Genomic DNA, 123440 nt, shown 5'->3' on the forward strand with positions numbered 1-123440 from the left:
CAAGATACTTTGACTCAGGATTTGCAATGTTCCAAACTATCTTAGTTAGGGTTTCTATTGCTGTGACGTGTTGTGCTACACAGAGAAACCCTGCCTTGAAAAACCAAAAATACTAAATAAATAATAAAGGTACTACCACATGGCAGAGCATAAATAACAAATATGGGTTAACTTAAAATGTAAGAGCTAGTTAGTAATAAGCCTAAGCTATTGATGGAGCATTTACAATTAATATATTCCTCTGTGTGGTAATTTGGGAGTGGCTGCTGGGTATTTGGGAACCGAGCAGCTCTGAGACAGGAAACTTCCATTGTAGTAATAGGGAGCGGCGGCGGGGCTGCGTCCCCAATACCCCAGCCGCCTGCCCGGCTAGCTTTACCCGAAATAATTACACAGACACTGTATTCTTTTAAAGACTGCTTTGCTCATTTCTACCTAGCATCTTCTAGGCTAACTCTCCCACCTGGACCAGCCCATTTCTTATCATCTGTATAGCACCGGTCTTACCGGGAAGATTCTAGCCTAAGTCCATCCTGGGTCGGAGCTTCATTGCTTGCGTCTGCCTGGGAGCTTGGAGCATGGCGTCTCTCTGAAGCGTCTGCTCCGGAGAGGAGAGCTGTGGAGTCTGACCTCACTTCCTCTTCCTCCCAGCGTTCTGTTCTGTTTACTCCTCCCACCTATCTCCTAACCAATGAGAGCCAAGCAGCTTCTTTTTATTTAACCAATGACCTTCCTCCATCATTCCATGTACAGTTAAGAGACACTATGACCATGGAAACTCCTTTTTGTTGTTGTTGTTTGGGTCTTGGTGTTGTGAGACAGGATTTCTCTGTGTAATAGCCCTAGCTATCCCAAATCTCACTTTGTAGGCCAGGCTGGCCTCGAGCTCACAGAGATCCATCTACCTCTCCCTCCCAAGTGCTGGGATTAAAGGTGTGTGCCACCATGCCTAGCCCTTATAAGGAAAACATTTAGTTGGGGTGGTGGCTTATAGTTTCAGATGTAAAGCACATCGCTCTATGATATGTGCCTGTACTGCATGCTATATGGTACTATGCCTGTAGTGCCTGTGCCACTACAAGACAGTACACAAACCAGGAACTAACTGGAGACTTAGAAAACAAATAGGCAGAGACACAGAGAGAGACACGAACACGAGTCATCCTTGATACAAGAATGCCAATGCCCCATTTATCGTACTCAGGGACAGCTTATAAAAGGATCCTTAGCCATACCCAGCTCTCAGGATCTTTCCGCTGTAGGTCTCATCAGCCTGCCACCAAGGTCTTGTGCTCAGAGCAGCTGCAGGCAAAGAAAGTCGGGGGGGGCAGGGATCTATAGCTTCCAACATTCAGAGGTTTAGTCCATCATGGTAGGGAGCATGGTGGTGTGCAGACAGTCATGGTGCTGGAGAAGGAGCTGCTACATGTTAATCCACAGGCAACAGAAGTAGACTGATATACTGGGTGTGGCTTGAGCAGATATGAAACTTCAAAACCTGCCTCCCCTGTGACATACTTGCTCCAACAAGGCTATGCCTGCTCCAACAAAGCCGCTGCTCCCAGTAGTGCCATTTCCTATGTGCTTTGGGGGCCAATTACATTCAATCTATTATACAAACTCACCAAAACCTTGCAGAGGGCTCAGCTTGAAGGCACAACTTTAGGGGAACTGTGGCTCACAGTGTGGAGTGCACACTGACGCTATGCTTTTTCATATGAACAGCTATCCAGAAGTAGTCTTTGAATGAATGCATTCCTTCTCCATTGATTCAGGATCCTCCTTGCAAGGACAGTATTCTTCTGTAAGCATAAGGTTAACCTTGAGCCCTAAGCCCCACCCCAGTTTATTTGTCATTAATACACATTCTTGAATTAAAGTTGAGTTACAAGAAGTGTTAGTATCCACCTAACAAGAGCCTTCTGATTCTCACAACTCTTATAGGCTACAGAGCAGAGATAACACCCCACCCCCACCCATGCCTGTTCACATCACAAGGTGATGCTTCAGCTCCTTATTGCTACCAGTTATCGTCCGTTTTCCTGGGATTCCTTCACTACCTTGGCCATCTTAATTCCCTCAGTAACTTAAAGCACCAGTTCAGATGCATCTAAAGTGGAAGATGCCCCCCAGATTCCTGCCGCCAGTCCCTTTGTGTCATTGGCCATGCGGTTGTCGCCATCATCAGTTGCAGTTGTTAACTTTCCTCTCCCTTACAGCTGGCCTGGCCTTGTCACTTAATCTAACCAACAGAGTGTGGTAGAAGTGACACCGGGCCACACTAAGCCGATCCCTTATCAGTTTAAGGCGGATGCTCTGATTCTGTCTCTCAGGACCAGTGTGCAAGCTAAAATGAAGTCAGGCTGTCTTCTGCAGGTGGACAGGCCCTGAAGTTGTCCACATGGAGAAACAAACTGCCTGAGAGAATGGATACTCAAAGACACCTTCAGCACCAGGGCCCAATTGAAGAGAGAAGCCACACAACAGCTGAACGCAGTTGTATGGGAGTTTAGACACCAACAGTACATAAGGCTCCTTCGGGGGAATGGGTGTAGTACAATGCTTGCTCTAAGTGCTATATGCTATGGTACGGTTCGTGAGTCGGGCAAGGGCCTGGAGATTGAAACACACACACACACACACACACACACAGAGAGAGAGAGAGAGAGAGAGAGAGAGAGAGAGAGAGAGAGAGAGAGAGGGAGAGGGAGAGGGAGAGGGAGAGGGAGAGGGAGAGGGAGAGGGAGAGGGAGAGGGAGAGGGAGAGGGAGAGGGAGAGGGAGAGGAAGAGGGAGGGAGGGAGGGAGAGGGAGAGGGAGGGAGGGAGGGAGAGAGAGAGAGAGAGAGAGAGAGAGAGAGAGAGAGAGAGAGAGAGGAGTCACACCTAGGATGCCCCTTTATCGTGTTCCAGAGCAGCTTATATAGGATCTCTTTGACTAGTGCCCATACCCTAACTCTCAGCTGCAAGCCCACCAGAAACCACTCCCCTGCCATCGGGAACTCCTGCAGCTGCAAAACAAGTTGTTTGCTCAGAGCAGCTTCAAGCATAGGAAAACAAGTTGTTTGCTTCGGCAGGCTGGGGGTCACAGGAAATTCAGGGTCTGGGGTCACAGTTCCCAACAAAGGCTAACCTACATTGAGGAGAACAGTATAAAACTTGATTCTTGTTTTCAGAGGCAACATTTTGGGGTGCTTTGTCATCCAGCAGTGGATTAAAGACAGTTGTTGACATAATTGCCTAACTATGGTGGCTGTGTTCTCCCTGCACAGGAAAGCTTGCTGCAGCCTTGACATAGTAAATGTGTAATGAGGAATAAGAAGATATTCTGCTTGCTGGTCTAGAATACCTTGAAAAAGATAAGAGGAGAACTTGGATAATGCTATGCAACTGAAGAGTTCATAAAGTGTTCACTTCCTACTTCAATTGCTACTCTTTCCCCTCTGGCAGTCTGGGTCTCAAAAGAGACAGGAAGGCTAAGACCAAGGAATCACAACTTAAAAGAAAGGGAGAGAGACATCAGCTCCAATCTTCAAACTTGACAGAACGGCTTCCACAGCTTTGCTCAAGTTTGTCAGAAAGTAATTTTTTACCTAATTTACTTTTGCTGGACACAGACCTTCTCAGTAGCTGGAGGAAAAAAATTCCTTCCCACGTGGGTGAGAATGGAACTAATATTTCTCCTACAGTCTCCCTCCCCTGCCTACCTTGGCATATGGTATATGGCAGGCGTAGAGGACTTGGGTAGCCTGAGCATGGAGCGCACAGAAGCATCTTCCCACATTGGCGGGAACTGGCTTGCTATGCGTGACCTCTGTGGCGTGGTCAGTCTGAGCCATGGTGACTGCTATGTATTGGATGCCCCGTTGCTGGATTCCTCTGCAATCGATACAATAAGTCAATCAGACCAAATTAATAAATCCAGATTTAATAGACAGGGCAATGCAAAGCAGAGCACACCCAGGTGGCCCTCAGGAAGGCAGGGGACAGAACAGGAGGGCGCATGTGGCAGATCTACGGGATGGGTCTTAAAAGAAGGCATGGTCCCAGGCCTCTCTGTGGGAGGAGTCCTAGAAGGCCAGCTTTTTGGAATGGGGCAGGGTTTGGAGAGAGGGGGGAAGGAAGGGAGTTTAAGGCGGAGCTTCCACCAGAACATCTGATTTGGGGATCCAGCACTTACCATCAGACAGTCTGGGTTCCTGGAGGTTCTGACACAGCTGAGTATAACAGAACTCGGGGTGGCTTCTCGTCTACACACAGATCAATGGGGTCAAATAAATGAATACCCAGTTTTGATTCCAGTCTTACTAAGTCATTTCTGACAAAGTAGCTGGAGATAAAAATCTCCCAGAAAAGGAAAGTGGGCAAGTAAAGGTCCCGAGCAACGGCTCTGCCTTGTGTTTCTCTGTCTCCTGTGATGGCTCTGCCTTGTGTTTCTCTCTCTCCTGTTGAATTGCTCCTTTGCCTCCGTGTTTCTATATAGGAGAAGGCTGTGTCTTTGGGAAGAGTCCTCAAGGATGACAGCATGTCACAGCAGCATGTCTGTTCTTGGTGCCCTCGCCTCCTCAAGCACACTCCACACGTCTCTTTTGTGCCTGTAATTGTAGGTTGTCATGAAATATTAGTGATTTTAATTGCAGCCTAATTACAGCGGTAGAAGTGACACACAGGGAACAACCCTGCTCACCACTGCGCTCGCCCCTCACTGTGGCTTGTGGTCTGTATCAGCATTTCTGGGCTCAAATGTCCATGTGGGTGCTGTGTGGGAGAGGAAAAGACGTTGCTGGATCCTCTTGCCGCATGTGCAGTGAGGATCCGCAGTACACAGACATGGACAGGTTACATCTGGTGGAGACAGGACGGCCTGCACAAACCCTAGAATTTACACTCACCGTGAAGACGACTGTACCCAGAGCTCAGTCTTGTCAAAGAGAAGAAACCGGGCAAGGGAATGATGGGGGTGGAGGGGCAGGGACAACTCCCTGAGCTGCATTTGTTCAGATCCTACCCTCTGTGTTCTCTGTTCCATTCCCACAGCAGTCCTACGTGCTATACACTCCCATCCCCACGTTACAATGAATTTCTCCACTGTTACCCGCGCTCTGGCCTGACTGGCTCAAGGGAACCTGTGACTTGTAAAGACATGTGACAGAGAGGGCACAAGGCAAGCCTGCACGCGGAAATAAGCAAAAAGGCCTCCATTGTTGGAGGAAGGCCGCTTGTTTGTTCCTGGCCGCTTAGCTCCAAACTAACCACACAGAACTGTATTATTTAAATCACTGCTTGGCCCATTAGCTCTAGCTTCTTATTGGCTAACTCTTACATATTAATTTAACCCATCTCCATTAATCTGTGCATCACCACAAGGTCGTGGCCTACCAGCAAAGTTTCAGCACATCTGTCTCCAGCGGGCTGCTCCATGGCTTCTCTCTGACACCGCCTCCTTTCTCCAAGCATTCAGTTTTGTTTTCCCGCATAGCTCTGCTCCCCAATAGCTCTGCTATAGGCCCAAAACAGCTCCTTTTTTTATCAATGGTAATCACAGCATACAGAGAGAAATCCCACATCAGCCCACACTATGCAAATGACCCATAAAAACTCCACCCCTATGCTATGTGACCAAGAAGCTCCTATCCTTTATATGGTGGCACCTCTAAATTCCTAAACTTTGTCTCTGCTCTGAGGTATTTTCTCCCCTCCCATTTTCTTGCTATCCATGTGCTCTGTCTGGTTCTTTGTTCCGGAACACAAGAAGCTGGACATCCCAGGGTGTACCTGGTAAACTCCAGAACCCACTGATATAAGTAGGTGAGCTAGCCAGGAAGTCCTAATCAGTTCCTGTTGGGAGCTGTGAACCCCCGATCCTGGATTTCTTGTAAACAACTTGTTTTCCTCTGGTCTGAGAGTGCTTGCAGCTGCTGTGAGCACGAGACCCTCAGGAGTTCCTGTGGCAGGGGAGTGATTTCTGGTGGGTGGGTTTGGCTGGGGCGTGGCTATCCCTATATAAACTGCCCCTGGATACAATAAAGGGGGCATATTCTTGGAGCATTCCTGTTTCAAGGATGACTTGTGTCTCTGTCTCTGTGTCTTTTGTGTGTTTCAATCTCCAGCCCCTTCCCCGGTTCACGAACTGTATGGCAGCACATAGAGGGCAAACAGACACGATGCACCGCAAGTTCCTAATCTCTTTAACATGCTACTTCTTCCAAGGGCCCCTGAGAGGAGCCTTTTCAAACTGCAGCCTAAGAGCTAAGGTCAGGCAGTGTAAGAGCCATTATGACTCCCAAAGACTCCAGTGACAGGATAAGGTAGTCATGAGCTAAGGTTAGAAACTAGCTGTACGCATGTGTGTGCACACACACACGCACACACACGCACACACACACGCACACACACACACGCGCACATGCACATACACGCACACACACCTCATGCATTAAATAAGGCACACTGTATAACCCTGAACTGCCAGTCTCCTGTGGCAGCTGCTCAGGAAGGACCGATAGCCTCAAAAGAACTGGCATGTTTTCGTTCTCTCTCCCCTAAAAGCCTGCGTTCCTCACAACCACTTCCTTCCCTCTCTTTGCCTCCTCCCCTCATTTACTCTAGACAGCGGGCTGGGAGGTAGGGCAAAAAGATCATGTGGGTGCTAACTCTTCAGATGCCAAGGATCTACATCGCAGCCCCAAGACAGTGCAGTGCCAAAGGATCCCTAAATTCACTGATATCAGTACCCCAATACCCACATTTGCTGGTTATTAAATTTTCTGTTGCCTCCACCAGACTCCTGGTGGGAGGAATTTCATTGTTGTGGCTGTCAAATAGAGCACAGTATCTAGCGTGGGCGCCTTGCTTAGTCTGTGTAAGTCAGATGAATGGAGTAAAGCGCTCAGCCAGTGGAGGGCGGAGCTACTGGGTTAGTCAGTCAGTGGAGGGCGGAGCTACTGGGTTAGTCAGTGGAGGGCGGAGCTACTGGGTTAGTCAGTCAGTGGAGGGCGGAGCTTCTGGGTTGGTCAGTCCAGCGTGCGATAGCCGCCCTTTGAGGCTTTTTATTAAGAAGACCTGGTACATAGAGCATTGCTTCATCAGAAAGGGAAGAGAAAAACTCTCTGAGTTTAACTTGATGTTAGAGGTCATGAGAATCTTCTGGCATTCGCGGTGAGTGGGCGTTCTGTGCCGTGTTGCTGGTGAAGGCAGGGCTGGTGCAGTGGCTTTGCAAAAAATGGACCAGCGGTCTACAGATACCAGAGAGCAACGCTGCCCATTCTCAACCTATGTGACCTGAGGGCAGTAGAATTGGGAGGAAAAGGAGTGGTCCTCACAAAACCGTTCAAAAGTGGGTAGAAACTTCCTCATAAAATGATAATTAGCCTGAACCCTCCCTACAGCTGTTAGTTTCCTTCTGAGGGAAAGAGCTAGTTCTAAAGCAGACTGCTTCTCCTCCATGCCTGACAGCCTCCTGCACTTAAGTGTGGTGGTTGGGGGAGTGTCTTAGGGTTTCTGTGGCCATGATGGAAAACCATGATGAAAGCCACTTGGGGAGGAAGAGGTTTTTCTGGCTCACCCTTCCACAGCGCTCTCCGCCTTGAAGGAGGTCAGGACAGGAACTCAAGCAGGGCAGAAACTTGAACTGGAGGCAGAAGCTAACGCAGAGGCCATGGAGGGGTGCTGCTTACCGATTTGCTCTCCATGGTTCACACAGCCTGCTTGTTTTATAGAACCCAGGATGACCAGCCGAGGAATGGCACCACCACAAATCACTCGTTGAGCAAATGCCCTAAACGATCTGTGGAGGCATGTTCCCAGTTGGGTTCTCTCCTCTCTAATGACGTCAGCTTGTGTCAAATCCACGTAAAACTAGCCAGCAGGGAGAATATTGCGGTAAAAACCTAATAGATCCACAGAACAACAGAGAAACCATCAGCTGGCCATGCCTCTCCACACTTCCCAGATGGAAAAAGCCTGCAGATCTTCCTAAGCCCCTCCCTATTCCTTCCTGTGTCTCTCTATCCTAATCTGGGTGCCCCAAAAACTAATGGTTAATTCTGATCATCTGAATGCTAACTCTGACCTCTGATTTAAGGTTTAACTTTATTCTCAGTCTCAAGAGTGTCAGAGTATGATCAAAATACCAAACAACAAAGAACAGGTGTCTTAGTCAGGGTTTTATTCCTGTGAGGAAACACCAAGACCATGGCAGCTCCTGTAAAGGAAAACATTTAATTCGGACTGGCTCCCAATTCAGAGGTTTAGTTCATTGTCATGGAAGCAGAGGTGACATGCAGACAGAGATGGGCTGGAGAGGTAGCTGATTGGCAGGTATCAGGAAGAAAGAGAGAGAGTCACTGGGTCTGGCATGGGAATCTGAAACCCCAAAGGCCACCCCAATGTCACACTTCCTCCAACTAGGCTACACCTTCTAATGCCATTCCCTACACATTCAAATATACAAGTTATATAGGGGTCATTCTTATTCAAAGCACCACAATGAAACACCACTATCACCACCTCGACCACCTTAACCAAGACCTGCATGTCACCTCTATGTACTTCCACCTTCACCAATTCTACCATCTCCACCACCTCCTTCTCTATCTCCTCCACCTCCTCTCTCTCCTTCACCTCCTCTCTTTCCTCCACCTCCTCTCTCTCCTCCATTTCCTCCTCTTCTCTCTCCTTCACCTCCTTCTATATCTCCTCCACCTCCTCCTCTCTCTCCTTCACCTCCTCTCTTTCCTTCACCTCCTCTCTCTCCTCCATTTCCTCCTCTTCTCTCTCCTCCACCTCCTCCTCTATCCCCTCCACTTCTTCCTCTAGCTCTTCCACCTCCTTCTCCAGTTCCTCCACCTCCTCCCTCTCTTCAGCCTCTACCTTTACCATCTTCACCAGTCATACATAATGAGACCAAGCCTGTGAGATCTTCGTGGGAGTACAGAGGCCCACAGAGGGATATTGTCTTCAAAATGGATGTTGGGAGGTCACAGTTGGTCCAAGAGGTCCACTTTAGAACTCCCAATAGACCAATCTAGACACAGTAAAGCCACATCCTGCAGCCTGCTGCACTGGACCAATCTAGACACAGTAAAGCCATGCCCCACAGCCTGAGGCACCGATGCAGAGGAGACCAGGAAGATTTGCCACAGTTTGCACACTGCCTAGTCCCTCTACTCATCTCCCTACTACAGTCACACCTGGATTATCTCTTCAGAGGCTCAGCATCCCTCTCTTTGCCTCCATTTTTAGGATAAAGAGGAATTGGGGGCTTGTTTGTTTGTTTGTTTCTAGGGCACAAAGCAAGACAGAAACACCGTAGTTTATAAAGTTTTACCTAAAAAGTGGTTTTTGTGTGTTAGCTCATTTTTCTCCTCTGAAATCTCCCAGACTAGGGCGGTCGAGAGGCTACCTTTGGGTTCTAGTTAAGGAAAGCAGAGTCCGGAGAAGCTGACTGACTTGTACAAGCCTCAGGTGGGTCATGATGAACTAGGACTCAGTCCAGCTCTTGCAAACCCATCTCTCCATCCATATTGCCACATTAGTATTTACTGGATTCTCAGTGTGTGCCAGGCTTCACCATGAGGGATATAGTTTTGTTGTAAACATTCACCTCCAAATGCCAAAGTGGGCAACCTTTCAAGATGAGTGTGTCTAGACAGCTCTCTGTTCAAATGCTTTTCCTTTCATTCCTTCAGGAGTGACTCTCAGTGGTTCTTCCATTTTGATAACTTAATCAGGGAACAGGATATTAAAGTTTACCTTGAGCTGATGCTCATCTTTAAGAGTTTAGACAAAACCCAGGTATGGTCAAGCATTGTGGGCAAGCCCATATTTGCAAACAGAGAGTGAAGAATTATAGTTTGAGGCCAGCCATGGCTACATAGCAAGACTAATGCTGATACTAATCTGTGATGGTGGACACATGCTATATTTTCACGGTCTGTGATGATGGACATAGTCTAAGCTATCATTGTCTAGTTCAGTAGCCAGTGACCACATTTGTCAGAAAGTGAGTACTTAAAATGTGCACAGAATGGTTATTAAAATTTTAACGTAATTTATTTTTATTACTGTACACTTAAATTTAAATAACCACAAGTACTAGACCACCACATTGGATAGCCCAACATTCTAGACTACCAAGTCATGCAAACTAGAATCCATATTCTAAATGTGTACAACCTTTATTGAGCCCCAATAAATATGGACATAATATTTATTTCACATAAGGAATGGAAAGAGTTCAAGAGCAGCCGTGGCATTTAGTAGATGCTTTTTATCTGTCACAGTAGTAATCAGTTGGCTAATTTCCGGTAACCTTGCAGGAATATAAACTCCATGCAGGCGGCGACTTTCTTATCCAATTATGCATCCTAGCATTAGCCGTGTGTTACTTAGCTCTTCATTGCCATGACAGAAAACAGCTTCCAGGAAGAAAGGTTTGCTTGGGCCCCTGGTCGCAGAGGATCCAATCCATACTTCTGGGTTGGAGGGAAGCAGATTATCAGGACAGGGAGCGTGTGTGAAGCAAAGATGCTCACCTCGTGACAACTGGAAAGTTGAGAGTGAGGGGCAGATGCTGATGTGACGTAAGAAGCAAGGGAATGCACTCCATGACCTTTCTCCCTCATTAGGCCCCTCTGCTCAGTTGGACCACTTTCCCATGTTGCCAACGCTAGTGATGAAATGTTTAACACGTGGCTTTAAGGGGCAACTCAGACCCAAACAATTACAGCATGCTATGCATCCTAGGCACTCCCTAGCGTTTCCTGAGAGGAATTAGGATAACAAGATGGACTAAAGCAAAGCCAGTAAGATGATTGGCACCCTCCTTGTTCCTACTCACCCAGTGCCTTCTACCTGACCTGCACGTAGGGGCAACATTGTCTGGCTGCACTTGAGATACCACAGGAAACAGAGCTACAGAACTTATGTGAGTATTGCTTGTCCTATTAAAGAGATTAGGCAAGCATGAGAACCTGAGTTCAAATCCCCAGCACTCATATTAAAATCAGGCAACCGTGTGCCTGTAGCCTCAGCACTGAGAGGCAAAGACGGGAGGAACTCGATCACTCCCTGGCCAGACACCTTAGCCAATACTAAGCTTCCAGTTCAGTTAGAAGCCCTTACGGAGGCAGTGAAGGGACAGAGAAGGACGCCCACAGTTCTGCTCTGACTTTCCCATGCTCATACATGGCACACACATCTACACATGACCTCCAAATGCACGCATAGAAGCGGGCACACCCACACACTCGCTTGTGTTCATCACACAAACATACATCAAACAACAAACGAACACAGACACAACACACAGAAACTGGTTTTTATGAGAATTCAGACTAATTTTCAATTTTAATTTAAAGTAGAAGATAATTGTTTGAGTAGTTCTATCCTGCATTACCTCATTTATGACTATAGAAATAAAGTTTCCATGACCACACTGGTGTGTTCACAAGGCATCTGAAGAATATGGAGACAGAAAAAAAAAACCATTTTAATGCAGTTTGTTAGTTGTTTCTGGCAAGGACCCCCGTACAAAAGAAGTAAATTATGGACTACAGTTGCTGGTTTAAGGGCAAGAGCACTGCTGGCCCTGTATCTTTAGAGTCTGGCCAGTGTGTTATTTAGTTATTATACACTTGTACCCACCGCTTAAAAATCACAGGCATTTTACATGAAAACCATCTGGAGACTGAGTGTGTTGTTTGAGAATGCGGCTGACCTGCTATGTAGCAATGCTGAGCTCACACAGCTTTCCAGACTTGCTAACCTACGGACAGCAGGGTCCGATGGCGTCCTGGTGCAGTCAGGTTGATTTCTGAAAGCGACACTCATTGGCTGCTGCTCCAGCAGACTCCTGGAGCTTTCTCTTTCTCTCCCCTTCTTCCTTCCCTGTCCCTTGTTTTTCTCAGTCCTGGGATGGATGGTGCTGAACCTAGAGGCTTCTCTTGTTTCTGTGACAGAAGACCTAATGAAGGCCACTTAAGGAAGGAAGAGTTTTTCTCAGCTGATGGTTCTAGTCCGTCAGAGCAGGACGCTGCCTTGGTGGTAGGGACACGACACAGCTGTCACATTATGTCATAGTCAGGAGACAGGGAGAAATGAATGCTAGCGCTCAACCCACTTTCTCTTTTGTTTTTGTTTTGTTGTTGTTGGTTTTTTTTTTCGAGACAGGGTTTCTCTGTGGTTTTTTTTGGAGCCTGTCCTGGAACTAGCTCTTGTAGACCAGGCTGGTCTCCAACCTGCCTCTGCCTCCCAAGTGCTGGGATTAAAGGCGTGCACCACCACCGCCCAGCCCACTTTCTCTTTTGTATGCAGTCCAGGACCCCACCCCACAGAACGGTGCCACCCACAGTTAGGATGGGCATTCCTACCTTGTTTAATTTAATCTAGATAGCCTCTCACAGACATGGCTGGAGACCTGTCTCTGTGGTGATTCCAGATCCTGACAAGTTAACAGTATCAACCATCATGCGTGCAGTAAGCCAGTACTGCTCCACTGAGCAGCATCCCCAGCCTTCAAGAAACATTCCTGTCTCACTGAAGCTTTACCTACACAATGGCCCCGGCTCCTAATGCAGCCTGCAGTGAAAGCAAAATCCAGTGCACCATGATTCAAACAGCCACACAGCAGGGGTGAAAGCAAGAAGTGGCTGAGACTATTGGAAGAGGACAGGTGTTATGATTGATGGTATGGGGGAGGTGACCCTGGCAGATCCCATGGCGGGTGGGAGACAGACAGATACATCGCTCAGAGTTTGGATATAGAGTTTATTTAGTGGGCATTGGGAGGGTATAAGCTTAAGGGAGTATGGGGAAGAGAGAGAAAGAGAGGGGGGGTAGAGAGAGAGAAAGGAGAAGAAAGGGGGAGGAGGAGGCAAAGGCTACCTCTTCAGAAGAACTGACAGAAAAAGGAAGAGAGAAAGCAGAAGATCAACTTGCCACAACAGGAAGGGGGAGATTGGGAATGAGCAGAGCTTGTCTCTTAAAACAATAGGGTACCAGGTGACAGTGCTGGCCAACATAATTATAATTATAACATCAAGGACATGGGAAGCAGCAAAAGTCACTAAGCTGCCTTTGGCAAGAATGTAAAACTGGGTCATTTTTTTAGTTTGCAATCACCCGTGTGGGAGAGCCTCTGGCCCTGCACTTAACTCCTCAGTTAAGGCAGCAGGGTGGCAAAAAGAACCTGGACAAGCCTTAGAGATGTAGTTTCTACAGGATGAGGCCTCTGTATGGAAACGTCAGGGCAAGTCAGGCAGAAACTTCATGTTGAAGCTATGCTGAGCAAGCTGGCGGCTGCTGTCCTAAAGTGTTGAAGTCATCTGGGGCAGTAACATCAAGAGAAAAACAAAAACAAACAAACAACAACAAAAAAAAAAAAAACCCAGCATACTGAGATAAATTCAACATAAGGTTAAGAACCTCTGTGGAAGACCATATTCCTTGGTGAATAGAAACGGCTTTCTCCCAACCAGCAGCCTACAAAGTCTGTGACCTCACAGCTGGATGCCACTCTGACCCTCATTTCCCATCGCAGTACTGGCTCTCCAAGGCTGTCATAGTCCTGCCAAGACAACTGTGTGATGGAATCACGAATTCTGGGAAATCCTGGCCTGCTCCTGACCTGACAATCAGTGTCCTTCAATCCTTGGCAGACCCTGTGTTCCTAGTTTCGCCAGTGTCTGGCTAGAGTTGGGGTTCTCTTCCTGGCCCCTGCCTGAACATTTAAGGTCTGATGCTATCCACCAATACCACACTCTACACTTCCTTGACTAATCCCACCTAGTGGCTTAGCTAGCCAATGTCCAGACTCAAACACTTTCTACTTTGCTGTCCTTTGGCTTCAGGGAATTCTAATCTGTGCCTTGTTGGGTGGGTACATTCTTGCCTCATTCCAGTGAGTTACATTCTAATAATGAAAGAATTGTAGAATTGTACCCTTTATGTATTATCCCAATTAAACATGAATTCTAATTGGCCTTAATAATAAAAACCCAGAGTCAGATATCAGGGTAAATGCTAAAAGATCAGATAGACAAAGGAGAAAACCCTAGCCACCTCTTACCTTGCCAACTTCTTAACCGAAAGGGGGCCAAACTCTTGTCTCACCCTGCCTTATCACTCATAGGACCCAGCCAGGACAAGCTCAATAGAGGCCCAAGTATCAGTAATTTACCCCAAGGCAATACCTGATTCCAAGAAAGACCACAAATTGAGACCACCCATGTACCACCAAGGAACAGACCATCCAAAGGAAATTCCTAATGTTCTAACCACTGTAGATAGGATCACCCACCAACACACACCCATTGCTTTTTGCCAGGCCACCCCTAGACAAATGTCAGCCAATCAGAGGTTGTAAACCTTAGAAATCCCTCATCCCAACCTCTGCTGTTATAAAAAACCCCACCCCAACTGAGCTCAGGACTCTCTGATTGTGCTAATGTATTGAACAGGCAGAGAGTCTGAGTTTGAACTTGAATAAGAGTAAAGGCTCTTTGCTTTTACACACAGACTCATTCTCCTATTTGGTTTTGGGGGGACTTTGTGATCTGGGCATAACACTCCTCTCCCAGCTACATCATTTCCTGTTTCCTCCCCCCAGGTGCTAGGATTCAAGGTGTGTTGCCACCACTGCCTGGCCTCTATGGTTAACTAGTGGCTTAGCTCTGCACTCTGATCTCCACACAAGCTTTATTTGTTTGAGCACAAACAAGATATCACCACATCTAGAAAAGACCATCCTAGAGGTCAGCATATCAGCATGGGTCCAGTCCTCTTCCTACTTATCAAGTCACTAGCCACACAGGAAGTCAGTATCTTCACTACCAAGGGCTCCAGAAAAGTAGTGCAGCCAAGCCTTCTAGGCAGCACAGTAGCACCAGTCCATGTCCTCATTAAGATCTGATTCCTTGTGCGGCTTGAGTTTGCTGAGGAAGGGCAGTGGAGAGCTAACACGGGGGCCGTCCAAGCCGGGCACACTCTCCATCTTACTTCTGCCCTGAGCACCAGGTGTGGAAAGAAGTCTCCTACTTTGAGGTGCTCCTGGGGTCTCTCTTGCTCTTGAGGACACCAACAACATCTCATTAATCTTCATGGAAAAAGGCAGAATGTGGCGTGCAGCAACAGCTTCGTTTATGTTTGGTAAGAATCAACAGCTGTGTGCAACTCCATGCTGGCTCTCCCAATTAAGTATGCCCTCAATTAATACCATTTGAACTCAGTTATCATTAACAAAGGTTAGGGGGACCTTTCCAAAATGTTGGCTTGGGAAACTAAAAATTTTTTAAAGTAATTTTTAAAATTTAAAAAATTTTGAAAGTAATGATTCACCTTCCATTTAGATACACACATAATCTTTACCCTAAACCCCTTAATTTAGGTCCCATCAAACCGAATGGCAAAGCTCCCTTTTTCAAAGCTGATGTCACCTGTCCATGCCGCTTCAACATTATTAGTTTGTTGTTTAGGAGACAGAATCTCAGATCCAGCTGAGGCTGAGAGCAACCAATTGGATGTAATTGACTACAAATTTTCATTTGGACAAATTTCAAATATTTTTCTAAAAATGAGGTTATTTTCTTCTAACATGGACAAAAAATTGCATCTTCCATCCAGCAGTAATTCTGATGCCTACATTGGAATCTTGAGTAATAACTGCATTTGGTTCTTTTTCCTTTGATGGGAAGCACTTAGGTAGGAAGGGGCTTATTTTGGCCATAGTTTGAGGAGAAGCAACTCATAATGTGGTAGGGGGAAGGCATGGTGGGGGAAGAAGCTGAGACTCCTTGTGTCCTCATACTACTTGACAGGAAGTAGAGACCAGATGGGAAATGGGACTGGGATAAAAATCCTCAAGGACATCATCCCCATGACTTACTTCCTCTGCTAACCTCCATCTTCCAAAGTGGAGCAACAGCTGGTGACACGGCATCCAGACACTTGAACCTCTGAGTGGCATTCTGCATGCAAACCAAAGTGACAACCCAGATACGTGACTGGGTATGCAAATACCTGCTTGAGATAGAGGGCATGTACTCCTCACCTTCTTAGCCCTTCAGACTGTGCTCACAGGACCTGCTGCAGATTAGCGGAGCCAGCACCCAGCCTAAAAGGAGATCTGTTCCACTTTTCCCTGATGCCAACCCAGTGTCCTGAATATTGTCCTAGACACAAAAAACTGATGAGACACTTTGCAGACCTATTGATGGCAAGGCCTTCATTTGGTCAGAGTCTTGATGACTTCCCAGGGCAGACTGACTCCAGACAATGCTGTAACTGTGTCCAAGATTGTCCTGTGCCTCCACTATCACTGCGCTTTCCCCACATCCTCTGAAGCATCTCTGTCCTGTAAACACATTCTGGATCTCCAGACCTGCAGGTGGACCTCCTCCTTTCTCTGCTCACTAGACAAGCTTGACGCACGGATGTGAGGGATTGGATTTAATATTCTAAAGAGTGTTCTTGAGCTGGGCATGTGGCTCAGTGGTAAGAGCATTTGCCTAGCAAGCATGGGCCCCTGAGTTCAGCTCCTAGTATCACAAGAAAGAAAAGGTGTGTTCTCAAAGAACGAAAATGAGGTGCAGAGGTGGGGAGTGGGGTATGGAATCATGCGTATGTGTTTATATTTGAGCATATGGAAGGACTCGGTGCCTTCATATACAACAAATGAGTCCTAAGTCTCTTCTTGCAGGAGCATTGCATGGCTGTGATGTCAGCCTTGATTACATGTTGGAGTCACTTGGAAAGGGTCTGAACCCTGCTGGTGTCTGGGACTTACTCCAGCCTAGGCAATCAGACTCCCCAGCCGCTGCTGGCATTGCAGAACACTCAGGAGTCTGGCATTGGCAGAGGTGGCACAATTTTGAAGGAAGAACTTGTTTTTGTCATATTCTAGTATCTTTTTCATAAAAAGAGATGGCAATTCCAATCTTAACACCACATGTTTGGCCAGCAGGCATCTGTCCAAAGAAGGGGCTCGGTAACATTGGTTCCTTACTGAAGGTGGCCCCCATGCTGGACTGGGCTTACTCCCAGACCCTGGATTAGGCATAAACCCTACCCAAACACCTGTTTCCAGAGAGATCCTTTATTAAGGATAGAAAGGGAAGAAGAGAAAAGGGAGGTCTGTGTTAGAGGGGCTAGGATGCGGTGGTAAAGGAGATAGGGGATGAGGGAGAAGGGGAAGAGGACAAGGGAAAGGAGGAAGGGCTATTTTTTCCAGATGGACAAGGAACTGCCTCCGGATAGAGGGGAGACAGATGTGCACACAGGCAATCGGTGGTTCATAAAGGTAAAGATGTCATACTGTGTTAGGATGAGGTGTTTAATTTTAATCGGGCATGTTAATTAGGTGAACCAGACAGGGATTTTGATTGCTGAACTTTGGCAGTCAGCCTAAGGAGGAGGAAGTGGCCAAATAAAGGAATAGACCTTAGTGACTACCTTTAGGAATGTAATCTACTGGTTTTTAGCAAGGCAGAGGATAGGCAGAAGGGCAAGGCCTGCTAGAGGCACGTGCTCAAGTGGGCTTGTGTCCCTTCACTTCTTCCTAGTCTGTCAGGAATCTAAGGCAGAAATTACACATTAGAAGAACCGGGTACCATGTTCGGCTCTTTCTAAACAACAGCTACTTCTCTTTTTAAAGGAAGAAAACTTCCTTTGACAGTCCTTGAACCACCCAGAACAACTCCTCTCGACTCCAAGTCACCCTCATACCTTAACAACTTTTAACCTCACTCCAGAGATGGTCGGGGTAAGGGGATTATGTGTGTGCGTGTGCATATGTGCACATACATGAGCACACCGGTATGCACGCACATGGATGTGGAGACCAGGGAACAATTCAGAGATATCCACCTTGTTTAGGAACAGAGTCTCCCGCTGAATTTGGAGTTCACCAAGTAATAGTTTCCTCTGAGACTAAAACAGTGCATACTGCTAGGGCAGTGTAGAAGCGTAGATGCACGCCTTTAATTCCAGCACTCAGTAGGCAAAGGAAGTTGAATTTCTGTGAGTTTGAGGCCAGTCTGGTCTACAGAGCAAATTGCAGGACAACCAGGACTACCCAGAGTGACCCCGTCTCCAAAAAATATCAAATCAACCCCTCCCCCAAATATTCCATCTTGTAGGAAGTTCCGTAACAACTCAAAGTAGTTTCACAAACAGACCAGATTCACTAGGCCTCTCCCTGCCAGAGTAAGCAATAAAAAGTTAACAGAAGGAAGTTGAACTGCAAAGAAGACACTCACACAAGCAAAACTAAAAAAGAAAAAATAATACCTGGCAGAGGTTTAGATCACCTGGGCACCTGGAAAGGATGCTCTCCAACCTGAGCAGCTGCCGGCAGACTGCAGTGTGCTCCAGGTTCCCAGCTCTGTGAGCTGTCACTCACGCTGGGGTGGACTTTGGTGATGCAGCTGCATTGGAGTTATTCTGTTCCTGTAAGCAACCCCTCACCCATGTTCCTGTAAGTAATCCCAATAAGCATCCAGCTGGACCCTGTACTCTGGTCTGTTGCGGGCTCCCTATCTGGGGTGAAGAGGTGTGTGTTGCATCTCCACAGGAAAATGTTTGTTACACACCAACTAGGCTGGCTGGCGATGAAGTCCTAGGGAATCTATCTGCCTGCCTCTCTGGTGCCATGATTTAAAACACACGCTATCATGACTGTCTTCTCTAGGCTCTATGGAGTGAACTCAGGTCAATGTGTTTGCAAGGCTAAGCTTCCCGCCCAACCCATGGGTATTAGTATTTTTGAAGAGGTTTCTAAAGTAAGTTAAAGAATGAATCCAATGGTCCAAAAATAGATTTATCTTCCAGCTCTGCCTCTTACAACATGACCTTAGACACGGTCCACAAATTGCCCCACATTGAAAGTGGAGATGTCATTTGACTTACAGCCATATGGATAAAATGTAATGTAAGTTAGAGACTTTTAAAGCCACAAAGCTCTGGGTGAGTTCAGCCTTTATCATTTTGAAGATGGGAGACTTCCAGGCTAGTTGTATAAAGGTGCACAGCTTTTCCAAGATTCTCTAATACTTGGAGAAGGATGGAGGAAAACACCAATGTGCCCGATGGCGAATGGTTAGTGCTTATTTCTGCCACACAGTGTCTCCTTCCCCAGTGGCTTCCTCCTGTCCTACAAAACTCCCCCACTGGCTGGACTTGGCGCGAGAGTGGAGCAGTTTGCTATTCTGCTCATGCAGGTTCTGGGCATCAGGTTTGATTTAGCTGCCAGAGCAGTAGGTTGCTGGGATATTTTCAAGCCTTCAGCCCTTGGCACTGCAAAGCAGCCTGAATGTCAGCCAAGAAAGGGATTGAGATGTGAGCTAGCCTTATGTCCACAAACGCCATTCCTTACTCCGGTAATAAGGGGGAACAATGAATGTCCCCCTTGAGACTCACCTTTGTGGTACGTTTTAAATATCAAGAAAGATGAAATGGGAAGCTTCGGAAATGCTTCTCCTCCCTGCTCCCCTGGGCATTCAGATGCTCACTGTCTCCTGCGGCCCCACAATGTTCCAATGTGTCTTTACTCGGTGGTTCTCAGTCTTGACCTATCATTTGGGGGTCTGGGAGAAACCAGCACCTCAAGCCTGATTCCAGACATGCTAGTATTTGGAAGATGGCTCAGTTGGTAAAGCTCTTGCCTCAGAAATACTAGGACCAGAGTTAGATTCCCAGAACCCATGCAAAAATGCTGGCCTGAGAGCACCCCCACCCATTCACCGAACCCTGCAAGCTACAAGTCTTACTCCCCCCCCAAACACTCTAACTCCCCCACCCCACAACCTCAGTGGAACTCTGAAACACAGCCTGCTACTACACAGAGAGGACCAAGAGGTGAGAGACCACCCAGCTGGCAGGACACCCCACTCCCTAGGCCCTCCATACCGGGACAAAACCTCAGCACCCACACCTGCCTCAGCTTCTCTAGCCAGCTAGCAGGCACGTTTCTTGCAGGTAGGTTGTTCCAACACCCTAATCCCATCCATCGGACCCTGCAAATTACAAGTCCCACTTTGCCCCCAAATAGTCCTAGTCCCCCACTCAGTAACCTCAGTGGAACTCTGAAACACAGCCTGCTACTACACAGAGAGGACCAAGAGAGGAACTCTGAAGCACAGGCTGTGACTGCACAGAGTGAACCAATAGAGTGAAACAGACCAAGAAAGCAAGGCAAGAGAGAGGGCCAAGAGAGGAACTCTGAAGCACAGGCTGTGACTGCACAGAGTGAACCAATAGAGTGAAACAGACCAAGAAAGCAAGGCAAGAGAGACCTCAGTGGCTCCCTGAGACACAGACAGTGACAGTACAGAGCAGACTAAGAACAGTTTCCAAAGACACAGTCACTGCAAAGATTGAACCAAGATGCAAAGACACTGCCAGCAGCAATTGGAGGAAGATATGGGTAGGCACCAATGCAAGAATTCATCCAACAATCTAAAAAATGACGTGGTAACACCAGAACCCAGTGGTCATACAACAGGAAGACTTGATCATCCTACCCCAGAAGAAGCAGAAGAATATTATTTTAAACGTAACTTTATAACGATGATGGAGGCCTTTAAAGAGGAAATGAAAAATTCCCTTAAAGAAATGGAGGAAAAGACAATAAAAAAATTGGAAGGACTCAAGAAATCTCTCAAAGAAACACAAGAAAACCAAGAAAAAGATGATAAAATAGGTGAAGCAAACAGTTCAAGCCTTGAAGACTAAAATAGAGGCAATAAAGAAAACACAAACAGAATTCTGGATATGGAAAATCTGAGTAAATGAATGGGAACTACAGAGGCAAGCATAACCAACAGAATACAAGAGATGAAAGAGAAAGGGAGTGATACCAGGATAGAGAGAACGACAGAGAGAGGAGAGAGAAGTAGATGGGGGACAGACAGAGTATTGCCTCTTCAGAAGGGGGCTGCTGAAGGAAGCCCCTAGCAGGAAGAGGGAGATTGGGAGTGGGCGGAGCTTGTCTCTTAAAGGGACAGGGCACTCACAGGGAAGGCCAGCATAGTCATAACACTGTTCTTAACAGATTCCCTACAAATAGACCTGAGAGGGAAGTGTTGCAAGAGACACAGGAGATGAAGATGACGGCAGTCAGAATCTTCACTGACAAGGATCATTACCCAGAAGCCAAAGAAAGATTTCAACTACAGATTTCTGGTAACCCTGGAAACCCGCTTCCTAGCAAGGGCTACAAGTCCTCCAAGGACAAGTGTGAAGATTAGAAATGTAATTAGAGAAAGGCGAATGGAGGAGCCACCGTGGAAGACATCTGCCCTCGCATCTGTGAGCCCTCCTCTGCCAGGTGATGCCCAGGGCAAAATACTGCATCCGGGTCAGCCAAACATCCAGGTCAAGGTTGGCTAGCATTGCCTCCAGGATCCTGCACAGTTGTCCTGCCTGATCAAACTTCAGGTACCACCAGTGTTATGCCCAGATCGCGGAGTCCCCCAAACACCAACAAGGAGACCAAATCCTGTATGTAAAAACAAAGAGCCTTTATTCAAGACTCTCTGTGTGTCCAATGCACTGGAGTGATTGAAGAGCCATGAGTTCAGTTGGGGTGAGGTTCTTATAATAGCAGAGGATGGGGTAAGAGATTTCTAAGGTTCAGGACCCTGATTGGCTGACATTTGTCTAGCGGTACCTGGTGAAAGGTGATGGCTGTGTGCTGTGCTGAGGGACAGCACACATAACTTCAGACTGGACACACACAAATAGTTTGTGTGAAGGAGACACAGAATAGCCTTGGGACACACATAGCTTCAGACTGGACACACACAAATAGTTTGTGTGAAGGAGACACAGAATAGCCTTGGGACACACATAGCTTCAGACTGGACACACACAAAGAGTTTGTGTGAAGGAGACACAGAATAGCCTTGGGACACACATAGCTTCAGACTGGACACACACAAATAGTTTGTGTGAAGGAGACACAGAATAGCCTTGGGACACACATAGCTTCAGACTGGACACACACAAATAGTTTGTGTGAAGGAGACACAGAATAGCCTTGGGACACACATAGCTTCAGACTGGACACACACAAATAGTTTGTGTGAAGGAGACACAGAATAGCCTTGGGAGGCTCCCTGGCAGGCTGGCCCGACCACCAGGAAGTCACCTCAATAGCAAGACAGTGTGTGCTTAGGAAGCGCAGTCTGTGCAAACCTGTGAAAGGAAATCTTTCTCAGAACGACAATGTGCTGACGAGTTGCCACTTAGCTTTCTTCTGAGTTAGTCCATCCAAAGGTTACTCGAGTGCTATCATGAAACAAATGTCCTATGGGAAATTTTTCAAAATCTGCCCTGCTGAGCTCTTGAGAAGTTGTGGGCTCCTCTACCCAATGAAAACTGAGCAGAAGGGATGTCAAGAGCTAGAAAGGGGTTTCTCATTTCTCTTTCCCTCTTCTCAATGGCAGAAAAGGGTCCAGCAAGAGGTGGGTGCATCAGCATGCACCTAGCTGTGGGCCCGTCTTAGAAATAGAGCTCAGAAATGAGCCTATGTATTAACATAAACAGAGAGAGAGAGAGAGAGTTGGGAGTCTCATTTGTTGCCATGGCATGCTTGTCTTACGTGCCCTGGAACCTGTCTTTGTGCGTGTCCAATCTGAAACACGGTACAGGAAACCAGCAACCAATGACTCCTGTCAGTCTCTGCACTGTCAGTGTGATAGTGAAAATCTGGGCCACGAATGCTTGCACTCTCCTCCTGAACCTAACAACTAGAACATTAGCTAGAATTTATCACGAGAACAGTACATGAGGGAGGCTGGAGGTTAAGAGTGTTTGCTGGGCAAATTCAGAAAGACAGGTCACAGACACGCAGTCACACAGACACAGTGCCGGGTTTGATCCCGGCCCCAAAGCACTGTGGTCCCCCACCAGTCATGAAAGGCTACATGTTCTTCGATGATTTCAGGGCATGTGTGTTGTTGTGTTCTCGGTCCTTCTGATCCATCTCTCTTAACACATTAAGGACCTTAACACAATCAAAGACCCTAGCACCCTACATCACAACAGGGTCCTCCTCCCCCTGACTTGAACAAACTGAACCACTATAGGAGAAAGTTATGGGGGAATCTCAATATCTGCCTCTCTTTTGGACTTTATGTAATGAAATCATCCACTCAGCCCTGATCAAGCCACCTACTTGTCTAGAGAATTACCAGACACTTACACTTGCCAGAAGATTGAATTCTTGTAATGCAGCCGTGATGGTTAGAGGTGTTACTGGCTGTCAGGTGTTCGGTTAGAGGTGTTACCAGCTGTGTCAGGTGTTCTTCAGGTATGAATTTTCGTTTCTTCTCCCTTTCACTCTTTCAACCATGGAAATGAGATGGCAAGGTTAAAAGGACGCTGGTGTGGACTCTGGGAAAGACAACTCTCATAAGACAGCATCCCCGTGTGACCGTGGGAAGGTCTTTCGTCTCTCAGGACTTTGCCTCATCTCTAAGTCTGGAATAACCATCCAGAGCCTTCTGGTGAGCGTGAGGAGTCTGACTCCCAGGAAACATTCCACAGATGAGAGCTATACCTCATTACCACATTCATCAAGCCCTAGATCCCCTCCTTGTAGACAACAACATGTTAGTGGAGGCTCCTTCATTAACTAATGTATTAAAAGTGTGTGCATGTGTGCTCCCCGATTGCCCAGCTCCAGGAGGCTAGGATACCTCGAACTGATAAACTCCTATTTGCCATTTAACTGGTTACCAAATGGCCTGGAACACAATAAACGTTCAATACAAATAATAAACAAATAATGAAGAAATGGGTTTTGAGTAAGGTTGCTCAAACAATTCACCACAAATTATTCTTTCTATTTTCTCCACATAGCTCCCTTTCTGTTCTGTGTCAATCCTGGGCTCGCTTGTGGAAACTCTCAGATGATAGAAGGAGTGTGTGTGTGTGTGTGTGTGTGTGTGTGTGTGTGTGTGTGTTATCACCCAGGCACACACAGCACCCTGAGCTGTTCAGAAGACGATTGTCACACCAAACAAAATATGCTTCAAACTCATCCTACTGAGCTGTGCATCTGTCCCTGTGTGGTCATTAATGTTCATTTCTTTTTTTAAAACTACTATTTGTATTTTATGTGCATTTGTGTGAGGGTGCTGGATCCTCTGGAACAGGAGTTGCCGATAGCTGTGAGCTGCCATGTGGGTGCTGGGACTTGAATCCCTAAAAGAGCAGTCAGTGAGCGATCTTAAATGCTGAGCCACATCTCCACCCCCATGTGTTCATCTTCTTTACTGGTCAGGGCCCCAGGGGTTCAGAAGTGAGCAGGACTTTTCTGCTCTGATGGCTGCTATGATTGTTTGCCAGGGGTACACAGGTAACTAGCAAAAGTTACAGCCATCCAGTGTTTTAAATTAGACACAAAAATCAGAATAAAAAATTTAAAATGTAACCAACACTGCCACTTGTATTTAATTTTGTAGCATGAGGGGTTTGTTCTTGAGTAGCTACGAGATCTTTCCTTACTTGAACCCCATATCTGTCTAGTGTCCGGTAAAACCCCTGCTTGGATGTTCTGTTATATTACAGTGGGATCCATGTTTCTCCAAAGCTTGAGACTGGATTCAGAGATTTATAAGAGCATCAGGGTCCAACACTTGATGAAAATCTTTATCAGCCAAGACTTCATGCTGAAGTTCTACAGAGATACAGAATAGTTCTTCTCCCATGGGTGTGTTTTGTGAGTGTAACGTGGGGTTTTGCAGTGGCAAAGCTGTGCTATAGAAACCTGCCTCAGAGTCCCCAGATAAGTAGGTTAAAAAAAAAAAAGGCTGATTTTAGCCACTTCCGCAGAGGGGATGGGTCAGAATTTCAGAGTGAAGCCCCCCAGGTTAATCTTCCACATACTAAACTGTGAGAATCTCTGGGGTGTTGATTAGAGACATGGGTCTAGACTTACATGAAGTCTAGTTTGTATTCTTCCTGACCTCGGGCCAGTGTCTAACCTCCCCAGACCTTAGCATCCCACCCACACATCTGAAAAACTACTTTCATACATTGAAGATAAAATGAAGCCAGGGATTGGGCATAGACAGCATGATTCTCTCTCTGGCATACCAATCCCAGGGATCTTGTTAAAATGCAAATTTGGAGTCAGTGGATGTGAATCTGGGCCTCAGATGAACTTTTCCTAGTAAGTCTCTGGTAAAGCCAATGCTGCGGTCCTCATCTGCACTTTAGGTAATTACTGGGTCCGTCACAAGACCCTGGCGATGGTTATCTCTTTCATTACTCATCTGGGGGAGATGGATAGAACATGGGCACTGTTTATTTTTAGCTTGTCTTTTTAAAAATTCAGATTCTTAGGCTCTTACTTAGAAAACACTGAGCGGTACCCCAGAAAGAGCCCAGGAATCTATGTTCGTAAACTGTGTGCCAGGATGGGCACCCAGAGGCCCTGCAGTAATTAGCATGTCACATGACTATTGTCTGGCAACCAGTGAGAGGCTCCCCAGGGTCTCCCTACTAAAACCTCTTATTCACCATGGTGCCTGTCTACAAGGTTTCTGCCAGAGTCACCATATCAAAAAAGAAGGAAAATTTTGTCCCTAGACCTCAGACTGCTCTGAACCTTCTAGCAATTGCATGGCATCTCCTACACCCCTCTGATCCTTACCACACAACAGAAAAGGAGGTTACAAGGTGCCAACATCAAGCATCTCCAACTCCATTGTTTGCCTGCTGTGGGGTCTCGGACATGATATTTGCACTCTGTGCCTCCGATGCCCCATTTATAACATGGGAAAGCGTCCAGTCTGTTTCCTCACAAACATGTTAGCTTGTAAATTGTCCTGGTGCTTTAGGATCCTAGGTCTCAGCAGAAAAAGAACCTGCCGACGCACGCGATGCGGTGCAAGATGGCGGATGCAGAAGTAATTACTTTGCCAAAGAAGCATAAAAAGAAAAAAGACTGGAAGCCATTACAAGAAGATGATGTAGCTGAAATACAACATGCTGAAAAATTTCTTATCAAACCAGAATCCAGAGTAGCTCAACTGGACACTTCTCAGTGGCCCTTGTTACTAAAGGATTTTGATAAGCTAAATGTAAGGACAACACACTATACACCGATTCCTTGTGGTTCAAATCCTTTGAAGAGGGAGATTGGGGACTATATCAGGACAAGTTTTATTAATCTTGACAAGCCTTCTAGCCCTTCTTCCCATGAGGTGGTAGCCTGGATCCGACGAATACTTCGGGTAGAGAAGACAGGTCACAGTGGCACACTAGATCCCAAAGTGACTGGTTGTTTAATTGTGTGTATTGAACGAGCCACTCGTTTGGTGAAATCACAACAGAGTGCAGGCAAAGAGTATGTGGGAATTGTCCGGCTGCACAATGCTATTGAAGGCAGCACTCAGCTTTCTAGGGCCCTAGAAACTCTGACAGGTGCCCTGTTTCAGCGACCCCCACTTATTGCTGCAGTAAAGAGGCAGCTTCGAGTGAGGACTATCTACGAGAGCAAAATGATAGAATATGATCCTGAAAAAAGATTAGGAATCTTTTAGGTGAGCTGTGAAGCTAGTACTTACATTCGGACACTATGTGTACACCTTGGCTTGTTACTGGGGGTTGGTGGTCAGATGCAGGAACTTCGGAGGGTGCGTTCTTGAGTCATGAGTGAAAAGGACCATATGGTGACAATGCATGATATACTTGATACTCAGTGGCTGTATGATAACCATAAGGATGAGACTTACTTGCGGCGTGTTGTTTACCCTTTGGAAAAGCTGCTGACATCTCATAAACGTCTGGTTATGAAAGATAGTGCAGTGAATGCAATATGCTATGGGGCCAAGATCATGCTTCCTGGTGTTCTCCGATATGAGGGTGGCATTGAGGTCAACCAGGAGATTGTGGTCATTACCACCAAGGGGGAAGCGATCTGCATAGCTATTGCATTGATGACTACAGCAGTGATTTCTACCTGTGATCATGGTATAGTAGGCAAGATAAAGAGGGTGATCATGGAGAGAGACACTTATCCTCGGAAGTGGGGTTTGGGTCCAAAGGCAAGTCAGAAGAAGATGATGATCAAGCAGGGCCTTCTGGACAAGCATGGCAAACCCACAGACAAAACCCCTGCCGCTTGGAAACAGGACTACATTGACTACAGTGATTCTGGCAGGAAAACACTGGTTGCTGAAGCCATACAAACCCCTCAATTAACTGCTGATGCAGTAAAAGTCATAAAAAGGAAGCGGGAGAGTGAAAGTGATGAGAACTCTCCAGTAGTTTCCCAGTTAATGAAGAAGGAAAAGAAGAATAAAAAGGATAAGAAGCCTAAAACTGTGTTAGAAAGTGGGGGCGAAGCTGGACATGGGGACAGTGATACCAGCAAAAAGAAAAAGAAGAAAGTAAAAGTGGTGGAAGATATGTCTGAATAGTAAAAGCAACTTGAATCATTATGTCAAGCTGGGAAAAGAAATGAAAGCCTTATTGAGAAAACATTTTGTTGAGGGAGTAGAACAGAGGTCCCAAACAGAATACAGAGTTCTGGTACACTTTTCCTGCCACTTGTGATCTCAGTGGTTAGGGTGTGGCCATCTTGTCCCGTCCTGTTTTAAGGATATGCAAGATGAAAAGCAGGTTTTTGCCACTGACCCCTCTGCTTGAGTGGGGGAACACACCTTCAGACATGAAACTGCCTAGTAACTATCTGCAGCTATTTATTAGTGGCCACTTTAAACAATGCCATAGATAGTCCTCGCCTAGTTTGCTTTTTTTAATGTTTGTAAAAATTAAATCTGCTGAATAAAATAACATAGGACCTTCTGTGAGTAAAAGAAGAAATGTAATTAAACCATGTTCACTGGGGAATTCTTATCTGCAGTATCCTGTGAGGGCTGTTCTATTCTGGTATGTGTCTTGCTGGTCTTGTGGTGTCCATGGTGCTTGGGCTAGCATTCTGTGTGGCGTTGTGTTTGTAGGGGGGGAGCCAAAGCATTCCCATACCCTCCTGTTTTAATGTTCATTCTCTTTTGAAGAATGGATTTGTTCATTGCTGGGAGAAGAATGTGATTTGTAGCTTTTTAAAAGTATTTCTGTTGGGTTTACTAACTGATAATAATCTTAGGCTGGCAGAACAGAAATGAAAATATTTTTAATAAAAATGGGAATCTCTCTGTCCTATTTGAAAAAAAAAGAAAAGAAAAGGAACATGCCTTCCATTACACGTGAAAGAGAGAGATGGGTACAAAGGCAACAAAACAAAGAGCTAAGCAGTGTCCATACTTTTTTGTAAACCTGGCTCATTAAAAGCAGTGTCATGGGCTGAAGAGATGGCTCAGTGGTTAAGAGCACTAGCTGCTCTTCCAGAGGTCCTGAGTTCAAGTCCCAGCAACCGTATAATAGCAGTTCACAACCATCTATAATGGAGTCTGATGCCAATAGAACAATGATACATAAAATACATAATATTTTTTTTTAAAAAAAATCAATGTCATGCCAGTTGAGGTGGTGCACTATTTAATCCCAGAACTCAGGAGGCAGGTAGATTGCTGTGAGTTCAAGGCCATCCTGGTCTTGAAACATAGCCAGTTTCAGGCCAGTCAGAGCTATGGTTAAAACCTGCTTCAAAACAAAAACAGTGGGCTGGAAAGATGGCTCAGCAGTCAAAAACACTGACTGTTCTTCCATAGACCCAGGTTGGATTCCCAGAAGTACATGGTAGGTCACAGTCATCCATAACTCCGGTTCCAGGGAATCAGATACTCTTTTTCAGTCTCTGTGGGCACCAGATATGCATGTGTGGTACACAGACGTAAATGCAAGCAAAACACTCACATACATAAAATAAAATAATAAGAAAAATCTAAAAACAAACCAAAGCAATGCAGGCAAACACACTGTTGGACCCTGCCAGGCCTCCTTAGCCTTACTCCCCAGGGAAAGGTGAGTGCACTCTCTACCCTCAATGCAGGACAATCAGACGCAATAGGGAGTCAAGTCAAAGCAGGAACTCAGTTTATTTCTGTGAGTGTCAGCTTATATAGGTTAAGTGACATCGTGTGATGTGGGGGTACCTCCAGCCAATGAGAGCCTAGATTTTGCTGTCTCATTCCCACTTGGTAGCTTTGAGACTATCCTTCAAACTTGAGCCAGGCTTTTTTCTGTCCTACAGGCCTCGAGGTACAGGCCCTGAGATAATTTTGGCCCAACAGGACCCTAGCTCTAAATCACAGCCATCAAAGCTTTCCAAGTGTATTCAAGGTCTGGAGTAGCAACACTCACTCATCAAAGCACCATGAAGGACAGACACAGTTAAGACCAGAGTTGATTGCCTTGGGCACAGCTTCTGGCAAGTGGCCAGTTACCTGTGTATTTTGTACAAATAGATAGATAGATAGATAGATAGATAGATAGATAGATAGATAGATAGATAGATAGATAGATAGAATGCAGATTCTGGCATTCAGCATCCCTACGTGTTCTGAGAAGACAGCAATCTTCTAGAGCATACATTAGACTTCAAGCTGTTGAACCTTGAGGTTGAGGCCGCTCAGGCCCTACACCAGCACTGTTGGGGACCAGGGAGAAAAAAGATATCTCAGCATACTTTAACCACCTCTGCCATAGCAGGTGACCCTAACTCTTACCATCCAGAAGCATTGTTTGTGCCGCGCAGACACCGCCAGTGCTTATGAGCACACAGGTGGAGGACAAGGGAACAAACCCCAGCTGCACATGTGCGGAGCCGTTCTGCGAGGCACCTCCGTCAGTCAGTACTGTGACGGGAGGGGAGATACAACTGAGGCAGATACACTGTTCTGTGAGCGAACTCTGATGGGGAGCGAGGTGCATGTAGGGTCCACGGGAGGGGGTGGGGGGGTGGGGGAGGGGTGTGGCGCAAAGATGGGGACAGACCACTGAATTCTAGTAAACCAGAAGCAAACTTTATTCCAGGAAAAAAATTTTAAAATAAATAAAAATAAATAAATCTCCATGGGGCACAAAAAGCTTATCATCTGGCTGAGACCACAACCAGAGATAGGCTTGTAAGGCTGTGGCAAAGGACAGCTTTTGATCCCCCCCTTTTTATAGGCAATAACAAAGGAATTTTTACAATCTTGAGGTGAAAGACACAAATTGCCCTTCTTTGCAATTTCCATTAACAGGGTTTTTGCAGTAGTAAACTAGTGCTTGTATTTAGCCCATTGTTTCTCTCCAGTACTTGATGGTGGTGTTTATGGACAATATAAAACCAAAAAGTCAAAAGTCACCTCAGCTCACATCAATTGCTGAGTGGCCAGGGGGGTTATTGTAGGGTTAACTCTCAGTTTGCAGAGCTGACCCTCAGTTTGCAGAGGGATGCTTCAGTCTTGTAAACAGAGCTATGGGTTGTAAAGCAGAGTAACCCACTGTTAATAGTTAATCCTTAAGCTGCTGAGAAAGTTGCTGACAGCCTGCTCTCATTCTCCTTGGTTTACAACTTTATATTCTTTATTTCTACATTCTTATTTCTGCAATCTACATTTTTGTATTCTTATTCCTGGACCCTTCAAAACAGAGGTGGTAGAGACCGTGGTCTGTGAGCTGAGGACCCATCTATATAAATAACTCCTCCTACTTTCCAGTTGCATTCACCTACAGGCCCCATCTTGGAGCGGAACAATATGAATGCCAACTTCCAGGAGCTACACAAGATACTCTTTCTTTTATTTGCAGATGTTTAACAATGGTGTCAGCTCACCCTTCCATGAACTCCCCCAGGTAATTGGCTCTATAGCAGTCTGCTATGGTATGATATTCCTGCTCTACAGATTCATGGGACTGTTTATTTGATAGACCAGGAGCGTTCATTATACCACCCGAGTCTACCTGGACTCACAATGTAAATTTTGGCAAGACATATATCTACAAGGAAAGATTGTGCTTAATAAACATTAGCAAGAGAGCCCGAGCAGGCTCAACATCCAAATACTTATTCGTGTGACTGTATTCTAACTGGAATTTTTTTTAAAGGGTAAAATGAATAAATAAGACCGCATAAAAATGTTTACTTCTTGGCAAACAATAAAAACAAAATTGAAAGACAAATGGGTGAGGTAGGAAAGACCTGGTGCTTTAAACACAAATTTAACACACAAAGAGCTTTCACAAAGGAGATAATCACAGTGGGAAAGTGGCTAAGGGAGACCACCTGTCAACTCACACACAGTGCAGATAAAGAGGGTAGATCAATACACACAAGATGATGCAAGTACTTCCAAGTACAAATAAAAAGAAAGCAGTTCTGAACCAGGTTACAAGAGATAAACAGTATTAACAAAAACTATTTGAGTGAGGTTATGAGAAAATAGGCCTATTATGTGTACTGCTGGTGGGACTTTAAATTGGCCACATGTATCAAATATACCTTTATAATTCATAGCCTTGGAGTCAGTAATCCCAGCCATAGAAACCTACTAAGTGAAGATGTTTGAAGCAGAGGATAAAGATGAACATTTTATCCATTCTAGTGACACTTCCTGAGTTTGTGTGTGTGTGAAGAATTCAGTTATGAGTTAGGGGTACAGCTAAGCATAGGCAAAGATTTCTGATTTCAAGAAGCATATATTGTGCTTCAGTTCGATGCATGGCAAATACTGTGTGAAAGTTCATGCATGCCTCCATATGGGGTAACAGTTATAAGAAAAAGAAAAGCAGGTAAGGGTGATGGAAGATGGGGTGCACTGCTCTTGAAGAGAGATTAGGTAAACCAAACCCGCTCCAGTAAGAACACAGCTGAGCCCTTGATTGGTGTAGACAGGCAGACAGGCGTGGAGATGTCACTGGAAAGATAATGTCAAACTGAGGGAAGAATGGGAGCAATGTGTGAGCATGCTGTCTGCAAGGAGAACTGTGGGGCTGGAACAGAAGTGATGGTTGTTGCAGCTAGGGGAAAGATGAGCAATGGTACTTTGGCATCATGAAGAGCTTTGTTGGCGTTGATATGGCCAGCAGAGTTGTAGTGCTAATGGGTGTGTCTTGGTTACTGTTTTAATTGCTGTGATCAAACACCATGACCAAGGCAACTAACTCATAGAAGAAAGTGTTTGATTGGGCTTATGGTTGCAGAGGGTTAGAGTCCATGATGGCAGAGTGAAGGAATGGTAGCAGGATCAGCTGAGAGCTCACATCTTAATCCACAAGCAGGAAGCAGAGAGAGGGCACACTGGGAATGGCTCGCCCCCAGTGACACATCTGCTCCTACAAGGCCACACCTCCTAATCCTTCCCAGATAGTTCCACCATCAGGGGACCAGAGTTTAATATGAGCCCATGGAGGTCATTCTCATTCAAGTAACCACTTTGCTTTTCAAAAATTAACAATGTAGGGGTCTGGATAAATGGTTCAACAGTTAAGAGCATTGGCTGATCTTCCAGAGGACTCAGGTTTAATCCCCAGTGTCCACATTAGGTAGATCACAACCACCTGTAACTCCAGCTCCAGGGGATCTAACACCCTCTCCTGGACTCCATGGGAACCTGAGTTCATATGTACATAAAACACACACTCCACACACAAATTAAAAACCTCATAAAAACAATACTATTATTGGTCACATTTTATAGCAATAAGAAGATGCTTGGGAATATTTTCTCCACTTCAAACTACTGCTGTCAGATAGTGGTTCCCCAAAGCCCCCTGAGAGACTATACATGATGCATCAATTAATTTCAACCCTTTCAACATTCAAACTCTACTGCTTATTAGCTGCTTGCTTTGTAAGAAGATATTAATACATTTAACTTTCATAAGTCTGTTTCTTCATCTGTCAAATAATTTCTCTTTTGTCAAAAATTTACATGAAATTGTGAATTTAAAAAAAATCTGCCTCAGACAGGTGTGAGGATCCAAGAACACAGAGTGCCTGAAATAAGTGTGGTGCCTGACACGTAGCTAGACTCAGTTCTTGAGGATGTGTGCCTGTGTATTCCTCTGAGACACGTAGCAGGTACTCGATGCTAGACTCAGTTCTTGAGGATATGTGCCTATGTGTTTCTCTGGAGCAGAACTAGCATTCTAGACACACTTAGGTAACAGCAAAGTCAATGTCATGGAAGCTTTCATATCTCCCCAATACCAGTGACTTTAGGTCTTTCTTTGTAAGCAGGGGAATTTGTGAAAGTGGGGGAAGAATCTGGGGACAGGATGTAGCTCAGGAGTAGAGCACTTCTCTCCCGGGGATAAGGCCCTGAGCTGGATTCCCTAGAACCACAAATAAACTGAAATAAAAAAATACTGAGCAAGCATTCCAACGTTTGTCTAGCCTGCCCTCTAGTGGTGGATATTCTGATCTTCAGTGTTAATGTGGCTGAGTTAAGACCTAATACCCCTTCTTATTGTTGGTCCTCCTCCACAATAGGCAAGTCAGCAGAAGACAGGACTCTGTAATTTTTCCGTTTCAGGGCTTAAAAGACCCTTATTAAAGTGCAAACATGACCTAGGAAAAGTTGCCTGTGAATTCTTAAAGTTGAATTACACCAAACTGAAGAGCAAGACAGTGCAGATTACATCACCTCGGGAAGGAAAGAAAAGCACACAGCAAGTCAGCAACCCTGGAGCCCAGGGCTGTTTGCAGGCTGAAGAGAAAACACACAGAATGTTAACGGTGTCTTTTCTCCCTCAAAAGTCTCAGTGTCTATTTAGGATCAACACCTCGAAGCAGGTTGTTGTGAACAAACTGGAACACTGGACTCAGAGACAATTTCTTCTCTTCAACAGTACTCCCCAGGTTCCAGCATTGATGCTCTTCTACCTCGCCATTTCCTTCAAGCTTTGGTTCCTAGGGCTTCACTTTGGCGATTTCTCCCAAGTCCTGCAACAGGGATGTACTCCATCTGCACAGATCTCTTTAGCTCTACTAAAGGGTAAGAGCATCATAGCTTATCTTGATGTCATTGGACCACCAGAGCCAGGTCAGAAGACACGTGTTTCTTTCCAGTGTGTTCCCCCTTTTGACCATGGACATCTGTTACTGTACATGATCCTAGTGTATGAACAAGATGAACAAAACCATCACATGCTACTATTTCCCCAGTCCTTTCCCTAAGAGCTGAATTGTCACCATCAAGCCCATTCTATAGATGAGAAAACTCATGCTCAGAAAGTCCAAAAGGTTTTCTGGGTATATGTCATGTCAGTAGCAAAAGTGCAATTCAGTCTTGTAAACCGAGACTGCACGTTCGTTACCCTGGCCTGAATAATCACACAGAAACGATATTAATTACAACACTGCTTGACTGATGGCTCAGGCATATTTCTAGCTAGCTCTTACATCTTAAATTAATTCATTTCTATTAGTCTATGTATTTCCACATGACCATGGCATTACCTCATTTTCTACATGTCTTGTTTCCTTGGCAGCTGGCTAGTGTCTGCTTGACTCTGCCGACTCTATATATCTCTGTTCAGATTTCCTGCCTGGTTTACTCTGCTAAGCCATTGGCCAAAATGGCTTCTGTATTAACCAATGGTAATAAAACATATTCACAGCATACAGAGGGGAATCCCACGTAATCTCCCTTTCCTGTATAAATAAAAAGGAAAGTTTTGTTCTATCATCTATTTTATCTTTGTGAGCCTAAAGTTCCATGTCTAATTTATTTTTATCATAACTAAGGAAAACTAGAACTAGAACTATCTAGTCTTCAACTCCACCAAAGAAGGATATAATATTATCTAAGTAAACAGGAAGACAATTGTAAGCAACTTCCAAAACTCTAGAACTGCCTGAACAGTCATCCAAAGTTCTTATGTACCATTGGGGCATCCATCTTCAGCCTACAGGCCCATAGTATCTGGCAGACTTTTCCATGAAGCAGGAAATTTCAAAGACAGTTCTGCCTATATTGGCAGTTTGTCAGTCACTTTCTTCTGTGCCCTGAAGAATGTCTGGCAGACTCTTTCATGAAACAGGAATTTTTTTGTTTTGTTTTTCGAGACAGGGTTTCTCTGTGGCTTTGGAGCCTGTCCTGGAACTAGCTCTTGTAGGCCAGGCTGTCCTCGAACTCACAGAGATCCGCCTGTCTCTGCCTCCCGAGTGCTGGGATTAAAGGCATGCGCCACCACCGCCCGGCATGAAACAGGAATTTTGAAGGACTGTCTCACCTTATTTTGGTTAAGTTCAGCAATCATTTTTCTGTGAGTCCTGCATGTCCAGTTCATACAACACACCACCAAGCAGTCCAGGCAGGGCTAGCAAACTCCATGAGGAGCCTCTTCGATGCCCATCATCCTCTTGAAGTAGACTGGTCCTGCCAGAAGTACTGTCTTGTTTTTGTCCACCCTCTGTCTGACTTATGAGACTGATGTAATGGACAGACTCAAAGCTTGACTCTTTTGACTTTAATATTGGATCACTGACAGGACTTTAGAGATAGGGCCAGAAGCATAGGAGACAAAAAAAAGTGATATATTTTCCTGAAAGGGATGAGAAAAACAACCTCTACCCACCTTCAACATTTCATTAAAGAGACAGTCTCTGTCGGTAGAGCAGGGGTAATGCAACTGCCGTACAAGCACTGAGCTGTGGGGCAGCATGCTTGTATGGGTGGGGTGGGTGGCCTATGCAGCCTTGTTGTGACAGTGTCACAGCTTGCAAGGGACGGGTGTGCCCAATAGGATTTCAAACCTTAAACTGAGAATCTGGGGTTAATTGCTGCTACAGCTGGAAATGTTAACCATCTTTTACCCCCATACTGCACACAGCCCTCTTTCCATGCTGGTGGGTGGGGTTCCTGTGTCTTGCCCTGGAGGTTGCCCCCCTCAACTTCTGTCCAAACCTGGCTGCAGTTTGGCACCAGTGTTGCTAAGTAACGGCAGCCCTGTTGAGACGCTATAGCCAGGGCTGCAGCAGAACAGCTCCACCAGGGATGCTTTGGTCATTCAGATAGCATTGGTTATAAATAGCATTTAAAGGAGTCGAGCGCTTCATGCTGGTACAGGTTTTTATGTGCTGGTGCGATTTATAGTTATTTGACCTTATTAGGTAAATTCTGGCTAGAAAGTTTTGTTTGTCTTATTTAAAAATTTGTCTATTTTTCGAGAAAGTTGTGCATGTATTTGTTTTGTTAGAACGTTCTGTCTATGTTTTCTGCTGTGTTCATGAACTTTGTTGCAAGCATGGAACTGAAACAGAAACGGTTTGGATATTTTTGCTATCTCTGCCACCCACCGCTGCTGTGGCCACAGTTATGGGCACAACTCAGAATTTATCTCTGAGCTCTGGTCACTGGATTCGGGACTCAGAATTTATCTGCGAGTTCTGGTCACTGGATTCAGGACTCATTTTATCTATGAGCTCTGGTCACTGGATTCGGGCTAGCAGGAATTCAGATGTTTTGATATAGATAACGTTAAAACTGTTCTATGCTGTTCTTTATTGGAAAGCTGTTTCTAGAGTAGGATTATGGGACTCTTTCACTACAGCCAGGCATATTTAATTTCCTCTAAGTCACTCTGTCCGTCTGAGCCTCTGACACAGTGACAAGGGGAAGAAAACAAAGCGGAACAGCCAAAAAATTTTTGAACTTGATTTATGTAAACGTTCTGTACTTTAAAATTCATGTTTATTTTGTTGGATATGGTTTAAAATCTGTTAAAATTAAAATAAAGCTAGTTTAAAATGTTGGTATTCAAATTGGAATCATGTCAGATAGTTCCTTTAAAATTACCCATGCATAGATATTAAATTATCAATTTTCAAGTGTTACTAGTTTTTTGATAATTCTGGGTGCAAGAACAGATCACAATCTGTTGTCCATTGCATCCAGAGCTCCTCCAGCTCAGCATTCAGCCAAAATTCTCAGCCACTCCATGCGTTAGCACTTCCAGGTCATCAGTGTTCAGGCAAACTGCCTGACCACCCCAGGGCTCGCACAGCGCACAGCTTGGTCACATAATCTATGCTCGCTGTAGCACCCTGTGCGCATGCGCTAGCCGGCCTTTAAAAGCAGGTATTCCTGCCCCGTCTACCCTCTCATGGCGCTGTTTTCAGACAGGCCTGTGCACTACCCTCTCCCCTTCTCTGTTAATAAAACTCATTGAGTTCCATTGTGTATCTTGTGATCTGTTCTTGCACCCAGAATTATCAAAAACTAGTAACACTTGAAAATTGATAATTTAATATCTATGCATGGGGAATTTTAAAGGATCTATCTGACATGATTCCAGTTTGAATTGCCACCATTTTGTAGTCAGTCACATGACTGGTAGTCATTTTGCTGGAGTTAAAATAAAAACGGATGTCACAGATTTCACCACCATCTTGATTAGAGATGACCATGTAAAACGGGCCTGACTAGGAGACAACAACAAATCTCCAAGTTAATTTAGATTGGGATAGATCTTTATATGAGTATTCATGTCCTGTCCTAAAAACAAAGGTTTATAAAAATAATATTTAAAATATTAAAGCTGCACGTCCATGCTTTTATGCTCAAAAGTATACTTTGTTCTGCCAGCTCAACTTTGTAATTTAACAGTCACCCAGGTGATAGTGGTTTTAAAGACATAAAGGACCATAGGGAACAGCTGAGACTTGCAATTGAATGGCAGGACTAGAGTCCCAAAGAGAGTCTGGTTACAGGATGGACCTTAACAGTTTAGAAATGCCAGTGCCAGGTGATAGTCACCAGAAGTGCAGGTACAGTGAAATGGAGCAGGCTGAGAGCTAAAAGACAGGCTATGTATATGCCGTCGAAGGTGGGGCGAAGAGGTACTTTATTTTTATATTGCAGGAAGACATATAAGAAATGTGAAATTTCTTTTAAAAATAGTTTTTATGGCTATTGTGAAAGGTAATGTTTCTCTGATTTCTTTCTCAGCTTCTTTATCATTTGTATATAGGAGGGCTACTGATTTTTTTTTGAGTTGATTTTGTATCCTGCCACATTACTAAAGGTGTTTATCAGCTGTAGGAGTTCCCTGGTAGAGTTTTTGAGGTGCATATACTATCATATTATCTGCAAATAATGAAAGTTTAACTTCTTCCTTTCTAATTTGAACCCCCTTGATCTCCTTTTGTTGTCTTATTGCTCTAGCCAGAACTTCAAGAACTATGTTGAAGAGATATGGAGAGATTGGACAGCCTTGTCTTGTTCCTGATTTTAGTGGAATTGCTTTGAGTTTCTCTTCATTTAATTTGATGTTGGCTGTCAGCTTGTTGTATATTGCTTTTGTTATGTTTAGATATGTTCCTCGTATCCCTGATCTCTCCAAGATCTTTATTATAAAGGGGTGTTCGATTTTGTCAAATGCTTTTTCAGCATCTAATGAAATGATCATATAGTTTTTTCTTTCAGTTTATTTATATGATAGATTACATTGATAAATTTTCATATGTTGAACCATCCCTGCATCTCTGGGGATAAAGCCAACTTGATCATGGTGGATGGAAACAGAGGCAGAAACCCACCCACATCAGAGCACTTCCAGTTGAAGAGTGGGAGGAATGAAAACATGAGCAAAGAGTTCAAGACCATGATGGGTACACCAACTGAAACAGCTTACCTGAGCTAATGGGAGCTCACCAACACCAGCCGGACTGAGAAGGAAGAAGCTTTCTTAGTCCCTCTGAATGTGGATAACAGTTGCATGGCTGGGGAAGACTGAGGGGCCACTGGCAGTGGCACCAGGATTTATCCCTACTGCTTGTACTGGCTTTTTGGGAACCTATTCTCTTTGGTTGGATACTTTGTTCATCATGAATATAGTAGGGAGGGCCTTGGACCTTCCCCAAAGCAAAGTGCCTTATCCTCTCTGAGAAGTGGATGGGGGTAGGGTGGGAGGGAGTGGGAACTTGGATTGGTGTGTATCATAAAAAAAGATAGTTTATTTTCTTTTTTAAAAGTTTTTAAATATTTAAATTTATAAGGTTATTAGACATTTGTGATTATAAAATGTTTTATATTGTTAATATGTGGACTTCAAATAAAAGGCTAAAAATTAAGGTCACAGCCATAGCACCAAATGCTAACCAGAAAGTGGATGTTCATTTCTTGTAATGCAGCAAAACAATGACCTAAGCAGTCTGGCAAAGAGCTTGGAACAGTTTCTTAGTCAATTGAATCTTGATTCTTTGGGGACTAAGAAAACATCTTACCAGGGTAGCCTAGGACCACCTGCACGTCAGATATTTGCATTAAGATTCGTGGCAATGACAGGCTGGGCGGTCACACGCCTTTAATCCCAGCACTAGGGAGGCGGAGGCAGGCAGATCTCTGTGAGTTCAAGGCCAGCCTGTTCTACAAGAGCTAGTTCCAGGACAGGCTCCAAAGCTACAGAGAAACCCAGTCTTAACATTTTACAATAAGTTAGCACCTTTTATAAGATTATGACTTATAAAAGGTGCTAACTTATTGTAAAATGTTAAGAAATACAAGTTAATGGCTATCTTTCTAAATGATGAAGTTCATTAATTTTAGCCGTGCTAAGTACTACTGTTATAATTAATTACAGGGATAAACCTTACTTAGTCCTCTGTATATATTTTCAAAAGTTAAACTTAAAACAAGTAACTAGGAACAATGTTGTCTATGCAGATATACCTGCGCAGCCCTCAAACACTTCAGAGATCTGAAGAACATGGCATTGAAAATGTTGTTTAAAAGCGTATATCAGACAGAGACTCCCAGATCCTAGCAGCGACCCAAGGTCTCCAAAGATGATGATGGGCACTACGATGTCTCCACCAGGATTATAATGATGCTGACCACTGGGCGAGATGCCCCAATGCACCACCTGCTGCCAAGATCCAGCAAGACACTGGAGAATTGATTGCACCACTTTTGCCTAGACAAAAATAAGGTTGATTTTTCCCATGCCCTTTTCGGGAGGAGGGGGTGGAACTCTCACCTTTATGGACCTAGCAAATACTGCTGTTCTGATATTTCCGCTTTCAATGCTATGGAGAGCTGGGTGTGACTAGCTGAGTATGGACTGCTCCCTGTCATTTTTAATAGATTTGGAAGCTACTTGGTCTACATTCAGGTATAATTTATCCTTCTAGGATTTCTGATAGTATTGATGGTTAGGCTAGCTATAACTTTGTTAGCTTAGCACCAGGCAACCAGATTCTTTCCCAAGGCTAGAGCCAGCTTGTTAGCTCATTTTATATATATAAAAAAAATCAAGTCTTGATATGGGTCTAAAAAAGAGTCTGAGCCGGGGCTGGAGAGATGGCTCAGAGGTTAAGAGCACTGACTGCTCTTCCAGAGGTCCTGAGTTCAATTCCCAGCAACCACATGATGGCTCACAGCCATCTGTAATGATATCTAGTTCCCTCTTCTGGCCAGCAAGCATACAGACAGAGAGAACACTATATGCATAATAAATAAATAAATCTTAAAAAAAAGAGTCTGAGGATATAAAAGTTTATGAGCTTTAAGTATCTCAAACATTATTTAAGATATAAATGCAAGTTATAAAGATACAAAAAAATGTTTCATATTGTTTTTCCATTTTATGATATAAAAGTTTAGAGTTTAGAATTAATTAATAGAACTCTAATAAGATGGTAAGACAATGACTACTCACTCCTCAGTCACAAACTCGAGATTTTGGATTTATTTTGGTTGCCATCTAAATATAAACTTAAAGGTACTTCTCAATAGGCCAAAGATATCTCTGTCTAATCTATACCTGGCTCTCAGGACAGAAGAAAAATATACATGCTTCTAACTCAAGTCTGCAGTTTCTGCTGCTCTCAAATGAGTGCACTCCTGCTGTTTTACAGACACCCATTACCTGCTTTGGCTTTTATGTGGATTTCAGTATAGATTGGTGAAACTTTATGTCCTTTTGTACAATAAAAAAATCATACAGGCTTCAGAAAAAAAATCCCTGGATCCTCTTTTCACGGGACAAAAGGATTCCAGATATGTACAGCCTAAGTTTCCCCTCCTGTCTATTCCTGAAGAGGATATTTTTCTCTCCCCTGGTCTTGGGACTCCTCCCCTTCCTGAAAACTTCAAATATAATATTTTCCTCTAAGTTTATAAATTTTAATTACTGTCCCTAGTTTAAACTTGTCTCAATAGGTTTCCACTTGGGTGACAGACACATTCAAGCATCAGCTGCTGACTACAACCTGCTCCAGATGACTGCAATCCCTGGGCTTGCTGAAAGCTGATGTGGACCAGTTCAGCTGATGTGAATGCTCCCTGACTCTTCAGCGCAGTCAGTGAACCATGTGCTTCTGGTAAATGCCCCATTGCCTGAACTCCCTCCTTACCTTTAACCAGCCTTTCAACTTTCTTGGGCCCTGATAACAATGCCCCAATGTCAGCTTGAAGTGGTTACAGAAAAGAACACATCATTCTATGCTCCCTGCCCAAAATAGGTTGTAATGTTGAGCAAGGGGAAATGCCCATTGACATACTGGTATGACCTGCTGCTGGCTTGTCCTGTCCCTTTAAGCCAATCTTCCTCCAGCCTGGATTTTCCTCCAGCCTGTACAGGCAGTCTCTCTCTCTCTCTCTCTCTGTCTCTCTCTCTCTGTCTCTCTCTCTGTTCTGTCCCTCTTCTGAAGAGATGGCTGCTGCTTCTCCTATACCTGCCTCCTTCTGTCTCCCTCTCCCTTTCCCCCTTCCCTCCATAACCCACTGAATAAACTCTATACTCAAACTCTCTTGACATGGACAGGTCTATTTGAAATATATATTTTCTACGGGCTTGGGGTATATTGATAGAGTACTTGTCTATCAATGAGGCTTTGAATTCAATTCCTGTATAATTTAAAAAAAAAACAAATAAACATGTAAATAAGTAAACTGGAGATTGTGGTCCATTAAGTCAAAGCAGGACCTGAATCTCCAGCCATCTCCCTATGTCCCTGCTGCTGCTGACTTTGGGCTACCAAGTGTTTAAATGTGCATAAATAATTTCTGTGGTCATAGGTAAGGAGAAATGATCTTGCTACTCGGCTGTATTTTTGTCTTGTTTTTTTTCATCTTTGAGGTATATTCTCACTGTGTCGAACAGGTTGGCACAGCCCAAACTGGTTTCAAAATGCTACTTTCCTGCCTCCTCATCCCAAGTACCATGATTTCACAATATTTCTCCTAGCTTCACTTTGGAAATAATTTTAGATAAAGGAAAGGTACGCAAATAGGAGAGATCCTCGTGAGATGAATTAAAGTAGGTCAGTTGGCAGTAACAGAAATGCTAAGATGGATGTCACCTACAGTGGCTCAGTAATGGTGGACAAATCATTCAGTGATCTTTTATGATTGTTTATGCTTCTAAGTAAGATAATGACAGCCTACTTGGTTTTTACAGCTTGAGGAATTTTATTTATTCATTTATTTTGTGCATGTCTTGTTTGGAGGTGTGTGTGCTCCACAGAGGTCAGAAGAAGACTAGAGTTAGAGATGGTTGTGAGTTAGCATTTGAGTGCTGGAAAAGGAACCCTGACCCTCTGCATGGACACGTGACCTAAGCCACTAAGCTATCTCTCCAGCCTACAGCTTGAGTTCTTATTTTTATTTATTTATTTGGTTGGTTGGTTTTGGGGTTTTGAAGACAACATTCCTCTGTGTATCAGCTCTGGCTGTCCTGGAACTAGCTCTGTAGACCAGGCTGGCCTACAGCTTGAGTTTTCAAACGTTGTCTTTACAACTGCTGTTTGATGGAATGGGAATTTCTGACAAGAAGAATGTTCCGTGAAAACTGATACTTTTATCCCCAAGAGCTTCAGAGAGGCTAACTTCTGGTAAAGCAGGTGCTCAGACCCACATCTGAATCCAACATCAAAACCAATGTTGCCAAGCCAGGCGGTGGTGGCATAGGCCTTTAATCCCAGCACTCAGGAGGCAGAGGTAGGCTGACCTCTGTGAGTTCAAGGTCATTCTGGTCTACAAGAGCTAGTTCCAGGACAGGCTCCAAAGCTACAGAGAAATCCTGACTTGAAAAACCAACCAATATTGTCTCTACATAGCCCCACTTGCCTGTATACTTTTCTGTGTTGTAAATTACCTTGTTTTCCTTTTTGTCTAACCTTCCTGTCTTTGTAAGCACATAACTAACAGCCTACACACTTGCAACTTAATACCAATGGTTTGTTGCATCTCATAGGAACAATGTGGTGATATCTCGTTTGTGCTCTAACAAATAAAGCTTGTTTGAAGATCAGAGAGTAGGGCTAGCCACCAGTTAACCATAGAGGTCTGGAGGCCTATATAGACAAACAGGAAGTTATATGGCTGGACAGAGAGAGGAATATAAGGTGAGAGGAGACAGGAGCTCAGTTCCGTTTTGACTGAGGAGATAGTAAGGTAGGAGTTGGCTGAGGCTTGCTCCTTTCTCTCTTAGATCTTTCAGCAGTCACTTTCGTTTGTGGAGTTGTGACAAAGTCAGTTTCTTGCCCACATGGCTAATTTTACAATAATGAAAGCAAACTCCATATGGAGGTTCCTTGATGCCCATCATCCTTTTATGAAGTAGATTGATTGACGCTGTCAGGAGCAGACATGTTTCACTCTCATGAGAAACCTTAGGTTATTAAACATCTTAAATATCAAATTCTGCAGGTCTCTGAAGCATTTGAAGATCACCTATCTACCTACCTAAAATATATCTGTTTAACTTTAAAAACATACATAATATGACTACAAGTTTGATTACTGTAGATGACTGCTAACCCACATTTCTAAATTATACATTGTATTTTTAAATCATTTGCATAAGCACAATACAATAAACAGGAGTAAAAACATACATATGGCATAACAAAAATAACTTTAAATTTGTATTAATATACCAAAATCCAACCCAATATAAAATATTTGATGTTAATAGTTGCCTTTTTATCCTATATTCCTATATCCCCCCAAAAAATGACAAACATCCATAACCCACTGAATGAACAAAAACCGCCACACCCTCTCTTTGGAATGTAGGCATTGTGTTCTCTAGACCAATTGCTGTTGACTGAGGGCAATAGCATCTTTAGGGGACCCTGAGAAAATTGAGACAGTGGTCAAGTCTGGGGAAAACTGGTGTAGGAGGTCCTTCTGTATTTGTGTTGCTTTCATTGGTTAATAAAGAAACTGTGTTGGGCCTGGTGATAGGACAGAACTTAGGTAGGTGGGGAGACAAAACTGAATTCTGGGAAGAAGAAAGCAGAGTCAAAGAGCCACCATGGAGTCACCAGGTCAGACATGCTAAATCTTTCCCAGTAAGCCACAACCTCGTGGTGAACACAGATTAATAGAAATGGGTTAAATCAAGACATGAGAGTTAGCCAATAAGAGGCTAGAGAGAATGGGCCAGGCAATGATTTAATAAATACAGTTTCTGTGTGATTATTTCGGGTGTAAATTAGTGGGGCAGCCGGAACAAAGGGTCACCTGCTCCATACAACAGAAAACTAGTTGTAACATTTGTTGTCCAGTCTCAGAACAATTCCCATGCAGGAGATAAGTATATCACCAGTCTTGTGGTTTTTCTTTGTTTATTTCTTTATGTCTGTATCCAAGATTTTCATGAGGTCTCCTGCAGCCAACCTGATCTCTATTAACCTTGAAGGAATCTACAACCTTTCATTTCCTGTGGAAACAAAAAGCATAACCTCTTCCCCAATGCAATCCATTTTCTGAATTCCATTTTCAAGTTAAGACATCCCTAAAGTATCCAGGCTAGTTTAAGTAAGCATCCATTTTACAATCCAGTATCTCTCAGCAGCTGTCATTTGCTCATTCAATTCAAAAAATTCAACACAGCACATTATAAGATCCAGACTTTCTGTTTATTTCCCATCTTTGACATTTTCCTTTATATTACCTCTCTCTCTCTCTCTCTCTCTCTCTCTCTCTCTCTCTCTCGACTTTATAATTTTAAACTGTTTTTGTTATGACCATCTATACTCACATTTTTAAGCACCTATGCACATTTTAAAACACAATGCAACCTCTTTAGATGTTGGTCTGGACCTGCCTTGCTGTGTACCCGCAGCATTCTCTGACCATGTCAGCCAAACCTTAAACTCACTGCTGGACTTTGTACTGGTGGCTGGCTCCACCCTGCTTGAGTCCATGAGAGCCAAGCTTTATGCCCCATGGTCCTGGTTGAGAGTTGTGTTTAACTGGGAGCTGTGTTTAACCAGGAGCTGCATTTAATTGATCCAGCTCTCGGAAGTTGGTGACCACACTATGGGGTGTTTTTACTTAGTTTGTTGTTTCTAAAGTGCCAGCTGCTCAAGTGTTTGCTGTATAACAGAGACAGCCTCTTTATGCTATGAACACCTGGCTACTAAGAAGCTGTGTCTGCTTTCTTTCCCTTCCTTCCTTCCTTCCTTCCTTCCTTCCTTCCCTTTCTTTCTTTTTTTCAGCTTTCTTAGGCCCTACATAGAAATATGTGCCCCCACATTGTGCTCCAAATGCAGTTGGGATGTTCTTTGGTCCACCAACCAAATAATGACACAAAGACATATTATTAATTATAAGTGCTTGGCCTTAGCTTAGGCTTGTCTCTAGCTAACTCTTTTGAACTTAAATTAACTGATTTCTATTAACCTATGTGGTGCCCTGAAGGTCACTTACGTCCTCTTCATACCGTTCATCTTGCTGTCCTGCTCTCTCCATTTCTAGCTGGGTAGCCCTGGCTAGCTGGCCCCCTGCTAGCTAGCTGGCCCCTTTGTTCTCTGCCTGCCTTCCCACCCATCCCTCCTCTGCCTAGATATTGGCCGTTCAACTTTTTATTAGACTAATCAGATGCCTTAGGCAGACAAGGTAAACCAGCAACACATCTTTACATAGTCAAACAGATCTTCTGCCACACAAATAAGTGCAACATATCTTTACGTAGTAAACAGTCTATTTCACAACAGAAGATTCCCTTTATTTTTGGCTTGTTTGTTGAATAGGGGTCTCATTATCCATCCTTGATTGGTCAGGAACTTGCTATGTACCCTAGACTGGTTTCACACTTGTAATGATGCCCCTGCTTCTGCCTCCCGAGTGCTGATATTACAGGAGTGCACTTCACCCGACCATACTTTGTACTTTATCATCAGACTCTGAGAGAAACAATTAATAAATGAGACCTCTTGAAACTGAAAAGCTTCTGTAAAGCAAAGGATATGGTCAACAAGACAAAATGACAGCCTACAGAATGGGACAAGATCTTCACTAACCCCACATCACGCAGAGGGCTGATCTCCAAAATACAGAAAGAACTCAAGAAATTGGAAACCAAAAGAACACATAATCCAATAATAAAATGGAGTAAAGACCTAAACAGAGAACTCTCAACAAAGAAATCTAAAATGACTGAAAGACACTTAAGGAAATGTTCAACATCCTTAGTCATCAGAGAAATGCAAATCAAAACAACTCTGAGATTCCATCTTACACCTGTAAGAATGGCCAAGATCAAAAACACTGATGACAACTTATACTGGAGAGGCTGTGGGAAGAAGGGAACACTTCTGCATTGCTGGTAGGAATGCAAGCTGGTACAGCCCCTCAGAAAATTAGGAAACAACCTTCCTCAAGACCCAGCAATACCACTTTTGGGTATATGTCCAAAGGATGCTCAATCGTGCCACAAGGACATGTTTTCTCAACCATGTTCATAGCAGTATTGTTTGTCATAGTCAGAACCTGGAAACAACCTAAATATCCCTCGACCAAAAAATGGATAAGGAAAATGTGATACATTTACACAATGGAGTACTACACAGCAGAAAAAAATAACGACAGCTTGAATTTTGCAGGAAAATGGATGGAGCTAGAAAACATTATTTTGAGTGAGGTAACCCAGACCCAGAAAGATAATTATCACATGTACTCACTCATAGGTGGTTTTTAAACATAAAGCAAAGAAAGCCATCCTACAAACCACAATCCCAGAGAACTTAGACAACAATGAGGACTCTAAGAAAGACTTACATAGATCTAATCTACATGGGAAGTAGAAAGTATAAAAAGACAAGATTTCCTGAGTAAATTGGGAGCATGGGGACCTTGGGGGAGGGTTGAAGGGGTGAGAGAAGGGGCAGGGAGGGGAGCAGAGAAAAATGTAGAGCTCAATAAATAACAATAAAAATTTATTATTATAAAAAAGACTTAATTTCCTCCTAACTTGAATTTGGGCTGGCCCTGATACTTAGCCCAAAAATGCATCAAAACTTACAATGTCTCAGCAAAAGCACTAAGAGTCGCACTCTGCCAGAGAATGCTCTTAGGATACACTGAAAAACCAGCGAACAAGCAGTGAGAAACAGATGTCTGTCTGGTCCCCACAACCAAAGCACAGGGAGGTAGACACCCACTGAGCACTGGCAACCGAGCCCTCAGCTGGCAGGAAACATGCCAGGTGAAAAGAATACGCCACTTTGGACGTTCCAGGGCAGCTTGGTCTACAAAAACACAGGTCTAAAGGGAAACAATGACTAGCGGTTTAGGGTCTCAGCTAGAATGCAATAGAGTCGCGATGCAGTCTGACCTTCTCAGCCTACTGCGCTTACTTTGATTCCTCCTGTTTTCCTATTACAAACAGAACATGTCTTAATCTCAAATTTCCCACTTGGGGATTATGTTTCCAGAGGCCAGCTGGGCAGAGCACATAATTTGTCCACTCAGCAGCTCAACAAAGAGAAGCTCTAAGTGCCAGGCAACTGAAGCGAAAGCGTCTCAAGAACAAGAAAGACTAACGCCAGAGAGCTGCCCTTTTCTACATTTCTGCTTCTGGGTCTGCGAAGCCAACGCGGCTCCGGAGAGGAAGTGAGACCGGGAACCCGGAAGCTGTGAGAAATAATGGCCCGCTGCGCAACACTGCGAGTGCGCGAACCGAGGAAGGGCTGCGCGTGCGCGGGGCTGGTGGTGGGCGGGGCCTTGGCACAGAGCGGCCTACTCGGCGGTCCCGGCGGAGGCGGAACCAGGCTGCTTCCCGCCGTCCGCTCCCGCCATTGGCGGGCCGTTTGAATGACGGAAGTGACGAGCGCCTGGCGATGGCCGTCCCGCAGGTCCCCGAACGGCTGCTGGGTAGCCGGGCGGCTGCGGACGCCAGTGTGCCGTGAGACCCGACCGTGCACGCTATCAGGTGAGTGACGGAGGCCCGGCGGGGTTTTCCCGGCAGGCCGCGAGCAGGCGGGCGAGTCTCCGGCCCTTTAAACCGCCCCGAGGCCCTCCTGTGGAATCGGCCACCCGGAGCTCCTCTGGTTCCCTCCTGTCACACCCAGCTTTGAAAAAATAGCAGTCCAACCGCTCGGGTTAGTGCTCCCGGCCATCCCAGTACTCGGGACGCAGAGCTGAGGCCGGAGGAGCGCCTCGAGTTCAAGGCTAGCCTGGGCGACATCGTGACATCTTGCCTCAAGAAACACAGCAGCGTTGTCATCAGCCCTTTTGTTAGAATGTGTGCAGCGGTTTTGCACTAATTAAGCCGCACACGTAGTACACAACCCCGTGTGGTGGGTATTACTCCCCTTACACGGAGTAAAGAAACAAGACCCAAGGGGTCTGAGACTTGGCCACTGCCTTCTGCTAATGCGTGGCAGGCAACGTTGGCTCTTGCATCCGCGTGGTTTCCTCCTGGTATTTAAGGTTGTTATTACTGCCTAATCCTCAGAATGAAATATATCAAGTTAAGCCCTATAGCCATTATTGGACAGTTGCAAACCAGCACTTAAAAATCCACACGGATAGCAATGACTAGTGAGTAAACCAGGAACAGGATATTCAAGTAGTTGAGAGGTGCAGAAGAATGCTTTCTACTATGGGAAACAGTATTCCTTTCTTGGAGCCCCAAACACCCTTGGGAGTTAGTTTTTGTTTTGTTTCTTCTTAAGAACTTTAGTGGGATGTATTGGAAGAGGTTTTGCCATCAGAGCCCTCTTGTGTATATTCATGTACTAAATCACTGTCTCACTCAGTCCACCCTAAATTATAAAGTGCAAGACAGTTTTTCAGACAAACAACGTAAGGTAATGAGTAAGACCATACTTGTCCTGGCCACTCTTATAGTGGAGAATTCGCTGAAGAAAGTATTGGCTCCCACTAGATTACCCAAACATTTCATCGAAACCGTATTTTTTAAGTTATTTTATTTATTTGAGCATTGATAGTTCTAAAAGAGTCTACCAAAGGCAACTAGTGAAAAGTTAAAGGACAAGCCATCCTCTATGAATGTGCGTACAGATCGCCTGTATTCTAGGGAGACAGTGGGTAAAGCTCATTCCTGGAGGACAGTAAGACAGCTTGCCTGCTCGTCACTGAAGAGACCAGAGATGTGCACTCATCTCAGATAAAGTCACAATGGTGTGCTGATGCCACGTGACCGTAGCAGCAGACCGGGAAGCATTTTCAAGTTAGACCAGCTGTGAATGATCACATTCTAGTTGCCCACACCGCCTCCCTCTAGATGAGAGCATGCTAAAATCTTAGTTCTAGAGAAGAGTGGATTGTAGCACAGTGGAAGCACAACACGTGCAAAGCCCCGAGTCCCGTCTCAGAACCACAGCAACAGAAAAGAAGTGTAGGGGGACATCAAGGCCACCCAGAAAGTAGCAGTAGAATAGACCTGGTAATCCAGGATATACTTCATATATCCAATTAGAAGTTTTCTGAAGTTTTTTTTTTTTGTTGTTGTTGTTGTTGTTTTTAAAATACGGTCATTTTGGGAAAAGGGATAATATATATCTTGGTTAGTTTAGGTTGTCATGACACACTGAGTCATTTGAGGGGAGGGTTTCAGCTGAGAAAATGCTCACACAGTCAGCCTGTAGGCACAGCTTTAATACATTATCTTGGTTAATACTGACTGATGTGGAAGGACCTGACCTGGGCGTGCTGAATGGTTTATCAGGCTGAGCAAGCCAGTGAGCAGCTCGCCTCCTGTATCAGCTCCTGCTCCCTTGTTTCTGCCCATTGAGTTCCTGCCTTGACTTCCCTCAATAGTGGACTGTGATGTGGAACTGTAAACTGAAATAAGCCCTTTATTCCCAAGATGATTTTGGTCATGGTGTTTTATTGAGACCATAGAACCCCTTACATAACATGTTTGTAAATAAGCTGGACTTTGCTCACCTGTTGTTTTACTTGTGTGTATACATGTATGTGTAAGTAGATTGTTTGTTGCCCTATTTTAATAATGTAGTTTATAGACATTCATCAGTTTATTTCTCTTCAATTTAGAACCTTTATATTTAAAATACACAGAAATGAAAAGAAAGGTAATGAACACTGGGAAACTGAGATTGAGTCCTAATGAGGAAGCCTTCATTTTGAAGGAAGATTATGAAAGAAGACGGAAACTAAGATTGCTTCAGGTATCATTTACTTGAGCTTAAGTTTTATGTCTTCCTCAAATCCTTGGTAATTTTTGGATTAGGTCGTTCTAAACGAAATGTTGCATTTAGGAGTTTCTTTCCTTGAAAGAGACCTGGTTCTTGTTTATAAACCAGTTTTGTATCATTTGAAAATAAGCGGATGGTAAGCAGATTGGAGAAGAGTTGAAAGATAGATGTTCCCTAACTCACGTATTGGAGAACAGTTGTTTAAATATGGATATATTTTTAAAAATTTTTAATTCTTTGGTAATTGCATATATGGATGTAATGTATTTACACCATACCCACCCTCTCTTTTCCCACCGTTTCTGCCTCAGCTTCCTCTCACATTCTCCCTACTTCACGCCATCTTTTTCTTTTACTCTTTTTTCTTCTCCAATAACCCACTGAGTCCGTGTAATTCCGTCTGTACCTGCATGTATATCCTGCTTCACTGGAGCATGCGCAACTTACCATTGGGCCACATTACTGAAGGAAACTAACTTTCCCTGCCAGCTATCAGCTCCCAGTGGCTCCTTAGATGGGGTGGGGCCTCATAATGTCTGGCTTGATCTTATGCAGATCTTGTGTCAGCAACCGTAAGTCTATGTATGCAACCGTTTGACTATCGGGAGACATTATTTTGCAGTAATCTTTCCAAGTTCTGTATTTTCTGGTTCTTAGAATCTTTCTGCTCCGGTTTACATGATGCGGAGTTGGTGAAAATTAGAAAAGAAAGCTTAGCAAGAATTTGAAGAAGACTACTGGGAAGATGAAACAGACTTATTTATATGAGCTTCTAAGACAAATTTATTAGGAAATTTAAGATTGCCCTAGCTAGCAATCTAAACTTAAGCCTTTGTGAATGATGTATGGCTTTCTATGTAGAACCAGAGATAATGGACCTAGAGAGGGAGCTCTCATCTGACCTTCTCGGCTATGAAACTTATGCAGTCACCTTTTAATTTTAGCATTTTATATGTTATTGGGGTTCAAGAGAGCAGGTGAAACAAGTCAACTAAGGGACTGTAGAAATAGCTTTGGGGGTTGCTGAGTAGGTAAAGGTACTTTATTGCCAAGCTTGGCAAGCCAGGTCCTTACCCAGGGACCCTCTTGTTGGAGTTCATGCAGGTTGACCTCTGCCCCCTGTGCTACGACACACATATACAAATAAATGAACATATAATAAAAAATTTCTTAGTGGCCCCCCGTTTTTTTTCTCTGCTGATTTTTTTTTTTTTTTTTTTTTTTTTTTTGCTAATCATAGCCCCTACTTAACAAGTATTTGGGAAAATTGAAACACCTGAAGAGAATTCATTTGAATTTCTATTCTCAATTAGATTTTGGAAATGTTTAAACCCCTTCATTTATTTTGTATGAAATACTCATCTTTCAGGTTCGCGAACAAGAAAGGGGCATTGCCTTCCATATCAGAGAAGACATAAAACAGAGGCGAAATCAGCAGTTTTCCCGTTTGGCCGAGGAACTAAGGGCAGAATGGGAAGAAGCACAAAGCCAGAAAATACAGAACTTGGAAAAACTGTATCTGGCAAGTTTAAGACATATGGGAGAGGGACATCGACAGGCTAAAGAAAATGTGAGTGAGCTCGTCTCATCACTGCGCGATGCAGGATGCTTAGACTAAATACATGATAAGCGTGCTTTAATGTATAGAACTGGGAGAGGCAAGCTGACCTTTATTTTCTAAATCAGTTTACTCTACTGTGAGAATAATGGTATTATTTGTTTCCTTGTAAATCTGCCAAGTACACCTTTCTTCCTCTGGTGTTCAAGTTAGCATTATTTCTTCTGGTTCTTGCCTATATAAAGACAGTAACCTATGCCATCAGAAATTGTCTGTCTCAAGCAACTTGAGTAGATTCAGGGACTCAATTCAGATTCATTCCTACCACCTCTAAATACATATTAGTGAATACGTATGCACTTGTGTTTCTTTGGTGGCTTTCATAAAGGCAAGTAAAGCTAAGTGTTTCAACGGGGCCTTGAGTTCATTTGTTGCTTATTGTGATTTATGGCTAGAAAATAAAAAAAGAGACAGGAGGACTTCCTTAAGTTCAGAGGCAGCTTGGTCAACATCATAAGTTACAGGTCAGTCAAGGCTCCATAACAGAACTAAATAAAAAAGGGAGGGAGGGAGAGATGAAGGAAAGAAATGCTAGTTTGTCATTCCAGAGTCAGTGACACAATAAACAGGCTGGCTCCAAAAAAGACAAATCTTTAATTACTAAGGAAAAGAAATACCTTGAAGTGATGTGGCTTCTTGGTTTCTGTGTGTTTTTTACCAGTAGCTCTAAGTTCTAATGTTATTTTGTTTATTTACTTATCTGTTTATTTATTTATTCATGCTTTTTTCAGGTCAATATTGTCTTTGTGTTTATTTTTTTCTCAAGCCTAACTCATTTGAAGGACACCCATATGATTTTTGTAGACCAGAGAACCTCTTGTATTACTATAAGTTGAATGTTTTAGTTTAAATAAAATATTTTAGTGGTTAATTTAATCCTTGTCCAAAGTAGCTTGATATTTTATGTTTTTATGCTAAGCTAAATGATTACTGCTATGGTGTGGTGGTAGTAGTACTATTCCTGTGCTTTGGAACGTATGGTGTGCTTATGGGAAGGGATGACAGAATTGAAAGATGACTTCTGGGCTGGAGAGGTGGCTCAGCGGTTAAGCTCTCTGGCTGCTCTTCCAAGAGGTTCTGAGTTCAATTTCCAGCAACCGCATGGTGGCTCACATCATCCGCAATGAGATCTAATGCCTTCTGGCATAAAGAAAGGCAGGTAACTTCTATGTTGATCTCAAATAGACACATTTCTGTTTATCTTGTTTAACATGGCTTTTTAACTAATGTGTACTTCTAGGAACCTGACTTAAACGCTCTGGCTCAGCAGGCAGCAGAAAGAAAAAGAAAAGCTGAACTGAGGCATAAAGAAGCTCTTAAAGTGCAGAAAAATCAAAAAGAAATGTTGATGAAACAGAAAACCAGGTAACAAGATAACGTTTCCCAATTTTCAGCTGAAACCGGTGTGTCTAGAAATAGAGGGTGTGTAGCAGGCTGTGAGGACATGCTAAGTGAAAGGTTTTGTAGACGCAGTACTCTGCACTGCTCTCACTAAGCACTGGGGTAGTTTTCCTAGCTGAGCCAACATTCTGAGTTCAGTGGCAGCGGCTAAGTTTCTGAAGAAATGTATGGACATTTCATACTTAATATCAACCAAAAAACTGTTTCTGATGTAAAAAGGAAGTTTTAAAAAATCTATGTGAGCCGGGCGATGGTGGCACACGCCTTTAATCCCAGCACTCGGGAGGCAGAGGCAGGCGGATCTCTGTGAGTTCGAGACCAGCCTGGTCTACAGAGCTAGTTCCAGGACAGGCTCCAAAACCACAGAGAAACCCTGTCTCAAAAAACCAAAAAAAAAAAAAAAAAAATCTATGTGATTAAGAGCATTAAAGAGGGCTGGAGAGATGACTCAGAGGTTAAGAGCATTGCCTGCTCTTCCAAAGGTCCTGAGTTCAATTCCCAGCAACCACATGGTGGCTCACAACCATCTGTAATGAGGTCTGGTGCCCTCTTCGGGCCTGCAGGCATACAGACAGACAGAATATTGTATACATAATAAATAAATAAACATTTTTTTTTTTTTTACAAAAAAAAGAGCATTAAAGAGATCTTTGGGCAGGACATGGTGGTACACACCTTTAGTTCCAGCACTTGGGAGGCAAAGGCGGGCAGTTTTTTATAAGTTCAAGGCCATCCTGGTCTACACATCTAGTTTTAGGATAGCCAGGGACAGAATATTTTGAGACAGAATAGTGAGATTCTGTCTCAAAACACACAAGCACAGGATGTTGTAGACTGGAAAACCTCAGTTGTTACTAATTTTTGCATGCTGTTACTGGTCTGCACTGGTCAGCTGATCATTTTACACATGATCTATCTTTAACATTTCTAGTTCTGCTTGGTATTTTTTTTTAGGTTTATTTATTTATTATGCATATAGTATTCTGCATGTGTGTATCCCTGCATGCCAGAAGAGGGCACTAGATCTCATTATAGATCATTGTGGACCACCACATGGTTGCTGGGAATTGAACTCGGGACCTCTGGAAGAGCAGCCAGTGCTCTTAACCTCTGAGCCATCTCTCCAGCCCCCTCTAGTTCTGCTCTTACTGTAAAAAACTAAAATAATGGTTCTCAACCTGTAGTGGGGTCAGACGGCCCTTTCCACAGGTCACCTAAGACCGTCTGCCTCTCGGATATTTAGGTTATGATTCATAATGGTAGCAAAACTACCATTATGAAGTGACAACAAAATAATTTTGTGGTTGGGGGTCACCACAATATGAGCAGTTGTATGAAGGGGTTGAAGCGTTTGGAAGGTTGAGAACCACTGCTGTCTATGATTATTCAGTTGAAACTCCAATCCTTATTTAAGCCTCTTGTAGTTGGTAAACATGTTCTTACATATATGTTTGGTCAAACAGCAAATTGAGTGTGGATTCAACTAAAAATGAGTTTCTGGCTTTTATGTTTTTAACTCTGTGCACTGATATCAAGTCAATGCACTTCTGTTCCTCTTGGTGACAGCAGGTATTACCTGAGAGACTGATTGGTGGCACCTCTTGTCTTTTAAGGCATATAAAAGCTCGAAAGGAAGCATTGCTTGTGGAAAAAGAGAGATCGGCTAAAGTGGCCAGGCTGCCGCCTCCTGTCCCAGCCCCTTTTGAGGTGAGTTGCCTAGAGCTTTGTTTAAACAAGTTTTAGTTGCATGATATAGGAGTATTTATGGAGTATTTTAAAATTCTAGATATTGTTTTACCTATAAATTAATATATGTTTTTAAGAACTTTAAAAAGTAATAGTACTGACATTTTTCTTGGTTACCTAATGCCCACTGTGTGTTGAATTTTCCCCAGTGGGAGTTTTATGTTTGTTAAGCATAGTGATTTGGGTTTTTACATTCTGCCTTTTTTTTTTAATAGCTTTATTTGTCAAAAAAAAAGAGTTACATTATTTGTCTTATAGACAGCTCACATTCTGGATTTGGTTCATAGTCTAATAAAGAAGTAGAGCTCAGATACATTTAAAATTTTGTTTACAATCATAAGGTCATGCAGAGTTTATAGAGTATTGTGTATGCTTTATGATCAGGCTCAATTTTGTTTACATGTTTGAAACAGTTCAATTAAATGAGTACTAGAATGGACATGGTTGCTCGTACCTATATTCTCAGCACTGGTGAAGCTGAGGCCGGAGGTGCCTAGTGAGCAAAACAGTAAGATTTCTTACAAAAAAAGGAGAGAGAGAGAATAGGAAAAAATCAGTTCTCTTATTTATATTAGCGTTTTAGTGCTGATTAGCATTAGTGATTGGAGTTACTATGCGGATAACTATCAAAATGACAGTTACTTTATGTGAAAAGTTAAAGGCTTTTTAAAAAAGTTTGGAAACTTAATACTGGAATGAGTACGTCTATCTTGTATTTGTGTATGTGTGATCAGCATGAGTGTCAGGCTCTGGGGTCTTCCTTATTCTCACAGGGCTGCCTGCCATGAAAGTGTCCTATTTCAGCCACTCTCCCAGGGCCATGCAAGATATTAGAAAGGCAGGCAATATTTTAACCTATCATGCCTTTTGATAGCTTTTTATTACAATTTCCAATATTCATAAGCCAAAATAACTTTAGTTTCTTAGAATGCTTTTTCAGAGTGCAGGATAGGTAGAATAATTAGTTCCAGGGTAGTAAATTTGTAAATATTTTCTTTGGTGTAGGGGTAGTATCTTTCATTTTCGTGAGTATCATTCTGGAGATACTGTTTCATTATTCTGCACACAGCTTTTATCATTATTCTTTTTTTTTAATCATTCTGAAGTTTATATCCTCATTATTGAAGAGAAGGCTCTTTAAGCTTTCTCTGTATCCATGGTTCTCAGGTGTTCTGTAGCCCAGCGAATGACTCTGACTCCTTGTGATCATACTCAGTCCCACTTCATTTGTGTGTCTTTCTTGTGTGTTGTTGTTGTTTGTAGATATATAGCTCTTATAAATAAGATCTGGGTGATTGTATGTAGTAACAGGAGCAGCAGGCTGTGTTCCTGTGGCTCCCTGGCTAGTTTACACCCGAAATAATTACACGGAAATCATATTCATTTAAACACTGCCTGGCCCATTAGTTCTAACCTTTTATTGGCTAACTCTCACATCTTGACTAACCCATATCTAATAATCTGTGTATCACCACGAGGTCGTGGCTTACCGGCATGAGTCTAGCCAGCATCCATCTCGGGAAGGGGAATCATGGCGTCTGCCTGACTCTGCTTCTTTCTCCCAACATTCTGTTCTGTCTACTCCGCCTATCTAAGCTGCTGTCCTATCAAAGGCCAAGGCAGTGTCTTTATTTGATCAATGAAAGTAACACATAGACAGAAGACCCACCTACATCAATTGTATTCTTGTTTGGTTTTACAGTAGGCTCTTTATTCAGGCTACCCAGGTCTTTGGGGAAGAAGAGTATCTTAGAATACGTCTTGAGCTGGTTGTGAGTTGGTGATATGAAAGGAAAGAATAGGACTTTGTTTAAAGGTCTAAGTTGTGGAGTATTTTTATTCAGGAGATTTGAAAGTGCTCTCAGTTCTGGAGATGGAGCTCAGTGGAAGAGCACCTCCCTGGGTACAGTCCCCAGTAAAGGGCACAGTAGAGGAGCTACTGTAGCAAAAATAACTGTCTCTTTAAATAACTTAGAAGTTAGAGTGAACTTCTGAACTGAAATAAAAACATTGACTATAATATACATATCTAGAAGGTTGATGAAATACTTAAAAATCTAATATTTTTATTAAAACTTGAAGTGATTTGCCTGGCGGTAGTGGCACATGCCTTCAATCCCAGCACTCAGGAGGCAGAGATAAGCAGATCTGTGAGTTCGAGGCCAGCCTGGTCTATAAGAGCTAGTTCCAGGATAGGCTCCAAAACTACAGGAAAACCCTGGGTTTTTTTTTTTTAAGGAAAAAAAAAACCTTGAAGTAATTTAACTCTGGGTGAAAAGATTTATTTCATTATTAAGCAGATTTTAGCATTGGTCTTGTTTTAGTGCATTTCCTGTTTCTAGTAATACAGTGCATTAGGCAAGGTATAGAGAAGACTGATGGGCTGCATCTGGTGTGGTCTTCTGACTGGCAGTCATAAGTTGGTGGAAAGCATCAAAGCCACAAACTAGGAGATCTAGGTAAACCGGTTTTGTAGAAGACTTACTTTAGGAACAGATAACCATGACATGTATTAATCACTTGAAGGCGTTAATCTGTTCACTAGAAGAGCTTCCCTAATAACTCCAGAAATTTCTACCCTGTTCCCTCCTAACATCGCCTAGTGAGGATTAAATTTGAACAAATTTTAGAACAATCCATAGCATGGATTAATACACAGCTTTGTGGCCGTGCATGTCTGTAATCCTAACACTCTGGAGGTTAGGGCAGACGATTGCCATAAATTCCAGGCCAGCCAGGCTACACTGCAAAATATTATTTCAAAAATAAAAACAAATTTGCCTTTTGCATTAGATCTAGGTTTATTGAAAATGTGTGCTCCCTTAATGGAGATGGCTTAAAAAAAAGAAAAGAAAAGAAAATGTGTGCTCTTTACCTAATCTCTTATTTTATATGCTATTTTCCAGAACATTGAAGTGAACAGAATTCCTTCCTTGAAGACCAATAGTTCCACCTACCATCACATTTCAACTTTTGTGAGCAGACAGATTGGCACAAAGCAGGTGATTGACTTACTGTGTGTTCATAGTTCACTGGGTCTCTCTGTGTTCATCAGTTGAGGTTTATCTTGAGTCTTTGTCTAGTGTAGTATGGCCATTTCTCAAAATTTGAACAATCCTACTAACTGTTCTAGGTTAAAAGAGCAAAAAGCCTTGTAAATGTGTTTTGACTTTTCATGTCAGATATATTGTTTTCTCCTATGAATGGAAGAGATACATAGCTATATGTGACTGTCTTTTAAAATAGTAAATATATTCTTATCATGCATTGTACAAAATAGGTTTTATTATAACATAAAGGAGGTTTTAAAACTTTTGATCATGAGTAGACTCTTTGCAGAAATAGAACTTTATATAGAAGGTGAACTCAGAGAAATATCAATGATCTCACCACCAGAAGACAAAATAGTTAACATCATATGGGTTAGAGTCTGTCTTTATGTATAAACATGCACACAAAGCTTAAAAACGGGATTTTTTAAATAATATTTGTGAATGTTTTACTTTGCATGTGTGTCTGTGTGCCATATCAAATGCCAGATACCTGCAGAAGCCAGAAGAGGGTCATCTGATCCCCTATGACTGGAATTACAGATATTGTGAGCTGTCATCTGGGTACTGGTAGTTGAGCTCCAGAACATCTGTCTTCCCATTCCTTTATCTTTATAGATATTATGACTTAAAAGTCTCTGCCAGTATTAAGAGTGAGCAACTGATACTTCCTTTTTATAATTGCTATTACTCTGTAACAGTAATTTTGCAATTTTTTTTTGTCTTTCTTTTTTTGGGGGTGAGAGTTCTTGTATAACAGCCCTAGCTGTCCTAGAACTCGCTCTTTAGACCAGGCTGGCCTCAAACTCACAGAGATCCGCCTGCCTCTACCTCCTGAGTGCTGGGATTAAAGGTGTGCACCACCACCACCCGGCCTGTCTTGTTTCTTTTTGAGAGAAAGTCTCACCATATAGCCCTGGCTGACCTGGAACTCACAGAGATCTACCTGCCTCAGCCTCAGCCTCTATGCTGGGATTAAAGACATATACTGGTATTCCTAGTTAATAACTTTTGTTGTCATTATTGTTCCAATTTGTTGATATAATTTGATCAGATAAAGAACAAGCTTTTTCACTTCTGGTTACATTCAAAATGCTGCCTATGTGTTGAAGAGATAGCTCAGTAGTTAAGTGTTTACTGTGCTTGTAGAGGACCTACACCCACTTGGACTTCTAACCAGCTTTAACTCCAGCTCCAGAAAATCAGACCCCCTCTTCTGGACTCCCAGGGCACCTGCATTCACACATGCTCATATACATAATTAAAATAAAGGTTAAATAAAGTGCTGTATATATTTGAAAGTAGATATTCAAATAATAAAGAATAACAAGATATCTCACTGGCCTAGTCACTGTTTCTGCATGAGTTCTAGGAAATCAGGGTTATATTTAAGTCATTATTCTGGCTTTCTTAGCTGAATAAGCATTGCCATTTAGAGGAACGTCTGTCTTTTTTTTTAAGATTTATATATTTATGTACTTTATGTATTTGGGTGTTTTGTTTGCATGTATATTTGTGTACCAGAAGAGGGTATTGGATCCCATGGGACTACAGTAATAGATGGTGCTGGGAACTGAACTCAGAACCTCTGGGAGAGAAGCCAATGCTTTTAACCACTGAGCCATCTCTCCAACCCTAAAGGAATTTCTTAAAAACCATGGAGTACTTATCTTTGAATGTATTTAAGACGTTATACTAATAATTTGATTATTTTATAGCCGAATGCTATGATAATTGCAGATACTAAACACTTTTACTATTAAATTTTATATAAGTAGAAAAAGTTCTATTAGTGTCATTGTTCTTAAAGCTATTTCTTTGTTACAAACACACACACAAAAGATCTAAATTTGTGTTGATTGACTGTTAGCCAGATGCTCATTTGGCTGCTGAAGAAGAAGCTAGACGACTGGAAGGACTATGGAGACAGGCAGCACAGCAGAGAGTGGAGCAGTTTGCAAGGGCACAGATGCGGGGATCGCGTGCCATGAAGAAGGTCCACTTGGCCCAAGTAAGACGTGCCATCTCTCTGGGAGCTGGCTGCTGCTGGTAGACTGGTTGGTGGCATTGGAGAACTAATAGTGAGGGAGTCTGTCCTAGAGTGTGAATACAGTGTTTCTTACTGTCGTTTCTCTTGCTGGGATAAAATACCCTGAGAAAAACAACTTAAGGAAGGACAGGTTTACTTTACCTCACGGTGCAAGGTACAGCCCATCACGAAGGGCAGGTCAAGGAAGCAGGAGTTGAGGTAGCTGTCACATTACAGCACAGCCAGGAACAGAGCGTGAGTACCTCTAGCCGCTCGGCTTCCTTCTCACCCAGTCCAGCACCCAGCCAGGGAATGATGCCATCCACACTGGGCAGGTCTCTCCGCCCACCTCAGTGCAATCAAGATAATCCCCCACAGGCATGCCCCAAGATCTAGATTCTGTCATGTTAACAACATTAGCCATCACAGAAAGTCTCTGATTTGTATGATTTCATTATAATTTTCCAAAATCCTTTTCCATCCTCTTTTTTTTTGTTTGTTTGTTTGTTTGTTTTTTGAGACAGGGTTTCTCTGTAGCTTTGGAGACTGTCCTGGAACTCCCTTTGTAGACCAGGCTGGCCTCGAACTCACAGAGATCCACCTACCTCTGCTGGGATTACAGGCGTGCGCCACCACTGCCCAGCTTTTCCGCCCTCTTTTAAGCTCAGGTTAAATACAGCTGTTCTCATAATATGTCTTTGTTTTATACATATATACATGTTTACTGACACATTTTCTTTTTACATTTAGTCAATCCAAAAAGAGCCTGAGAAAATTAGTCAGTTTTTTGATGTAGTAATTTTTTATTGCATTTGTGTTTATAAATTTGCATAATTGATTCGTTAAGTATTTTCTGAGCAAAAGACTTACTCTGGCCACTTTGAATGTCAATTCAAAGGTAGACTCATGTCCTTACTTATTCTTGAAATACAGTGTAATTGTGATTCATCTTCTGCATGTTTCTCTCTGCCTCTGAGTTTGACCACATTCGTGTACTTTAAACACTCATCACCTTAGGAGAAGGCTTTTAAGTATGTCACTGGACGTTAGATGCTTATCCTAAGGAAGTCTACTTGGATTGTGGGGGTGAGATTATGACCTCCCTCAAAATTTTAGTTTTCATAAGTTGGAAGTGACTTATGACTTAGTTAACTGTCTAAATTTATTCATCAAAGAAATAAATCTATAAGAAATAACAGGGGCTGGAGAGATGGCTCAGAGGTTAAGAGCACTGACTGCTCTTCCTAAGGTCCTGAGTTCAATTCCCAGCAACTACATGGTGGCTCACAACCATCTGTAATGAGATCTGGCGCCCTTTTCTGGCCTGCAGGCATACATGGAGGCTGAACACTGTGTACATAATAAATAAATAAATCTTTTAAAAAAAAGAAAGAACAACAGAAACTGTGAGAAACAGCTATAAGTTGAACACATTCTTCCATAAAAGCAGCAGTGTTGATTGGCCACAGAAGTGAGCTTGCACAGCTTGCCTGAACTTACCTCTGTGTTATTTGACTGTCCTAAGCTTGCCTTAGCTCACTTTCATCATCTGTTTCCTGAGGCCTGCCTGAAGCTCATAGGAACACACATGGAGTTTAAACATTCCCTCTTATTAGGAAAAATACTAATGGAGTGCTACACCATGCTCAGGTGAGCCAGAGAAATGCATTTACTGTGTAACAAGTGACACGTGTGCTATCATTAGAAAACAGCTGTTTGGGGCTCTCCTCTTTATTCTAGACTAGTGTTTCTCACACAGGAAAAGTCACCCAAAACTGTGTTAATAGATTCTATTACCCTGTCTGAATCTTTTCCTAAGACATTTTGGTCCAGGAATGTACTTACTGCTGGGTATATTGTTTTTGTTTGTTAATTTTATTGATTTTTTATTTAACTCTAAATTTTTTCTGCTCCCCTCCCTGCCTCTCCTCTCCCCTTTAATCATCTCCCAAGGTCCCCATGCTCCCGATTTACTAAGGAGATCTCATCTTTTTCTATTACCCACGTAGATTAGATCTATGAATATCTCTCTTAGGGTCCTCATTGTTGTCTAAGTTCTCTGGGATTGTGATTTGTAGGCTGGTTTTCTTTGCTTTGTGTTTAAAAACCACCTATGAGTGAGTACATGTGATAATTGTCTTTTTGTGTTTGGGTTACCTTACTCAAAATAATGTTTTCTACCTCCATCCATTTTCCTGCAAAATTCAAGCTGTCATTTTTTTCTGCTGTGTAGTACTCCATTGTATAAATGTATCACATTTTCCTTATCTATTCTTTGGTTGAGGGATATTTAGGTTGTTTCCAGGTTCTGGCTATGACAAACAATGCTGCTATGAACATAGTTGAGAATTATGTCCTTGTGGCACAATTGAGCATCCTTTGGCTATATACCCAAAAGTGGTATTGCTGGGTCTTGAGGATGGTTGCTTCCTAATTTTTTGAGAAATCAACGTACTGATATCCAAAGGGGCTGTACCAGCTTGCACTCCCACCAGCAATGCAGAAGTGTTTCTTTTACCCCATATCCTCTCCCTGCTGGGTCTATTATAATTGGCATTTGGGTTCTGTCCCCCTCTGGTTTTGTATTTTTCGGTTGTAATCCCCTTGCCCTCTGTGCTTTAGCCATATAAACACTATCTATGTTCTTCTCTGGTTGCCTTCATAGCCCATACCTATGTGCTGCCCTTAATTTTTCTTCTACTACTTTATCCTCTTCTGTGTGACTAAGTGCTTACCCAGAAACTGAGGAGGTTTCTCTGATCGCCCTTCTTTGCCTTCTACCATCAAAATTAAATTAGCTAACTTCATTTAACTTTTATGTTAGTAGTACTCTATACATAAAGTGATACACAAATCCCCTTAAATCGTGGAAATCAGAGTTTGGAGTGACGGGAAGCATCATCATTAAATCTCAGTCACTTAGGACTTGAGAAGTACAGAGAGAGCTGAACGACAGCTCGTTGCAGTAGCCCTGTTAGTTAGAAAGAGACGAAATGGTTTTGCTTTGCCCTGAGAATGGTAGTGGCAGACACTTTTCAGACTTTAAGGTCTAGGCAGCATCACCCTTCAGTGCTACCTGCTTTGTCCCATTACAGCCTAGGGTTGATATTTTCCCCTAATATTCTCAGTATGTTATCCAGCAGGTAAACTGGAGTAGTATGTCATATGTGAGAACAAATGGGAGAGGAGGGGAATTTTAGGCCTTATCTTCATACTTTGCCCTCGCCAGTTAATGTAACCATCTAAGTTTGACTCTGCTGTCATTAATCTGTTTATTCTTGAAGAACCAAGAGAGACTAATGGAAGAACTCAAACAGCTGCAAAAAGAGGACCTGGCACGTAGGAGACAGACAGTGGCACAGATGCCCCCACAACTGGTTGAACTGCCGTACAGACGCAGTGAGGTGAAAGAAGACTGGCAGCGAGAGCTGGAGTGCGCCTTTGAGGACATGTATAATGCAGACAGGAGTAAGGCTTTCAGCAGTGCTTTTACATGTTTTGGTGGGAAATAATATTTGTAGTAATAAGCAGTGTTTATTTTGAAATGAGTTGTTGTGTGGAAAGGGCCTTCATGCTTTAGACTTAGGATTGTTGTAGTTAAATTCCTTTTTCCCCAAACTTTGCCCCATCATATTAGAAGGAAAACATGTTTCTTTGTTTCTTTATTCAGAGGTGAAAGGAAACCTGATTTTGCATCTTACACCAGAGCCTTTGCCTGACATGTCTGATCAGCTCCAGGATGAAGAACTGGACCTTTCAATGGAACGAGAAAATCGAGGTGAAAACGAGAACCCTCAAGTGCCAGTCAGCCACTATAATAATATATTCTAGTGGAATAGGTCATAAAGCCCCTAAGCTGAATGTTAAAACTCACAGTAAGGGATTTTAATCATTAGCTAAGGGTTAGGAAAATCTGTCCGATTTAAGCACCGATAATGACACTAATGGAAGCAGTGGTAAGGAGTTTCTGCGTATTTCTGCCATCAGGGATCAGTTCCCTACTTGGTGGAGAGAGCCATTTACACATGATACCATCTGGAGATCCTTAGGTTGTGTGAGTTAGATCTTTAGTTCTGGATTTATTTGAAGGATCAGCAATTTTTAGACTTGACCAGATTATTAGAAATCCTATTGTGTTCCACTACTGCTGGGTACTTCATATAGCATGATGAGTTGTACAGACGTTGATCTCCTATCCCTCACACCTGGTACTTCATATAGCATGATGAGTTGTACAGACGTTGATCTCCTATCCCTCACACCTGGTACTTCATATAGCATGATGAGTTGTACAGATGTTGATCTCCTATCCATCACACCTGGTACTTCATATAGCATGATGAGTTGTACAGATGTTGATCTCCTATCCATCACACCTGGTACTTCATATAGCATGATGAGTTGTACAGATGTTGATCTCCTATCCCTCACACCTGGTACTTCATATAGCATGATGAGTTGTACAGACGTTGATCTCCTATCCATCACACCTGGTACTTCATATAGCATGATGAGTTGTGCAGACGTTGATCTCCTATCTATCACGTCTGGCTTCAACGTTGAACTTTCTCATCAGTTGTCCCGTATGCTGAACCTAGTTACAGTCTGGCATAATGTTGCTCAGTCAGTCTTAAGCTGGGTGTTGTGGCACAGCTGTAGTTTCAGCTGTTCAGGAGGCTGAGCCAAGAGGACAACCAGGGGTTTGGGACTAGTCTTGGCAATATAACAATACTTTGTCTCTTGAAGACAACAAAGGGCTAGGAATTTCCATTACTATTTAAAACTAAATCCTTACTGAAAAATAATTACAAATAAAAATTGGCAATGTAGCTCAGTGGTAGAGTGTTTCTCTAGCATGTGTGTACACACACAAAAGATGGGTGGATGGAAGGAGGGAAAAAAGGAAGGAAGAGAGGAAAGGTTGGAGGGAGGGAGGAGGATGGATAGATGGAGAGAATTAATCTGCCTTAAAATGGGAAGGTCGCAGAGTAATGGTTTGACCTCAGTACATGGCTCTGTGTTTATGAAGCGCTAAGGAGCAGGATAAACCTGTGTGTAGTTGTGAGGTAGAGTGCAGTGGAGTCACCTTTTGTGTTTATTGACTGGGAAGGACACAGCCATGTCTGTGCTGAAGACAGTGCGCAAGATAGGCACTTCTGTGACATTTGCTGCAGTGTGCTGAGCTGTTTGTTACATTTCTAATTCTGTCAGAATTTTTTAAAATTTGTATTATAATGTACTACTTTGCCAGTTTTCAACCTCTTTTGTTGTAGGAGGCCACTTGTTTGTTCCTGGCTGCTCACCTCCAAAATAACCACACAGAAACTGTATTAATTAAATTACTGTTTGGCTTCTTAGCTCTAGCTTCTTATTGGCTAGCTCTTACATCTTAATTTAACCCATTTCTATTAATCTGTGTATCGCCACCGGCAAGGTTCCGTCCAGTGTCTGTCTCTGGCAGGGCTACATGGTTTCTCCTTGACTCCATCTTCTTTCTCCCAGCATTCAGTTTAGTTTTCCCTGCCTAGATCTGTTCTGCCCTACTATAGGCTCAAAGCCATTTCTTTATTCATTAGCCAACGAAAGCAACACATATACAAAAGTACTTCCCACATCATTGTTTGGTATTATTAATGTTTTCTTTGACTAAACTAAAGCGCAGTTTGGTTCCCCATAGAGAATTTTTAGTTTTGTTCTTAGTTAGCTTGTGCTATCTGTGGGGAAGGATGCTTGCAGAAATACCTTGTTTCAGATTTTGGATGAGTGAAAGGGTTTACTTACAACCACAGAAAAATTTGCACCACGTATTAGGAAGAATGATTTGAAAGGAGGTGCCTTACTTCAAGACTGTAAAGTTGTTTTCCTCTGTAGCCTGCTAAGAACTCTTTGGACTATTCCCTAGCACAGACATGACTCAGGCATTCGCCTTACTCCTAAGCTAATTAGGAGTTATGCGGTCTGTCATCACCTAGCAAGCAGAGTGAATATCCTCCTCAGAGTTAAGCTTGAAATTAGTGTATGTGTATTATGTTGTTGGAAAATGGTCTAAATTTGAATTTAAACTGAAAAAAAATATACTTCATTGTTAAACTAAGACAAGTTAGTTAGCATTGTTGAATACATTAACCTTTAAATGCTGAAAATAAAGTTGTGCTTTTGCTTTAAGTAATTATGACAGTGATTGAGCTTAAAGATAGAATAATTTGCCTAAATGTAATAATTTAAACTTTATTTTTTTTTAGTACCTTTTGCAATGAAGACCCAGCAGATTCCCTCAAGAATTCTTTTTAAAAGATTGTTAAATAAGATTCGAAACCAAAAATCTCTGTGGACAATTAAATCCGTGTCTGAGGATGACAGTGAACTGACCACAAGCATCAATGAGACTGAGGGTAAAGCACCGACCATGGAACCCATGGAATCCGGAGCCGTTACCCTCGAGGAAAGAACGCTGTCCTCCGAGCAGGAGCAAGGTGCTTTTTCTCCAGTAGTCTGTCTGATGGCACACAGACTCATCTAACCCTCTTTAGATTGTTAAAAAAAAAAAAAATGCTCACACCTGAGTTTGGGGTTTAGCACCATAGCAGAGATTGAAAGCCCTGGTTTCAAGCCTATATCACTGGTGGGATTAGGGGTGGCAGTGAACATGGTGGTTGTCTCATGCATGAGAAAACAAAGAATAGAGGTCAGAAGTTAAGAGACAGGCTGTGGGGCTAGAGAGATGGCTCGGAAGTTAAGAGCACTGGCTCCTCTTCCAGAGAACCTGGGTTCAATTCCCAGCACCCATGTGACAGCTCACAACTGTCTATAACTCCAGTTCTAGGGGATCTGACACCCTCACACAGACATACATGTAGGCAAAACACTAGTGCACATAAAATAAAAATAAATTACAAAGAAAGAAAAAGAGAAAAGAAGAAAGTAAAAGAAATGGGCTGGAGGGGTGCTCAATGGTTAAAGCACTTTGCTATTCCAGAAGACTTAGGTTCAATTTCCAGCATGCACATGGTAGCTCCAGTACTAGGGGTCAGACCCTCTCTTCTGGTCTCTAAGGGAGGGTACTAGGCAGGTAAATGGTACGCAGGCATACAGCAGGCAAAACGTCCATACACATAAAATTAAAAAATTTAAAGTTAAGAAACAATCCTGCTACTTAAAAGACCACAGAAGAATGCTGAGAACCTTAGTGGCTCTCCTGAACCACTTAGCTTACTGTGCGAACTCCTGGAAGTCATTGAACCACATCAGTTAGTTACTTGTAATGTTTAGGCTATTGCTTTCTTGTTGTTTCTGTATTGCTACTGAAGTCTGTGCCCACATCTTTGTTCTCTATGTACTCTCGTGTGTGTGTGTGTGTGTGTGTGTGTGCGCGCGCGTGCGCGCGTGTGTGATATATATGGTATGCAATATGCCTGGTGTGCATCACTCACATCTTTTTTTATTCAGTGCATGTGTGCATGCACACACCTGATTATGTGCACCTTGTGCATGTGGAAGTAAGTCAGAAGGCTTCAGAAGTTTCCTTGGGAAGGAACGAGATTGGGAAAAAAATGTGTAGCTCAATAAAAAAATAAATAAAAGTTAAAATGATTGTCTACCAAAAAACAAAATCCCCTGGAGCCGGGCAGTGGTAGCGCACGCCTTTAATCCCAGCACTTGGGAGGCAGAGGCAGGCGGATCTCTGGGAGTTCGAGGCCGGCCTGGTCTACAAGAGCTAGTTCCAGGACGGGCACCAAAGCTACAGAGAAACCCTGCCTGTCTCGAAAAACAAAAAACAAAACAAACAAACAAAAAATTCCCTGGAACTGGAGTTGCAGTTGGTTGTGAGCAATTGTATGGGTGTTGGGAACCAACCCAGGTCCTCTATAAGAGTGGAAGGCACTCTTAAGCAGCTGACTGTCTCCAGCCTCCCCACATCATCTGTTTATAGTAAGAATTTTTAGAAAACTTTTAATTAAAAGACAGGCATGTGTTAGTGTTTTTTGAGTGTATATTTCTTTACATTCCTACCAGAGATTTTTTCCTTATTTAACTCTAAAGAATGGGAAAGTGGATCTTAAATATTGGGGCCATGGGAGTCATGCAAAGATAGGAGACAACCCGCCAAAGTCTATTAAGCAAAAAGCAAATTTTATTCCAGGAAAAAGAAAAGAAAAATATATCTCCATGGGGCACAAAAGCTTATCAGCTAGCTGTGACCACAGCCAGAAATGGGCTTATATGGCTGTGGCAATGGGCTGTTTCCAAACTCCCCTTTGTATAGCAAGAAGCAAGCATTAGGCATGAACAAAAGCATTTTTATAATCTCAAGGTAAAACTCAGATACAAATTGCTTTTTTTTTACACTTTCCATTAGCAGGATTTTTCAGTTAAACTAGTGTTTGTATTTAGCCCATTTTTTCTTTCTGTCACTTTCTGATGGTGTTTACCAAAGCTTTACACTCCCCTGATACTACCAATTTTGCATAGCAGGGAAGGGTATGGGACAGTGCACAACCAAGATACATCTCATCATTTAAAAGTTAGCTCACATCAGTTGCTGGTCATGAGTGTCCAGGGGCTGTCTAAAAGCTGACCCTCAGTTTGCAGACAGAGCTATGGGTTGTAAAGCAAAGTAACCCACTATTAATAGTTAATCCTTAAGCTGCTGACAGTCTGCTTACAACTTTATATTTCTTTATTTCTACATTCTTATTTCTGGAACCTACATTTCTATATTCTTTTTCTTGGACTCTTCATTAAATATATTTTTAGAAGTTACTAGGATCATACTAAAAGATCTTGAATTATATATATGAGCAAATGAGAATTGTGGAGATGTAATCTGATTTCAGTTGTATTTCTTAGAGGTTTATATTTTAGGGGTTTTTTTTTTTGAACATAGGTATGTGTATGGAGATGTTTTGCTACCGCACTTTTGAGTGGAATGATTGTAGGATTTTATACTGCACACAAGAACCCCTGGCCTACAGCCTTTACTAGGCATTCTAAACACTTATTTCTTGTTTTTCTCCTTTGTGTTTTCTTTTGCTGCATCCTTTGGTCATTGCCCCCAGAGCCCATTCCTCAAATCTGTTTTCCTTCATTCAGAACAGATTCATACTGTACAATGTTATGTATTTACTCATATCTTTTAAAGTGTGTGTTTCCCAAGTCAGCCTGTGGGAGCCCTTGACTAAAGGTCAGAGAGTTCAGACCTATTCTACTCCTTCAAGGTTATATGACAGGAGGTTTGACCTAGGGTGAGATTACCTGATGTTTTGGATATTGAGGAGGTGATTACTTTGTTTGTTCTTTGTATCCTAGTAAAGAAGCCTCTTGCCTTCCCCATCTTCTTTGGACTGGGGTGTATGAAGCTTATGAGAAATAAACACGGGTTGAATCTCAGTATTTACTAGATGCCCTCCTGACTCTATCAGTTGTCTCTAGTCTATTTCTTATCCTCACACTTCTCTCCACGCACGGAGGAATAAGCCAGGCTGGACCCTGCTCTTGTCGCCCGGATGCAACATAATGGCATCAGCCTCCTTGGATTCCACTCATTGTTAGATCCCTTCACTTTCAGATTTGTTATCGTCGTATATTTGCCCCAAATTAGATTCTAGATAACTCCCAACCTATACAGCTGCTTTTTGTCTCCTCGGCTCCCCACAAGTCTCCCACATTCACTACCTGGTAATATGTTAACTTGTTTGCTGGAGAATAAAGTTTATATCATTCTGGTTTTCTTATTTTACTACCTACATCCAAACCATCAGCAGTTTCAGCTAGTCCCACACTTAAAGTATATCCATAGTCCAGCCATTTCTCTCCACCAATCCTCCTTTCAGCTGCATTTGTTTTCTGGTGTAGATTCTTGTCATGCAGCTTGTTTTGTCTGCAGCTTTTGCAGCTTCCACTAAAATCTCTTCATCAAGTGACTGTGAAAACCCAGATCAGCTCATTTTCTTCTGCATCAAGCCCTACAGTGAGAATCAGACTGTTTGACAAAGCTTCACACACATACTCTGTGCCTTTCTTCCTTCCACATCTCTTGCTATCACTGCACTGTAGACTCTTTGTACTGTTGATGTTAGGCCAGCATTCTGTAGATGTTACCATGTCTGTCTCCCTTCTGCCTGAGTCTACTCACCTGTTGCTTTCTCGGTGAGACTTTCTCTGCTCACTTTATATAAAATACCACCCTCTGCCTTCCCAGTAATGCTCCCATCTCTTTATAATCTCTTTTACCCTGCTTTCTCTTCATATTTCTTACCAATAAGCAATAGACTTACTTTTCTTGTTTATTTCCGTCACAGCTAACCCATTTGTGAGAGAGGAGCTTAAAGATTTTATTCATTGCTCTGTCCTCAGAGGCCTTGTGGGTAAAAAGTGCTCAGTTTTGTTGAATTAGTTTGATAGCTTAAAGCAAGATTTGATAAGTCAGATATTTAAAACCATGAGAATAGAAGTTTCTTTTAGAGGAAGAATTCTGGGAGAAGGGAGCTTACTTATGACCACCTGAGGGATTCCAGCTATAAAACTGTAGGAGGCCAGACAAGTAGAGAGCACAGTGCTGGACTCCCAGTAAAAGGAATTCTGCTGTTGAATCTGTAGTGAGATTTTGAAAATGCCACCACGGGGCCTGGAGAGAGAGCTCAGCAGTTAAAAGCACTGCCTGCTTTTCCAGAGGTCATGAGTTCAATTTCCATCAACCACGTGGTAACTCACAACCATCTGTTATGAGATCTGGTGCTCTCTTCTGACGTGCGGGCATACGTGCCAACATAACACTGTACATGATGAATCAATAAGACTTAGAAAGAAAGAAAATGCCGTCACATGAGTAGTCATTCTTCCCTTCCAGCTGACCATGCCTCTTGTCTGTGGGTCTTTCGGTGTCTTGAGTGACCCAAAGAGTGTGTGTGTGTGGGGGGGGGGGGTTGTTCTGTTTCCCTTTGTTTCCCTTCACAGGGCCTTCATACGTGTTGGTGTGTGGCTAAGTCTGTTCGTCCTCTCACATGACCTCCTTCCTTACTTTTCAGTGACTGCTTAGAGACCATTTTCTCAGGGAAATCACACCTGCCCCACTAGTCTAATGTCTTTATGATGTTTTATGATATAGCCTGTTTTCTTTACACAGTTCCTGTTTTAACTCCGCATTTTTATGAGAAGGCTGTATGATATTTCTGCCCCATCTTTCAGCCTTCAAACCTCCGTGAGGTTTTGTGTCAGTCAGCACAGTATCACTTGTCACCTACTGTGCCTTGGTAGATGGTGGGTGAGCACTCTGTGCAGAACAGCTGGCTACCCTAGTATGATAGAATTTACATCATAGTTATCCTAGGAAAGGAACATTGACATTTCTTTAGCACCTGTTTAGTCTTTGATTTTTCTTGTAATGTTTGGCTTAGGTTGGGAGGTCAATGTATATAACTACCAAAAAATGACTGAGCCTTCACTGAGGGTCCACTTCCTATGGACCAATATAGAACGGTTGATCTGATCTAAATGCAGGTTTCTGTTATTTTGTTCCCTTTAAGCTTAACATCATCATACTAACAGTGGTATCTGTTACAGTCATGGACAGTGATAGGCTGACAATTGAATCTGGACCACTGAGTAGTGAAGACAAGCCATTTTTCTGCCAAGCAGATACTGGAAAGGAAAAAGGTATTTCTGTCATATCCTCAAATTAAGCTAGCTTGGTTTCTCACATCTTTTTCTTAGTAAAGAAGGGTACTACAGTGGAGTCATCTTTAGGGATTATTGAAGGTAGTTTCTGTTTGGTGATTCTAGAAGGGTACTACAGTGGAGTCATCTTTAGGGATTATTGAAGGTAGTTTCTGTTTGGTGGTTCTAGAAGGGCACTACAGTGGAGTCATATTTAGGGATTATTGAAGGTAGTTTCTGTTTGGTGATTCTAGAAGGGCACTACAGTGGAGTCATCTTAGGGATTATTGAAGGTAGTTTCTGTTTGGTGATTCTAGAAGGGCACTACAGTGGAGTCATCTTAGGGATTATTGAAGGTAGTTTCTGTTTGGTGATTCTAGAAGGGCACTACAGTGGAGTCATCTTAGGGATTATTGAAGGTAGTTTCTGTTTGGTGATTCTAGAAGGGCACTACAGTGGAGTCATCTTAGGGATTATTGAAGGTAGTTTCTGTTTGGTGATTCTAGAAGGGCACTACAGTGGAGTCATCTTAGGGATTATTGAAGGTAGTTTCTGTTTGGTGATTCTAGAAGGGCACTACAGTGGATTCATCTTAGGGATTATTGAAGGTAGTTTCTGTTTGGTGATTCTAGAAGGGCACTACAGTGGATTCATCTTAGGGATTATTGAAGGTAGTTTCTGTTTGGTGGTTCTAGCACTTGCTGCATTTCTACCTGCCACAACCGTGACTCAGTGTTCAGTACTACTTCATCCTCAGGAAGAAGCAGCCAAAATTCGAATGTCAGCAAGGCACAAACAGGTAAGCAAGCCCTGGAATTACAGTTTTGTTTAACCTATGCAATTCTTTTTAATCTCTGATTCTTTGATACTGTCTTTTTAATCTGACATAAACATTTGGCTAATAGGATGCATTTGGTTTCTGTTTACACTCATTTGCCCCCTAGGTGTCTGCCTTATGCTTCTTTTCCCTTTCTCTTGGTTCTCCCATAATTCCCTTGGCAATGCCAATGGAAGATTTAAGACTACTTACTTTATGGATAAGAGGTCCTTTTGGTGATGACATGTATTTATTCTTAATGCAATGTATGTGACCGTTTCTCTTGAGAGTCTCTTGTTAGAACAATAGTGTTCTTATTATCTAGATAATGGAAATAGAAGAGCAGAAGCAGAAGCAGTTGGAATTACTTGAACAAATTGAGCAACAGAAGTTAAGGTTAGAAACCGACTGTTTCCGGGCTCAACTGGAAGAAGAAGAAAATAGAAAGAAAATTCAACAGCCTGAGGTAGGAGGCCAGAAAATAGCAGTCATGATGTTTAGGTTCTGCCTACTTTATAATGTTTTCATCAGTATGTGTGCTGTACCATGTAGATGTGACCAGGTTTACTAGGAAGGTGTGTGCTGAGCTTTTTGGACTTACCTGTCATTGTAGAAAACATTGAAGTACTTGATTTCTTCATTTTTAGGTTTGCTCTGCTCCAGTGTCACATGCTGTGATTTCTGATGAAGACTGTCACAGGCAGATGATCCGTAACTATCAACATCAGCTCTTACAACAAAACAGGTATGAACTGTGCTACATCTTTGGGATTTATTATTTGTTTTATATAAGAATCTAGTTGGAATTTTATTAGAAATTGCTATAGTGTTTTTTTCAAGGGCAGTGGGAATGTATTTTTCTGTGGTAAATATGACCATTTTTAGATTGCTACTTACAAGGTTTAATGTGTAAATATTTGAGAATGTGAGGTTTTTTTTAAAAAAAATACAAATTAGTAATATTTGTTTTTATATTTGTTTTTGATAGGTTACACAAGCAGTCTGTTGAAACTGCTAGGAAACGATTACTTGAATACCAAACTATATTAAAGGAAAGATACCCATCCAAGTCACCCATATCACTGATACCTGATTCTGTTATATCAGGACCAACACAGAAATCCCAAAAGTCTGCTGCTGCAGCAGATCACTGGGTTCCATGCCAGAGACTGAAGCTGAGTCCTGACAAATGTCAACCTGTGCAGTCCTCACAGATCCCCACATTAGATCAAAGTCATATTCAGGCAATAAGACAAGGTCATTTTCCACAGAGGCAAGGAGAAACAGGTGCATCAGAGATGTTAGCCAAGCAATCTATCGGGTCACAGGAACACCTGCTGCAATTCTCTCAGTCAGAAGCACATCAGAGAGACTATAAATTTGTCCCTAAAGATTCTCATGCACTTTCAAGAACTTTGTCTTACAATAGGCCACAAATGTTACTGGATACTGGAGAAGTTTCTAAACCACTGAGGGCGACAACTTGCCAAACTTTAGATTCCCAACGTATATCATCAGAGGATAATGAAACTATATGTTCTAAGCCAACTGAGCCATCTTCATTTCTCCCACTGGTACCTGAACGTTCTTTTACTAGTCTCCCAGTTAAACATGAATCTGGAAAAGTTCAAGAACCCTTTACAACCATAAGCAAAAGTACAGTTTCTGTAAACCAGTCTGTAATCAGTCAAATGCATGATCAGCCTTTGTCATCCTCAGGCACAATCAAAGCCCAGCATAGTAACTTAAAGTTTCCCCAAGAACAGTTAGAACTACAGAAGGAAAGTCTTCAAGCAAGACAAGAGGCTCAGGAAAAGCTTGCTTATTGCACACAGAAAGAACTGGAAAAGCAGGCTGGTCTCCCAGTATTCCTCCCATCATCATCTGGAGATTTATTTACTTCACTGCCATCTGCCTCAGCTGAATCAGGGAAAATTCAGGCATCTTCAGCAGAAAGTGAGGCCACTGTTTCCTCAGGCATCATGGACAGGCTCTGGGGTTTTTCACAGCCTGTCTCCTCACAGCAAACTAATTTGGAATTTCTCCAAGAACAGATCAGTGTTCAGAAGGATAACCTTCAGGCTAGGCGGGAAGCCCAGGAAGTTTTGCTGGCACATAAACAGAGTAAACTGGATGAAATTGTACATTCTGAGCAGACCAGGCCCTTTGGGCCACATCACATGACTCAGAAGCCATTTAGTTCACTAACGTTGACTGATAGGCAGCCTAGAAAAATCCAGGAACAGACTTTTCCTACAAATAAGAAAGGGCTTCTCCCAAGCCAGTCTGAAATCTCAAGATCTCAGGATGGGTCTTCAAGTTTTATACAGCAGATCCCATCTATCCACAGTAGTTTAAAGTTGCTTCAAGAACGGCTAGCTACACAGAGGGATGCAATTCAGGCTAGAGATGAAGTGCAAGAAGAACTGCTTTTACATAGAGAAAGAAGTTTGGGAGACACTGTGTCTGGACCAGTAAAGTCACTCTCCTCAGTGGTTACTCAGCATTCAGATGCTTCTCATGCAGTTTCAGAAGTTGGGCCTAAGAGGTCCCAGGAACTATATTCATCTGAGAAGGAGAATGTAGTTCCCGCTAGTCATTTGATCACCCCAGCACTTGAGGAGGAGACTCATGGCCTTCCACAACACAGACAAGAACATTTTACAACACTCCAGGAACAATTACACATTCAGAGGGTTATACTTGGTGCTAGAAAAGAAACTCAGGAATATGCACGCAAAGAAAATGAATTAGAAAAAGGACTTCATTGTCAACAAACTGGCACCCTGTCTTCTTTATCCCAGGGAGCTGAATGGGAAAGATCCCAGGAGTTTATATCAGTCAAGAGTGACAGTACAGAGCCCTTAAGCCTTAAGATTCCAGGATTTCAGGAAAGACTGGTTAGATTTTCACAACATACATTTCCTATGCAAAAGAATTTGGAGGAAAACCACAAATGGGAATTCATAGAAAAAGAGAGTTTTCAGTTTAGTCGTCAAACTCGAGAAAGTTCATCTCAACAGACAGGTCTTTCTTCCTTCATGCCCTCATTAGGACCATCGTCATGTGTGTCCTTGCCTTCTGCTGACTCTGGTACATCACAGAGTGACAGTAAAGTAACATCAAGCCATCTTCAGGTACCAGAATTGCAGGATAGACTTCGGAAGATATCCCAACTTATCCAGCCTCAACAAGACAGCTTGAAGGCCCTTCAAGAACAGTTAGCTGCACAGAGGGAAGCCATCATCCAATGTAGACAAGAAGCTCATGAAGAAATACTAAGAGAGTGGAAGGAAAGAGTGTTCCCAGAGCAGGTTGGTCCATCTCCCCTGATACCTCAGCATTCACTTGCTTCATTCCCTCTTTCTGACTCGGAAAGAACACAAGAACTTTGCTCAAGCACCAGTGAAGATGGAGTATCTTCTAGCTCTTCTGAGATGCTGGCTTTGCCTGGCAGGGCATTGGGTTTATCACATACTGCTTTACCTCAGCAGAGTAATGTGACCACATACCCAGAACACCTCCAGGCACAAACGAATTCCTTTCATTCTATGGAGAAAGCCCAAGAAGAGTTGATGTTTCCCAAACCATGTAAATTTGCAGAGATAGAACATTTTATCCATCCTCATCATGGTGACTTGAAGGCATATCAACAGCGGTTAGATGTACAAAGGAAAGCCATTAGATCTGACCAGGAGATACAAGAGGAACTGCTTTTGCGGAGGTTAAATACATTGGAGCAAAGGGTATCTTGTAAACAGATTAGCTCCTCTTCGTTTTCAGAACAGATACCACTATCCGTTGCCAACTCTGAAGGGACCCTACAGTCTTTCCCAACCAAAAGTGATGACCCTGAAATGCCCAGCTTCCATGGTGAGCTACCTCAGCAGGATAACCTGACCATGCAGTTGGACTTAGAAATGGTGTCTCATAAAGACCTGCTTTTACACAAACTAAACAGCCAGGATACAAGTGGCTCTCCTGAGCATGCCGTCCCTGCTTTGTTTCTCTCCAAGGAAATAGAGCACCCATTCATTCCATTACCTTTTGCAGAAGCTAAATCTGAAAGCATTTGTGAGGCGTATTTACCTAAAAAGGAACTTGTAGCTCCTTGTAGGGAGGCTGTGACCCCAAGAATGCAGAACAGACTTTTGAGTTACTCCCAGCCTGTCTTAACTCAGCAAGACAACATGACTCTTCAGAAGCAGCTGCATCTACAAAGAGAAGCTCTGCACTCTAGACAAAAAGCCCAAGAGGAGTTACTTATGCAGAGACAGACAGCCTTGAAACAGCAAATTGAAAAACACAAAGAGACTTTGAAAGAGTTCTTGAATATCAGTCAGGTATGGTTTGAATTTAAAACTTGAGCATTACACAGAGATGTTTAAACCTGATTCCATTTTAATCCTAAACTATATTTTCTTTGGTTATTGGGAGTATGGAAATTAAAACAAAAATTTATCTACTTCATAGGGTCATTTTAAATAGTTATCATTAAAGAATATCCATTTTTATTTCTGAGTTTTGTTGCAGTAGATTCTTAACTTACCACAGATAAAAATTGTAAAATGGACTAGTTAACAGATGTCTTTTATAATGTAATAGATCCTGTTCTGTAATGATTTTATTGACATTTGTATGTGAATCAAATTCCCTAAGTAGCATATGGTATAGCTGGCATAGTTGGAGGCTGATAGAGGCAGACCTACTGCTTACATTTTAGTTAGGAAGACTGGTGTGGTCACTCAGACATTGCCATCTATTCTCATGAATATGAATGGATCTATTCTATGTTAGGCCATTTCTTAGGTTTTTTAGTACAGAATTCTGCAGCACATAGATGTTCGGGAGGCACTTGAGTCTAGAAGTTAAAAGTCTTAGAGTTGTGAAGGAAATGTAAAGGGGGAAACACAGAAGCATTCAGGTTTAGTCTGTCAACAGATGCAGAGGGAGCTAGGACTTGGATGTGTGGCCATATTTTTTGCACTAGGAGTGTCTTCCCTTCAGTGTTGGAAGTATGACTCAATTTTGGTCTGCCAACATAAAACACAGAGATGTTTATTATGAGCTGTACCTGGGGATATGGGGGTTCAGGTGTTCCTGAATAACATGTTCCACTATGGAAATAGTTACAGGAACTTAAGTCACAGAACAAAAGAAAATGGTGAATTCCTGGTGTTTTCCAAGTGTTTCGTCGGGCCCATGAGGCAGGCGACTTGCAGAGAACTGATGTAGTGGTGAAGCTAGTAATTCGCTGTGTTCTGACTTAAGATGTCAGTTCTTCAGGTGATCACCCCCTTTCCCTGTCCACTTTTTCAGGCAAGGAAATCCACAGGAGAAAATGACTTGAAAATTCAGAATATAGACGAGCTCAGAGGGTGGCTTCCTCTCATCCAAGCCCCTGCCTGGGGAGTCTCTGATCAGGAAAGGTCTAGTGGTGAGCAGCCACGTTCAGCAGATGTCCATGATGAACACAGTGGTGAGATGTCCCTGTTGTCTTTTTATAATTGCCATCATCCCTGCAGCTGCTGGCTGAAGAAAAGCTTCCTGTGTGTTCGCAATGTTTCATTTGTTTAACCTTATCTTTGACCTGATAGGTGAGAGTCTGGGCAAAGATCTGAGTGATAGAGCCTCTAAGCCACCTGTCTCCAAAGTGAAATGTGGTTTGAACTTAAACCAGCATGAGCTTAGTACGATACAGGAGGTGGAGTCACCAGCAAGTGGCAGGACTTCCATGCCAGGTACACTGTGGCAAAACTCAATATTTTACTAGTTTGCTAGCTTTCTACCTATTTTCAGTATGCTAAAATAGATTCAAGGGCTGGTCTTTGAGTACTTGTAAAAAGAGAGACTGATTTACATAAAAATAATCTTAAAATTTGGAACCAGAGAGATGGCTTGCCAGGTAAAAAGTATTTTCCTGCTCACTATACAAATCTGACAGCTGAGCTCAATCTCTGGATCCCAGGTGGAAAACATGAGCCAACTCCTTAAATGTAGTCCTCTGACTTCAACATGCCTGCCATGATACATACACACACACACACACACACACACACACACACACACACACACACACACCAGCACTCACATATATCACATATACACACAATAATAATAACATAGAATTTATTGAAGTACTTAAAGTTTTGACTTAAAATATAGCATTGCAGCTTTGTTCTGTCTCACAGGGTAAAGGCAGTATACACTAAACTGTAAATGTTAGAACTCTAAGGGAAAGTTATCCTGGCAGTCAGAAGCCAAGGACTATCTACAGCTCAGCAGGGAAAGGTATCCAAACAGAAGTGTTAGCAACTCTGCTTCAGTGGGGGATGATTTCTCCAGAAAAGATTTCCCTAATGCAAGGGAAACTCTCCTCCAGCAGGGGATGGTATCCCCAGGGAAATGCTACAGTTCTACTCAGCTTCCTGAAATGCAACAATTCTACTCCAGCAAGGAAAAGTTTTCCCAGCCAAAGTGTTACAGTTGTGTGCCCTGCTCCTTCTCTGCTTGGCAAGAGCTGTTAGAGTTCTGCCCTGCTCAGACCAAAGTTGTTACTGTAAGCCCTACAGCTTAGATGGAAAGATATCCTGGCACACAGGGATCAAGGAATACCATAAAGTCACATAGCACGCACAACAGACCTCCACACAAGAGATTTATTGGGAGGGGGAAAACAGGAGGTGGCTGCCTCTTCTTAGACAAGAAATAGCAACAAACTGAACAGGATACAGGGTTTAGAGGGTTTCTTGGAAAGGGGGTGGAATTTTTCAGGGTGGAGCTTTCCACAGTGGAGATTGGTGACGTTTCATGTCCAGGGTCTGGGATTTTTACTCTGTAGGGTTGGGGGCAGTGTCTAGCAGTTATTCTGTGGGTGAAACCTGGCAGTTGGAGGTCCTCAGGGGAGGGGCCTGGCCACTTAAGTGGCTCAAGGGTCTAACAGTTTAAAGCTCTGCTTTGCTAAGGGGTTTTCTCACAGAGATGTAGCTCTGCTCTGGTGAAAGTAAGTCTTTAAAACAAACGTCACTTAAGAGATTTTATTAGGAGGGAGGAATCCAAGAAAGTGGCTACCTCTGCCTGGGTGGATAATGGCAGCCCCAAACTGGTACCAGACTTATATAGGGTTTCTTAGGGATGGAGCTGTCCAAGGTGGAGATTTTCAGAGTGGGGATTGGTAGGATCTCAGTTCCTGAGTTTGAGACAAGCTCAGAGTGTAGGGTAAAAGGGCCAGCCAAAGAAACACACCTTGGCCTGGAAACCAGAGCCACATCTGCCCCTGACCAGCTGAGCATGAAACCAACCAATTCCTGGGCATGAAATCTAGCCAGTCAAACTTGTCCAAGCTTAAGGGGATTGAAATGTGACCAATTCCCATCCTGAAAATCTCCACCCTGGAAAAACTCCACTCCTAAGAAGCCCTACATAAACCCTGTATGTGTTCAGTTTGCTGCTGCCTTTTTCCACTCTGGCAGCCATTCTCCCAATAAATCTCTTGAATGAGGTTTGGGTGAGACTTTCCTTCGCTGGAATGCAGCAGAGCAGAGAAGTAACATCTTTGGCTGGAGCAGAACTGAGCAGAACTGTAACACTCTCTGGGGAAACCTTCCCCAAGCAGCACAGAGTTGTTATACTCTGAGGGATATGAGCAGAGTTGTAACAACTTCACTAGGGTAACCTTCCCTTGCTGGAACAGAGTTGTTACATTGAGGAGCCCTGGAGCAGGGCTATAATTTACTGTTTTTATGGTGACTTTGTGGTACTCTTTGGCTCCCGACTGCCAGGATCACTTTCCATCGGAGCTGTAATGCTTACACGGATAGTAGTTGGATCTAGTGCTATGGGATTGGTTAGTTTTCGTGCTCAGGAATTGGTTGGATTTCAGTTCCTGAGTTAGGGGCAGGGTGTCTGACTCTTGTCTCGGGGCCAGGGTGTTCTTCCAATGGTACTTTTCATCCCAGAATAAGTAGCTTCTCTCTCACATGGGAAGGCAGTGTGCACTGATCCCAGCTTCTCTCACACATGGGCAAGGGCAGCGTGCTGTGGCCAACTCTGCTCTCTCTCACTCACTCTGACAGAGTGCTTCCTTTCATGTCCACCATTTAGACACATTTCAAATATGGAACTCAGTTCTGTTTTCCCTTCTGCATCTACTCTCACTACTCTTCTCTACATGTTAATGGACTATTTTAGTGGTTTTCTTTCTAAATAGGTTCTCACTTTGTAGTTTTGTCTTGCCTGGAACTCAGTGTGTAACCCAGGCTGGCCTTGATCTTTTTCTTTTATAGGATAATGATGCCTAAAATGTTGACTTTACCAACAATTAGAACATATTTATTTGTTTACTATACTATTATGTCCAAACACTTAAAAATTACTTCCTGAAATCCTAGAATTTCTTAACAACCTTTAGATTTTAGAGTCACTAGATAATTTTCTTGATGAAATTTACCAAAGCAGGTCTTGTTTAGGAGGAAATCGCCTTTTTGTTGCTTAAGAAGGTACATGGGAGGGTAATGTTAATATCAGCCATTTGGTTCAAACCTTTGTTTCTTATGGAAAGACTGTGAAGGCAGGGAAACAGAGGCCCTTTAGGATTCAATGCTTTTCTGTTCTTAGTAGGAATGAGCATGATATGTTTCATGAAATGAGTCAGGATTTTATGACTGGCTTTGAGCTTTTTCCCTTTCAGAAATTAGTTTACTGGGCTGGAGAGATAGCTCAGAGGTTAAGAGCACTGACTGCTCTTCCAGAGGTCCTGAGTTCAATTCCCCACAACCACATGGTGGCTCACAACCATCTGTAATGAGATCTGGTGCCCTCTTTTGGTCTGCAGCATATATATAGGGAAAATGCTGTATACATAATTAATAAATAAATCTTTAAAAAAAAAGAAATTAGTTTACTAATTCAGAATGATTATGAGGAAAGTCTTTGTCATTGATTCCAGTAGTTAGCTGAATCATGTTTGAGATTACAAAATGCCATCTTGTATAAAGAGAAAATCACATTACTCCACTTCCTCTTTAAGGGTTGGCCCCTCCCTTGATGTCCTCCTAACACTCAGTTCTCCTCTTTGAGCTCTTACACCCACCCATGTACACTCCCACTCAATCCTGACTGAAAGCAGAGCCTTGCAGTAGAGCTCAGACCATCTGCAGATTACATATATGCGCCTGGCTAAACAAGGTCATTCATAAAAATGGCATTTCCCCCAAAAAAGTGAAAATTGGTTGTGAAGAGTGGGAAAGCCTTGCAGTGCTTTTTAATTTACAGAGTAAAGCTTGATTGAAATTACATATGGGCAGGGCAGTTAGACTAGTCTGTATTGATTTTTCTTTTCTCTTTTTTCTTTCTGGATAAATTTCCTTAATTCTTTTATTCTACTGAATGAAATTCTTTTATTCTGAATTTTTGATGATCCAATTGCAGTTAACAGAAAGTCACCTTTTCCTCTCTGATTCTCCTACATGCCACCCTGGTAACATCCTACTTTTGTACTGGAGTTACTTTAAGAGTTAGTTTTTGGTTTGGTTCTGTATTTTCTGTTGATCCAAAGTTTTATTTACTGTTGAATTTCATGGAAAAGGTGGGGCATTTTCATCAAGGACTCTCAATAGGAAAGTCTCTCGTGCCAGCCCAAGCCTGGCTACTGTCTGGGTGGACTAAAAGAGTTTATAAGCCTGACTAAACCACCAACACTTGAACCTTTAAGAGCTCAGGTTTTCAAAAACTATTACCTATTATATTATAAAGCAGCCATTTATTCACTAGAGAGGTGGTTCAGGGGTTGAGCACTTCCTGCTCTTCTAGTCCCCAGCACGCAACCATTTTAGCTCCAGCTTCATGGGATTCAGTGCCCCTTCTGACCTCCAAGGGCACTGCACACATGGGCTACGAATATATATACATAAACAGGCAAAACACTTTAAGTTTTAACTGGAACTTAATGAATTGGTTATTCCTTCCCTCTCCCCAGGTAAATCAGATTTTTGTCAAGATCGAGACCCCTTAAGGGTCTCAGTAAGCAGAGAACAAAGTTTCCTGGGGAGTCCACTGGCATGTGACCCATTTGATCGTCACCAACCACCTGCCCAGAACAGCAGAAGCCATGACTATGATGAAGCAGGTAAGTTATTTTTCTGCATTTTCTTCTTATTTTAGCTTCATTTAAACACAAATAGTTGATATATGAATTGTAGCTTCTGGAGGGTTTCTGAGAGAGGGACTGACTCCAGCATCTGCATTTTGTGTTACAGTGAAACTACAGTATAGGACATTGTCATTTTTGACATTTTGATATACTTTTTCCTTTGACTTTCTCAACTCTTAATATTTAAATATTTTAAGAGTTTTACCTCTAGACTAGCAGTGACTAATTTTTTTAAAGTAATTTTTTTAAAGTAATGACTAATGAGTATTATAGACAATAAATAAGTTGTTTTTTTTTTCCCCCAGTGGCCAGAGATAAGGCAACAATTTAAGAAGAAAAATATAAAAATAAGGTGTAGACATGTAGGGAATGATACTCTCTGTTGCTAAAATTTTACTTTCTCCTAATTTCCCCTACCCGTTTTGAACCCTTCAATCCATCTTTCAGCTAAAGTCAAGGAACCTGATGTTGAGAATAATGCAGTATTGAGTCATGCTGTCTCAGAAGAAGCAGCAAGTACATTCTTGGGTCCAGCTGGGAAGCCAGACGACAAGGTCAGTGATGCTACTTTGTGTTTACTATATTGAGCTGTTTGGTTCTGTGTTTCTGTTTAGTTTGTTAGAAACTTTGTTCTCTGAGATCTACTGAGGTGGATCAATGATGAAAATAGCCAAATCTGAGCATCAGAAGACCTTTTGGTCTGCTTGGTGCATGATCTCTACAGTTCTGAGAAGCAAAACTACAAAATAGCTTAAAACAGTTAGGGTCTGTGTGTGCTGAGAGAAGGGTGTGTGTGTGTGTGTGTGTGTGTGTGTGTGTGTGTGAGAGAGAGAGAGAGAGAGAGAGAGAGAGAGAGAGAGAGAGAGAGAGAGAGAGAGAGAGAGAGAGAGAATCATTTCTGAGCAATGATGAAAAGGCGTTAATACTGAACCTTGTCACTATGAAGGTTTCTACACTTGACCTGAGCTCAGAATTAACAACTAGCACCGTTGATCATTTGTGGTTTTTCTTGTTGTCCTGATACATTATGATCCAATATTGTCTTTGAAATTTTAGGCTGAAACACAAGAGATGTCTCAGGAGCTGTTATCTTCAGTAACTGTTTCTACTGGAAGCTTAAGCTATGAAGTCACAGATTTGAGCCTTACAGATCCAGGTACTATCAAACTTTGCGAATGCAGTGAAGGAGCAGCACTGGCTGCGTGCCAGTGTGGTGATGGAGGAAGCACTGCTTCTCCATGCTGTGTCCTGGTGGTGTGTTTGGGGGAAAGCTGTCTCAAGCCTACAAAGGAAAACATCAGTGTTGAAATAGAATACTATAAACAACAGTCACTCATGCACTTTGGCACATCATTCCATTTAGTGGAAATCTCTCTGAACAGATTTCTGGTTGCATCAGTCTCAGCAATATATACTGCTATGACATGTTTGTGAGGAAGTAGCCAGCCATTAAATTAATGTGTTACAAATGTTAATTAAATGTTTTGATTAAACTCAAATTTTAGAGTCATTTTCGGAACAGACGGAGCTTCAAGAACAAGACTCTACCACTAAACAAGAAGAAACTTCTCCTTTTAGTTGTGCAGTGCCTTCAACACCAGTCATTTATCAGCAGCTGCACCCCTTGGGTGCTAGTGAGTCTCTATTGCCCAAGGAGGAAGAAAAGGCATCCGATCATACACATGTTCAACAGATCATAGACAAGGATTTACATGAAGCAAATTTGATACCTGAAAAAAGAGACTTGCGGGGTAAAATTTTAAAAGAATATTTTCCTAGCTTTCACCTTTCATCGTCTTTAGTTTTACGTATTGTTTGAGCTTCGTATTCTTTATCACCTGCACATCATTTATGCCATAGATATTGAGGGCATTTATGAGACAAGGCATCTGGAGAATAGTAGGGGCCAGCCAGATGGCTTTACATTAAAGGTACTTGCTGTCAACCCATGACCCACCTTATGTTCAGTCCCCAGAATCCACATGGTTGAGAGATCTGACTTCTGAAAGTTATCGCTGTCCTATACACAAGCATTGTGGCAGGTGCACCATGGCATGCACATGTACATCAAACACATAAATAAATGAAGATAATTTTTAAACAACAAAAAAAGTGTGAAGAGATTAATGGAGACATCTCCCTACAACTAAGGCAGGGATTTGAGTGAGATTCATCGTGAAACCCTTGAAGAATTTGAAATTAAATGAGATTTGCACATAAGATCCAGTACGTGCACCCCAGTAACAAGACAGTATACTCAACATTTCCCATTTTACATTATTAATCATGAAGTGAGCTGAGCAAGAACTCAAAACTTATAGTTAAGCTTTCCCAGATAGTCTTATGTGGCTTTCACTCCTAATTAACCATAGAAGCCTCTGAAGCTGGTAAAGTGGAGATTTGAATTTTAGTTTCTAGACTCACTAGAAGATTCCATTTATACCTAGGAACAATCATGACTGAGCATGGAAAACAAATGGAAGTAATCCTGCTATATCAGAAATGTCTGAACCCTTTTCCAAGTCTCACTAAACCTTCCCTTTCTTTCCCTCCCTCCAAGTTTCAGGTGTGGACCTTGACTTTCCAGAACTGGAACATGTATTTCCACACTTGCATCACCAGCTCTTTAAACCCTTGAAGCCATATCTAGATTTTGACTTATCACCATTCTCCTCTGGGATTTCTCAAGACAACAGAAACTTTCATGAGGTAAATTAAAGTTTACATAAGGGATTTGTTTCATCCTGTTCTTTTTTTGTAGTCCAAGCTTAAGTTGCCAAGACAGGCTGACCCATGTGGTGGTGCACACCATCACGCTCAGCCTGTCTTTCCAGGGGGTTGGGACTGAATAGAACATAAGTCCTTGCACTCAGTCTCCAACACCAAGGGAGGAAATACTTTTCATACTTCAGTAAGCATGCTCACAGTTCACTAAGACCATTTGACAACACAAATTATAGGATTAGTACTGTTTTTCTAAAGGCAGAAACAACAGCTGTTTTTGTGGACTTTGTAGTTCCACGAGGTGCTGTTCCCCTTCCCCATCCCAGCTTCCACACTCAGCATTAAGTAGGTTTACAGAAATCAGAGGAAGTGGTTAATTAGCTCACGGCAACTAGATCATTCCGGGCAGGGTATGGGTTGTTATAATACAGAGTCAGTATTTCAGCCTTTGTTTTCAGCAGAGCTCCGAATCTTCATCTAAGAAACCTGATGTTAAGGAATCCTCCAGAAGCACAGCTTGTTTCACAGCACTTAGGGCCAATTCAGAGCAGCCTGATGTTAGCCTAGCTCATGCTGCAACACAGAGTTTTAGTGCTGAAGGTACGTGAAAGCCCAAGACTTTCCTCTTTTTGAGGATCTGTTCATTAAATAATGTAATTATGTAATATATACTTAACTAACTTAAGTATTTGTTATTCAGAACCCTGGTGATTTATTGTGCTTATATCAACTTTCCCGTCTAAAACTGTAGGTCATAAAACCCTGTTTGCATTCTACTTAAAATGTGACTTTCTCTAGCCAGTATTTATGCTGACTTTGTTAACTTTTTTTTTTACTGCAGGACCTGAACAATCTTTCAAGCAGCTTCTACCAGAATTCTCTTCACAGGAAAGCCAACATGCTGATCTACCAAGTATTTACAGCATTGAAGCAAGAGGTGCCTCCCAAGGCAGGGAAAACCATGACTATTCTGAACAGACAGAAATACAAAATAAGAAAAAAAGTGTTCATTTTCAGTCCTCAACAGAGAACCAGAGTCCAGTGTGCAGTTCTCCTGATGGTTCCACTATATTTAATCAGTTACATCTCCTGTGGAGTTCTCCAGGCTCTTCTACCTCTATGCTGGGCTTTGAGGAGCTGTCAAGAAAAGTGGTTACACTGCCACAAAGCCAAAGGCTCACTCAAGATAAGAATGAAGCTATTATAAATCCACCTGTAGAAAACTCCAAGGGGTCTCATTCATTGAGTGTTCAAAATGAAATGTCTATTCAGAACAGATTTAAAACTGAAACCACAAACCCATCTCAGGTATCAGAAGCAGAGCACATTACAAATTCATTTCCGAGCTCTATTCCTGTCTGGGTAAGTGTGCTTTGTAAAACAGCACCCTCTTCCTGAGAAATCTTTCCAGCAGAATTGAAAACAGCCATGCAAGTTTGGTTCAGTTCATTAGGCTACTTATTTCCAACGTTATAGTCAACAAGCTGTGGTCTTACTTTATGCTAGGAAGGCAGAGATGGGCAGGTGGTGACCAGATTCAAAAAGGGTCTGAATTCAAAGCCAGACCAAGGACACCCAGTTCTTCCACACTGCTCCTCCCATAGGTCCTGAGTTTTTATGCAGTTTTAGACTATCTAACCAGGTGGTGCACACCTTTATCTCACCACTTGGGGAGGCAGGAAGATTACAGAGCAAGTTCCAAGACAGAGGGCTTTTACAGACAAATACTGTATCGACCCAAACATAAGACATGCTCCTCTTTGAATTGTTAAACAGGAAACAGAATCTGGCTATGGTATAATGGAAGAACCAGATCTCACTCTAGTAAGCACCAGTGACATCAGCATTGCTGAAACAGATCTTGCTAACTTAACCCTTGAAGAGAGAGGCAGTGAAGCACAGAGCTATTCCCAGGTAAATGCCATTAGCCCTGTGGAGGACTTGCTCAACCCCTTAGTCAGGCAGCATGTTTTGTGCCTTAAACAGGTTAAGTTATGCAGGAGTTGGTGCCAGCAGCAACTTTTGCCCAATGGTACCTTGTCTGCAAAGTTAAATGGGGGTCCAAGATTTGGTTGTTTTCTAACAAAGCCTAGAAAACACAGCAAAACAAAGTTACTTTCTCAAAATCAGGCAGGTGCATCTTCAACAGAAACCTCTGTTTATGGAGCTGTATTAGAGTCTTGTATGGATCAACCCCAAGTGGCACCTTCAGGTAAGTCCAGGCTGGCCTCGAACTCATAGATCTGCCTGCCTCTGCTTCAAAGCACCACTACTGCCTAGCCAAATGTTTAACTGAAATGAGGATTTCTGTTAAGACTTTTAAAAATTTGCAGTCACAATGAAAAGAAAAAAGACATTTATGGAGCGATCCTACCAGAGACAGAGAGAGATGCGGATGCGGAATAAAGCTCAACTCACAACAGGTATGTTTCCTTATTTATTTATTTTTTTTACAAAACATGAGATTAAGAACCAAAAGAAATCCTTTAACCCATCCCTTAATTTTAGGTTTGTCTCTGAGCCGCCGGAAGGGTGTTAGTAAAGTCAGAGCACCTCTCCCTGAAGAGAGAAGGACCACACAATCCCTCATACACCAGAGGGCACTAAGGTATGGGCATTGTTATTTACTTGTAGTATTTAGCCATTAATGCCCATTTAATCCCATGTACATTTCTTACAGATTATACAGGCAGTTAGCTGAGGTAAAACAGCAAAGAGAAGAAAAAACAAAGCAAGAAGTCTGTGCCCAAAATATAGCAAAGGCAAAAGAATTTCATAAGGTGAGCAGAAGCCAGTTTTTCCCTCTAAAAAGCAAACAAAATTCAAACAAAACTAAATTAATTTCATTCCTTCTACAGAAAACACTAGAGAAACTTCGAGCCAAAAATACATGCTGACTTCCTATAAACTGTGTAAAGGGTTTTCTTTTAGTTTCATGTATAAAACTAGACAAAATTATTTATTGTAAATAAATTTTTATTTAAGGGATTTGAATCCATTGCTCTCCATCCTGAGTCACATGGTTTCCAGATTTCTGAAGGGAGTTAAAGAATTAAGTTAAGCTCTCACAGCTTTTGACTTGGGGAATGCATGTTATCTTCTCAGAAAAACACAACACTATCAAGTGCCTGCTTTCTTCTGTGAAGAACATCAATCTTTGGTCACAGCGTAAAGAGCTTTTGGTTTTACAGTCCAACAAGCCCTCTTTGAAATGACCCTCTTTGAGGTGTTTCTTGCATACACACCTTTCACTCTGTCTGATTGTACTCTTTAGCCCTGTAGAACAAGAACAAGGTAGAGGTCAGCACCTGAGCATTCTAACATAATCAGGAATTTACTCATCAGGAATAAAATGTCCCCAACAGGTTAACTGCTAGCCAAGCAGCACATAGAAAACCTATTGGGAATTTTTTTATGGTCATGTCCACAGCAAATAAGAAACTGAATTCTCAAAGCCTTGGTAATGACCATTACAGTAAGAACATTAAATGACTACTACTACTTACCTTTTGTTCTCGTCTCTCCTTGAATTTAAGCCGGAACACTCATGACTAATTCAGTTTTTCACCTGTGGGGAAAAAAATGCATAATAAAGATTGAGGTTACTCATTTAGTATCCTAAAATCCACTGCCCAAAATTATGTGTTGAAAATTCTCATCTCAAATTGCTCCGTGCAATAAATATTAGTTCATAGCCAGATGGGCTATGAAGCCAGATTGTCTTGCTCACATATGTAAGCTATATTCCAACACTGTTCACCAGATTCAAAAATCCTTTGTGTTTATATTTGCAAATATGGAATCTGGAGAGACCCACCAGTAGATGATGTTCAGAAAGGCTATTTCACTCAGCCCATTCAGAGCAGTTGAACATTGTCTATCATCACAACATCATCTCTTACTGGTGTCTTTCCACCAGAGCAGCAAATTTCAGTCTATCATCTCAAGCTAGCATCTTACCGTAACAATTCTGGTGCCTTCTTCAAACCAATTTACTTTAGGAACCTAAAAGATTGAACACACAAAGTATTATGAATGTATACAGTATTCTTAGTATTCCGTCTGTATGTATGCCTACAGGCCAGAAGAGGGCACCAGATCTCATTACAGATGGTTGTGAGCCACCAAGTGGTTGCTGGGAACCAAGAGTGCTCTTAACCACTGAGCCATCTCTCCAGCTGCTATGAAATTAATTATTAACATGTCTTCAAACCCAAGATTATAGTGGGTAAATGTCACAGGCCTCATTGTCACCACTGTAATGCATCTACTGTGATGGAAGCATGGCCTGTGTCTCAATTTAGCCACATTCACCAGTTCTAGACACTGACTGACAGTGCCCATCTTAAGTAGAATGAGGCTCAGTCTCATGCACTATGCATCAAATAAAACCATCTAGAAACAAACAGAAATGGGGCCTTACCATTTTAAACCAGGCCTCTCACTTATTGACACCCTAGGAATAAAAAGAGTAGTTTCATCAAGCAGGTGATAATGCCACCAAGCTTAGACCAATTACTCCCTAGAACTTGCTCTGAACTCCACAGGGCACCCATATCCAGTATAAAATAACTGTATCATTAGAAATACCAGGTTATCTTGCACAAAGCCAAGACACCAACGATGCCAGATAGTGAATTTCTGTTGCACTGTCTTTTGAACACACCAGCAGGAAAGGAATGCTGAGTGCAGATACCATGCAGTGCCAATTCCTAAACCCTCAGCCTGGTGTTCCTAATGAAGAAACTAATGATACGGTCCTAATCTCCTAATCATTATCTCCTCTAAATCATACAAACATTCCACATGTTAAGGAGGCTGGATGGGCTTTCAGCTGTTCAGTTTATGCAGCATTCCATCTCAGAGCCTTCATTCCACTCCCACTGGAAAATTGCCCAAATCAAACCATTAACTGGCCTAATGTATCTGCATTATGTAAACTGCAACACACACTGCTGGTTGAATGTTTCTCACTGAAGCCAGAGATCCCAGGTTTGGCTATCAAGACTGCCTGGCTGCAATGGTTCTGAACTGTGGTACTCTGGGACCGATGGCTCTTTATCTAGTGAGTTACCTACTCAGCAAGTTTCCCTGTTCCCCAGGCTGGCCTCTAACTTGATCCTTGCTCCCAACTCCTAGGATTACAGGAGTGTATCATTAAAAAACTCAAACATCATTTCTAGACATGAAAGCACAAAGAAACGTTTTTTCTAGTCTATACATAAAGCAATTGTTTTTGCTGAGAACACAATAAAAACCAACAAGATTCAGTTTCACTTACCAGTGTGTTTGAAGAGTTCTGCTTACTCATTCCTAGAATAGTACATAAGATTTTAAGATTAGATTTCCAGTTATGAAAACTAAGTTCACTGTCCAGAGTTAATAGCTGTAGTCAGTTCTATCAGAATTAAGTTTTAGTTCATGTCTGTATCATTCAGCAGCTGAACAGTTTTAATTCATCATTTGAACTGTAACTATACTTCCCCAAGATACAGTGCCAGACTTACCTAACATCATACTAATCATTGTGATTAATCATTTTCTTTTAAACCAGGGCCTGAAGTTTAAAAGAAAAGGTGATATATTATTGCTTCAAACATTTTAGATGTCTTGTAGTTTCTTTCACAGACCTAACCACGAGCAGCCCTGTGAGTCAAGCAACCACAAGTTACTATATGAGGCGTTTCCAACGATGTGTGGCTACTGAGGAAGCCCCATCGGGATAGACCTCAAAAAGCAATCATTGTGAAGCCTACATATGAACATCTAGCAAATAGGAGCTGAAGGAAATCACAAAAAGTCATCACAGAACAGTTAGGCTCTTAGAGGGCTGTGTTCTCAAATACTAATCAGTTTACCACATGGTAAGAATTCTTTACCAAACTATTCTAATCACCAGTACACATATACTATTACTTTATTTGCTAATTTATTTTTGTTTGTTTTTAGGGCAGGGTTTTCTCTGTCCAGCACTGGCTGTCCTGGAAACTAGCTCTTATATGCCAGGCTAGCCTTGAACTCATAGAGATCCGCCTGCCTGTCTCCAGAGTGCTGGGTTTAAAGGTTTGTGCTACCCCCTGTATTTGAGATTAATTATACGTTTCAGAACGTTTATAGGTAATATTTTAACTTCAGTAGGAGGCCTTATAGCCTTCACCTGCTAAACTTCTCATTTCAAATTATTTCTAAATATTCATGCTTGACCATGCTCCAGGATTTACTGAAGGCTGGAGCACTCCCCTTTCACACAACTCTGAAGATATAAATTGACAATATGCCACTTACTACATTGAAACAAACATCCCTTCATGGGTATCTTCAATTCTGACTTCATAAAGCCTTTAAAAAAGAAACATTCATCATATTAGATACCTATGCCTCCAAAGTCCAGGATAGTGAAGAACTAACCTCATCAATACCATAATCCCTTGATGCTAAATTATATATATATTCCTTCTTGTATGTATCAAAACTCATATTGAACAATGAGTTCTGGGTTGCAAAAGAGGATTTATTTTTGCACCTGTCTAACCTGCCTTTGTCCACCACCTGAACAAAAACATATACAAGTGCTGCCCAAGGCCATAGAAATCTGAAACAAAAGCCAGCTTTACAGTGTGACCACAGGATGTATGAAGCATCCTAGGGAAAGACACTCTTTTTGACTAAAGAACTACACACCTAGTCAGGAGTTAGCACACAGGGGTTGTAGCATCCTGGAGCTGTGTTTGGGAGAAAGAGTGTATGAAAAGTTTGTTCACAGAAGAGCATTCTTAGAGGTTGTGATTTAGCTTACATCCCTCACCTCACAAGATGGCTGGTTAATACCATCTTGTAAACTCCATTTCTAAGAGCCCTGATACTTTCTGGCCCTGGGTACTAGGATGTATACACACATTCATGCAAGCTAAACACTCACAAAGATATGATTCTGTTTAAAAAACTGTTTGGAATCAGTCACTGGGCTGGGGTTCCTGAAACCAGAAAGACGTGTAGGATTTCCTATTAGCATTTTTCTTCCAGGATCAGTATCACAATTGTTTTTAATGTTCCAGTATCCAAGCTCTAAAAAGAAATTCCTAAGTATTTGCTTTCCCAGTCCTCGGTGGCTTCTTTCGCAAGCTGGCTCAGGTCCTTTCTTCATGTACTTGCCAAATGAAACACCTGTAGTCATGTCTTTCTATTAAGTCACTGTTTCTGAGTGTTCTTTACCTTCTTTGATTAGTCAGATGTACATCTCCTTTCCAGGCCGGTCAGCGTGCTCTCTTGTGCAGTTATGTTTACCCTTAGTTTTTTTAGAGAATGCAGATTCTTTCTTGGTCTTCTTTTGTTCTAAATTTCTCTTTGGAAATTCTGAGCTTATTATGAAGCAACTGTTTTGCTACATTTAAAGAAAAAAAAATCACTGTTAGCAACTAAGCTCACCACTGACAGGTGGATGAGGGCTACATCTATTTATTCAAAGTCCAAATTAACATCTACAGTATTTTCTCATGTCAGCCCACATATCTATTAGACTACTTAAATGTTAATTACAGAGCATTTTACTAAGTGCAGAGATAATACTGGCTTATCTTCCTAACGGAAGACTAATATTCAATTCTCAGTGACCTCTTCTTGACCTCCCCAGATTATCAGACATGGATATGTCTGCAGGCAAAACACTAATATGTAATAATTTATTAAGCAAAAAAAACCTTAAGAATAGAGTCATGCCTATAGCAGGAAGAAAAGTGCTAGGATGTTAATCCACTGGTCTGTGATCTCAGGGTTCATTGATATTATCTGACAAAATTAAGAAAGGATACTGACCTCCAGCCTCCACACATGATTGCAGGATCACACCCTGAGTATGAGTACCTTGTCATAATGTAAATGCATAGCCCTGAGCTTTGAATCCCAACATCGGGAATAAGCATTAAGAGCAGCAATAGAAAAAAGCTCAATATCAAATATCCTTGGGTATTTCCATTCTTATATCTCCTATGTTAAGTTTAAACAAAATTTTTATAGAAGCAACTGTATACAACTTCTACATTCCTGTGTCTGAGACACTAAGGAAGTGACTGCTGCAGAGGACAAACACGTGAGAAACTGGAGAGGGGAGTCTGGACTGGTGTGCACTTGAAAGTCTGTCTCTATTTTAAACCTTCTGGCTCAGCGTTTCTACAATAAAGCTACCTCTTCTGTCCCTGGCAAAAAAAAAAACCCAACTTCTACATTCCATAAATAATAAAGATCACTTACAACCAATTTGATATCGCATTCAGACTCAGGACTTGTTGCCTCCTCGTCTTCTGTTCTGTAACATTAAAAACATATATCACATATCTTACCTTATATTTTGATGCTACAAAGACTTATACTCTAAGGAATACATAATATCCTGTCTCCAAACCAATACCCTGTGCATCTACTTAAGATAAACAATCCTAAATGTGGTGGAAATTATTGTTACTGCTTCAGCATTTGATCAGTGGATGGTTAGTCTAGCAAGGTCACATGTCTTTACTACTAGCACTTGGAAAAGAGGTAATGAGTTCAAGCCCAGCCAAAGCTATATAGCTAAATGTGGAATTGCACATTAAGTTACCTTAAAAAATAAAAATAAAAAATAAAAACAAACCACCAAGCCTAGCCTAGGAACAAATTATTCTTCAAGATCCAACTTACAATGGCTCGTCAATGGGAGAAAGAGGACCATCATCATCCATGTACTTGTGTCTCCGGCTGTCAAAGTCTTCCTTTTCTAAATCTTCCCCAGCATGCATTTGTTCCAAGCATTCCTTAAGATGGTGCTCATACTTGAGTTTTTCAATGTGGTGAAAAAATCCTCTTGCAACAGCTTGCTTCAAGTCAGAAAACACAATTCCTTAAATTAAATATAATAAAGCCTGAAATTCTACAAGGGGCTGGGAGATGGCTCACTGTGCATCAAGTGGACCAGATTTGGAAACAGAAACCATGTAAATGCTGAGTGTACAAGGTGGTTCTACTATAATTCCAGACTTGGAAGGTGTAGACAGTACCAAGAACAAGCTGAATAGAAAGACAACCTAAATTGGCAAGCTGTGCTAAGGCTGTACATGCATATACATGGAAAGAATGACATTAATCCTTTCTGTTTACAAATTCCAAAGGACTATGTGCATTTCTACATTTAATACTCAAATATTTTAAAAACTTAATTATCTGGGCACTCAAATTTTCCTAATTTCATGCATATGGGTGTTCTGACTGCCTACATGTGCACTGTATGCATGCCTGGTGCCCTCAGAGAACTGAAGGGAGCATCACTGGGGTTAGAGATGGCTGTGACCCTATGTCCTTACATGTTCTTCAGCTATGTAACTCTCTCCATACATCCCTTGTCCTAGTTAGCTTTAACTCAATTTGACACAGGTCAGAATCACCTTAGAAGTGGTCCCAAACTGATAGACTGTTCCTATTACAGTGTAGATTGCTTAGATTGTGGGCGGTACCATTCTCTGGGCAAGGGCTGCTGGGTTAACAAAGCATGACCAGCTAGCAAGCAGCATCCTCTATATTCCTATTCTCCAGCCCTTTGGGCACTTCTAAAAACTGACTTGAGGAAGTGATGCCTCCTTACTTTGAAAAGAAAGGTTTGACTTGGGCTACTGAAATGAAAGTTGGGCATGGTATAGTATTTGAGACAAGATAAAGGGCTTTTCTGCATAGAACACTTGGAACATCGTTCTCTGAAACTGTATGCACACTAAAAAAAAATGCCAGTGCAGACTTCACTCAGAAATACTCAAACTTAAGCCAGAAACAGACTTTACATAGAAGCCACTGTAACCAAGTGTGTTCCAGGTACACCTTAACTAAGAATGGCTAACAATGATGTCATCTAGTCTACAAAGTTGTGAGATAGTCAGAGCTGTCACAGAGAATCCCTGACTAAAAGAAGAGGAAGGGGGGGGACAACAATCCCATTTAATTTTACCACATACATGAAAATGACTCACCTCATATGTTAAAATTTTCTTCCAAGGTAAGGGTTTTCTTCCATTTTCAGATTCTAAGAATGGAAGCACAGCTCCTTTGTCTTTAATTTGTTTCACATCTATTTGTGACCTCCTAGGGTTTCTAGTGTTCTTTATTCCAGATGGTCTTTCCCTTGGTCTCGACTTTGGCTTGTATTTCCTCTTTTTCCGTTTCTTTTTCTTAAATCTTTCAAAAATGGCCTTTAAAGTCAAAGGCCTTGGTTCTATAGAGGAGTCACTTGAAGAGTCAGTTTCAACGTTCGCAGGTGAAATGACACATTTTGCAGTAGGCTTTCTTTGCTTTTGTGTAGGTAAAGGAATGTACTGTGTTTTAAATAAGCTTTCAGATGAGTCATCACTAAAATAAATAAATAAACTGCATTACTGACTTATCACTAGAAACATTTCCCATTCATGAGTGGCGAGGCTGCTCAGGCAGTATTTACAACTCCAGCTTGAAGGAGCTCAACGACCTCTCCTATTTGGAGAACCAAGAACTCCTATGATACAGACTGCAGGCAAAGTACACTTAAGACAAATTGGATGAAAATGTTCAAAGTTTAAATGTACATTCCTTCAAAAGCCCCCCCCAATCATACCCAACATTTTAGAATGGACCAAGTACAGTCAGTCAGTATAGCCATCATATTTAAAGCACCAGCTTGTTAAATGTTCAATTTTATCTTTCAAGAGAAAAGCTCCACAAATCATCTGCTTAACCAGTAAAGCACTACCTATTGGACAAAAGTCAAATTCGTCTTATCCTAAGATAAAAATATGTCCCGTTTTTAGCTAGGAGTGTTTTCTGTAGTACAATTAGCAGGGCGTATTAATACGCCTTTAATCCCAGATCTTGGGGACATAGGCATTGTCATTTGAATGAGCCCACCAGTGGTCACTACTGAGTCCTTGTCTCAGAATAAATTGAACTGTGCACTGAACCTAGAAGTTTACCCACCATCTGCCTTACCTGTGGTTTCCAGTGTCGTCAGCTCCATCAGGTGTCATGCAGTCAGAGTTCCCTTCTGACTGAGCCATCACTTTCTCTCTGCCTTACCCAGTTTTCTGCAATCACAAATTTCAGTGTTATGCACCTTCCCGAACATCCAAGAGTCTTCATTAAAATTAAGCATACACCATACCACCACGTGAATTCAGATAAAAATCGATCTGAGGATAGTCCACTTTAGATCACACTCGATGGCTCACAATTCTCTTAACTCCAGCTACATGAGATGGTATGTTTTTTGGCTTCCCGGACACCGCCAGGAATCCAGGCATAAGAAACCACATTGCAATGCAGTTTGTTTTCTATTTAAATTTACCTGAGCACCTCAGTGACTTTACCACCAGCCAGACACACAGTAATTAATATAGGATTACTACTTCCAATGAGTACCCATGGAAGGCTGAAACAAGAGCATCATTAGATTGTGGTGCAAAACTAAACCACTGGTCAAAACGCCCACAGGCCTGTAATCCCTAAGAAAGAACACACAGGAACCTCTGGGGTGAGTCTGGACAGATGGCTTAGCATTAAGAGTACTGGGCTGCACTTCAGTGAACCCGAAATTAAATTCCCAGGCACCCACATGGCTGCTTAAAAAGGGCTGTAACTGGGCAGGTGGTGGCGGCGCATGCCTTTAATCTCAGATCTCGGGAGGCAGATGCAGACGGCATTCAGTTCGCGTACAGCCTGATCTACAAAGCAGATGCCAGGGCACCAGACCTGTTATTAAATAGAGAAACCCTGTCTCCAAAAACCACCAAGGGGAGTGGACAGCTGCAACCAGTTTTAGGGAATTCGATGTCCTCTTCCCTGGGCACTGCACGCACGTGGTGCACATAAAAGGCAGGCAAAACACCAGCAGATACAAAAAAAAACCTTTAACATTATTCTAGGCTACACAAATTCTAGATCTAATCAGAACCTTGAAGGATAAGAAAACCAGGTGACTAAGACTTTAGACATCAATTGTTTAAATTAATCCATCAAAACAATGTAGCCTGGCTGGTGGTGGTGCACGCCTTTAATCCCAGCACTTGGGAGGCAAAGGAAGGTGGATCTCTGTGAGTTCGAGGGCAGCCTGGTCTACAAGTGCTAGTTCCATTACAGGTTTCAAAAACCAAAATGTAACACATTTAGGCCGTTTGTACCAACAATATATCTGTGTGTAAATTCTAAGGTAATTGCAAACTACACTGCAGCAACCTATCTCGAAATCAATCATACCTGTATGGCGGTTTCCAATTGTAAATCTCCAAGTTTGGAGGCCACGTGGTGAGTGTCAAGCTACTGGTGCGAACACACGCCGTGGGCAGACCGACAAGAGCCTCTAAACGCTCTAGGAGATATATATAGGCAGGGAGCACAAGGCACCTAGAGGACCTTCCTGGCCCGACAGCGACCGGGAGCCCGCGGGGCCTGCAAAGGCTCCGAGCAGGGCCTAAGGCCCCAAACGCCGCGCCTCGCCCGACCTCAGTGCTGACTCCGTGCGGACAGTCGACAAAGAGCCCCGGCCTGCCCTACCCGCGGCCCCCACCGTTCGGTCGCGCCAGACCGGGTTCCCAACGCAAACACTGGCGTCTTCCTCCTCCACCACGCCGAAAAGACCGTTCCCGCCCGCTGCAGCCGAACTAGGACAGCCGAAATCTCGCGTGAACTCGAAGCGGCGGGTGGGTACGAGAGCGCAGCTACTCGGTGGGCGTGGCCATGTGGGTGGACTGTAGTGGGCGGGCCTCCGGGAGGGGCGGTACCCGGCTCGTCCTCAGGCCCTGAGCTGGCAGAGGAGAGCGAGCTGCAGGACAGGGAAGCTGTGTTCCTGAGTGGTGGAAAGAAGGCATTCCTGCAAGCGTGAAGACACTGCGGGTCAGGTGAGCGTCCTTTGTTGTGGGGGCCGAGTTCCCCCTCAGACACAGGGTGCCGGCTGCTCTGGGCACGCTACCTACCCTCCAGGAGTTCGCTTGCAGCAGGCATGGGCTGCTTCCCTCAGATCCTCAGCTGACTGAACAGTGTAAACCAAGGTTTAGTACTTTCTCTTCAGTAATGAGCTGGTTTGAGTTATTTTCTATGCTGCACCTCTGTATTGTATGACAAGCCAGCCAGCAGGGCTACCTGCCCTTAGTCAGTGGTTGTTACCATTTTGTGATTGGATACGTAAGGTATTGGTCTACTTGCTATCAGCCAGTGCAATCGCTGTAAACTCCAAGACAGGCATTGTAAACTGTCGCATTCAGAGCCCGTGTCTTGCTAAAGGACCAGTGCAAAGTCAAAATGCAGGGTCCTGTTCAAAACGAAAGAGACAACTAGCTGGGCACGGTGGGAAATCCCAGAACTGGAGAGTCTGAGCAAGGAGGATTGCCGGGCCAGCCTAGACTACATGGTGAGACCCTGACTCAAAAAATGTTATTCCCCTAAATAAATAAAAAATAGAATTATTAGCACAAGTTTTACCATCTTTCCTTATGTGTGTACTGCCAGTGCATAAGAACTTAATGAGCCGGGCGGTGGTGGTGCAAGCCTTTAATCCCAGCGCTTGGGAGGCAGAGGCAGGCGGATCTCTGTGAGTTCGAGGCCAGCCTGGTCTACAAGAGCTAGCTCCAGGACAGGCTCCAAAGCTACGGAGAAACCCTGTCTCGAAAAAAACAAAAAAAAAAAAAAAAGAAAGAAAGAAAGAAAAGAAAAAGAAAAAAGAATGTAATAAGCAGCTGGGTGGTAGTGGTGGAGAACGCCTTTAATCCCAGCACTCAGGAGGCAGACTCTATGAGGCCAGGCCAAGCTGGTCTACAGAGTAAGTTCCACGGTGCCAGGGCTACACAGAGAGACCCTGTCTTGAAAAACCAAAAAAGAAAAAAAAAAGAACTTAATGAGCAGAATTGTTGGGACGTTCACCAGAGAAGACTGCTCAGACATGGGTGTAAACCAATGGAAAGCCTTTATTAGCTGACTGGCAGCCACACTGGGTGTTCAGGATCCCAGTGTAAAACTGAGCCTGGGTGAGCTTTTAAACACAAAAATCATATCTTGGTTGGCATACTTAGGTAACATGAACAGTTAGCCAAGCAGAAAACTGAGCCAGAATGAGCTTTTAAGCACAAAAATTTATGTCCTGGTTGGCATACTTAGGCAACATGAACAGTTAGCCAAGTGGAACTACGGAAGCTAAAGAGCAAGGTTAGTACATTTAGAAGCTGTCCCAGAACTATGGACTTTGATCCACACTTTTGATGGATTAGGCCTTTGTTTTAGTCTTGGCAGGTGGTGCTGTCTATGTTCTGAGTTTTACAGCCTGAATGTCACTTCCTTCATGGAGTAAGTTGTGCTCAGGTCTTAGGGCCTACTGAGGTCAAGGGACCCGAGTAAAGAATCACTGCAGTTTGAGGGGTTAGAGAGATGGCTCAGAGGTTACGAACACTGGTTGCTCTTCCAGAGGACCCTGGTTCGATTCTCAGAAGCCATGTGGCAGCTCACAACCATCTGTAACTCAGTTATAGGGAATCCAATGTCCCCTTCTAGCCTCTGCAGGTACCAGGCACGTACATGGTGTGCAGGTGTACATGCAAACAAAATATCCATAGTCATAAAGGTAAAAAAAAAAGAATCACTGCAGTTTGGATTTCTGCTTCATAACTTGTACCAGTTATGAATTGTTACCGTAGCTGTGGAACGATGTACCAAACTCACTCACTTGCCTTCCTTTTACTTCCTGATCCCTACACATTTTGCCTGTAGTCTGGAATTTGTAGAATTGACTATCTGTGGACTCCCAACCACAGCAATCTACCAGGATTAAGTTCTAATGGGACATTAAAAACACCTTATTAGGCCAGGTGACGGTGGTGGTGGCACACACCTTTATTCCTAGCACTCCAGAGGCAGAGTCAGGCCAGCCTCTGAGTTCGAGGCCAGCCTGATGCACAGAACAAGTTCCAAGACAGCAAGGGTTACACAGAGAAACACTGTCTTGAAAAAAACAAAACAAAACAAATCCCCTACCTTATCCAGTGGGTGGCCAGGTGTGGCGAGCATACCTTTGCCCTGCTCATGCTTCACTAGCCTGTGAGTTTCCAAACACAGTTCAGATGTTAAGTTGTTGGCCTAGAGACAGAGCTGTTATAGGGAGCTTGCCTAGCATGCATGGTCCTGAGTTCAATCCCCGGCACCATCAAAAACAAACAAACAAAACAAAACAAAACAAAAAATCAAAACAAGACAGAAAACACAAGCCACCTGTATGTGTAGTTTTTGATATGCATAGATCTATATGAATACGGGGTTCTGTGTGACTGATTGTACAATTTGCACAGCTGTGAAGCCAGACATGTGCTTAAATCTTGCCAGTCTGGTATATCATAAATGCTTACTGGTGAACTAATAAAGCACCCATTGTGTGCAAAATACTTGGAAGAGAGAAGAAATCCAGTCTGGGAGGAAGATGAAGCTTAAGTATGACCAGTTCTAGTAGGTGCTGCAGGGTCACTCTAAACACTTACTTCCTTTTGTCAAATGAAGGGACCACTTCTTCGCTGCTAATTCAGCTTGGGATTGGAGTGCACACTGGATTCATGGGGCTGCTTTTGAGTTCACAGTCCTCTCGATGTAGCCCTGACTGTCCTTTGCATATTTATGTCTGTTTACTGTGAAGTGCTCTTGCTGTGCATTCTTGGAAATAGAAGATTATATTGGTTAGGTTATTTGTAAACTAAAGTAAAAATTTGACTTTCAGAATCTAATCATTCTATAGGTTTCCATTTCAATTGGTAACTAAAATTGTCTCTTATTAAAATGATAAAGGAATAATTCAAATGTAAAACGAAATGAAATTTGACAGCATATCCTATAACATAATTTTGTAGCTTCAAGGGAAAAAATAAACGAACTCCTGTTTGTTGATACTGAGATCGACTTTAGAATAAAATTTGTTCTCCATTTAGAAATACTAATAAGGGTAGTCAGACCAACAAGCTCCCAGATGGGTAAAGGCCATCAGGACTGACTGTCCGACTGTCCGACTTCAGTCCCCAGCATCCACGTGTTGGAGAGGGAACCAAGTCCTATAAGTTGTCCTGTGGTCTCCACAGGTGTACTGTGGTGTGCACGTACACACACACACACACACACACACACATACACAAATAAACAAGTGTAATATTAAAACATCTTAAGTCTAAGACAACTAACTTGTAGTTTAAACGTCAAATAAGAGAGTAGGAAACATGATCAATTGTGTGTTCTATACAGATATAACAGTGTAGACTCCTGTAAACGTACATATGCACATGCACACATAAAGTAAACCATTTGTTTGTAATCCTTATACATATCTTTAGTTTCAAGACCATGTTCTTAGACCCTGCATTAGAAAAGCCCAGGTTTGAGCTGAGTATAGCACTCGGGGGGAGAGCGTTTTCCTGGCATGCCTGAGGCCCTGCTTCCATCTCAGTACTGAACACAGAAATGAAAGAGAACAGATTCAAGTAGCTGAGACCCTGGGTTCTACATAAAACACCGCCAGGAAGGAAGAAGGGAGGGAAAAAATAGAAAAACTAAAAGGAAGAAGAGGGAAAGGACGGTAGAAAAGAGGTCCCCCTGCTCCTGCTCACATGGAATGGACACGACAGTGTTTGGGGCTCTGAAGGAAGCTTGGGGCACTTTGCCCTCCTTACGTAAGTGAACCTCGGTGGCCTTTGCCTTCATCTAGTAACTGAACTCTGCTACTCATTTCCAGAACCCCAGGGACTCTTCCTGCTGATGCCCTGCGCACTCTCGTGATAGTTAACAATAGCTGCTGTGTCTGAGCGACCTTGCTGAGAAGAAAGGAAATGGCTTGTACTGAGTTTTCTTTTCATGTGCCAAGTCTGGAGGAGCTTGCTGAAGGTAAAAATGATGTTAACCTTGGGATTTTAAGGACTGTTTTGGACAAAACCAAAAGATCCCTGAGATATATATGTAGCTAATTACCTATCTGTATCTTAGTAAAATGGTACTTTTGATACAGAAATTTTCATTTTAGTATCTGTTCAGTATTCATTTCTTTAAAAATTCAAAATTCTGTCTCTCAAAAAATAAAAGAAACTTTTGTAACTTTTTATGCTGTGTTATTTGTAAGCATTTATACTTTCTAGCACATCTTGATCTTAAAATAGAAGTTGTTTAATTTCAAGAGCCTCAGCAGCACAGAAAACTGCACATAGGGGCTGGAGAGATGGCTCAGAGGGTAAGAGCACTGGCTGCTCTTCCAGAGGTCCTGAGTTCAATTCCCAGCAACTACATGGTGGCTCACATCATCTGTAATGAGGCATGGTGCCTTCCATGCCAGTAGTACGTTGTATGCTTAATAAATAAATAAATCTTTTTAAAAAATGCACATAGTACCTTAAAGGCCAGTCCTCTCTGCATACTAACATGTATGCATAGAGTTTTAAATTTTTTGAAAGATAATTATACACAAATTTAAAATTCATTTTGTTCCCAACCCTAGTGCTAGTTCCTTTTCTGCTTATTCTCCTAGAAGTAATCATCATATCACATTTATAGCGATCCTGTGGCTATCTACTTTGTGCAGTGAAAATTAGCAGAGGGGCCGTGCAGTGGTGGCACACGCCTTTAATCCCAGCACCTGGGACATAGAGGCAGGCAGATCTCTGGGAGTTTGAGGCCAGCCTGGTCTACAAGAGCTAGTTCCAGGACAGGAACCAAAGCTACAGAGAAACCCTGTCTCGAAAAACAAAAAACAACAACAAAAAAGATAGCAGAGAGTGGTGCAATACTAACAATATTCTTTAAATATATCATCTGGGGCTGGAGAGATGGATCAGAGGGTAAGAGCACTGGCTGCTCTCCCAGAGGTCCTGAGTTCAATTCCCAGCAACCACATGGTGGCTCATAACCATCTGTAGTGAGATCTGGTGCCCTCTTCTGGCATGCAGGCATACACGCAGGTAGAACAGTGTATACATAATAAATAAATAAATATTTAAAAAAATAAAAAAAATAAATGTATCATTTGCTAAGGTTGAGGAGATGGGTTAGTAGTTAAGAGCACTGGCTCACTATTGTCTGTAATCGCCAGTTCTGTGGGATTCAGTGCCCTCTTCTGGCCTTCTTCAGCCGCAGACACAGAGATGGTACACATACATATACATGCAGGCAAAGCACTCCCACAGTAAAAACAAATAAATCATGAAAACAAAATATATGGTCTACTATTGAGTATTGCTCATAGTCCCAAATATACTTCGCCTGCCTCCTGATTCACAGGTTGTTAATTCACTTCCTTAAATTAGCCTATGGCTGTTTCTTATGCTTTGTTTGTCTTGTTCCAAGAAGAATTTAAGGAAGTTCCTCCAATATAAACTAGAGAAGAAAAAAGATGGATGAGTGCACAAAGTGAAGCCTCAAACCTCTGGTGTTTCAGCATCTGCCCTTTCCCTGATATGTTAGGTTCCATTCCGTGGTAGCTTCTGTCTCTGTAACCGACCCTTACTTCTCTTAGCATGCTGTCTGGTAGTTAGCATGTGTTCTTGAAGAGACTGAACCAAACATGTAACTGCTTTTTTTTATTGCTTTTTTCTTATAATATATTTTTGATCCTTAAAAATATATCGCTCATGGGATGGATGAGGTGGCTCAGTGGATAAAGGCGTTTGCAGCTCAGCGTGACAGCCTGAATTCCATCCCTGGGACCAGCTCAGTGGAAGAAGAGAACCAGCTCCCACAGGTTGTCCTCTAATCCCAAGTGCACCTCAGCACGCATGAGCGCGCTTGCTTGTGTGCATGCATGCGAGGGCACATGTCCTATAAGTAAACAAAACACATGTGTTTCTGTTAAATAGACCTGCACTGGAGCGGTCCTCCTTCCTAGCCACCGAAGAACCTGTTCTGGTCCGCAAAACTGTAGCTGTTGTTTGGTTTGGTTTGGTTTTATCCTTTCTTTCCTTCTTATTCCATGTCTGAATATGTGACTGGCCCCTTCTTTTCTTGCTCTTTCATCCCTCTCGCTCCTAGATCTTCTATTTATTCTCTCTGCCTGCCAGCCACGCCTGTCCCTTCTCCTGCCCTGCTATTGGCCGTTCAGCTCTTTATTAGACTATCAGGGGTTTTAGACAGGCAGAGTTAAACAAAACAACATAAAAGAATGTGACACATCTTTGCATCATGAAAACAAATTTTCCACAGCATAAACAAACATAACTCATCTTAAAATAATATTCCACACACAGAGCTCTCGCTCATTTAATTGGTATCAGAGTCTGACTTTCACAAGTATCATTCTTCACTGGTAAGGTGCTGTGGGATGCCAGTTATTAGACATACTTTTATAAATTATTATTAAAATATCTCTTGAGCAGAGTCAGGAAGATCTCTGAGTTTGAGGCCAGCCTGGTCTCTGTAATGAGTTCCAGGACAGCCAGGGCTATGTAGTAAGACCCCTATCTCAAAAAAACAAGTAAAATAAAATAAAGTTCTAGGAGAAAAAAAGCCCTGGAATGTTAAGACACTGTGCTTTTCTACACTGTATTATGGCATAATGCACCTACAATAAAGAATAGCGTTTGCAGAATGTGAGCACATGTTCTTAGGTATGGTGGTTTGAGTATGTATGGCCCCCATAGACTGCTGTGTTTGGATGCTTGGCACTATTAGGAGGTGTGGCCTTGCTGGAGGAAGTGTGTCACCACTGGGGCGGGCTTTGAGGTCTCAGAAGCTCAAGCCAGTTCTCTGCCTGGTGCATGGGGATTCGTACGTAGAACTCTCAGCTCCTTCTCCAGCACCCTGTCTGTCTGCATGCTGCCGTTAAATGTTTTATAAGAGTTGCTGTGGTCATGGTGTCTCTTCACAGAAACAAAACCCTAACTACATAACTGCCATTCAAGTCAAAATCTATATTTGGCACCCTAGTGGGCACCCTCACGGACCTTCCGGTCAGCCCTTCTGTCCAGAGGTGACCGTTGTTCATCACCCTCGCGCTTGTGTTTGAAACAAACTGAAGTCATGCAGTCTCTACTCTTGTCTGGCTTCTTTGGCTTGAGGTCTTGTGTGTTGTTTTTATCTGTGGCGCAGTGGCCGTACCTGATCCATTGCTGCCTCAGCTGCTGACTGTGCCTCCACAGCTGCCCATGCCTCCCTGCTGCTATCATGGCCCCGAGGCCCAAGGTGTCTCTGTCTCCCACTGCCGCCTCTCAACCATCTCCACACTGGGAGGCAAATGTAGTTTTAACTAAGTCTCTTTTTTCCCCCATAAAGACTCAGGAGCCAGATGCTGGGGTGCAAACCTGCTCACTCAGAGGGGCACAGAAATCAGCCGGCTGACCTTTCTTCTTCAGAAAGAGACTTTTCTCCTGGCCTGTCTGAAACAGAACTTCTCCAACCAGTTGTCCCTCCCTGCTACCTCCTGACTTCCTCTAATTCTCAGTGACTCCAGACATCCGGTTGCTTGCTCTGCCTCTTGACCTATGGTTAATTTTTTTAAAATAATGCCATCTTGGGGTTCACAGTGTGATAAATACCCCACAACACTTGTCTGTAACTCCACTAAATATGTCACTTGAGATTTCATTAGATTTTTTGAGATTTCCTCCTTGAGGGAAGCTAGCCCTTGCCTGGTGCAGTCTGTTTCCTTTCTGCCATCTTAGTTTCTGCTCTGTGGCTGTGAAAAGACACCATGACAAGACATGAAAACCTGTCCTTCACATTACAAAAAAGAGGGGCAGACCCACGGCTTGGTGAAGGCACCAAGGCAACTCCTACAAAGGAGAACATTTAACTGGGACTTGCTTACAGTTTTAGAGTTAGTCCATGATCTCCCTAAAGGGAAGCCAACAGGCATGGTGCTGGGGCAGTGGTGGAGAGCTTAAATCCTGATGCCCAGGCATGAGAGAGAGAGAGAGGAGAGAGAGAGAGAGAGAGAGAGAGAGAGAGAGAGAGAGAGAGAGAGAGAGAGAGACACTCTGGGCCTGATGAGGACTTTTGAAACCTCAAAGCCCACTCCCAGTGACACACCTCCTCCTGCAAGGCCACACCTTCTAATCCTTCTCAAACAGCTCCACTCCCTGGTAACTAAGCATTCAAATTTATAAGCCTCTGGGGGCTATTTTCTATAAAGCACCACAGCAAGATTAGTGAATGTGGGTATTTGTATGTCATAGAGTCCATTATATCATCTGATCATGTCAGAGTCTGATTTTCTTCTTCAGTAAGGCCATTCCTCCGCTGGGGGTACAGGTTAGCGGTAGGCCATGTAGTTTCCACTGAAGCCCTGGGTCCATCCCTCTTTTGGTTTTTGTTTGTTTTGTTTTGTTTTTGGTTATTTATGACAGGTTTCTCTGTGTAGCTCTGGCTGTCCAGAACTCACTCTGTAGACCAAGCTAACAGAGATCTGCCTGCCTCTGCCTCCCTAGTACTGGGACTAAAGATGTGTGTGACCCCTCCAGTCCATCCCTCTTTTTTATAGTGTAAGTTCGGACTGTGAGTCTAAAAGAGAAACTTTGGAGGAAGATTTAGTATACAGTGGCCAAATTTTTGCCTAACGCTAAATAACACCTTTGCGTGTCTTTTATTAGTTTTGCAGAAGGGGCTGAAGGACAACTTTGCTGATGTCCAGGTCTCCGTGGTTGACTGCCCAGATTTAACAAAGGAGCCATTTGCCTTTCCTGTAAAAGGTGCGTAGTCTTAGGAATCCGGTTTTGGTTGTTATACTCTTTTTTCAGAAGCCTATTTTCCTCTAAGCTGTTATTACAACTTTCACTCTCATTTTGGTTTAATTTCCGTGGGTCAGATTTTACTGTGTGCTCTCTTGGAGAGAGTAGGCTTCAGGTGTGTTCATTAGTTATGGAACATGCTCAGCAGGGCAAGATTTGAGAGCACAAGAATTTTGTTTTTAACTTCCCAAATGACTTACAAAAATTTCCTTTAGGGGACTAGAGAGATGGCTCAGAGGTTAAGAGCACTGGCTGCTCTTCCAGAGGTCCTGAGTTCAATTCCCAGCCACCACAGGGTCACTCACAACCATAATGAGATCTAGCGTGCAGCATACATGCAGGAAGAACACTGTATACATAATAAATAAATTCTAACAACAAAAAAAACTCCCTTTAATTTGTGGTTATTTTATTTATTCAAGCTCAGAAAATACCTGAGGCAAGAGGCCTATATTTGGGGACTGGAAAGATGGCTCAGCAGTTAAAAGTGCTTTTTTTTGTTTTGTTTTTTTGAGACAGGGTTTCCCTGTATAGCTTAAAAGCACTTTTGCTCTTTCAGAGGACTCACTTGGTTCCCAGCACCCACATCAGGTGGCTCAAGCTGCCTCTAACTCCCGCTCCAGAGGACCTCAGGCCCTCTTCTAGACTCCGAAGGGGTTTGTATTCTTGAGCCAGTACTAACTCCCGCTCCAGAGGACGTAAGGCCCTCTTCTAGACTCCGAAGGGGTTTGTATTCTTGAGCCGGTATCCCCACACAAGCACACATTATATTCATAATTTAAAATTAAATAAGCCTCTTTTTAGGGCTTATGTTTGGTTCATCATTTAAATGCCTAGACCCCTTCAAGAAGTTTGCCAGGTTTGAAGTGAGAAGACAAAGGAGAGAATATGGACTGAGTAAACCAGTCTCAGTATGACAGACTGGATAGACTATGGCAGCCAGCAACACTCCAAGGTAAGTGCCGCCTCCAGCTTATCAGTGAGGAACTGGAGAGGCTCAGGAAACTCAGAATCAATCATAATGGAGACCAAACGCAGGTGTGTTTCAAAAGTCTAACCTCCTTCATTATGCCCTCTGGTGATGAGGAAATTAAGGTTAGTGCATTTTCTATTTCTTTTATTATGTTAATTGACATACTTGGTTAAAAAGTAATCTGCTTGGAATTCTTAGATGCTGGTCCTGCCTATGAATTCTCTTTCCTGGACGTAGCCCCATAATGTACCACTGCCTTAGATACATTGAATAGGAAAGGTCAGTTTCATGTTGAGAGGAGTCTGCCGGGTTAAACAGTTTTTGATTGTGAATAGACCAGATGGCAGTCTCTCTGAGCACCTTGAAACCGTTAGATACCATCTTTAAAACATGTATGTGTGTTAGCACTGTGTCTGCAGATATGAGTGTGCACCTCATGCATACCTGGTGCCTATGGAGGCCAGAATAGGACACTGGATCCTCTGAGACTGGACTTCCAGACTGGAGATGGTTGTGAGTGCTGGGCACCAAGCCCAGGTCTTCTGGAAGAGTATCCGTGCTCTTGACTGCTGAGCCATCCCTCCAGCCCCAGTGAAGTCTTGTGAACAAACAAGCTAAAATCACCTCTCTTCCTCGCCCATGCAATCGCCCGCAGTTTCTGATTTTCCTTTTCAATAGGGTAGTTGTTTCTGCAGCTACCCTTCTCTGTCTAGCCATCTCTTCACGATGCTTTTTCCAGGATCTTCTCCCAGCCTTCACCTATTTTGTATACTTTTTCTGAGTTTTTCATCTAATCTTTTCATTTTAACCAGGATCTAGCATCTTTGAAATCTGTCTCAACTAGCTCTCTAGGACTTTTCAGTTGTGTGTGGTGCATCCCTGCCGCAGTCCTGCAGCCGTCACCGTCTCTCTCACTCAGTGCACAGTCAATGGGTAATGTCTGCTCTCCACAGACACAGACTTTCTGCATCTCATATACGAGTATTACATGTACTTCAATTAACGATAGCCTTGCTATCTCTCCTCCATGTAGCAGGCGATTACATGGACTTCAATGAACAATACCCTTGCAAGACTTCTCAAGTAAAAGATAATTTCTAATCTGCTTTGAAAAAGTGCCTTCTCCAAAATTGTGTCTCATTTCACTCTTATAACAGTTACTAAAAATGTTGGTCGAGGGGCTGGCAAGATGGTTCAACACTAAAGGCTCTTGCTGTCAACCCTGTTGAACCGAGTCCAGTCCCCAGAATCCACATGGTGGAAGGGGAAGACTCCCACAGTTGTGCTCTGACCTCCACCACCACACACATGCAAAATAAATTAATAAAGAAAAAAATGGAAGTGGAGGGACTGGAGAGATGGCTCAGTGGGTAACAGCTCTTGCTGCTTAAGCATGAAAACCCAAGTTCAGATCCCAGCACCCACATAAAAACCTGAAGTAGCCATGTGTACCTATGACCCTAGCACTCTGGAGCAGACCCAGAAGCTTGCTGGGACTTCCTCCAGGTTCAGTGAAAGACTCTCAAGGAATAACGTAGAGGGAGATAGAGCAGGTCGCCAGCATCCTTCTCTGGTTTCTACTTGTGGCATACATGTGCAGTGTATGCACATAAACATTTGCATATACCATAGACACATACATCACATGGTATATACACATACAATCAATCAATAAGTAGATAAAATGTAAGTAGAGAACCCAGGGAGGGGCAGTTTAGTGGCAGGGTATGATTTTAGCCCTGGGTTTAAACAACAAAATACACAACTACAGACATACACACTAGAAACTCCTAGCATCCAAAGGTTGTCTATCATACCTGTTATTTGTAAAAACAACTTACAGAAAGATTTCTCAGCATGGATCTAAAAAAATTCTACCAGAGAAAAATGTTTTAAAAATTTAAAAATATGGGGCTGGAAAGATGGCTCAGAGGTTAAGAGTACTGATTGCTCTTCCAGAGGTCCTGAGTTCAATTCCTAGCAACCACATGGTGGCTCACAACCATCTGTGATAAGGTCTGGCGCCCTCTTCTGGCCTGCAGACATACACACAAGTAGAATATTGGTGGTAGATTTTTAAGGGGTTAGTCAAATGAATTCTAGAAACTGCCCACAAGCTGGCCCCTGCCCTCTCAATAACCAATTGTCGATGTGCCACCAGCTGCCCAGCCATGCTCAATGCTGCTGTCAGTGGCATTTGAATCAGGTCCGAGCAGGGGCCACATGCATCTTCTCATGCCGGTTAGTTCCAGCACCGAGATTCTCTTACATCTGTTCCTTAGCGTCTTCTGGAATCTTCTGCTTGAATGATATGCTTTCCTGCTTTTAAGATGGCTTGTGTTTTCTAGGCATCTGTGGGCAAACTAGAATTGCAGAAGTAGGAGGTGTGCCTTACTTAATGCCTCTTGTCAACAAGGAAAAAGTAAGTATGCGTTGATCCTCTGTATTCACAGACTGCAGAAACTGGGTTGGCTCCTGTTTGTTACTAAGGCCACTGGCGAGTGTGACAGGCAGGCGAGGAAGCAGTGGATTATTATAAAACATAAATCAGGAGAACGTTATAGTACAACTTCAATAACTTTTTCCTTTTTATAGGTTTATGACCTAAATGAGATTGCAAAAGAAATAAAGCTGCCTGGGGCTTTTATCCTTGGAGCAGGGGCAGGCCCATTTCAGACGCTGGGGTTCAATTCTGAGGTCAGTATGTGAATAGCATTGTTAGTTTGTTCATCGGACATTTGAGTTATTCAGTGGGCTGTCAAAAGCTACTTTTAGCTGGGAGTGCTGGCTCCTATCTGTAGTTCTAGCACTTGCAGGAGGACTGTGGAAGTTCAAGGTTGTCATAGGCTACATAGTGGATTCCAAGCCAGTCTGGGTTACAGTGGAAGAATCTGTCTCAAAGGAAAAACAAAACAAAACCGTTCACCCTCTTTTTGAGTGAGTTGTAAGTGGTTGATGACTCTCCAGGTTTGGGCCAGGTGGACACTCCAGTTGATCCGGTGCCAATGAAGCACCTATCTTTACTTCCGATTTTTTTTAGAGAACAGGTTAACCCCCAAAGAGGGGTGTGTGTGTGTGTGTGTGTGTGTGTCTATTTATTTATTTATTTGGCCGAATCAGGCTATGGAGTCCAAACTGGCCTCAAACTCACAGGCCTCATTCACCTGTGCAGTTCTGGGACTGCCATGTCCACTGCACACCTAGTGATTTTTATTCTTCCATATATTAGGATCCTCACTTCTTTGTCCAGTTCTGGGACTGCCATGTCCACTGAACACCTAGTGATTTTTATTCTTCCATATATTAGGATACTCACTTTTTTTTTTTTTGGTTTTTCGAGACAGGGTTTCTCTGTGGTTTTGGAGCCTGTCCTGGAACTAGCTCTTGTAGACGAGGCTGGTTTCGAACTCACAGAGATCCACCTGCCTCTGCCTCCCAAGTGCTGGGATTAAAGGCGTGCGCCACCACCGCCCGGCCGTGCTCCACCACCGCCCGGCAGATACTCACTTCTTTGTCCAGTTCTGGGACTGCCGTGTGCACTGCACACCTAGTGATTTTATTCTTCCATGTATTAGGATCCTCACTTCTCTGCAAATCCTTGTTGTCATATAAAAGCAGCTCTGGATTCAAAGAGAAATAATGGGGGATAGCTCCATGTTAAAAATCAAATACTAGGAAACTATCAGAATGAACAAAGACTATTTAGAAAAGCTAGTGGCTAGTACTGGTGGTATGACACTAGTGTGTGCCATGCATACTACATATGGTGTATCATAACATGCTTTGCGCCATTTGTACTAAACTCAGTACTGCTACATATGCCTTATGATAGCAAGCTACCACTGTTTGTTTACATCTCATGATGATGAGACCAGACTGCCATTCCCTTTGAACCTCATCACATAGAGTGATTGTTCTAAATCACAGAACCTCTCGTGCAGAAGCAGTGATATAATTTTCCCCAGTGTTCAAGATAGAAAAAAAAAGAAGTTAAAGCCTATAATTAGACATCTTGAACCATGCTTCATGGCTCAAACCTGTAATCCTAATATTTGAGAGGCTGAGCAAGATTACTACAAATTTGAGATCAACCTGATCTGCATAGCCAGCCAGGGCCATAAAACATGGCCCTATCTCAAAATATAAATATTTAATAAATAAAAAGGCATTTTCCCAGATGTTATGCCAGACACAGTAATATTAGAATTGAGGCCCGAGGATTGTTCCTAAGTTCTGCCTTCCATGCCAGCTTAGCCTTTATAGCGAGTTACTGGGTACGTAGCAAGAGTTGTCTCCCAAAAAGAAATCTGGTAAACATTTTATAAAACTGGGCATGGAGAAGTGGCTCGGAAGTTAGAGGGCCCAAGTTCAGTTCCAAGCTCCCACATGGCAGCTCACAACCATCTGTAAGTCCAGTTCCAGGGGTCCAGTGCTGCCTTCTGACCTCTGTGAGCACCAGATATGACACACATATGTGCAGCCAAAACATTTATACACATAAAATAAAAGAAAATTCAAGCTGGGCTGTGGTGATGCACGCTTTAATCCCAGCACTTGGGAGGCAGAGGCAGGAGGATCTCTGTGAGTTCAAGGCCAGCCTGGTCTACAAAGCGAGTTCCAGGACAGGATCTAAGGCTACAGAGAAACCCTGTTTCAAAAAACCAAAGTAAATAAATAAATAAATAATTTAAAAAACAAAAACAAAGTGAGTTATGGGACAGCCAGGACTGTTACACAGAGAAATCTTGTCTCAGGAAAAAAAAAATTAAAAAAAAAACAAAACATTTTATAAGATGTTTGTGTTAGATTTCCACAGCCGTGACAAAATAAGGATCACTAAAAGGAAACACTTGTTTGGGTTCATGGTTTCAGAAGTTTCCATCTGTGGCTGATTTTCCCAACTGCTCTGACCCTTTTGGGAGCTAGAGTAGCATAGGGAGGAAGACATAGTGAAACAAACTACTCTCTGTATTGCCGCTGGACAGCAGAGTGGGGGAGGGGCAAAGCTTCCCCAACCATGAATCCCACAGAGGGATTAGTCTGTTCCTGTGGTACAAGGGAATGATTGTGCTGTTGTATGATTATAATTTGAAATGAGGGCAGGGAATATAGGCCAGTGGTAGAGCCCTGTTCTAGCACAAAGCCTGGCTTCAATCTCCAGCACCTCAAAAATATGTGAATATGTTGAGAAAGAGACCTGGAATAGAATTTGTTAGAATCTGAAAGAAAACATTTCATTCGTTAATACAGTAAAATTGACTTTTTTTCCCCCCAGTTCATGCCAGTAGTTCACACAGCAAGTGAACAGAACCACCCTGTGAACGGAAGTTACTTTGCCCGCGTTAACCCTGCAGACGGAAAGTGCCTGCTGGAGAAGTACAGCCAAAAACATCACGATTTTGGATGTGCACTTCTGGCTAATCTTTTTGCCAGTGAGGGCAAACCTGGCAAGGTGATTGTGCCCATCATAACACTATTCTTTGTCTTGTCAGCTAAAAATTTGAGTTTTTATTGCCCCCAGTATAATTCTCCCCAGAAAATCAGATTTGCCAATGCCAAAACTTTTATACAGCTTAATTAATTAAATAAAAATTTCAGGACAGTACAGGGAAAGACAAAATCTTTTTTAAAACCAAAGTTCAGAATATTACTTAGTGACGAGCATGCTTTTCTGAGTAGTAGAATAAGATACTAACCCAGTGCGTTGCACCCGTGTGAAACATTGAGTGCACACCTACGTAAGGTACAAATAGGCATTTGTTTCAGAAGAGCCCACATTGTACTCGAAGTGGTGGGAACAAAACAAGAAAAGGATGGGAATGAATGCCTGCTTGATCTCAGTATTAACCTCTGTGAGGACTTAGATCTTGAAAGAGGAGCCACGTCAGCTACTTGAGAAATGAAATAGAATCTAAAAGGATATGGAAAAACCTCCTCCAGAATCTTACAGGAAGTGAGGCCTTGTAAACATGTCTACCTGTCTTCAGCCCCCATTACCAGAGATGAATCCGGGTAAGCCCAGTAATCTTCCCCAGGTAAAGTTCCCCAGTAAACTTTCCCCAGGTCTCCAGAGTTCAGCACAGGACTCATGAGTAAGATTATCACACATAGTCACACATGGCTGGGTGTGATTTAATTAAGACTCACAGCACTGAGACACCTCGCTCTAATCTGTGCTGGGCAGACAGGAATACTGACCTGGCGGCAGTGGGTGTCATAGTGGTACAGTGAGGTAGTTATCTACAAAGAATTTTAGTTTGTGCAGTGATGTGCACTATTTCACCCTCTGCAGGTCATCAAGGTGCAAGCCAAGAGAAGAACAGGAGAGCTTAACTTTGTGACTTGCATGAGGCAGACTCTGGAGAGCCACTACGGAAACAAGCCCGTGGGGATGGGAGGCACCTTCATCGTGCAGAAGGGGAAAGTCAAGGCCCACATCATGGTGAGGACTCTGCGCCAGCCTGCCTAGACACACAGCTTCTCACGGTTTCAGGGGAGGGGAGAGTATCACTGTATAATTCAGGCTAGTCTCAAACTTACTAAATAGATTATATAGGCTTTGCCTCAGCCTCCAGAGTGTGAGGATTACAGATAGATGCCACCATTCATGGTAAAGTTTTTAATTTTCTTTTTCTTTCTTTTTTTTTCTTTTTGGTTTTTTGAGACAGGGTTTCTCTGTAGCTTTGGAGCCTATTCTGGAACTAGCTCTTGTAGCCCAGGCTGGCCTCAAACTCATAGAGATCTTCCTGCCTCTGCCTCCCAAGTGCTGGGATTAAAGTCGTGCGCCACCACCACCTGGCAAAATTTTTGATTTTCACATGGCCCAATAAACCATGATCAACCCCAATCATAGGAATTTTCCTCTGTGGTCTTTGCTCCATCGAAGGTAATTTACATATGGTGCAGAGATCACCTTCATCCTTTTGCGTGTGTGTCCAGTTTTCCCATTGTCTGACGCTTGTCACTCTTGTTCAAAAATCTTTCACCCAGGACGGGAAATGAGTTGGTAGTTAAGAGCACTTGCTGCTCTTCAAGAGGACCTGGGTTCAGTTCCCATCCCCCACATAGTGGCTCACAACCTTTATTAACCCTAGTTCCAGGGGATCTTATGCCATCTTTGGGATCCTTGGGCAGCAGGCATGCGCATGACGCACGCACATCATGCAGGCAGAACATGAAAACACATAAAAAGAAAAATAAATACCTTTTTAAAATGAAAAAATCATTTGCCCCCACTCTACCCCACCCCATGCAAGACTTTGTTTCTGGCTTCTCTATCCTGCTACATTGGTCTCCATGTGTTCTGGTTGGTTTGTCAGTTTGACATAGGTTAGTTACCCGGGAAGAGAGAACCTCAACTGAGGAACTGCTTCCATTAGACTGGCCTGTGAGCAGCTCTGTGGGGTATTTTCTCAAGTAATGCTTGATATGGGAGGGTCCGGCTCACTATGGGCAGGGTGGTATAAAAGAGTAGGCCTTAGCCAAGCGGTGGGGGCGCACGCCTTTAATCCAGCACTCAGGAGGCAGAGGCAGGAGGATCTCTGTGAGTTTGAGGCCAGCCTGGTCTACAGAGCGAATTCCAGGACAGACTCCAAAGCTACACAGAAAAACCCTGTCTCGAACTCCCCCACCCTACCCCCGAAAACAAACAATATAAAAACCAAGCCTAGCAGGTCCTGGAGGGCAAGCCAGTAAGCAGCATTCCTCCATGGTCTCTGCTTCAGTTCCTGCTCCCAGGTTCCTGCCTGGAATTCTGCCCTGACTTGCCTTCATGACGAACTTTAACCTGTAAGATAAAATAATCCTTTCTTGTCAAGGTCTTTAGTTGTGGGTTTTTTTTTTCACAGCATTGGAAAGTAACAGGTAGAACATGCCTATCTGTGCACCTGGCACCCTGTTAACTGCAGTAGCCTTGAACATTTAAAAGCTAAGAAGTGAAAACTTCTCACTTCTTTATAGAATTATTTTTAAAATTTCACTGATATTGAAAATTTAGGTGGATTTTTCCACTTAAAAAGAAATAAATCATTTAAGTAGCACTTGTTTGGTGGTACACATTTTTTTAAAAATATTTATTTATTATGTCTGTGTGTATCTCTGCAGGCCAGAAGAGGGCACCAGACCTCATTACAGATGGTTATGAGCCACCATGTGGTTGCTGGGAATTGAACTCAGGACCTTTGGAAGGGCAGGCAATGCTCTTAACCAGTGAGCCATCTCTCCAGCCCTGGTGGTACACATTTTTAATCCCAAGACTTGGGCAGGTGGACCTTTGTGAGTTCCAGGTCAGCCAGAGATACATTGTGAGACCAGCATTTTTTTAAAAGATGTATTTATTTATTATGTACACCTTCATGTATACCTGCAGGCCAGAAGAGGGCATCAGATCTCATTACAGATGGCTGTGAGTCACCATGCGGTTGCTGGGAATTGAACTCAGGACCTCTGGAAGAGCAGTCAGTGCTCTTAACCTCTGAGCCATCTCTCTAGCCCAAGAGACCAAAATTTAAATAGCAATTACATTGGTTTTTCTCTGCTTTGTTTTTTGCCTCACAGTCATCCCTAGCAATGATGAGTTTTGTTCCTGGGTTTTGCTTTTATAGGTTGGGGTGGAGTTCTAGGGATAAAGCCAAGGCCTTACACCCATGAGGCAAGGACTGTAGTGCTAAGGCACTCTCAACCCTGGACCAAGTTCTTAGTCTTCGTGAGTACTGACAGCTCTGTCTTCAGTCATCTCTACCTTCCCTAAACACAGTGCATTCTTCCATTCCCAGGTCTCTGTGTTTATTACTGTGTGTGATGTATGTGTGAATGCAGGGGCCCACGTGTGGAGATCAGAGGACAGCTTACAGAGGCTTGTTCTTAGGGTGAGCCACCTGCTCTGGAGGCCTGGTGACAGAAGGAGAAACAAGCTCTGTGCAGCTGTCATCGACCTCCACGCTGACTCTGTGACACACCCCCATCATGTGCACATACATTAACTGTTATGGGTTTTGTCTCTTTAAGAGGCAAGCCACGCCCACTCCCAGCTACCCCTGCTCCCCTCTCCCCACCATCTTGGATCTCTTACTGTCCCTTCCTGGGGTGCGCTCACTTCCCTCTCTCTGCTTCCCCTCTTCTTTGTCTCTTTCTCCTCTTCTTTTCTTTCTCACTCCTCTAAGTAATAAATATCCAATTCTATTCTGTATGATGTGTCTATGTGCCTTCTACCCGCCGCCTGCTTGCACCCACCAGCCCGCTGGGGACTGGCTGCTCTGTGGGCCTGCCTACTGCCGCCAGGGACCCGCCACCATTTCCCACTGCCAGCTGCTCAGGACTCGCCAGCATTTTTAAAATTAACAATCTCTTCTTAAATAGAAAATGTTTTTTTTCTTCCATTGTAAGTTTCAGGGATCATGTTCAGGTCACCATGCTTCCATGGCAAGGACTTTACCCGCTGAAGCAAACTGCTGGCCTCACTAACTTCTTTCAGCGGTTTGGATAGTTTCCTCTGTGGTCTCTCACCTTGTTTAAGCATATTATGAGGTATTTATTCTCTTTAAGGCCTCTGCCGACTTGTAGCGCCTGTTTCTCCATCCACCCACTTGCTGTTCCTGGCAGCAGTTATGAGGCTGTAGCTCAGTGGAGAGGCCTTGACTAGTATGTGCAAGGCTCTAGGTTTGATCCCTACCACTGGAAAAACAAAACAAAAACAAAAACCCAAGACTAGGGTGGAAGGATTGGAAAGGGAGAGCCAAATAGCTCTGTGATAGAATGCTTGCCTACAAGGCAGGAGGTCCTGGTTTCAACCCCAGAACTGTAGAAGAAAAATATTAGAATGGAGAGGCTGGGGCCATGGCCCAGCAGTACAGTACTTGCATAAAGTATCAACAAGTCTCCAGGTTCAATTCCCAGTATCACAAAAAAAAATGAAATTAAAATTGAAAACATATACAACTGAAGAAAAGTAAAAGGAGATAGTAATTGCCTCATTCCTTCATTAACTTAGGAATAAGTTTTAGCTTGAACAAATTGGTTGGCTATCCATAAAACTGGGGTATATAATTAATGCCAAAACCAGTCAGTGAAATGTATAAAATTTACAATGAGATCATACTTTAAACATTTTTAATTCTCATTGAATATTCAGTGTGTTTTCCTGTTTAACCATTTTTTGTTTTGCAGCCAGCAGAGTTTTCTTCCTGCCCACTGAACTCCGATGAAGCAGTCAATAAATGGCTACATTTTTTTGAGATGACAGCCCCATTGGTTTGCCTGCCAGTTTTTGTCTCCAAAGATCCGGTGAGCTTCACCTGCCATTTATTGCTTTGTTTGCTTGTTTTGTTATTGTTTTACCTGCCATTTGTTTGTTGTGTGTGTGAACAGGCATTTTAAATTACACAGAAATTGTTCTATGAAATAATAAAAGATCTGGGTGTGGCGGAACATGGCTTTAATCCCAGTACTTCCTAGGCTCTCTGTGAGATCCAGGCCATCCCAGGCTATAAACTGAGACCCTGTCTCAAAAGCAAATAAATAATAATAATAAAAGCACAAGATTTGGGTCTCTTACCATTGTGTTTGGTGCTCATCATATGCTAATGCTACAGGCTGGAAAGAAGTGCTATCAGCTAATTCAAAGAAAGTGTCTGCCAAAGTGGTGATGGGTAGTCCTTTGGAGCCAGTGACTTTAGTTAAGATTTTATCTATACAATACTGTAAAATGATCAGTTAAAAGATGACCAATGACAACATTTTGTAGTAGCAGAAACATCGTTACTGTGTCGGTTGACACATTGAGTCCCTGAGCAGAATGCCACATAGGTATGAATGAAAGCCAGAGCATTTAAGCTCTCAGAGGCAGCAATCTTAAGCTATATTGTAATTTTGTAAAGAAAAAAAAACTAAGCCGGGCAGTGGTTGCGCACACCTTTAATCCCAGCACTCAGGAGGCAGAGGCAGGCGGATCTCTGTGAGTTCGAGGCCAGCCTGGTCTACAAGAGCTAGTTCCAGGACAGGCTCCAAAAGCTACGGAGAAACCATGACTCGAAAAAAAAAAGAAAAAAACTAAACTTTATTACTTTTATGTGTATGGATGTTTTGCCTACAAGTATGTCTGTGTATTACATGTGTGCTTGATGTCCCTGGAAGCCATAAGAGATTTAGATTCCCTGGAACTGGAGTTCCAGGTGGTTCCAGTTGCCGTGTGTGCTGAGAATTGCACCTGGTCCTCTGGAAGAGCAGCCAGTGCTCTTACTGTTGAGTCATCTTCCCAGTCCCCTGATTGTTAATTTTTAAATAAGCATTTTGCAGAACAGTGTAGAAAGCTACAGTCTGAATAAAAACATTAAAGTCTTCCCAGAACATACAGGAAGTTGCTTATATCTGCTGCCTTGAGGAAAGGAAAGGCAGAAAAAGAGAGAAGTTACATTTCAGTGACGGTTACTGGCTGTACCCTCTTGCATCCTTGCCTCCTTGGGTTTTCTTATCATGCGATTCCATTGCTTACTTAAACACTAGTCAGCTGGAGATGTAGCTCAGTGATAGAGTCCTCACCTGGCACACATGAGGCTCTGGATTCAAGCACCAGCACTACAAAAAATTTAATTGCAGGCTTAGTGATAGATCCTATGATCTGTCCTTCAGGAGACAGCAGGTAGGAAGATTGGGAGTTCAAAGCTAGTCTCAGCTGTGTAGTAAGATCGTGACTCAAGGAAACAAAAATAATTTTAAGAAACTTGTAAAAAGTAACAAAAGGCTTCTCTTCCTTAAAGACATTGTAATCAAAATAACTTGACTCCATACTAACAGACTGTCTGTTGTCCTAGGGGCTTGATTTGCGACTGGAGCACACCCACTTCTTCAGCCATCACGGAGAAGGCGGACATTACCACTATGACACTACCCCGGACATGGTGGAGTATCTTGGCTACTTCTCACCTGCCCAGCTCCTCTACCGCATTGACCAGCCCAAAGAGACCCACACGTTTGGGAGAGACTAAAGCAACTGATGCTTATTTAGATGGAGAAATGATTATCTAAATTTAAATCACTAACTCCTAACTCAGGAACTGATACTAATTCAATAAATCCAGTAGAGGGCCTGGAGGAGAGTTTTTCCCTAGCAAGCAAAGCTCCAGCTTAATCCCTAGCACAGAAGAAAAACCATAAGTGATTTCACTATGTCAACACTATTTCTATGGCATCTGAACTGCAAGGATATGGATACATGATACTTATGCTGCTTTGCATCTCCATGTGAAGGAGATTATTGGGAACAAAGGTACCAATTAGGCATACCTCTTGCCTTTTCCTTAAACTGGAACCTTATGCCAGGCCCCCAACATGGACTTAACAGGATGGTTTGGGGGGATATAGGAATCCAGAGATCTGTTTGTTCCTCTTCCCAGTGTGATTACATTCAAGAAATCTTTTTATGCTTTTCAAAACAATGACACTATTATTTTGTGATAGTCGTTAATGTGTGCTGATGGAGCCTAGAAAGCTCCTTGTTGTTCTGTATTATAGAACCTGTCATCATTAGCCAGAAATCCACTCTCCAGCCTTGAAAATTTCGACACCCAGTGTGGGTGGAGAAACTCTTTAGAATCAAGCCATAAATGTTCTGATTGTTTACTTTGTAATGCACACGCCTTGTGAGTATAAATCTCCAAATTATTTAATAGACATGATTTTGAGGCAAAACTAAATAAAATCATTTAGTATATTGTTTCTTCCTACTATCTTACCTCTACAAAAACAATACTACAGTTCTTTTTAAAATGTGTATGTGTATGCTACATGTGTGCATGTCCTTGTGTATAGGTGCATGTGAATGCATGTGCATGTAGAGGTCAGAGGTTATGCCCAGTATCTTTGATTTCTCTCTGCCTTAATTATTGAGGCTGGCTAAACCCAAAGGTTGCTTACTGAGCTAGACGAATTAGTCAGAGCAATCCTGTCTTCCTCCAGAGCACCGGGATTACAATGAGCTGCCACATCCACCTGGCTTTTTAGTGTGGGTTCTGGGGATCCAAAGTCCAGTCTTCACAATCATGCAGCAAGGGCTTTGTCCACTTTATCTCCACAGCCCAGCGTTAGTTTTCTTTCATTACGCTTCCCCTGCCCTCTGGAGCTGAGTGGGGTGTTAATTCACCATTGTAGCACAGGGCCAAAGTGAACATACAGTAAATATTTGTTCACTGGGTGGATTATGCCAGACATGTCACTAGATCCTGCAAATATGTTTAGTTAAAAAAAAAAACCAAACAAATGTGATGTGATTAATATATGATCAATATGTGAAGAAAATACAGCAGGGCTGGAATGTAAAGATATTTCCTTGTGGGGTCCAATGCTGAGAGAATGGATTCACTTCCTTAATTTAGTTCAAATAATCAAGACTAATGAAATCACACACCAATGAAGTGTAATCCTGATGGAATGAAGGTTTCTAGCCAGATGAGGCCTGTCTGGAAAAAAAAAAAAGACCTCACAGAACAGGGCACGACTGGCTTTACTGGCTCCTGCATGAGCTTTTGAGTTTCTCACAGGTATCAAAGGGGCATGGATGCTCTTGTCAGAACGCAGGGCAGAAGGGAAAGTGGAGACAGTAGGACTTAAAGGCTGTCAGCAGTTGTCGCGAAGAGACAAACCATGCAGCTCTTATATAGGGAAACATTTGACTGGGGCTACTTTAACGCCCAGAAGTTTAGTTCATTATTGTCAATGGCTGGAAGCATGGCGGAGTGCACAGTAGATGTGGTGCTGGAGAGGGGCTGAGAGTTCTGTATCTGAATCCTCAGGCAGCTGCAGGAAGAAAGAGGGAGCCACTGAAATCTCAAAATCCACTCCCTGTGACACACCTCCAATCATAGCTCTCCCTGCCGTGCACCGCACATGTGGAGGCTTAAATATCCTGCAGTCAATGGCCAACAGGTGAAAATCCCATCCTCTGATCCTCTAGGCTAGGCACAGCTTCTAGTAACTTCAATTAGAAGGCTCTAGCAGGGAAGAGCAGCTGAAGGCCAGGACTCATTAGTCCCAACATCTCCCCATGTGTGTCTGGAGATGATTTTCATTCAAAGCACACAGCAGTCAAGCATCAAAAGTAGAATTGGGAGCTGGAAAGATGGCTCAGAAATGCTTGTTGCTCTTCCAGAGGACCTGAGTTCATTCCCTACCACCCACATCAGGCAGCCCACAACTGACTAGCTCCAGCTCCAGGGATTCCAGTGCCATCTTTTGATCTCCATGGACACCTGTACGTGCACTCAGGGACACACACACACACACACACCTCTGCTGCAACTGGACTGCCACAGAGTTCAGTTTAACCAGGAAGAACTGATACGTCAGCATTCCCCTGGCTGAGTGCTCTCTGCTCTGCCTGGATGGGAACCCAGGGTAGGCAGGCTTGTTACCCACTGGTGTCCAGCAGCCTGCATTCACCTCGGTGTGACAGCAGTGAGTGCTGGGGGGGGGGCACTGTCAATGGCACTCTCTAGGGCTTCCACTTTCCCTTTTCTTTATGAATGCCCTGACCACTCTAGGAACTTGACAGCATCTTCAGGTGTCAGTGCCACAGTCACCAAGCTTGTGCACATATATCCAAAAATGCTAAGACTAAACCTCAATTACAAATATAATAATACAATTGCTGTTTGTTTAGCCAGTCGTATTTGAGATGACCTAACTGTCCCTGAAACTCCCCTTTGCTGTGCTTAAAAGGACCCTGCATACTCCTTCCTGTCCTTGCCATCTTTTGCAGACAAACGACCCCGCATATGCTGTAATATTAATAAACGCTCTTTGCTCTTAAATACTATTTGAGTCTGGGATCTTCCTTCAGCGTTTCTCGGACCCTACAAAGTCACCTAGAGGAGACACACCTTTTGGGTGTGTCTGTAAGGGTGTTCCCAGAGAGGCTGAATTTGGAAGTGAAAACCTACCTGGCTGGGAGGTGGTGGCGCACGCCTTTAATCCCGGCACTCGGATTAAATCCGAGACGGGCGGATTTCTGTGAGTTCGAGGCCAGCCTGGTCTACAAGAGCTGGTTCCAGGACAGGCTCCAAAAGCTACAGAGAAACCCTGTCTCGAAAAACCAAAAAGAAAAAAAAAAAAAAGAAAAGAAAGATGGGCGGATCCTTGGACTAGTGATCTAGACTGAATCAATTGGGGGGGGGGGATAAACTCGTGTTTCAAAAAAAAAAAAATCAAGCCGGGCGGTGGTGGCGCACGCCTTTAATCCCAGCACTCGGGAGGCAGAGACAGGAA

The 123440-nt window shown here is 42.8% G+C and overlaps 3 protein-coding genes, 10 non-coding genes and 1 pseudogene across 23 annotated transcripts; 5 read left to right on the plus strand and 9 right to left on the minus strand.

Annotated features, from left to right (window-relative positions):
* Positions 1-25881: 25881 nt before the first annotated feature.
* LOC142846360 (H/ACA ribonucleoprotein complex subunit DKC1 pseudogene) lies at positions 25882-28173 on the plus strand (annotated as a pseudogene).
* Positions 28174-47932: 19759 nt separating this feature from the next.
* On the plus strand, positions 47933-88513 carry Cep295 (centrosomal protein 295). 8 transcript variants are annotated; one of them, XM_075966776.1, is made up of 30 exons: positions 47933-48067; positions 50158-50291; positions 51688-51888; positions 53177-53301; positions 54951-55044; positions 57990-58085; positions 60004-60144; positions 63447-63630; positions 63833-63940; positions 66405-66635; positions 71722-71814; positions 72510-72613; positions 72957-73097; positions 73279-73376; positions 73620-76974; positions 77951-78110; positions 78229-78372; positions 82608-82757; positions 83229-83335; positions 83838-83937; positions 84287-84532; positions 85342-85490; positions 85964-86105; positions 86347-86867; positions 87282-87419; positions 87636-87717; positions 87839-87928; positions 88014-88113; positions 88186-88285; positions 88364-88513. In XM_075966776.1, exons 1-30 carry the CDS (start codon positions 47950-47952, stop codon positions 88400-88402), a joined length of 7491 nt encoding a protein of 2496 aa, XP_075822891.1. In that variant the 5' UTR covers positions 47933-47949; the 3' UTR covers positions 88403-88513. The 8 variants fall into 8 exon arrangements, with proteins under 8 accessions (XP_075822891.1, XP_075822887.1, XP_075822888.1 ...); XM_075966772.1 differs by having other exon boundaries at positions 88186-88513; XM_075966773.1 differs by having other exon boundaries at positions 85967-86105; positions 88186-88513.
* On the plus strand, positions 83434-83513 carry LOC142847448 (small nucleolar RNA U2-19). The gene has a single exon (XR_012910202.1). It is a non-coding gene; the product is annotated as a small nucleolar RNA U2-19 (small nucleolar RNA).
* On the plus strand, positions 83682-83751 carry LOC142847447 (small nucleolar RNA U2-30). The gene has a single exon (XR_012910201.1). It is a non-coding gene; the product is annotated as a small nucleolar RNA U2-30 (small nucleolar RNA).
* Positions 88461-98131, minus strand: Taf1d (TATA-box binding protein associated factor, RNA polymerase I subunit D). 3 transcript variants are annotated; one of them, XR_012910064.1, is made up of 13 exons: positions 97746-98131; positions 96483-96577; positions 95495-95870; positions 94179-94354; positions 93753-93807; positions 92718-92886; positions 91791-91844; positions 91013-91062; positions 90787-90818; positions 89929-89961; positions 89466-89510; positions 89012-89073; positions 88461-88781 (listed from the first exon to the last, which is right to left on the minus strand). XR_012910064.1 is itself a non-coding variant. In XM_075966785.1 (7 exons), the coding sequence occupies exons 2-6, from the start codon at positions 96548-96550 to the stop codon at positions 92731-92733; spliced, it is 831 nt and encodes a 276-aa protein (XP_075822900.1). In that variant the 5' UTR covers positions 96551-96577; positions 97746-98131; the 3' UTR covers positions 91765-91844; positions 92718-92730. The 3 variants fall into 3 exon arrangements, 2 of the variants coding, with proteins under 2 accessions (XP_075822900.1, XP_075822899.1); XM_075966785.1 differs by lacking the exons at positions 88461-88781; positions 89012-89073; positions 89466-89510; ... (1 more) ...; positions 90787-90818; positions 91013-91062 and having other exon boundaries at positions 91765-91844; XM_075966784.1 differs by lacking the exons at positions 88461-88781; positions 89012-89073; positions 89466-89510; ... (2 more) ...; positions 91013-91062; positions 91791-91844 and having other exon boundaries at positions 91996-92886.
* On the minus strand, positions 88595-88723 carry LOC142847439 (small nucleolar RNA SNORA25). The gene has a single exon (XR_012910193.1). It is a non-coding gene; the product is annotated as a small nucleolar RNA SNORA25 (small nucleolar RNA).
* Positions 88856-88975, minus strand: LOC142847443 (small nucleolar RNA SNORA32). The gene has a single exon (XR_012910197.1). It is a non-coding gene; the product is annotated as a small nucleolar RNA SNORA32 (small nucleolar RNA).
* Positions 89330-89399, minus strand: LOC142847436 (small nucleolar RNA Z40). The gene has a single exon (XR_012910190.1). It is a non-coding gene; the product is annotated as a small nucleolar RNA Z40 (small nucleolar RNA).
* Positions 89736-89867, minus strand: LOC142847440 (small nucleolar RNA SNORA1). The gene has a single exon (XR_012910194.1). It is a non-coding gene; the product is annotated as a small nucleolar RNA SNORA1 (small nucleolar RNA).
* Positions 90076-90212, minus strand: LOC142847437 (small nucleolar RNA SNORA8). Its single transcript, XR_012910191.1, has one exon. It is a non-coding gene; the product is annotated as a small nucleolar RNA SNORA8 (small nucleolar RNA).
* On the minus strand, positions 90902-90974 carry LOC142847459 (small nucleolar RNA SNORD5). Its single transcript, XR_012910211.1, has one exon. It is a non-coding gene; the product is annotated as a small nucleolar RNA SNORD5 (small nucleolar RNA).
* LOC142847445 (small nucleolar RNA SNORA18) lies at positions 91109-91239 on the minus strand. Its single transcript, XR_012910199.1, has one exon. It is a non-coding gene; the product is annotated as a small nucleolar RNA SNORA18 (small nucleolar RNA).
* On the minus strand, positions 91952-92079 carry LOC142847451 (small nucleolar RNA SNORA40). The gene has a single exon (XR_012910204.1). It is a non-coding gene; the product is annotated as a small nucleolar RNA SNORA40 (small nucleolar RNA).
* Positions 98132-98238: 107 nt separating the features above from the next.
* On the plus strand, positions 98239-120892 carry C3H11orf54 (chromosome 3 C11orf54 homolog). Of its 2 annotated transcripts, XM_075966782.1 has the most exons (9): positions 98239-98386; positions 102241-102389; positions 107075-107173; positions 110534-110607; positions 110781-110882; positions 113461-113637; positions 114478-114627; positions 118350-118466; positions 119993-120892. In XM_075966782.1, the coding sequence occupies exons 2-9, from the start codon at positions 102335-102337 to the stop codon at positions 120164-120166; spliced, it is 948 nt and encodes a 315-aa protein (XP_075822897.1). In that variant the 5' UTR covers positions 98239-98386; positions 102241-102334; the 3' UTR covers positions 120167-120892. The 2 variants fall into 2 exon arrangements, with proteins under 2 accessions (XP_075822897.1, XP_075822898.1); XM_075966783.1 differs by lacking the exons at positions 98239-98386; positions 102241-102389 and adding an exon at positions 104137-104232.
* The last annotated feature ends 2548 nt before the right edge of the window (positions 120893-123440 follow it).

Source organism: Microtus pennsylvanicus, chromosome 3, assembly GCF_037038515.1.
Source record: "Microtus pennsylvanicus isolate mMicPen1 chromosome 3, mMicPen1.hap1, whole genome shotgun sequence".
Lineage (NCBI taxonomy): Eukaryota > Metazoa > Chordata > Mammalia > Rodentia > Cricetidae > Microtus > Microtus pennsylvanicus.

Coding starts and splice junctions, on each gene's coding strand:
- Cep295 (XM_075966772.1), top strand. CDS start 47,950: ATGACGGAAGTGACGAGCGCCTGGCGATGGCCGTCCCGCAGGTCCCCG. Junction 73,098..73,278: donor AGAAAATTCAACAGCCTGAG/GTAGGAGGCCAG, acceptor CTTCATTTTTAG/GTTTGCTCTGCTCCAGTGTC. Junction 83,336..83,837: donor CTGGGAAGCCAGACGACAAG/GTCAGTGATGCT, acceptor TTGAAATTTTAG/GCTGAAACACAAGAGATGTC.
- Taf1d (XM_075966785.1), bottom strand. CDS start 96,550: ATGGCTCAGTCAGAAGGGAACTCTGACTGCATGACACCTGATGGAGCT. Junction 93,808..94,178: donor TCTCCCATTGACGAGCCATT/GTAAGTTGGATC, acceptor TTAATGTTACAG/AACAGAAGACGAGGAGGCAA. Junction 92,887..93,752: donor AATGCGATATCAAATTGGTT/GTAAGTGATCTT, acceptor CTTTAAATGTAG/CAAAACAGTTGCTTCATAAT.
- C3H11orf54 (XM_075966782.1), top strand. CDS start 102,335: ATGGCTTGTACTGAGTTTTCTTTTCATGTGCCAAGTCTGGAGGAGCTT. Junction 107,174..110,533: donor ATTTGCCTTTCCTGTAAAAG/GTGCGTAGTCTT, acceptor TGTGTTTTCTAG/GCATCTGTGGGCAAACTAGA. Junction 113,638..114,477: donor GTGAGGGCAAACCTGGCAAG/GTGATTGTGCCC, acceptor CACCCTCTGCAG/GTCATCAAGGTGCAAGCCAA.